Source organism: Rhinoderma darwinii, chromosome 3 (assembly GCF_050947455.1).
Source record: "Rhinoderma darwinii isolate aRhiDar2 chromosome 3, aRhiDar2.hap1, whole genome shotgun sequence".
NCBI classification, from domain to species: Eukaryota; Metazoa; Chordata; class Amphibia; order Anura; family Rhinodermatidae; genus Rhinoderma; species Rhinoderma darwinii.
Window position 1 is genome coordinate 388348829 of NC_134689.1, and position 144179 is coordinate 388493007.

Below are 144179 nucleotides of genomic sequence, written 5' to 3' on the forward strand. Positions count from 1 at the left end.
TTCGGAGGGGAGAGGGGAACAGGACCTTTCTAACAAATAGAGACAACACCTTTCAGATCAGAAACTGGGGCGGGGGGGGGGGTCAATTTTTCACTGCATAGGCTGGAACAATGAGAAGTGTATGACGCTGATTGCTCACTGATTGGTCAGAGTCATACACTTCTTTACAACACCCACTTGATCAAAAGTAAAAACACGCCCAGTTGGTCTTTAAGAAACTAATTAGCATAAATCCAAAATTGCTCATAACTTCCTCAAAATTGATCGTTTTTCAAAATAAAAACCACTGTTGTTATCTACATTACAGCGCCGATCAGATTATGTAGGAGAGAGGGCATTTATAATCTGGTGACAGAGCCTCTTTAAATCCACATTTGGATTTTATTTTCTGATGAAACTATGTTGTTCATGATGTAATATATGTCATGCAACAAGTGATTTCCTAAGAAATCTTATTAATGTTGAAAATGTGGACTGAAATGAGTAACTGTAACTTCTGACAGTAAAGAAGATATTACAGTGGCATTTACCAATCCAATTTTATACCCACCGGGGGCCATGATTAATGTTTTCCAACCCCAAACCCATCTTTTACTAAATTAGGTCCTTCTAAGGTGGATAGATGTGACTAAAGGGGGTATCTCAATAAGACAACCCCAGTCCATTTGACATGTTTGGTCATATACTGTAGATGTTATAGAAGGGTCTCCCCCCACCCCCCTCTATAAGTCATAGTGGAAGGCTGCTAAGAAAGAGGCACTTGGCCCGTTTATGTATTTAATAGATGTCCATTTATTTGGATGGTTGCCATGTAACACTACATTTTCCTGGCAATGGGCAGTGCAGGGGCATTATGGCTTCTCCCAGAAATTAAAGCTCATGACCAGGGGTTTCTGGCTACTTTTTAAAAAGGGGACAACCTAGATGCGAACCATAAGGGAATCAAAGCCCCCAACAAAATGTAACATGCACAAATATATGCAAAAGTAGAAAATCTTTATTAGATAGAATAGACAATAATACAATGCGGAATAAAAAGATGGACTATACACGAAAAAAAGAGACAGTAGGGTCAGATGAAATAGACCAGTGACCTGCAGAGACAGTCACCTAAAGTAGTCGGAATACACTCAATTACCCACAGTAAAACATAAATATTGCACAATAAATGATATGCTCATATGTATACACTAAGGTAGAGGTGCCAGTTAATAGAGAACAGGTGATGCATAGTAGAAAATGTCCCAAATATCAAATGCAATTCTATGGATCATATACCCAAGGAAGTAAAAGGCATATTGGGCCATGAACAAACGGTACACAAATTAACAATTAGAACATACCCTGAGACATGGTGTGGAGTGAAACCAGCAACCTAGGGACCAGAAAAAACAAGGACGCCTCGACGCGCGTTTCGCCAAACAGACCGGCTTCGTCAGGAGGCTAAATTGATTAAAACTAGAGATTACGAGGTAAACGAGATTTCGTATCCGTTCCTGTAAATCTCACAGAAAAGAGTCCAGGCTGGATGGTCATGTGTATTCATTATCAGGACACTGTAGTAATGTTAGGGCTTGTGTATGATGCTGCACATAGTGATATAACTATATCGCTAGTGCAGTGTAAATGAATGGAGAGGAGTGCATGATGCTGATTGGTCACTGATTGGTCAGCGTCATGCACTCCTCTGTACAACGCCCACTTGGTCGAAAGTAAAAGTACGCCCACTTGGGCATTAAGAAAGCTCATTAGCATAAACTAAAATCGCTCCTAACGTTGCGAAAATAGATCGTTTTTTTTAAATAAAAAGCATTACTGTCACCTACATTACAGCGCCCATCTCCTTATATAGGAGACAGGGCACTTATAATGTGGTGACAGAGTCTCTTTAAAAGAGATCTCCAGGACATTAACATTGATGACTAGGATCGGCCATCCATGTTGATCGGAGGAGGGGAGGCTGAATGCCTTGTTTTCTGAACTGTTTACATTGGCTAAGTCAATTACTTGAAGCTGTAGTACGAGGCACAGTCGATCGACTTTATTACTCTGCTGATCAGAGGTCCCCACTGATCAAATATTGATCCTAAGGATCGGCCAACAATGTCATAGTCCTGGAAAACCCCTTTAAGCTCCCATATTAAATTCCTTGCCATGACCCACTACTGCAGTATATATCTCCTTCTTCACCTTTTGCAACATACATCCCATTTTTATTTACATGTTGTACTTGGAAAATAGTACATTATACAAGGGCAGCTCACGCATGTTTGTTTATGTTAAGGGTGTGGGGGTACACTTGTTTACATAGTGAACATTGGTGCCCTGCCAAATAAAATATGTTGTACATAAAATGTTATTGTATCTGGTAAAGTAACACATGTAATTGCTTTTATCATTCTCTAATTAAGCAGGTAAACATGATCTATGCCTAAAATAGATGCAATTATAATAATTAATTTCATGCTACCGGATAGTAAATGTTTTTGGGAATTCAGATCCCACATTGCTATGGGACCGGTGAATAATAAAACTGTCACAGGGCCTACAGAGGATGGTGTAAACCCACTGTGTCACAAAGGGATTTTCCGTTGGGCTAAACCAAAACCTCCAGCTATGATTTAACAAATGAGGGGTGTAGCTTTAGGGGGTGCAGAAGTAGGAGTCGCACCTGGGCACTGGTGCCTGAGGGGGTCCAAACGCCTCTTTGACAGATGAGAAGACACAAGTATTATAAATGGCACAGAGCAGGTAGGGGCCTTGTTACAGGTTTTGTATTGGGGCCCAGTCACACCTCTGATGTGCATGTTAAAATCCAACATGCTGAACCTTGTCTTCCCCAACAGCAGACATCGGGGTACAGAAAATTATATTCAGTTTAAGTCAATGCCTATTTACATGGGACAATATTCGGGAACGAGCATTGGTAAGAATACTCGTACAGACGATTATTGGCCTGACACCATACCGATTCCATCATTTGTAAAGCCCTAAAAAAAAATCATTGTTGTCAGCAGCACATCTTCCCATGTAAACAGGGGATGTGCGCCATCAATGGTGAAAACTGATAGGGACTGAACGTTCATAATAACAATTGTTCGTCTCCATACAGAAAGCATCGGCCCACGTAAGGGCCTGCTAACGAGCGCCGATCAACTTGTTATAATGTCAATCAGCGCTCATTATGGGCAGAAATCGTGTAAACTAGCCCTTACTGAAGAGGGGGCATACACCAACCCTATTCATGTCCTACGGACAAAAGTTGTTTGCACTTATGTAGGCATATCTCGAAGGTCCTGGACCTCAATGGAAACTCTGTACCAGACCCCCACCTACCGGTGCCATTTATAATACAGATGTCTTCTTATGTGGCAGAAAGGTTTTTGGGCCCTCTTAGGCACCAGGACCCGGGTGTGACTGCTACCTCTCTATGACGGCAGAACCAGGCCTGTTGATTTTCGTCTCAAGTTGGATCCCCATTACTGACTCTATTGACATGTCTGGCTAAATTTCCACAACATTGTCTCAGAGGAGATGTCACTACAGCTAGTGACAATGTATTCTAATCCTATTTTGTCATGCCAGCAGAGCTCCAGCTATCATCATGTGTCTCTATTAGTGTGGTGACATTTTGTTATCTTGTGAGACGATCATGAGGATTTATATATATAGGACTTCTGCCAGGGCTCATATTTCAAGGTGCGGAGACACCTTTGTGGATGCTTGGAGTATGAAATAGGACTCATCACTGTTCTAGGTGTCCTTGGTGAACCTGGCCTGCGGTGGCCTTGGTCTTGTGACTAGGACGATGTTATGTCCAGCTCTTCAGCTATATATCTCTGTTTCTGTTGACCGCATTTTTAATAGGCCCATATTCTTCTGATAAAAACCCATAGGGCCGACTCCACTGCAGTGATATTGACCTACAGGGTATAGTTAAAGGCCAAAAATGTATTGAGTTCAGAGGTACAGCTATAGGGGGTGTAGAAGTAGCAGTCGCACACGGACTCTGATGCCCAAGCGCCACATAAGGAGACACCAGTATTATAAATGGCACATGGTAGGTGAGGAATCCTGTTACAGTTTTTCCATTGGGGCCGAGGCGCATCAAGTTACCTCTGATTAAGATTTTGAGATTTACCTATCTAAGGCTTCGTTCACATCTGCGTCAGGGTTCCGTTCTGACGTTCTGTCAGAGCTTTCTGTCAGAACGGAACCCTGACTGAAACAAACGGAAACCATAGGCTTCCGTATGCATCACCATTGATTTCAGTCGACTACGGTATTGATTACGTCAAAATGACAGAACCCTTGCACAACTGAGACAAACGGAAACCATTTGCATTTGAAATCAATGGTGATGCAAACAGAAACCTACGGTTTCCATTGGTCTTAGTCAGGGTTCCGTTCTGACGGGAAGCTCCGACAGAATGCCAGAACAGAACCCTGATGCAGATGTGAACGAAGCCTTAGTCTTTGCTATTTTTTACAGCACAGAGCCAAATTGTGGTTCAATTAATAGTCTGGATTATTTTTCACTGAAGACATTTATAAAACCATAGACCGTTTCACCTAGCACCAACACCGATACAGTAGTCCGGACTTAACAAAATATATTGACATCTATTAAGCCACCATTTAAGTGCATGAAATTTGATTGCACAAAAATTCATCATTACTAGTTGGTAAATTGCCAAACTATGAGGAACTAAATATAACTGATCAAATAACCATGTGTTAGGGATCTGCCAGGTACTTCATCTAGCTATACTCCTGGGATTAATCAATCCACACCTGAGGCCAGACCTGTTCGACTGACACCAGGCTCAGGAGTGGGAGAGCCTATCGCGGCCTGGTCTGTCGGAGTTAGCTCCGCCCCCTGCCCTTTATTACCTGCCCTGTGCTCTCCCTCAGTGCTTGTAATTCTTTTGGATTCCTGGCCCCACTGCTGCTTGCTCCAGCCTGCTTCTGCCGTGCTTCTGCCTTGCTGCAGTTCTGCTTGACCTGCTTTGCTTTGCCCCTGGCTTGCTTCTGTCCCCGTGCCCGCTCGGGTGTACTCACTTCGTCCTGGTCCTGACTGTTCGTTCGCCGCCCCGTTTCCTCGTGGCGTTCCATGGCTACTGCCCGTTCCCTTGCGTGTTCCCTGTTTGTCTTCCTGTGCACTTAGCCAGCGTAGGGACCGCCGCCCAGTTGTACCTCGTCGCCTAGGGCGGGTCGTTGCAAGTAGGCAGGGACAGGGCGGTGGGTAGATTAGGGCTCACTTTCCCTTCACCTCCTTCCTGCCATTACATAATTACAAGCCTTTACCTAGTCTACCATTTCTCCTACGCTGACGCTATCATGGACCCCCTTGAGACCCTGACCCAGCAGATGCAGGGCCTCTCCCTACAGGTCCAGGCCCTGGCCCAAAGGGTCAATCAGGGTGACGCTGCTTTAGTAGTACCCCTCACCTCACCTCTAGAACCTGACCTCAAGCTACCTGACCAGTTTTCAGGGGACCGTAAGACGTTTCTCTCCTTCCGGGAGAGTTGCAGACTGTATTTCCGCCTAAAGCCCCACTCCTCAGGTTCCGAGAACCAGCGGGTGGGTATCATCATATCCCGACTCCAGGAAGGGCCCCAAGAGTGGGCCTTCTCCTTGGCTCCTGACGCCCCTGAACTTTCCTCTGTTGATCGTTTTTTCTCTGCCCTCGGACTCATTTACGACGAGACTGACAGGACTGCTTTAGCCGAGAGTCAGCTGGTGACCTTACGTCAGGGTAGGAGACCGGTTGAGGAATACTGTTCTGATTTTAGGAAGTGGTGCGTAGCTTCTCAGTGGAACGATCCGGCTCTAAGGTGCCAGTTTAGGTTAGGATTATCTGACGCCCTGAAGGATCTGCTGGTTAGCTACCCCTCGCCTGACTCCCTTGACCAGGTTATGGCCCTAGCAGTACGACTTGACCGACGTCTCAGGGAACGTCAGCTAGAACGCTTCAGTGTGCTCCTCTCTGACTTTTCTGCGATCCCCCCCGAGGTCCCGTTTCCTCGCCCCTCCACGGAGGACTCGGAGGTACCTATGCAACTCGGGGCCTCCATGTCCCCTCGACAACGTAGGGAGTTTCGCAGAATGAATGGTCTCTGCTTCTACTGTGGGGACGACAAGCATCTACTGAACACCTGTCCCAGGCGCAAGAATAAGAAGCCGGAAAACTTCCGCGCCTAAGTGATCATCGGGGAGGTCACTTGGGCGCACAGGTATTTCCCGTTAATGTGAAACGCAATAAAATTTTGCTTCCCTTTCAGGTCTCGTTTGCTGGCCGGTCTGCCACGGGCAGTGCTTTCGTGGATTCTGGCTCATCTGCTAATATCATGTCTGTGGAATTTGCTATGTCTCTAAAGATGCCTTGTATTGATTTACCTTATCCTATCCCTGTAGTAGGAATCGACTCAACCCCCCTTGCTAATGGTTATTTTACTCAGCATACTCCTGTTTTTGAACTCCTGGTTGGCTCCATGCATTTGGAGCAGTGCTCTGTACTGGTGATGCAGGGATTATCGTCTGATCTGGTTTTAGGCCTTCCCTGGTTGCAGTTGCATAATCCCACATTTGATTGGAATACTGGGCATCTCACCAAATGGGGTAATGAATGTCTTATGTCATGTCTTTCTGTTAACTCTATTTCTCCCCGGGAGGAGGTAAACACGCTTCCTGAGTTTGTTCAGGACTTCGCCGATGTGTTTTCTAAGGAGGCCTCCGAGGTGTTGCCCCCCCATAGAGATTACGATTGCGCTATCGATTTGGTGCCTGGTGCCAAGCTTCCTAAGGGTAGGATATTTAATCTTTCATGTCCTGAACGTGAAGCGATGAGGGTGTATATCCAAGAATGCCTGGCCAAGGGTTTCATTCGCCCCTCGACTTCTCCTGTAGGTGCTGGCTTCTTCTTCGTGGGGAAGAAGGATGGTGGTCTTAGGCCGTGCATTGATTATCGTAACCTGAATAAGGTCACCGTAAGGAACCAGTACCCACTTCCTTTGATTCCGGATCTTTTTAATCAGGTTCAGGGAGCCCAATGGTTTTCTAAGTTCGATCTACGGGGGGCATATAACCTTATCCGCATCAAAGAGGGGGATGAGTGGAAAACTGCGTTCAACACACCCGAGGGTCATTTCGAATACCTGGTCATGCCCTTTGGGTTGTGTAATGCCCCTGCTGTCTTCCAGAATTTTATTAATGAAATCCTGAGAGAGTACCTGGGTAATTTTCTTGTTGTGTACCTTGATGACATACTGGTGTTTTCCAAGGACTGGTCCTCCCTCGTGGAGCATGTCAGGAAGGTGCTCCAGGTCCTTCGGGAGAATAATCTGTTTGCTAAGACTGAAAAATGTGTCTTTGGGGTACAGGAGATACCATTTTTAGGGCAAATCCTCACTCCTCATGATTTCCGCATGGACCCTGCCAAGGTTCAAGCTGTGGCGGAATGGGTCCAACCTGCCTCCCTTAAGGCGTTACAGTGTTTTTTAGGGTTCGCCAACTATTACAGGAGATTTATTGCCAACTTCTCGGTCGTCGCTAAGCCTCTTACGGACCTTACCCGCAAGGGTGCCGATGTCCTCCATTGGCCCCCTGAGGCCGTCCAGGCCTTTGAGACTCTCAAGAAGTGCTTTATCTCGGCCCCCGTGCTGATTCAGCCCAACCAAGAGGAGCCATTTATTGTGGAGGTTGACGCTTCCGAGGTGGGAGTGGGGGCCGTCTTGTCCCAGGGTACCAGCTCCCTCACCCATCTCCGCCCCTGTGCTTACTTCTCTAGGAAGTTTTCGCCCACGGAGAGTAACTATGATATTGGCAACCGCGAACTTCTAGCCATTAAATGGGCTTTTGAGGAGTGGCGGCACTTCCTGGAGGGGGCCAGACACCAGGTAACGGTCCTTACGGATCACAAGAATCTGGTTTTCCTAGAATCGGCCCGGAGGCTTAATCCTAGACAAGCTCGGTGGGCACTATTCTTTACCAGATTTAATTTCTTGGTTACCTATAGGGCTGGGTCCAAGAATATTAAGGCTGACGCTCTGTCACGTAGTTTCATGGCCAATCCTCCTTCCGAGAAGGATCCTGCTTGTATTTTACCCCCTGGTATAATCGTCTCTGCCACGGATTCTGATTTAGCTTCTGATATCGCGGCTGATCAGGGTGCAGCTCCCGGGAACGTCCCTGGGGACAAACTGTTTGTTCCCCTGCAATACCGGCTGAGGGTACTCAGGGAAAACCATGACTCCGCTCTATCTGGTCATCCTGGCATCTTGGGCACCAAACACCTCATTACCAGAAACTATTGGTGGCCTGGGTTGCCTAAAGATGTTAGGGCTTACGTCGCCGCTTGTGAGGTTTGCGCTAGGTCCAAAACCCCTAGGTCCCGACCTGCGGGCCTACTACGTTCCTTGCCCATCCCCCAGAGACCTTGGACCCATATCTCCATGGATTTTATCACCGATTTGCCTCCATCTCAGGGCAAGTCGGTGGTGTGGGTGGTAGTCGACCGCTTCAGCAAGATGTGCCACTTTGTGCCCCTTAAGAAGCTACCTAACGCCAAGACGTTAGCTTCTTTGTTTGTGAAACACATCCTGCGTCTCCATGGGGCCCCAGTCAATATCGTTTCTGACAGAGGGGTACAATTTGTTTCCTTATTTTGGAGAGCTTTTTGTAAAAAGTTGGAGATTGATCTGTCCTTCTCCTCCGCCTTCCATCCCGAAACTAATGGCCAAACGGAAAGGACCAACCAATCCCTGGAACAATATTTAAGGTGTTTCATCTCTGACTGTCAATTCGATTGGGTCTCATTCCTTCCCCTTGCTGAATTTTCCCTGAATAACCGGGTCAGTAACTCGTCAGTGGTCTCCCCGTTTTTCTGTAATTTCGGGTTTAACCCAAGGTTCTCCTCCGTCTCCCCTGGTTGTTCCAATAATCCTGAGGTAGAGGAGGTTCATCGGGAACTGTGCACTGTCTGGGCCCAGGTTCAGAAGAACCTAGAGGCGTCCCAGAGCGCACAAAAGATTCAGGCGGATAGTAGACGTTCTGCTAACCCCCGGTTTGTCGTCGGGGATTTGGTCTGGTTGTCGTCCAGGAACTTGCGCCTTAAGGTCCCGTCCAGGAAGTTTGCTCCCCGATTTATTGGACCTTATAAGATCATTGAAGTCCTCAACCCTGTATCCTTCCGTCTGGAGCTCCCCCCATCCTTTCGCATACATGACGTCTTCCATGCCTCCCTCCTTAAACGCTGCTCCCCGTCCTGGTCCCCCTCGAGGATACCTCCTGTTCCCGTTCTCACCCCTGAGGGGGTGGAATTCGAGGTGGCCAAGATTATGGACAGTAGGATGGTCCAGGGCTCCCTCCAGTACCTGGTCCATTGGAGAGGATACGGGCCGGAGGAGAGGACTTGGGTACCTGCCCGTGATGTTCACGCTGGGGTATTGATCAGGAGGTTCCACCTCCTCTTCCCCACTAAACCGGGTCCCCTTAGTAAGGGTCCGGTGGCCCCTCATAAAAGGGGGAGTACTGTTAGGGATCTGCCAGGTACTTCATCTAGCTATACTCCTGGGATTAATCAATCCACACCTGAGGCCAGACCTGTTCGACTGACACCATCTCCCACCAACCAGGGTGGCAGGCTCAGGAGTGGGAGAGCCTATCGCGGCCTGGTCTGTCGGAGTTAGCTCCGCCCCCTGCCCTTTATTACCTGCCCTGTGCTCTCCCTCAGTGCTTGTAATTCTTTTGGATTCCTGGCCCCACTGCTGCTTGCTCCAGCCTGCTTCTGCCGTGCTTCTGCCTTGCTGCAGTTCTGCTTGACCTGCTTTGCTTTGCCCCTGGCTTGCTTCTGTCCCCGTGCCCGCTCGGGTGTACTCACTTCGTCCTGGTCCTGACTGTTCGTTCGCCGCCCCGTTTCCTCGTGGCGTTCCGTGGCTACTGCCCCTTCCCTTGCGTGTTCCCTGTTTGTCTTCCTGTGTACTTAGCCAGCGTAGGGACCGCCGCCCAGTTGTACCTCGTCGCCTAGGGCGGGTCGTTGCAAGTAGGCAGGGACAGGGCGGTGGGTAGATTAGGGCTCACTTTCCCTTCACCTCCTTCCTGCCATTACACCATGTCACAGGATCCAGAGTTCTACATTAGTGTTTCTCAACATTCCTAATCCAAGTGCCCCATACTCAAATAACTTACACCAAAGTCGCTACAAGGCTGGGCTCATACACTGTGCTGCACAGAATTAACAGTACGGCATGAGGATGGTGAATGGTGAATTTACCCCAAGGGGTATACGTACCACAAGTTAAAAACCCTGGTCCTTCTTGATCTCAGGAAGGAGCACTCCATACTGGGAATGCATTACTTTGACTCACTTAACCTTTTCTAAGTATTTAATAAAAATATAATACTTGACTAAGGGTGTCCTCATAAGAATTGGATATGTGGCGGGTTTGTTTTTACCCGATCAGCGGAAAAAAAAACAAAACATTAAACCGTCACATGTGAATAAGCCCTTAAGTAAACTGTGTAATCAAAAAACACAGGTTTTTTTAAAATTGCTATTATTACTGCAAGAGTCATAGGCCCTTTTTCACCTGATGGAGGCCAAAAGAGCGTTCTCTTGGCCTCCGTCATCAGTAATATGTGCTACATACTTTTTTTTTTTTTTACTATATAGGAAAACGCAGAAGTCAGCACTTTCGATATAGTGGGCCACCACAAAAAACACACAGTATACATTATTTTAACTTCGGGGTGAAAACATCATTAAGGGGGTTGTCCAGGATCAAGAAAAAAACAGGAAAAATTGCATAAAATTATAAAAGCAGCATTACTTACCTAATAAATCCCCAGCTGCTTCAGCGCCGTTGCTCCCTGCCGGTCTTTGTTTACTAAGCTGGCACTGAATGACATCACATCAACATGACCGCTGCAGCCACTTCTGAGGCCATTGATTGGCTGAATTGGTTACATGTGTTTAAGTGACGTCATCGCTGCAGCTCAGTAAACAAAGACTGGCCAGGAGCACTGGAGCAGTGGCGCTGGAGTGACAGGGGATTTAAAAGTTTAGAAATGTATTTGATTTATTATTGTATACCATGACCCCCCCCCCCATGCTTTTCTTTCTTTATGGCTCCCAGATTACCCCTTTAGGCCAGGATCACACAGAAAATTCTTATGCAGTTTTTGTTGCAGTTTTTGGCTCCGTTTTTTGGGTCAAACAAAGAAGTGGACACAAAAGGAAGGAGATGCTTCTGGCTTTGGCTCAAAAAACTGCCACAAAAACTGCATTAAAACTGTGTGTGTAATCCTAGCCTAAGGCTACATTCACATGAGCGTGTCAGATTTACACGCGTAAAAAAATGTGTGTAAATCTGTCCATGTTTGCTGCGTTATTCATCAGTGTGCTTTGCGAGTGGCATGCGTTTTTCACGCACTCGCAAAGCACATCTTTTTTTTTTTTCAATCGAATTGATGTGCAAATCACGCACCCATTGACTTCAATGGGCACATAGGGACGTGAAAACGCACCAATATAGGTTATGCAGTGAGTTTCAATGGGTCCGTGTGCTGTGCGTTGTTTCAATGCACAACACACGGACGGGATTCACGTTCGTGTGAATAGCCCCTTTGATAAAAGTAATAAAACTGAGGTCTTTATTACTAATGAAAAGGCAGAAGGGACAGCAGAGATTATGACTTGAGACTGGGTTCACACGTTGCGGCGTAATGGTGTAACTTGTACAAAAAATGTGAAAACAAGATGCAGGTTAATACGGCCTTGAACAATTTATGATGGGAGCTATTGATATGTACTCTAACTAATGGAAATATGTTGTAGTATATTCACAAATATTTGTAATAAAAAAAAAAAATTCATTTCATAATTTCTGGTTTCTAAATTTACTCTTATCATGTGAAACCCTACATCATCCCACATCTAAGAGGAAGAGTCTCTCACACCCACTCAGTCTATTCTCGTTGGGGATGTAAAAACAAACCTGTTTCTTTTATAACTTACTATTGACCGTCTGAACATTTTACTAGAAGTATTATGTCAGCAATTTTAATTGAATTAAAATTGGCCTAAAATGCAGCATTTTTTAACAGCTATAAGAAGCAAAAAAAATACTGTAAACTGTATTCCTCATGTATCGCTAAAGGGTCTGCATATTTTTGCCAGTTTTTGTTTAGCTTTTAAAATAAAAAATGAAGCAAATTTGCAAACATCCTTGAATTAAAAAAAATATTTAGCATTTTGGGAATACAGCTCCTATGCAAATCGATATTTCTCCATGGTTACAGACTATAAACAATCCTTGTGTAGTCTGACCGTCAATTATTCTGATCCGCATATGTTATTCTCTTCCATTTGCCCCCATTTTCTTGCTAGCCCTACTCTCTGTAGAGAGTGGAGTAAGGGCATGACCACACATGGCGGAATTCCTCCGCAACTGTCCGCATCAATGCCGCACAGAATCTGCGTTGCAGATTCTGCAGCGGATCTGCACAAAATGTGCAGAAAATTGATGCGGACTGGCCGCTGCGGACTGCAGGAAAAGTGCTTCTCTTCTCCCTATTCAGTGCAGGATAGAGAGAAGGGACAGCACTTTCCCTAGTGAAAGTCAAAGAAATTCATACTTACCGCCCGTTGTCTTGGTGACGCGTCCCTCTTTCGGCATCCGGCCCGACCTCCCTGGATGACGCTCCAGTCCATGTGACCGCTGCAGCCTGTGCTTGGCCTGTGATTGGCTGCAGCCGTCACTTACACTGAAACGTCATCCTGGGAGGCCGGACTGGAGACAGACGCAGGGAGTTCTCGGTAAGTATGAACTTATATTTTTTTTTACAGATACATGTATATTGAGATCGGTAGTCACTGTCCCGGGTGCAGAAACAGTTACTGCCGATCGCGTAACTCTTTCAGCACCCTGGACAGTGACTATTTACAGACGTCTCCTAGCAACGCTCCCGTCATTACGGGAGCCCCATTGACTTCCTCAGTCTGGCTGTAGACCTAGAAATACATAGGTCCAGCCAGAATGAAGAAATGTCATGGTAGTAAAAACAATACGCTCCGCAGCACACATAAGATCTGCGGACTTCATTGCGGAATTTTGACTCTCCATTGAAGTCAATGGAGAAATTCCGCCATGAGTCCGCAACCAGTCCGCCACTGCTCCGCAACAGACAGAGCATGCTGCGGACACCAAATTCCGCTCCGCAGCCTATGCTCCGCAGCGGAATTGTACGCATCGTGTAAACGAACACTGCTAAATTAAAGTGAAAGTCAATGGAGAAACGGCTCCGCTGCGAATTAACGCTGCGGAGTGTCCGCAGCGGAATTTAAGTGAAATTCCGCTATGTGTGAACCCGCCCTTAAGGCCCTTTTACGCAGGCCAATTATCGGGCAAACGAGCGTTCATAGAACGCTCAATCCCGATAATTTGCCCGATAATTGGTCAAACGCTCGTTCATCGGCTCATAGTTTCAGCATTGGGCCGTGTAAAACCTCCCTAACATATGACTGTAGGACCAGAGTACACACAGGGTTTGTCCCAGAGATACCGAAACAATTCACCTAAAAGACTCCCCTTTCCCATAACGTTTGTATTCTGCTGGCCACAGGACACTTGTGCAATGTGCTTCTCCGAAGGTTAGTTCTCTACATAAATAGGTAGGAGACAAGGCAAAGTAGAGTAAGAATCACCGGAAGAATAAGTTGTCGGTGGAAATGGGTCAAATCTGTAGTCATCTAATCAATGATGATGGGCCACTAAAAAAAGCCAAATTGGCTCCTAGATTTACCCGACTGACTTCTGAAGTCTACAATATTTCATTCATACCTGCTTTAGTCTATGTAGACCAACACACCACGCAAGCAATAAGCTCGGCATGTTCCATCAATTCTTGGTGAGCAACGATAAGTTTTGAGCAGCCGGCTCTGAGTATATGATATAATATAAATTACTTCTAAACAGCCTAGAGATGGATATTGCACAACTTCTGCATTTAATTGTACGGTGACACATTAGAACTTCGTACGTTGGGAAATATGGGCAGACAATTCTTAGACTTGTTGAAATAATATATTTGTGGCTATTGATGGTAAAACATGGCAGAGCAAGTACATCACATTCCATGTCTCGTCTGAGGAAACTTGTGAAATATCATTAAGAAGTGACAACTCTTTAAGGAAAGCTTAGAACAGCAGTGAGGTGTCTTCATCTACATTCACTATGAAAAGTCTAATGTAAAGGTTTACTCAGGCTTGAAATACCAGACATCAATTCTTAGGTGGCTTCTCATAGTAATGTACCACCACACCCCTAGCCACCTGGGTTAAGAGGACTTGCCACTCAACTTTCCATGATCTTTAGGTTAATTATTTGTCGGACTTGAACAAGTACAGTACCCACCACCTAATAAAATGAGTGATGCAGCCAACCTGATCTGGGTCCCCTCTCTTCAGGGGCCCCAAAATCAAAAAGTTTGTGAGACGTCATCTTCGATCAAAATACTACCTGTTTCTGGTCTATGGTGTAAATGTTTCTGTAGCTGCAAATAAAGGTAAAGTATATGTAGAACGATATAAGCCCCACCCTGGATCCACCCCTGATTAACTTGGCCACGTCTCCAAAATACCCCCGGTCATCCCTTCAAGACAATACTGCATCATGCCCAGATTGATGCAAAAGCGCCGAGAAGACCTGAGTGGTAGCTACGTTTCCCACCTGGAGCAAAGATTGATTTTGCTGTCCTAATACCCTGACCAAGGCATTGGCTTGTTGGTGCCCCCACCTATCACCTGTACCACATACCGCCCTAGTTTTGCCCCTGCTTGTGACACTCCTGAATTGTGACAAATAATAATGTCAACTTGGAGATATTCACTTTCATGTCAATGCAGTGGTGCAAATCCCATCAAAGTAAAAACAGGCACATACAACTGCCCATACTAGTGGCCATTCAATAGTGTCCGCCTCATAGTAGCTGTCAAAGAGTAGAACTAGTCACATGGTGGTGCTTATAAAAACGTGCCATCCACATCAGTACTGTCAGACATATGTGCCAGCTCCACGAGAGCCCATACAAATAATCCAGCCCTAGCAGTGCTCATGAAAATGTACCAGACCAAAAGTCACCACCTGCCAAACCTAAACACATTGCTCCGTCCTCCACAGGGAGTTGGATATCAGTTGCCTATCCGTTTAGACAATGAACTATGAATGATCTAAGAACCGTGTGTTTGGATAGCTTCATAATGTCCAGGGGCAGTGCCAGGAATCATGGACCATTCAGCTGAAACCAGGATACCTGGAAAGCTTCGCTGACCAACACCACACTGTTGGTCAAATCTGCAAGCTCTCCAGCAAAATGAGTTCTAACTCTAACAGCAGAACTAGGAAGATTTACCAATCAGGACTATAGGAAAGCAGAGTAACAATCCTTGTTGGTGCTGTTATAGAAATTTGGTTGTCATCCAGCTTTTGTAAAGACCACTACCTCCTATTACAAATTATGTTTTCTCTTGGCATCGCCAACTTGGCCCTCTCCTTGATCACCATGTACCTCTCCAACCGTAGATAGTGTCTCCGACTCGTGCACCCCCTTCTCTAGTTGCCCTCTCTCTGTTGGTGTCCCGCAAGGCTTTGTCCTGACCCTGATCTACTCTATTTACATCTTTGGCCTAGGACACCTTATATAATCCCTTCAATGTCACATTTATGCTGATTTCACTTAAAATGTACCTCTCTGGCCCAGAAGCCACCTATCTAGAGTTCCATCACCTATCTTCTTCTTCTACTGCTTCCTATACTCAACATGGAGAAAATTGGAGAAAACATATTCATTATCGTTCTCCATTTCACTCAACCCCTTTGCTAGAACAATCAATCACAGTTAATGGCTCTACAATTTAACCTTTGATTTCACCCTGTCCTTCAGACAACACATTCAATCCCTCGCTGCCTCCAGTTAAAAAACATTTCTCAAGCCCGCTCTTTCCTAAACCATGAGTCAACATAAATGCTTGTACATGCCCTCATCATCTCCCACCTAGACTACCACAACATCCTTCTCTGGCCTCCCATCTGATACTCTTGCAACCATCCAATACATCCTCAACCCCACTAACAGATTAATCTTCCTTTCCCCCTTTTTGTTCAACTGCCCCCCCTGCCAATCCTTCACTGACTACCCATTGCCAAGCGAGTACATTTCAAAATATTAACAATGACATACAAGGCTGTCCACAACCTGTCCCCTCCATACATCTCCTGATGCCTCCCCACACGTAATCTCCAGTCTTCACAAGACCTTCTTATTTGCACTTCTCTGCTCCTCACATCATTGTCTCCAAGATTTCTCCCGTGCGTCCTTCATACTCTAGAACTCTCTACCCTAACACATCAGACTTTCTACCACCATCCAAACCTTCAAAAGCAACCGGAAAACACACCAGAAAAAAACACCCAAAAAAGCTTAAAACCTGCAATAACCCTACTGCCATAACTCTACCGGATGAACAGCTTCCACCGTCACCTACCGTCTCTTTTCCCCTTCCCTTGTAGATTGTAAGTCCTCGCAGGTAGGATTCTCTCCTTCTGTACGAGTGTTTCACTCAGTAAGCTCATGTTTATTGTACTTTATTGTTATATTGTACTTTATTGTATTTATTCAAGTTATATATGTTTTTTTACGTACATCGCCCTGGAAGTTTATGTCTCTATAAAATAATTATTAATAAAAATTTAACTAAGAAATAACTAGAAAACATTGTCAATCAGGACTCTAATAAATCTGGGTGACACCTGACATTTGCAGAGTATTGTTATGATCATGTGGTCCTATGTTCACTCTGAAAATCAACGTCCCCAACGATCAAAGTATAAATACCACAGCCTAGAACGCAGGCGATTTTTCTCTGGGGAACCCAGTAAATTGACATGGTCAGATCCCCTGGCACTCAACACATCACTTCATGATGCCAATGTAAACAGGGCAGGAGTAGAATGACACAATAGACAGGGGCAGCCACAAGTATAATGCTGTCACTTCCGCATGTGCAGAGTTGAGTAACCTGTTTGCTCATGTGAGTCTATAAATTCCTGATACAGGACACTCAATGCTCAGCACTTCCCAGACTCTCTCTACTGCAAGGTGTGAGCTCTAGGGTACAGGACCATGCTGAGGGCTGCGCTGATTCTGCTGGCATTCCTGGACTGCCAGCTTGTAGGTGAGTCCATAGCTGTGCCACCTGGCACTGAGATGACTTCATTTTCTCCTAGTCACTATGTGATTGGTATATATGTGGACTGATCTATAGGTGTACGTTGAGCTATATGTGGCCTGCAGAGTCATTACGCGTCTCCTTTCTAATTTATGGCATTTGTACAGTTATTTTGCTCTGTTTGGTCAAAGTTTATAAATACAGATAGGAATAGAGTAGATCATATTACCTGAGCCAGGTAACAGGGCTGTGTCATAGGGGTTGAAACTGATAAGCACAGCTTGAGGCTTCTTAGTAGGCGAATTTGCATTCTTTGATATGCAAATGTTTCCCAAAAATCTTCTTCAGCTGCCTGAAGAATTGGGGACGTTTTGTGGTGGTTCGGAGAGGTCACCGGGGGTCACTGTCTTTAGTGCTTATTTGTGGTTGTCATCGATTGCAAGCTCTTGGGATATATAACATACTGCTATTCGGTGCATCGAGCATAGTCCCTCATTTCTAAAGGTGGATTCACGCTCGTCAGATTTTGTTGGAGAAATTTCTGAGACTGAAAATTAGTTCCATTCATCTGAATGTGGTAATTTTTTCAGAATATGACGGAACTTCTGCATTTTCTATTTAGATGAATCAAATGTGGAACTGATATTCAGTCACAGACATTTCTGCCACAAAATCTGCCGCGCGTGAATCAACCCTAAGGTCTCTTTCACATGGCAGGATTTTTGATGAGTATTTGGAAGCCAAAGCCAGGAGTGGATCCAAAACACGGCAGATGTACAAATCTCTCCATTATACTTTTTCTGTTTATGTTATATTCCTTCCAAATACTGATACAAAATACTGACCAAAATACCGCCATGTGAAAGTGGCCTAGTGGTATGTTCACATAGCGCGTGTACGCAGCAGAAGAGTGAGGCCTAATTCACACGAGCGTGTTCAGTCTGTGATATACGGTCCATGTGTCGGCCACATTTCCCGAACCGAACACAGTGCAGGGAGCCGTCCTAGTTTGACGATAGGAGTCACTGCCTCGCTGCGGGAAAACTGTCCCGTACTGTAATCATGTTTTCGGTACGGGACAGTATTCCCGCGGGGAGGCAGGGACTTCTAGCGTCATAGATAACTATAACGCTAGGAGCCCGGCTCCCTGCACTGTATTCGGTTCGCGAAATGCAGCCGACATGCGGATCATATATCACGGACCGAACATGCTCGTGTGAATTAGGCCTAAGAAGCAGCGTATTCGACCCTGAACACGCAGGGAAACCAGGCCGAATATTTGACCCAAGTTGTACTTTAATTTGGTGCTTATATGCGGTGGGATTTTCCACTGTGAAAAACGGCTGCCCAAAAAAAAGGCCTATACAATTAACCGTGTCCATCTCATCACATGTGACCGCTCCAGCTTGCGATGGAATTTGTTGCAGAATTTGACTTCCCCTCTGAACTGAATGGGAAAATTCTGCAAAAAATGCGCAGCGAATCTGCATAATAGATCGACATGCTGCAGATTTATATTCGGCACCGCAGGTCAGTTTATGCAAAAATCTGCAACATAGTGTAAACATACCCTAAGGGATCATGCCTATGGACCTGTAGGAACTACGTGTACTGGCATATGGTGCCTACATAGCAATACTTCTAGGGGAGAATTCTCCCATAATATGGCGTGCAATAGAGTATGCCATCACTAACCTCTGTGTGTCTCCCTATAAAATAAGAAAAGAATGGGCACAACCAAACATCAACTTTTCACTAAGCAAAATAATTAGGCAGAAAATGATTTTACAAATTTTTTACTCTATCAACATTACTGTGTCAATCATAGAGAAGAGGTCATTATAGGGAATAATAGGGATTTCTCAGATCCTACAATCTAAGTTCCCGACACGTCAGTATGCGTTTACTGCCTGTATGAAACTTGTACCTGTGCACAGAATAATATCACCGGGATGACTGTACCTATTATTAATTATGATTCATGGGTAGTGGTGGGCAGCGTGGGTACAGAAATAGCTGACAGGTGGGTCATAGCAGTAAATTCGGTCAAATGCTCTTCTATCAGAATACGAATCAAAATTCACCATCCATGACTATAGAATGACTGGGATTTGGAAATGTTTTGGAGCTGCATTGTTGAACTTTGGGATTATATCCCCTCAGGCAACTAGTGCTGTGTAGAGGCGGGTGAAGACAAGCTGGAATTCTCCAGTGTTTTGTGAGGAAAGGTGGGTGCGGGTAAGATATTATGAGGGGATGTTCACACGCTTACTAAAAAACGTCTGAAAATACGGAGCTGTTTTCAAGGGAAAACAGCTCCTGATTGTCAGCTGTTTTTTTTAGCAACTCGCGTTTTTCGCTGCTTTTTTTAAGGCTGTTTTTGGAGCTGTTTTTCTATAGAGTCAATGAAAAACGTCACCAAAAACGGCAGAAAATAAGCCGTGTGAACATACTCTAAGGGTTATTAAAACTGTTATTTCAATGTTAGAATTGGAAATTTGGATTATGCATGCAAATTGGAAATAATAATTGTATAAGGAACTTATTGCACATTGTTTTGTATATTAAAATGTTATTAAAAACTGCTTGTGAAAATGCTGCAATAATTAGTGATCGATTAATGCGGCAGCCAGATCTTACGTTGCATTGAATAGGATCTGTAAAAATATGGTGAAAAACCATTGAAGTCAATGGAGACAAACTGATTAGTGTCTGTTCACACTGCGTTTTCAGTGTAGGGTCGGCGCATGCACCAGGAAAGCTTAAAGACTATACGCCAATGTATCCATAGGGCCCCATTCACTCGGCAGATGGCAAAAGAGTGTCCTTTCGGCATCCGTCGGGCTGGTATTGTTTGTCATACATTTTTTCAACTGTATGGGTTAGGGTATGTGAACACGTAGTGACCAAAAACGTCTGAAAATCCAGAGCTGTTTTCAAGGGAAAACAGACCCTGCTTTTCAGACGTTTTTTGACCAACTCGCATTTTTCGCTGCGTTTTTCGCGCCGTTTTCGCAGCGTTTTTTACGTCCGTTTTTGGAGCTGTTTTCATTGGAGTCTATGAGAAAACAGCTCCAAAAACGTCCAAAGAAGTGTCCTGCACTTCTTTTGACGAGGCTGTATTTTTACGCGTCGTCGTTTGACAGCTGTCAAACGACGACGCGTAAATGACAGGTCGTCTGCACAGTACGTCGGCAAACCCATTCAAATGAATGGGCAGATGTTTGCCGACGTATTGTAGCCCTATTTTCAGACGTAAAACGAGGCATAATACGCCTCGTTTACGTCTGAAAATAGGTCGTGTGAACATACCCTCAGTGTAGTCAAATACAAAATGTATAGGCTGCAGAATTGCTGCGGACCCACGTGTAGCGGAAAAACCCATCCACATGTGGCGGAAAAATTTGTGTGGAAATGATTTCAATGTCAATTCTGTCACGGATTTGTCCGTGGATTTTACCTTTTGCAGTGCTTAGGCTACATGCTCACGTTGCGTAATTTGGTGCAGAAAATCCGCATAAAAACTACAAATAAACGCAGGTAATTCCGTAGGTAAAATTCGCACCTAATAGTGTGTTTTTGTATGCGGTTTTAGGTGCGGTTATATGCTGCGGATTTTAGTGCGTTTTATTTTTTATTAACTTGTCAGATACAATTCTGAGATAGAAACGCAAGATAAGATGACATGCTGAGGAATTTGAAACACGCACCGCAGGTCAATTTACGTTCGGAAAAATTCTGCAACGTGTAGATGAGACTACTTGAAATCTCACATACTTTGCTGGTACTGTGTTACGCTGCGTATTTGCCGCAGGAAAATAAGTGCCGCAAATCAGCACGAAATACACATCTAGTGCATTTGGCCTCCGGGTGAAATGTGCACCAAAATCTGCATCAAATTCCACATGCAACACATGCAGATTTCAGCGCAGGTTTATTGCGGATTTGCTGTGAAATCCGCAATGGAAAAAAGACTGATGGCTGCGGACTCAGGGTCTTGGGGTCTATTCACACTGCATTTGCAGTATACGTTAGAGGTATATGTCAGAAGGTCTACGTGTTTTTACTGGATGTCTCTTATGGAAACTTTGCAGGGTTTTCGATGCTAATAATTTGACAACTACTGTATTATAAGATTGGTACCCCAATATATCTATGACCTGTCATCATGTAAGCCGGGATCATATCGTGACATATTGTTGAACTCGTGAAAATGAAAGAGATGTGATATGTATAATGGTCAAATAGTCCTGCCGATAGTGAGAGGGATCAGTGTACTGTCACGGCTAGAAATATAGGAATCCAAGATTGAATCCGTCAATAATAATGGGTATCTATGGCTATGACTGTCTGTAGTGTCAGACTGAGGGTATGTTCACACGTACACGTCTGTAACGGCTGAAATCACGGAGCTGTTTTCAGGAAAAAACAGCTCCGCAATTTCAGACGTAATGGCAAGTGCAGGCGCTTTTCGCTGCGTCCATTACGGACGTAATTGGAGCTGTTTTTCCATGGAGAATGGAAAACGGCTCCAATTACGTCTCAAGAAGTGACAGGCACTTCTTTGACGCGGGCGTCTTTTTTATGCGCCGTATGTTGACAGCGGCGCGTAAAAAAAATGACCGTCGGCACAGTACATCGTAAAACCCATTCAAATGAATGGGCAGATGTTTGCCGACTCTTTGGAGCCGTATTTTTGGACGTAATTCGGGGCTAAAACGCCCGAATTACGTCCGTTAATAGGGTGTGTGAACCCAGCCTGAGAGTGAAATCTGTATCCACTCATATAACGGAGCGAATATGTTGTGTGAACATTTTTTAGATGTATGGCCACACAGGCAGGTGACTGTATCTCATATCTGTATAGTGATTGTATAGTCATCAACTGACATTAACTTTTATTTTTTACTTCGCAGCATCGAATGGATTACCTGAAGGAGAAAATTACCAGGTGGTCGTTCCTGAAAAAGTCCATTCCCAGCACAAGCGAGACACCCAGGTACTTTACATCTGCTGCTATTATTGTCCTTGGATGTGCCGCCCATACAGGCTGATCTCTCACTGTAAGGTTACGTTCAGACGTGCCGGATAATTTCTGCAGCAGATTTTGGCACAAATTTGCGGCACATTTGCATATGAAACATACTTTTTTTGCGGGTATAGCAGCGGATTTGCTGCGGGCTTCACTTTATCAATTGCAAAGAGTAAATTCCACGGTGAAAATCCGCTGCCTTCCCGCACAAGAATGAGTAGGCCGAGAATTTTAAAATCTGCAGCAGAATTTTTTTTCTTTTATTCCGGATTATTTTCGCTACATGTTGATGGGGTTTTTAAAGCTCCATCCACATGTATTGTACTGTAAATTGCTGCGGATTGGCAGCAATTTTACATATGGATGTTGTATATACAAACAAAGCCGTCAACACCATAGCAGTGGTCCCCAAGATCTCAGGGGTGATCTGACTGGTTGGATGTTTTTGTCCTGATGTTCACCCCAAAAAATAAGTTTTCTCATTGCCGTCTGGCGGCCGCTTACCTTCTCCTATTGATTGTTCCTTAATAACCTTCTAATGTCTATGTCACCCACATATTTTCTATCTTCTTAATAAATGGGGGCACATAAAGGAGCTTTCCCGTTCTTCATAAATAAAGCTCTGCATCTTTCTAATATACTTTGTGTTTCATTTTCTCACCATTTTCAAGATCTCTGTTTGCTGTCAGTGGATAAACTATTCTTGTTCATGGCTAGAGACTGAAAAGCTGTCCAGGCCTAGTCCTGCTCAGACAACAGCAACGTGGATACAACTGTATTCAGTCTAGAAAATCCTCTGTGAGCTAAATACATCACAAGAACACAAACCTTTCCTGTCCTTATATTTTGCTACAATGTGTCGTCTTGGAATCCAAACAGTTTAGCTCACAGACTGGATACAATTGTAGCAAACTCTCAGCTGAAAGAAGGACAAGGTCTGCACCAGCTATAGCCTCCGAATATAAACAAGAATGTTTTTATCCACTGATCAAAAAAAAATCAAAACAATTGCTAGACAAAGTTTCATAACTTTTCATTACACAAAGATTAAGCTTTATCTACAGAACATAAAATAATAGAAAACCTTTAATCATAAACTGTTGTATTTCAATCTATTGTATGGCATAGGAATGAAGATTTCAGATTATCACATGCGCCAATGTTCTGCCTTTGCAGTGGTAAAACTACAACTCCCAGCATGCATCATGTTGGCGACCCTGGCTTTAGAGGAACCAACGAGCGCCATTCTCTTTTCCCCACCAGCCTCCATTAGCTACTATACAATACAAGCTGTACCGTTACTAAACTACTGTATATACGTCTTGTCTAGCTTCACTTCTGAAAGTCGACCGAATCCATTCATAGGAAGGGGCTCACGGGGAGGGCCAAATTACTGCACAAAAATGGACCGGAGGCGATCCTATGGCCACATTAGCATGTTAAAAGAAGGTGTTAACACTTACCCATTGACTGCCTGGGGAGGGTTTTGTGAATGGTATATAGGTGCCACCTTAGTGAGATGGTTCTGCCTCCGGTGAATTTTTGAGAGTTCATACAATATTAACTCTTAGTCCTCATCATTGGTTGTAAAACATGATTGATAAGGTTTGCTCTACTTGGACACTCTAGAACCTCAGTTTTGTGACAGTCTTGTCCAGGCTTGGACTTTCTCACAAGATACTCTGTTGGGTCCAGGCTGCAACAATGGCCCCCGAAGGCCCAGCAGAACCATTCAGAGTTTACTTTAATGCCAATCACTTGCTACTAGGGTCTATTTTTTAAGGGTCAAGTAATCTATTTCAGATTGCTAACAAAGTTTACAATGCAATTAAAAGTGGACATCTACGTGTTCCATAAAGATGGTGGTTGGGCCCAAAGAATACTAGTCCAACACTGGTCTTGACAAAAGCAATCAAGGCTAGAATTAGGTGTGTGCGATCTGTGCTCCCCATCTGTCACTACTGAAGGTGACCAATAACCCTGATGCCCTGGGTACCCACTCCAACACCCCGATCCCACACTTCATGTCCGAAGGCATGGGTAGCTTCATTTTCTGGTTTACTGATCGGATAATCTTATTTTGGCAACTGTCGTGATATTCTATCACGAGATGTCTATGCTATGTGTAGTCACCCAGTGGTCATGATGTGAATTGCAGCCTGTCGAGAGTTTTTTGCTAGCATGTCGCGATATTGTATTGAAAGGGATTCATGAGGAATTGGTGTCATTAGCCAATTTCAAGCATAGGTAAGATTGGACACATCTGTGATACTGTCCAGGATAGACGAAGATCGATTTAATTTAGCCGTCACCAAATGTTATAGCTGAATTTTTCATGCCCTGATACCAGTAGGAAAATCCTGTGCCATAATGTCTGCTAAATGAAATGCAGATTTGCTTCTATTAGTAACGTGACTCAAAAGCTGTGAAAGTTATTATGTGTGACAAGTTGGTTGACCTACTTAGCCAGGCATCTCATACTCAATGTGTAACTCAGGCCTACACTATTACAATCATGATGGACCTTAAAGACTATATTGTTTTTTATGGGACCAGTAAGATTGTGACTTACAGTAGGAATGGGGTATTTTTATTTATGTTGCTGTTTTTTCTCTTTTCTGCCCAGAGCAAGTATCCGGACCTGGTCCAGTACAAGCTGCATGTGGATGGAAAACCCTTACTTCTACATCTGGAGAAGACTGAGTGAGTCCCGGCCATTGTTACTAGGCTTATCTTGTATTATAGTCACGTCTGCCAGGAAAGAGGAGATGGCGCGTTGTGTTTGTCTACACTTGTGGATCAATATTTGCAGTTTACCATTACAAAAATGTATATTCTATGTAGACATTTGCATAGTTTTACTGCCATCCTGCCTTGTTTTATGGACTGACCTAAAGCTGGCCATACAGACATAATATTTCTGCATGTTGTAACCAGTTGGGGGGCGCTGTTTGGGGAAATAGGTCCACCTTTTAAGGGCCTGTTCACATCACCGTTTCCCTTCCGTTAGCTCGGTTTCCGTCATTATTGAGTTCAATGGAGGTTTTCGTTTGCCTTTGCACTGAGGGGCTAACCCGATGGAAACCTTCGACGGAACCCCTCAGGGGAAAGAGACGGTGATGTGAACACAGCCTGACTGTGACACGTAGTTTTTAATAAAAAAAATTCTGTGCTGATTAATTTCTTAATGAATCTTTATAAGGGTCAGCGCTCCGTATTTCGGAAACAGAGCTCCAGATCCCCTTCATATACATAGATTTAAAGAGTACCTCCAATTATACTGACTATATATAGAACAAATATTATTGTGCAGGAGTGATTCTGCTTTTTACTACATCACGGACTGTCTATAGTCTATGCTGCCGGATACTCATAACTCTGCAGTAGGAGAGAGTCCTGCTTGTCTCTATAACTCCTTTATCCATAACGGACGCCAGCGATGTCGGATCCCATTACATTCCACAGCGCTGGCGGACATTCTGGATATGGGAGCCATGGAGACGAGCCGGATGCTCTGCTTCCTAATGCAGAATTATAAGCCACCAGCAGCATGGACTATAGACTTTCCGTGCAGTATGTAGAAGCAAAATCGCAAATACATTCTAGAAAAACGATTATTGTGTACACTTCTGTACTGTAATTATTTCTCTATATAATGTCAGTATAATTGGAAGTACTATTTAAAATGTAACACTCTGGCTGCCACCACTAGAGGGAACTCAGGAGTTACCTGCTTACCTAAAACAGAAAGCAGTAAGCTCCTAGGCTCCCCCTAGAGGTTATTGCAGGTAGTTGGACGTTTGCGCTTTGACAGCTGCTTGCTGTCAGTGCATGGAAACATTCTTGTTGATATTCAGAGGCTAAAAAACATAGAAATAGGAATATAGATAGGAATTTAGGTACAATTGGAATTTGCTACAATTGTATCCAATCTGGACAATCATATGTGAGCTTAGGATCCAGCCTGACTCTTTTAACCTTCACTGATACATTGTAGCAGAACAGGAAATAGACACAGGGAGATGTGCTGCCGACAACTATAATATTTTTAAAAGTTTCTGCCTGGTACACGACACGTCACTAGTGACGTGCCGCGTGTGGGCTGTTCTGTTATACAGCCAGGAGCGTGCATGCGTGGTCCCTGCTGTTCTCTCGCTTGTCCGCTTGTCAAGTGAGAAAACAGCAGGGACCGCGCATGGGCGTTCCTTGCTGTATAATAGAACAGCCCACACACGGCACGTCACTAGTGTACCAGGCAAAAACTTTTAACAGTTTGACAACGTGATAGGTATACAACTGGTAAAGACAGCCAAGAGAGTGACGCCACCAGTCCTTTGCCCCATGGCAGCATAGGAAATCGGGCCAATTTTGATACAGTAAGTGCATTACAAATGTAATCACATTCCGAGTTTAAAAGCACTGACACATAAAAGTTTTATCTCGGAAAACCCCTTTAAGGCCTGAAGACTGGAAACCTTTGATACATTGAGGTCCGGCACATCCACAAGCTGCAGTTACTTCAAGTAGAACATCCTGTAGAATCGCTGACCCGGATATGCAGAAAATTATTATAATAGCCATTATATTACAGATGACGTTTCCATTTGCCGGGGTTGGAGTGGACCTCTTAAAAACAGAGCGCCGCCGCCGTCTATCGAAATTGATAGATGCCTGTCTGTTTTACACGGACAGGGATAATACAGAAGTATTGCAGTGTATTATAAATGCGATCGGACCATCGCATATTGAAGTCCCCTAGTGGGACTAGTAAAAAAGTGGAAAAAAAAGTTTAATAAAAAGTGAAAATAAAAAGTTACACTTATTTGGTATCGCCGCGTCCGTAACGACCCCAACTATAAACTTATTACATCATTTAAACCGCACGGTGAAAGTAGTAAAAAATAAAATAAAAAAAAAACATTCAAAAATTGCTGTTTTCTTTGAATCCAGCCTTAAAAATAATGTGATAAAAAGTGATCAAAAAGTCGCATCTACTCCAAAATGGTATCAATAAAAACTACAAGTCTTCCCGCAAAAAAAAAGCCCTCATACAACTGCATCGGCGAAAAAATAAAAACGTTACGGCTCTTCAAATATTGAGACACAAAAACAAATAATTTTGAAAAAAAAGTGTTTTCACTGTGTAAGTAGTAAAACATACAAAAACTATACAAATTTGGTATCGTTGCCATCGCAACAACCCGCTGAATAAACTTGTGTTATTTATACCACACGGTAAACGGCGTCGATTTAGGACGCAAAAAACAATACCTTATACAGCTATGTCGACGCAAAAATAAAAAGTGTATAGCTCTTTGAATGAGACGATGGAAAAACACAAAAAATGGCTTGGTCATTAACGTCTAAAATAGGCTGGTCATTAAGGGGGTAAATGTGCGGCCATCTTTAATCTCTGTTGTTCATGTGGAAGAAATATAGAGGTTGTAGATGTGGTGAGATGAGAGAGATGACATAGTTAGTACCGCCCAAATCCTGCCCCCTTACCGTATGTCTTTTACCTGTCTACAATGGTCTCCCAAAGGTTCAGATATAGGAAAGAGTGTCATGTAACTTCTATTAGGCCGCAACCTATATATGACACGTATCCAGGTAATCTATCATGTGGCCTCAGTCACAGGGAATCCCCCGCAGCACTTTCACTCTTATCATCTGTGACGGTAATAATTCACCCACATGGAAAGAGTTAACCAGTCGATAAAGGTCTGCACTCAAAATTCCTAAAGGCCTTCGTGACTACACTTGTGGGTATTGTAATGGTGGTCACATCACCCAGATTTCCCAGAAACAGATACAAAAAGCTGAATAGAATTTTCAACGATTTAGATGACACATAATAATAATAATAATTGTAGAATTTATTGGTTGTTATTTTTTGAATTTTTTGAATTTTGATTGAGGAGTTAATGCGCTTTAAGTCGCCCAAAACATTCTTTAGCAACATCAAGTCCATTGCAAGACCCGAAAACCCCTTTGACTGCGTTGCTATGAGTAGATTGTGTTATGTTGTTAAATTAAAGGGTATTCACATCACCATTTTAATGATCCCTGCTTGCTGTCAGTGAATGGAACACTCTTGATTAGATTACTTCAGGGGGTGAAAACCTATACAGACCTAAAATTTCTTACAGCTGAGAGTTTGCTGCAACTGTATACAATCCTCTGAATATATCTGCAGCACCAATCTCAGTCCTATCTTTAGGGTTTGTTGCAGTGTATCAGTGCAGTACAGGTAAAATGTATCGGTCTGAAGTCCTAGCTCTTTAGATCACGGAAGATTTGAGGATCAAAGTATATTAGACAGTTACATAACTTTTCATGATCCCGTGATTAAGCTTTCTTTATATTGTCTCAGGACCTGGAAATGTGTCAGAATATTTCTTCGATTGGTGATAACTTCTTCTCTTATTCTGCAGAGATCTAATAGCCGAAGATTTCACAGTGACAGTCTATGGGAAGGATGGGATTCGGGTAACAACCAGACCACAGGATCAGGTACGGGAAGGATCATGCTTGTCTTTAGTTACTGCTGTCTTAATATGGGGAGGTGGCATTGCTCTGGCTAGCCTGCTCCATGTTTCTTCTGAGATTATTGTCTATTTGTGGTCCAAGTTTCGGCTGCATGGTTAACGGGGAATCGGCCTGGGGTGGTTTCTTAAGGCCCCTTCTGTCATTAAGTCTCTAGCAGGCCTCCGACTTCTGCCCTGTTTTTCGGGTGGCCGTGGATTAGGCCAGGAGTAGACAAGTCTTTTCTGCTCATCTCCATATACATCCAACTACTTGCCACTAATTTCCAGCTCCTTATATAAATTCTGATAAGGCTCCACCTGCCTTACTTAAGACGTCTGACCATGTTATTGCACCTGCGATTCAGCACTAGAGGAGTAAGTACCTCCCCCAAAATGGTGTCCGGGACTATCACTGCCCGGGGCCTAAAACACTCAAAGTGCACATGTCTCTAAGCAAAAAAGGCAGCCCTGAGCCCCTCGGGGGCTTGCCCATCTCCGAATACTGGGTGCATCACCTTCCTAACCCCCATGATCAAACCATATTGGATCTCCGGCCAGACTAACTTCCCAGGGATACCCTAAAACAAGGACTCACTAGCACTGGGGAAAGTCATGGCCACCATTACTATGAAAAAACATACATTATTCAATACACATTATTACCCTATTATTTTACACCTTTTACATTTCTTTATTTTTTAGTTTAGGGGTGGAATCACAAGTGCCGTGGTTGCCCTGTCTGACTCTCTGAAGTCTTCTAGGATGGTATCCAAGTTGTATTCAGTAGACATCCGAGAGTCAAACAGGGGAATGGGGGCACTTGCGATTCCAACCCTAAAATAAAAAAATGCTATAATCACCACGCCTGGTCTTCCATAGCGACACGTGTGATTGGCTGTAGCGATCACATGGGTCAAAATAAAGTAATCTCAGGAGGCCAGCAGGGACGTGTCACTACAGAGACCAGGTTAGGTGGTGAGTTTGGTATTTTTTTTTAAATTATCTTCTTCTCCACCTCTTTTTCTTTTCTATAATCTGTAAAATGCAGCCAACGCTCCCTGGCGGCCGCCGTTTTGCAGATTCGTGCGCTGCGAACCCCAAAACTTTTTGGGAAATTCGGATTAAATTCTATTTGTGCCGATTCAGTTCGCTCATTTCTATTCTTTATAAATCTCTTGCAGGACCATTGCTGCTACCACGGCCACGTGAAGGAAGATGACGGCTCCTCGATCAGCATTTGTACATGTAAGGGGCTTAGGTAAGAAGGGACAAAAACATTCCTAAATGAGATGCCAGTAATAACAGCCCCAGTCATCCAGGCTTCAATTAGCCTCCTTCCCATCCGTGGTAATTAGATAATTATGTGTAATTACAGACAATATTGGCGTCCTGAGCGCTTGTTTTCTGTTCTTAGATCATGTTTAGAAAGACCTGACCACTATGTATTGTAACATGTACCCTACTGTCATATTAAGTTATTGTGCAACCCCACGGTGTCAGTCTGCCAGGAACGCCTGTGTCTGAGAAATATTTGTTTTTATTTTAAAAATGATATTAATATTATTTCTGGTGTGAAGGCAGCCATTTTCTTTCCTGAGGTGCTGTGCATATGTATGGTCAGGGGTGGGATTCAAATTTTTAACAAAAGGTTCCCTGTTTTTCGGACGAAGACATACACGCCGCAGGGGGGGGGGGGTCACGTTTTTTTGCGGTGTATCGCGCCATTAAAAATGATTCTAATAATAAAATAAAACAATTACGATATTCCAAATACCCCCTACATTAAAGTGGACTCTAAATAAAGAAATTCCCTGTCCAGAATGTTTTAGTGTGGATTGCCACACTATGTATATAATGACATAAGTGTACAGACCTACCCACACATTATATTAAACTCACCCATTACATATAGGCCTATATGTGCACATTCAATATCCTAAGCGTGCTCAGCCCATTTAGTTAGGCTGTGCACATGAGAAGGGGGGAGGACAGTGCGGCGTCAGCAGTAAGCTGCGAAAACTCTCCCGTCTAATGCACAGATACTGTGCCAGAAGAAAGCTCAGTACAAATATACAGCACCAGAACCAAGCTTAGTACATAAGTACAACACCAGATCCAAGTTCAGTACATAAATACAATACCAGAACCAATCTCAGTACATAAATACAACACTAGAACCAAGCTCAGTACATAAATTCAACACCAGAACCAAGCTCAGTACATATATACAACACCAGAACTAAGCTCAGTACATAAATACAGAATCAGAACTAAGCTCAGTACATAAATACAGCACCAGAACAAAGCTCAGTACATAAATACAGCACCAGAATAAAGCTCAATACATATATACAACACCAAAACCAAGCTTAGTACCTAAATACAACACCAGAACCAAGTTCAGTACATATATACAGCACCAGAACAAAGCTAGGAACTTATATACAGCACCAGAACAAAGCTTAGTACATATACAGTATACAGCACCAGAACAAAGCTCAGTACATAAATACAACACCAGAACAAAGCTCAGTACCTAAATACAACACCAGAACAAAGTTCAGTACATATATACAGTACCAGAACAAAGCTCAGTACATATATACAACACCAGAACAAGAACCAAGAAGGGAAAAAAACAACATTTCTTACCTGTCCCATTCCCGCTCCATCCTCCAGCGGAACGATGCATCGGCGCGATGATGCCATCACCAACTGCATCATCAAAAAAGCGCCGAATGGCGAGGCATCATGTGCCTCGTCAGGGCAGTGCTAGTGAAGTTAATTGTATCCATGTCTTAAGGACCCAAATACAATTGAGTGCAGGGGACTAGCTCCGGCTTGCTGCTTCACCCGGTACAGCGAACCGGCTGTCATTTTAACAACCGGTTCGGGAGAACCGGGGCGGATCCCACCCCTGTGTATGGTTACTGAGCTGTTTTCCATAGCAACCAATCACAGCTCAGCTTTTATTTCTTAAACTGCTCTGGGAAAAATGAAAGTTAGACTGTGATTGGTTGCTATGGGTAACAAGGCCCCAATATTGATGGTTTATTAATAGTGATGCAGTTTAGAGACTACTATCGCCCTGTATCAATGAGAACTTAAAGGGGTTGTCCAGAGTCACGGCTCCAACACCCCTGACAAACAGCTGAAATTGCTGGGGGTCATTTATAAACAAAATAACGTGCAGTATTCGGGCATAATCCATAGACGTGAGTTATGACTGCCACCTTCTCAGCCATGGATGTAATTGGTGACACAATTTTCGTAGTGCTTTGGTGACCAAAACAAACATAGCCTCAATTATATGGACTTTGCCAACTTTCTACATAAATTATATCATATACTTTTAAATGGGATGGTTTTAGGGTAAGTGATACTATTCCCGTCATAGTCCTGGTGGACTAGAGTTGTTTAGGGGTTAATACAGTATGTAATATCTCTGGTGGTCTAAGATGAAGGAGGGGTGTTTATATACATTATATTATGGGTTAATATCTTAACATTTAACTATTTATTGTAATTATATCATATTAATATATTATTTAGGAAGGTGCAGGAATGAGTTCTGTCTTCCTGCAGCTGCCACTAGGGGGAGCTCACTGCATAGGGATTTAAATCTTCATAGGGAGTTTCACAGCTCCCATTGAACTACATAATAAATTCTTATTCCGTGATCGCCCCCTAGTGGGGACAGAAAGAGTTTTAGCCTTTAAAGAGGCCCTGTCACCAGATTATAAATACCAGATATTTCCTACATAATCTGATCGGCGCTGTAATGTACATAACAACAGTGGTTTTTATTTTGAAAAACGATCATTTTTTAGCAAGTTATTAATTTTGATTTATTTATGCTAATTAGCTTCTTAATGCTCAACTGGGTTTTTTTTAACTTTTGACCAAGTGGGCATTGTAAAGAGAAGTGTATGACGCTGACCAATCAGCGCCATCCACTTCTCTTCATTCCAGCCCAGCTTCTTTCACTACACAGCGTGATCTCGCGAGATCATGCTGTGCTGTCACTTACTCACACATTAACTTTACCGAAATGTCTTGAGAGTGAATAGACATCACCTCCAGCCAGGATGCAATGTCTATTCACAATCCCGGCACTTTGGTAAAGATTCTGTGGAGCTTACTCACACAGCACAGCGTAATCTCTTTTCCCATCAGAGACATTTATGACATATCCACAGGATATGTCACAAATGTCAGATAAATGTCAGATAGATGCGGATCCCACCTCTGGGACCCGCACCTATCCCTAGGACAGGGCCCCCTAAACCCCGTTCTGCTCTGTGTTGTAGCTGAAGCGTGTAATTCCCGACCGAGAATCGGTCACTGAGCTAAACTGTTTCTGTAACTACCATTCAGTTCTATGGCACTTACGGAAACAGCGTAGCTCAGCGAGCTTTGCTGTTTCCGTAATTTATGGTCGGGAATCACACGCTTCAATTACAACATAGAGTGGTACAACAGGGTTTAGGGGGCCTTGTTCTAGGGATAGGTGCAGGTCTCAGGGGTGGGACCCCGCATCTATCCTGTGGATATGTCATAAATGCCTCTGATGGGAAAACCCCTTTAACCTGATTGAAATAAAGCTGTCATATATCACACAGATGTAGGTAAATGTGTCAGGAGGTCTTCACAACTGGAGATGTATGAGGTAAAGTAGGGTGTTTATGGGGCAGACATGTTTCTGGACTTGTTGTCAACCTCCCAATTGAAGAACACTGGAGTGAGCCGTTATCAGCCTGAAACTTCTCATAATTGTTTCCTCAAGTCTTTATTAATTTTGCAGTGGTCTTATCCATACTCGAAGCCGCAGATTCTTGATTGAGCCATTGAATCAGACAGACGATGGAGATCATTCCATATTTGAGGCCAAAGAAGACACTCCAAAAACCTGCGGGGTGACTAATAGTACTTGGACAGAGGGAAAGACTTCCAAATCTTCACGATCCAGCAATTCTGAGGTAAGATAGTGGGAACCACCACTCTTCAACCGGCCATACGTCATTTTCATAGGTTTCAGTGAGACATCTCATCATATTAAAGTTGTAAAGTATTCCCATGATTTTTCCCAAGTTTTTTTACTTGTTTTATTTAACTCGAAACTAAAAGCATTGCATACATTGGTACGTCATAAGCAATATACAACGTGTATGATGTGGAATTACAATAAAATCTTTACACGTGGTCAGAAGATTAATACCCCTTTCCAATATTTACATTGAAGCTTGAAGACGGTTAAAGAGGATCTGTCACTAGTTTAGTAATGCCCAATCTCCTAGCCACTCTAATAGGCGAGGTTACACTGATAATACTAGTGAAAATTGTGTCCCAGAAAGTTTATTATTTTAAAAGTTATGAGCTAGTTTCTAAATATGTAAATGAGCCTTTATTAGTCAAGTGGGTGCCTACACCAGTGATTCTCCTGAGGTGGAGCTACCTCACAGCGTCTGACCTGTCCTATCGGCATGAAGCTGCTCCACACACAGTGTGAGAGACTGAGGCTGGAGGGAAGGGGGATCACTTCAAATATCTATATCTCCAGCTGTGGACCACCTAGAATAATATAGAATATGTAATAGAATAGTAATAGAATATGCCACCAGGATTGCAGTTATAGCTGTGAAACAACCGGCGTTATCACCAGTTGAAAATACAATCGGGAATGGAAGCAGTATACTCAGGGGCGTAACTAGGAAAGACTGGACCCCATAGCAAACTTTTGACTAGGACCCCCCTCCCCCGGGTTTCACACAACCCTCCCTTGTAGATTGTGGCTTCCTATAGATTCCGCCACACAGCGCCCCTGTAGATAGCACCATACAGCCCCCCCCTGTAGATAGCGCCATACAGCCCCCTCCCTGTATAAAGCGCCATGTGAGCATGTTGTTCACCTGGAATCTCGTATTAGAGATCTGGAGGAGCAGAATGCAACACTGAGGAGGATAGACAATTTTGAGCGGAGCTTGCTGCTCACAGAGCATGCAGTTAGTGGGTTACAACTGGAGGGTGAAGACATGGGTGAGCTGGATCAGGTAAGTAGCTGGGTTAATGTAGTTAGGGGCAGGGGTCAAAGACAAGGAAGGCCGATCCGGTTTCTGACATTCCAGGCAAAATTGCCAAGTTGGGTGATGATGCGGGGGTGTCAGTCTCAGAAATGGCAGCCCTAGTGGATACTGATCTCCCTAACAGCCGGGAGAACAGCCCAGCTAGTAGTCGGCGGGATGGTAATGCAGGTAAGCCAAGACAATTGATAGTCGTAGGGGATTCTATAATCAGGAAGACGGATAGAATAATTTGTCGCCAAGACCACCTCAACCGAATGGTTTGCTGTCTCCCTGGTGCCAGGGTTCGGCATGTGGTGGAACGAGTGGACAAATTGCTGGGAGGGGCTGGTGATGATCCAGCTGTCGTGGTCCATGTCGGTACCAACGACAGAATAAATGGTAGGTGGAGGAGCCTTAAGAATAATTTTAAAGAACTAGGCTACAAGCTGAAGGGAAGGACCTCCAAAGTAGTATTCTCAGGAATACTGCCTGTGCCATGCGCATCACAGGAAAGACAGCGGGAGCTCAGGGAGTTAAATGCATGGCTGAAGTCTTGGTGTAGAGGAGAAGGATTTGGGTTCCTAGAGCACTGGGCTGACTTTTCATTGGGGTACAAACTGTATTCTGCAGATGATTTGCACCTAAATGGAAGGGGGTCCGCTGTGCTGGGGGAGAGAATTCTAGCTGGGGTGGCGGAGTATTTAAACTAGGGCTGAGGAGGGAGGTCAATGTAGAAAAAAAAGGGGTAGCCAGGTTAGAGAGGGGTCAGACTATATTGGTGGGGGGAGGAACAGAATGTGGGGAGAGGACTAGACAACAGGATAAGGAGATCCTTTCGTTACAAAACATCAGTGTAAATAAAAAGGCCCGATTAATGTCAAATCACATTTCTGATAATAAAAGTGAAAAACTGACAGGCAAGTTAAAGTGTATGTTCACAAATGCCAGAAGTCTAGCAAGCAAAATGGGGGAGCTGGAGGCCTTGATACTGGAAGAAAATATAGATATAGTTGGTGTTGCTGAAACATGGCTGGACTCTTCACATGACTGGGCTGTAAATCTACAGGGTTTTACACTTTTTCGGAAAGACAGGACAAATAGGAAAGGTGGTGGTGTATGTCTGTATGTGAGAAATGATATGAAGGCGAGTGTGAAAGAGACAATAGTGGGTGAATACTGTGAGGAGGTTGAAACCTTGTGGGTGGAACTAGAAAGGGAGGTAAACACTGAAAAAATTACTTTTGGTGTAATCTATAGACCCCCCAATATAACTGAGCAGATGGATGTTCAGCTATATAAACAGATGGAGCAGGCTGCACAGGCGGGTACTGTAGTGATAATGGGAGATTTTAATTTCCGGGATATTAATTGGTGTCATGGTTCGGCTTCAACTGCAAAGGGGAGACATTTCCTCAACCTATTGCAGGAAAATTTTATGGGCCAGTTTGTGGAAGACCCGACTAGAGGTGAAGCTCTGTTGGATCTGGTCATTTCTAATAATGCAGATCTTGTTGGGAATGTCAATGTTCGTGAAAACCTCGGTAACAGTGATCATAATATAGTTACATTTTACCTATACTGTAAAAAACAAACGCAGGCTGGGAGGGCAAAAACATTTAATTTTAAGAAAGCCAATTTCCCCAGGATGAGGGCTGCAATTCAGGATATAGACTGGGAAGAACTAATGTCAAATAATGGAACAAATGATAAATGGGAGATTTTCAAATCTACTTTGAGTTATTATAGTGCAAAATTTATTCCTACAGGTAACAAGTATAAACGACTCAAATTAAACCCCACATGGCTTACACATTCTGTGAAAGGGGCAATACATGACAAAAAAAGGGCATTTAAAAAATACAAATCTGAGGGTACAGCTGTAGCCTTTGTAAAATATAAAGAGCTTAATAAAATCTGTAAAAATGTAATAAAATTAGCAAAAATACAAAATGAAAGGCAGGTGGCCAAGGATAGTAAAACAAATCCCAAAAAATTCTTCAAGCATATAAATGCAAAAAAGCCCAGGTCTGAACATGTGGGACCCCTAGATAATGGTAATGGGTAGTTGATCACAGGGGATCAAGAGAAGGCAGAGTTACTAAATGGGTTCTTCAGCTCTGTATATACAACTGAAGAAGGAGCAGCGGATGTAGCCGGTGCCAGTGCTGTTAATATATCAGTTGATATACTGAATTGGATGAATGTAGAGATGGTCCAAGCTAAATTAAATAAAATAAATGTGCACAAGGCCCCGGGACCAGATGGGTTACACCCTAGAGTTCTTAAAGAGCTTAGTTCAGTTATTTCTGTCCCCCTTTTCATAATATTCAGAGAATCTCTAGTGACTGGTATAGTGCCAAGGGACTGGCGCAGGGCAAATGTGGTGCCTATTTTCAAAAAGGGCTCTATGTCTTCCCCGGGTAATTATAGACCAGTAAGCTTAACATCCATCGTGGGGAAAATGTTTGAGGGGCTATTGAGGGACTATATACAGGATTATGTGACAATAAATAGCATTATAAGTGACAGCCAGCACGGTTTTACTAAGGACAGAAGTTGTCAAACTAACCTAATCTGTTTTTATGAAGAGGTGAGCAGAAGTCTAGACAGAGGGGCCGCTGTGGATTTAGTGTTTTTGGACTTTGCAAAGGCATTTGACACTGTCCCCCATAGACGCCTAATGGGTAAATTACGGACTATAGGTTTAGAAAATATAGTTTGTAATTGGATTGAGAATTGGCTCAAGGACCGTATCCAGAGAGTTGTGGTCAATGATTCCTACTCTGAATGGTCACCGGTTATAAGTGGTGTACCCCAGGGTTCAGTGCTGGGACCCCTATTATTCAACTTATTTATTAATGATATAGAGGATGGGATTAATAGCACTATTTCTATTTTTGCAGATGACACCAAGCTATGCAATATAGTTCAGACTATGGAAGATGTTCATGAATTACAGGCAGATTTAAACAAACTAAGTGTTTGGGCGTCCACTTGGCAGATGAAGTTTAATGTAGATAAATGTAAAGTTATGCATCTGGGTACCAACAACCTGCATGCATCATATGTCCTAGGGGGAGCTACACTGGCGGATTCACTTGTTGAGAAGGATCTGGGTGTACTTGTAAATCATAAACTCAATAACAGCATGCAGTGTCAATCAGCTGCTTCAAAGGCCAGCAGGATATTGTCGTGTATTAAAAGAGGCATGGACTCGCGGGACAGGGATGTAATAATGCCACTTTACAAAGCATTAGTGAGGCCTCATCTAGAATATGCAGTCCAGTTCTGGGCTCCAGTTCATAGAAAGGATGCCCTGGAGTTGGAAAAAATACAAAGAAGAGCAACGAAGCTAATTAGGGGCATGGAGAATTTAAGTTATGAGGAAAGATTGAAAGAATTAAACCTATTTAGCCTTGAAAAAAGACGACTAAGGGGGGACATGATTAACTTATATAAATATATTAATGGCACATACAAAAAATATGGTCAAATCCTGTTCCTTGTAAAACCCCCTCAAAAAACAAGGGGGCACTCCCTCCGTCTGGAGAAAAAAAGGTTCAAGCTGCAGAGGCGACAAGGCTTCTTTACAGTGAGAACTGTGAATCTATGGAATAGTCTACCGCAGGAGCTGGTCACAGCAGGGACAGTAGATGGCTTTAAAAAAGGGTTAGATAATTTCCTAGAACAAAAAAATATTAGCTCCTATGTGTAGAAATTTTTCCTTCCCTTTTCCCTTCCCTTGGTTGAACTTGATGGACATGTGTCTTTTTTCAGCCGTACTAACTATGTAACTATGTAACTATGTAATACAGCCCCCACTGTAGATAGCGCCATACAGCCCTCCTGTAGATAGCGCCATACAGCGCCCTCCTGTATATAGCACCCTACAGACCCCCTGTAGATAGCATCATACGGCCCCCTCCCTGTATATAGCGCCATACAGCAACCTCCCTGTATATAGCGCCATACAGCCCCCTAAAGATAGCGCCATGCAGCCCCCCTGTAGATAGCGCCATACAGCCCCTTGTAAATAGCATCATACAGCCCAATGTAGATAGCGCCATACAGCCCTCACCCTGTATATAGCACCATACAGCCCCCTGTATAAAGCGCCATAGAGCCCCCCATCCTATATATAGTGCCATACAGCCCCCTGTAGATAATGCCATACAACCCCCTGTAGATAACGCCACACAGCCACCCTGTAGATAACGCCATACAGCCCCCTTGTAGATAGCGCCATACAGCCCCCCTGTAGATAATGCCATACAGCCCCCCCATAAATAACGCCATACAGCCCCCCCTGTAGATAACGCCATACAGCCCCCTCCCCCAGTAGATAATGTAGGGGATACATGTGTGATTGCTGCGGGGGACCGAAAGTCCCCTGAAGTTCTCCATGAGAAACCTCGGACTTCCAGGGTCAGCGTGGTTCAATAAAAAATGAAAGGAGCGCTGGTCACGCATGCGCACAAGCGCGACCGGTGCACAATTCATTTCTACGTAGCTGCCGACACAGACCCCGGAAGTCCGACTTTTCTCATGCAGAACTTCGGGGGACTTTCGGTCCCCCGTTCTCCATATCACTGGGGGGCCCAGCGATCAAACATGTATCCCCTATCCTGTGGATAGGGGATACAAGTCTTTTGTAGGAACAATCCCTTTAATGGCAGAGCGGGGAGATACCTCCCTGCTCTGCCGTAGTGTTCAGTGGCGTCGTGCTGTAGTAGCGATAGCGGCTGCTAGCGGAGCCTCCGGCTAGGGCGGGCACTGGCCTCCTCATGCCACGGGCCCCGTAGCAGCCGCTACGGCTGCTACATCGGTAGTTACGCCACTGAGTATACTATAATCATCAGGGTGTTGCTGGGCAGGGAAGGGGGAGAAGCTGTATGACGATTGGACAGCGTCATACAGAAAATATTTCATTGCCCAGAGTGAAAACAAAGAGTTACCTCCCATTTGGCAATTATAGCCAAACTAGCATATTTAGAAAAATGCTCATAACTTTGCAAATAATAAACTTCTTTGAACAAAATTGCAGCATCAAAGCGCCTATTAGATTAGTGAGGAGATAGGGGGTTAATAAACTGGTGACAGATCCTCATTAATAGAGGTATGAATAATAATGGCAGGGTGCAGAGTATAATGTGATATGCGGCATGGGCCCCACATGTTCATACATTTTTACAGACATGTCTTATAAGTTTATTTACTAAAGGTCTCCATTGAGATAATGATGGTGGTTGATCGCCCATCCATCGAAGCGCTATTGCTTTCCTGGCTAAAAAAAAAGTGTTTTTCTAGCATTAGGGTGCGGGGCGCTTCCAAAGGGCGCTTGCTGCTTTTCGAACCGCATTAAAAACCACATCGTTGTGGATTTTACAGGTGAAAAATGTTAAACAAATGTGTTTCACCTGTAAAACCGCAACCACATCAATGCCGCACCAAATCCGCAACATCTGCCTACAGCCTTAAAGTGGTATTACACGACCCGACTTGGGCCATGTAAACGAGCTCTGATCAACAAGACAGCTCGTTGATCTGCGCTCGTCTGCTCCTTTCACAAGGAGCCAGTATGGGGGAGACGAGCGCTCATACTCCGACCACTTGTCCCCATACATTTCTATCATGTTTACACAGGGAGATGTGCTGCCGACAACGATAATAGTTTCGGCATTTAAAACGATACGATCAGCCAATGAACGAGCGTTCTGTGAAAGCCCGTTTGTCTGATAATTGCCCAGCGCATCACTCCAGCGGGTGGAAGGGGGTGCTGGGCTGGCTCCCTTCCCCTGCTTGTTTCAGAAGCGCCCAGGCCCGGCCTCAGCAGCTGCCTTTCCCCCCGGGCGCTTTTTCACTCAGTGGCGTCGCTACCGTTGTAGCAGCCATGGCGGCTGCTAGCGGCTGAGGGCGCCCATGGCCGCCCGTTGGTACGGACCCCCCCATGGCCGGCGGCGCTGCTAGCGGCGCTGCTAGCAGCGCTGCGGCTGCTACAGTGGTAGCGACGCCACTATAGCAGAGAAGGGAGGTGTCTCCCTGCTCTGCTATCTACTAGCGCTACTGTCGCTCCCTGAAGGAGCGGAATCCCCATGTTGCCGGGGATTCCGCTCCTGGACGGAGTGTGGAAAGGCACCTAAGCTTCCGTTTGCATCACCATTGATATCAATGATGATGCATTGATGACGATACGACTCATCATCACGTGACAGACCCTGCTGTACTCTATCGATGTGCTACTGCTACTACTTGTACATAGAGTACAGCGGCGCCGGTTACATGACAAGAGTCGTGTCGTCTTGAAGTTAGACTGTTCAACTAGACTTCAGGTCCCTCGCCAGTGCTATAAAAATCTATGAAAATCTCATAATCAGCGCGACGGGGGACCGGAATGTATATTAGCGAGTCTACAGACATACTGCATTGAGTACACTGCTAATACTTTTCTGTCCCCACATAACCACTTTAATTCTATGGTGGTATAATTTTCCGTAACCCCTTGCCGCACCTTGACGAAACTGTACGTCAAGGTGAGCACCTTGACGTGCAGCTAAGGTGCATGAATTTCGGCAAAAAAAAAAAATATTTGTAAATTTCCCCTCTACATTGCATTAATTCCTGTGAAACGTCTAAGGGGTTAAGAGACTATCTGAACGCTGTTTTGAATACTTTGAGGGGTGCCATTTTTATAATAGGTTGATTTATGGGGTCTATCTAATATATAAGTCCCTCAAAGCCACTTCAGAACTGAACTGGTCCCTAAAAAATAGCCTTTTGAAATTTTCTTGAAAATGTGAGAAATTGCTGCTGTAGTTGTAAGCCTTGTGACGTCCTAGAAAAATTAAAGAATGTTAAAAAAAACTATGCAAATATAAAGTAGACATATGGGAAATGTTATCTAGTGACTATTCTGTGTGGTATTACTATCTGTTTTACAAGCAAATACATTTAAAATTTAGAAAAATGCAAATTTTTGCACATTTTCTCCAAATTTTGGTGTTTTTCACAAATAAATACTGAATTTATCGACCAAATTTTTATACTTACATAAAGTACAATGTGTCATGAGAAAACAATCGCAGAATCGCTTGGATAGGTAAAAGCATTCCAAACTTATTACCACAAAAAGAAAAAATCGGCCTCGTCCTCAAATCAAAACAGGCTCAGTCCTGAAGGGGTTCAGAATAATAATATTACGAAGAAGAAGAAGACGAAGAATTGCATTATACAAACAGAAATCAGACAGATACATTCCCATTCATTGGACACTGACAGCCCCCTTGTTTATTTCTGCTTGGGTTACATGTGTCTCTGCTTTTTATCTATTCCAGAAACAGAATTTTCTAAAATCTCAGAAATATGTGCAGCTGTACGTGGTGGCAGATAAAAGCATTGTAAGTATAACAAGCAGCGGCATGTATTATACTGCCGTCAATTCATTCATCCAATTTTTCATTCCTGCTCCTGAATGTCCAATTTTATTCTATAGTTTCAAATTAAAAGGTAATTTTTCACTTCTTAGAATAAAGCTGCCCAGCAGTCTAGCTGATCACCGCAGGTCCAGTTTTTTAGCCCCTGGTATTCAGCAGTTACCACCAGGGCTAGTTCTGTGTGGCCACACATAATGGCCGTTGCAGGGGAAATATAATATTACATGGCGCCCAATTACGTGAATGGCCGACACTGTAGTACATGGTTATGCCGATTCCTCTCCTGACATGAATGTTTTAGTAAATAATTGTATTCCCTGTAAAATAAGAATTCTGAAGCATCTTTTCTTAAAACTCTGCATTGTGCTGTTCCTCTGTTATTCTTCCTAGAAATTTATGACAACTGTGTGTTGCCAGTTGGGGGTGTCTCCCTACACAGTTTGACATTGTTCAATCAGGTCTGACAGTATCAGGCTGTGTCACACCCCCTTTTACAAGAGGAATTTTATCGCCCAGTAGTCAATTTATTCATAGATTTCTAGAAGGAATAACAGAGCAACAGTACAACACAAAGTTCTAAAAACCTTATTTCATGGAGAATACAATTATTTCCGTAAAAAGAAAACACGAAAGTGTAATTACGGGGTAGGGAGACAGACAGGTGAGCCCTAATCTACCCGCCACTCAGTCCCTGCCTACTTGCACGGCCCGTCCTAGGCGATGGTGTCCAACTGGGCGACGGTCCCTACGCTCAATATGTGCACGACAGACAAACAGACAAGGGTACACAGAAGCTAAGGGAAAAGGAGCAGTTGCCGTGAGCAACAAGAGTAGTGAACGAGCCGAGTCAAACTAGGAGTGTACGAGGTACCAAACGCAGAGGAGGAGCGTAGTCAGTAAAGCCAGGGTCAATATGAAGCAGAGGTCAATAGTAATAGCTGGAACAGCAGAGCCAGGAAACAAGATCGAATCACAGGCAAACACAAGAAGCAAATGAAGGTATAAATAGACCGAGGGTGGGAGCTAGAACCGTCTGGCTAGGCTGTGATAGGTTCTCCCACTCCTCAGCCTACCAGCCTGAGTGGTAGCAGATCGAGTCACTCTATCAGACCTAGGAACAGATGCAGACTGATTAACCACGGGCGTCGACACAGAAGCTGTGTCTGGCAAATCCTTTACAGAAAGGTGACAGGTCCTCTTTAAATAAAAGGGGTTATCCGATGACAGAAAATTGATAGCCTATTCTGAGGATATCTGATTGGTGGGCTTCTGACTCTCAGCACCCCTGCTGATCAACTATTTTAAGGGACTGCGGCATTCCGGTGAGCGCTGCTTTTCCATTATTGCTTACACGCCCACTTGGACATAACTTTAAACACGCCCAGTTATACGTAAGAAAGGCTCATTTGCATAAATATAAAAATGGTCATAACTTGGCCAAAAATGCTCGTTTTTGAAAAAAACAAAACGTTACTGTTATCTACATTGCAGTGCCGATCTGCTGCAATAGGAGATAGGGGTTTGAAAATCTGGTGACAGAGCCCCTTTAAACTGCTCCATCCTGTTCAACACCAACACATTTGTAGTGGTGGAGTACAGTATAATACTTTTCTTCCATTTACTTGAATGGGAGGAAGCTGTAAGGGCACGTTCACACGTGGCGGAATTGCTGTGGAATTCCACTGTGGACAGTCCGCAGTGCAAATCCGCAGCAGACACTTTGTCCATCGGTTTCCACACCTTTTTAGTTATCTTTTTGCAGACGTTGCGGAAAACTCCGCTACGGACCATAGGCTGCGGTGCGGACTTTGGTGCCCGCAGCATACACTGTCTGTTGCGGACTTGATGCGTACTTGTGGCGGAATTTCTCCATTGACTTCAATGGAGTTTCAAAATTACGCAATGAAATCCACAGATGTAATGTGTGTTATGTTGCGGATTGCTTTCAGGAACAGGATATTTCATCATTCTGGCTGGACCTATGTGTGTCGAGGTCTATATCCAGACTGGGATGGAATGTTTGAAAGAGAGCAGGGTGTGATCTGCACCTGAATCCGCAACGACAAATCCGCAGCATTTTACTTAACATTTTAGCCAAATCCGCAATGGAATCTGCAACACGGATTATGTGCAGCATTGATGCGGACAATGTCTGCAACATTCTGCCACGTCTGAACATGCCCTAATACTGTGCTCCGCTGCTAGAAATGTGTCAGCGTTGTATAATATGGAGCAGTGAAGGAGAAGCATTGCTCGCCGGATTAGATATTAATGGCCTCCCTAGAGACTAGGCCATCAATTTTCCGTTACCAGATCACCCCTTTACGATCGCTATAGACATGCAGACAATTAGGCTGTTGGCTGAAAAATCTGTAGTCTTAATCTGCAATATTAAACATAGCCACTAGATGACTCTGAGTGATAAAAAAATGTGTAGCAATATTCTTAAAAAATGTATATTAACTTGTTTTTTTTAATTGATTTTAGTTTACGAAATATAACAGCAGCATAGAAGCAGTTAAACAGAGGATATTTGAGATAGTTAATTATATCAATGAGGTAAGTACATACCAAAACCTGTTGTCTGGTTTGATCTTATACTTTTAGACAATTTTATAAAGATTTGCTGGAGTGGTGGACACAGAGAGCCCCTTTATCATCAATATAAAAGCTGCTGCTCGCTATTTAATTACAAAATATGTGCGTAGGTTTAATCAGTATCTATTACATCATATCTCCCAACCGTCCCGGATTCAGCGGGACAGTCCCGGATGTCCTGGGCAGCCGGTGGTTTGTCCCGGCGTCAACTATATCTGCGTCCTCAGATAGAGTTGAATCCAATGCTGAACCAAGGAACAGTCAACTCCCTGCTTCAGCATTAGTGCAGAGCGGAGGAGCAGAGGGAGCTCCTCCACTCATCGAGGACTCCCTAGGCACAGCGCTACTTTAAGTGCTGAGCCCAGGGAAGCCCTTGACGTCACTATCCATATATGGACAGTGACATCAGTGTCTTCTTCAGGAATGGAATCCCCGGTAAGAGCATTGCCAACGCTCTGGCCAGGGTTTCCGCTCCTAGATAAGCCCCTGGCGTCACTATCCATATATGGACAGTGACGTCAGGGGCTATCCTGGAGCGGAATCCCCTACAAGAGCATTTCTGACGCTCTGGCCGCGGATTACTCTTCTAGAGAGAACCCCTAACGTCACTGTCCATATATGGACAATGACGTCAGGGGCTACCCTGGAGCAGAATCCCCTGCCATAGCGATGCCGACGCTCCATCTGGGGATTCCGCTCCTAGAGGGAACTCCTGACGTCACTGTCCATATATGGACAGTGACATCAGGGGCTCCTACTGGAGTGGAATCCCCAGCCACAGCGTGTCCGATGTTCTGGCTGGGGCTTCCGCTCCTAAAGAAACCCCCAATGGTGCTATACACAGGGGGTAGTGCTATCTGCAGGGGGGTGGCGTCATCTTCAAGGGGTGTTTGGCACTATCTACATCGGGACTGTAGCACTATATGGGCACTATCTACAGGGGACACTGTGGCGCTATCTACATGCGCACTGTGCGTGGCACTATCTACATGGGCACTTTGGCACTATGTATGTGGGCACTGGTATGTTATATGTGGGCACTGGCACTAGGGGAGCATTATACTGTATGGTGGCAGCTAAGGGGGAATTTTTCTGTATGGGGCAGCTATGGGGCATTATACAGTATAGTGGCAGCTATAGGGACATTATACTGTATGGGGACAGCTATGGGGTATTATGCTGTATGGGGACAACTATGGGGCATTATACTGTATGGGGCATCTGTGTGAGCTTTATACTGTATGGGGCATTTGTGTGGGTATTATGCTATATGGGGGAGCTATGGGGGAATTATACTATATGGGACAGCTATGGCGGCGTTATGTTGTATGGGGGTAGCTATGGGGCCTTATATAGTATGGGGGAATTTCTGTGGGCATTATACTGGTAGGGGGTATCTGTGTGAGCATTAAACTGAGTGGGTGCATGTATGCGAGCATTATACTGTCTTGGGGCAGGTATTTGGCATTATACTGTGTGGGAGGCACTATGGGGCATTATACTGTGTTGGGGCAGCTATTTGGCATTATACTGTGGTGGGCAGTTATGGGGTATTATACTGTGTGGGGGGAATCTGTGTGGGCATTATACTGTGTGGGGGGTATTATACTGTGGGGAGGCACTATGGGAGCATGATACTGTGTGTGCTGAACCAGGTGTGTGGGTGGGGATTGGGCGGGGTTAGAGGCATGGCTTAAAAGAAAAACAATAGCCCCTCTTTGCGATACTTAAAAGTTTAGAGGTATGGTTACATACACTTATCAGGCAGAAGATGCCAGGACATATGGGTTCTCCATATAGAACAATCCCTTCTTTTTACAAGGGTCTCCCAACAATGAGTTCATCGCTTGGTGTCCCGTAGCTGGGACCCACAGCAAGCAGCCACCGCAGGAAAAATTAAATTACAGAGTTCCCTGTCAAACCAGTGTGCTGTCCATGTAAAACATGGACACATCAGGTCCTCCAGGTCCTCTTTATAGCCGCTCTTCACTCTGGCTAATAAATGAGCGTCTAAATGTGGTTACATTTGTTGCATTGTTTTGTCATTTAGCATAAATGAATTGTGGCAACAATCTCCCTTATTTAACTAGTGCTTGTGCACTTTACATTAACACCATTAGATGTAAGGAATGCAGATACTACCTATGCGGATGCAATGATCTCTATATAATATTTCTATTTTTTCCTTCTCCCAGTTTTTATTCTTATTTTTTTAGATTTTCATATTTTTCTTTTTTTACCATTTTAATATTTTTATTTTGATATTGTTATTATATTCTTGATATTTTTTTATTTTTTTATATATATATACACTACCGTTCAAAAGTTTGGCGTCACCCAGACAATTTTGTGTTTTCCATGAAAACTCACACTTATATTTATCAAATGAGTTGCAAAATGACTAGAAAATATAGTCAAGACATTGACAAGGTTAGAAATAATGATTTTTATTTGAAATAATAATTTTCTCCTTCAGACTTTGCTTTCGTCTTGGAATGCTCCATTTGCAGCAATTACAGCATTGCAGACCTTTGGCATTCTAGCGGTTAATTTGCTGAGGTAATCGGGAGAAATTTCACCCCATGCTTCCAGAAGCCCCTCCCACAAGTTGGATTGGCTTGATGGGCACTTCTTGCGTACCATACGGTCAAGCTGCTCCCACAACAGCTCTATGGGGTTGAGATCTGGTGACTGCGCTGGCCACTCCATTACAGATAGAATACCAGCTGCCTGCTTCTTCCCTAAATAGTTCTTGCATAATTTGGAGGTGTGCTTTGGGTCATTGTCCTGTTGTAGGATGAAATTGGCTCCAATCAAGCGCTGTCCACAGGGTATGGCATGGCGTTGCAAAATGGAGTGATAGCCTTCCTTATTCAAAATCCCTTTTACCTTGTACAAATCTCCCACTTTACCAGCACCAAAGCAACCTGTAAAGGATCTGCCAGGCACAGCTTCGGGGTTAACTCCCAGAACTAATCAGTCAGCACCTGAGAATACATCCCTGAGACTGACCCCTGCTTCCACTATTCAGGCTGGCAGGCTTAGGAGTGGGAGAGCCTATCGTAACCTGGCCAGACTCAGCTTGCTCCCGCCCTCGGTCTATTTAAGCCTGCACTTCCTGTCCCTCGGTGCTTGTGATTCTTTCCTTGTGGTTTCCTGGCCCAGCTACAGCTCCTGCTATTTTTAATCCTGCTCCATACAGACCCTGGCTTACCGACTACTCTTCTGCTTTTCGTTTTGTACCTCGCACACTCCTGGCTTGACTCGGCTCGTTCACCACTCTGGTTGCTCACGGTGTTGCCGTGGGCAACGGCCCCTTTTCCTTGCTTGTGTTCCTTTTGTATGTTTGTCGTGTTTGTCGTGCACTTACTGAGCGCAGGGACCGCCGCCCAGTTGTACCCCGTCGCCTAGGGCGGGTCGTTGCAAGTAGGCAGGGACAGAGTGGCGGGTAGATTAGGGCTCACTTGTCCGTCTCCCTACCCCCTGCCATTACATAATCACAAGCCCCCTCGGTGCGCCCCTGTGCCTACTTCTCCAGGAAGTTTTCGCCAACTGAAAGTAACTATGATATTGGCAACCGCGAACTCTTAGCCATTAAATGGGCATTTGAAGAGTGGCGCCACTTCCTGGAGGAGGCTAGGCACCAGGTAACGGTCCTTACCGACCACAAGAATCTGGTTTTCGTAGAATCTGCCCAGAAGCTAAACCCAAGACAAGCTCGATGGGCGTTATTTTTTACCAGATTAAATTTTTTGGTTACCTATAGGGCTGGGTCTAAAAATATTAAGGCTGATGCACTGTCGCGTAGCTTCATGGCCTGCCCTCCTACGGAGGAAGATCCTGCTTGTATTTTGCCTCCAGGTATAATCATTTCCTCGATCGATTCTGATTTAGTCTCTGATATTGCTGCTGATCAAGGTGCAGCTCCCGGGAACCTTCCTGAGAACAAGCTGTTTGTTCCCCTGCAATTCCGGCTAAGGGTACTTAGGGAAAATCATGACTCCGCACTATCTGGCCATCCAGGCATCCTGGGTACCAAACACCTCATTTCCAGAAATTATTGGTGGCCTGGGTTGCCTAAAGACGTTAAGGCCTACGTCGCCGCTTGTGAGGTTTGTGCTAGGTCCAAGACTCCCAGGTCCCGACCAGCGGGCTTACTGCGTTCGTTGCCCATTCCCCAGAGACCTTGGACCCATATCTCCATGGATTTTATCACCGATTTGCCTCCATCCCAAGGCAAGTCGGTGGTGTGGGTGGTGGTGGACCGCTTCAGTAAGATGTGCCACTTTGTGCCCCTCAAGAAACTACCCAACGCCAAAACGTTGGCTATCTTGTTTGTCAAACACATCCTGCGTCTCCATGGGGTCCCTGTCAATATTGTTTCGGACAGAGGGGTACAATTTGTTTCATTGTTTTGGAGAGCCTTCTGTATGAAGTTGGGGATTGATCTGTCCTTCTCCTCTGCCTTCCATCCTGAAACCAATGGCCAAACGGAGAGGACTAATCAATCTCTAGAACAATACTGTTTTGTCTCTGACTGTCAATTTGATTGGGTCTCTTTCATTCCCCTCGCCGAATTTTCCCTTAATAACCGGGTCAGTAACTCGTCAGGGGTCTCTCCTTTTTTTTGTAATTTTGGGTTTAATCCACGGTTCTCCTCCGTTTCACCTGGTAGTTCCAACAATCCCGAGGTAGAGGTCGTTCATCGGGAACTGTGCACAGTCTGGGCCCAGGTTCAGAAAAACCTAGAGGTGTCCCAGAGCGTACAAAAAACTCAGGCTGATAAAAAACGTTCTGATAACCCCCTGTTTATGGTCGGGGATCTGGTGTGGTTGTCGTCTAGGAACTTGCGTCTCAAGGTTCCGTCCAAGAAGTTTGCTCCCCGGTTTATTGGGCCGTATAAGGTCATTGAGGTCCTCAATCCTGTCTCCTTCCGGCTGGAGTTACCCCCGTCTTTTCGGATACACGACGTGTTTCATGCCTCCCTCCTCAAACGCTGCTCCCCGTCCTTGGCTCCCTCGAGGAGACCTCCTGTTCCCATCCTCACCCCTGAGGGGGTGGAATTCGAGGTGGCCAGGATTGTGGACAGCAAGATGGTCCAAGGCTCCCTCCAGTACCTGGTCCATTGGAGAGGATACGGGCCCGAGGAGAGGACTTGGGTACCCGCCCGGGATGTTCACGCTGGGGTATTGGTCAGGAGGTTCCACCTGCGTTTCCCCAGTAAGCCAGGTCCACTTAGAAAGGGTCCGGTGGCCCCTCATAAAAGGGGGGGTACTGTAAATGATCTGCCAGGCACAGCTTCGGGGTTAACTCCCAGAACTAATCAGTCAGCACCTGAGAATACATCCCTGAGACTGACTCCTGCTTCCACCATTCAGGCTGGCAGGCTTAGGAGTGGGAGAGCCTATCGTAACCTGGCCAGACACAGCTAGCTCCCGCCCTCGGTCTATTTAAGCCTGCACTTCCTGTCCCTCGGTGCTTGTGATTCTTTCCTTGTGGTTTCCTGGCCCAGCTACAGCTCCTGCTATTTTTGATCCTGCTCCATACAGACCCTGGCTTACCGACTACTCTTCTGCTTTTCGTTTTGTACCTCGCACACTCCTGGCTTGACTCGGCTCGTTCACCACTCTGGTTGCTCACGGTGTTGCCGTGGGCAACTGCCCCTTTTCCTTGCTTGTGTTCCTTGCTTGTGTTCCTTTTGTATGTTTGTCGTGTTTGTCGTGCACTTACTGAGCGCAGGGACCGCCGCCCAGTTGTACCCCGTCGCCTAGGGCGGGTCGTTGCAAGTAGGCAGGGACAGAGTGGCGGGTAGATTAGGGCTCACTTGTCCGTCTCCCTACCCCCTGCCATTACACAACCCCAGACCATCACATTACCTCCACCATGCTTGACAGATGGCGTCAGGCACTCTTCCAGCATTTTTTCAGTTGTTCTGCGTCTCACAAATGTTCTTCTGTGTGATCCCTGAAGGCCAGCATCCCGGAGTCGCCTCTTCACTGTAGACGTTGACACTGGCGTTTTGCGGGTACTATTTAATGAAGCTGCCAGTTGAGGACCTGTGAGGCGTGTGTTTCTCAAACTAGAGACTCTAATTTACTTGTCTTGTTGCTCAGTTGTGCAGCGGGGCCTCCCACTTCTCTTTCTACTCTGGTTAGAGCCTGTTTGTGCTGTCCTCTGAAGGGAGTAGTACACACCATTGTAGGAAATCTTCAGTTTATTGGCAATTTCTCGCATGGAATAGCCTTCATTTCTAAGAACAACAATAGAATGTCGAGTTTCACATGAAAGCTCTCTTTTTCTAGCCATTTTGAGAGTTTAATCGAACCCACAAATGTAATGCTCCAGATTCTCAACTAGCTCAAAGGAAGGTCAGTTTTATAGCTCCTCTAAACAGCAAAACTGTTTACAGCGGTGCTAACATAATTGCACAAGGGTTTTCAAGTGTTTTCTAATCATCCATTAGCCTTCTAACACAGTTAGCAAACACAATGTACCATTAGAACACTGGAGTGATGGTTGCTGGAAATGGGCCTCTATACACCTATGTAGATATTGCATTAAAAACCAGACATTTGCAGCTAGAATAGTCATTTAGCACATTAACAATGTATAGAGTGTATTTCTGATTAATTTAATGTTATCTTCATTGAAAAAAACTGTGCTTTTCTTTCAAAAATAAGGAAATTTCTAAGTGACCCTAAACTTTTGAATGGTAGTGTGTGTATGTATATATATATATATATATATATATATATATATATATATATATATATATATTGGGTTTTTTATTATTATTATTAGGGGAACTTATGTAATTGTAGTGGATATACCTGTTTCTTCCACTCCGTTTCTGATGCTTGTCAATCAGAGGTAACTGAGATCAGGAAGTATAAGGCTGGGTTCACACGACCATGTTACGTCCGTAATGGACGGAACACAGTGCAGGGAGCCGGGCTCCTAGCATCATAGTTATGTACTGGTATACCTAGATATGTTTTGTTACTCTAATCCTGGCTTCTTGTAAGCTGCCATCTATTCATCTAGTAAAAGAAGAACAACAGTTCCGGATACCATTGCTCTCCCATATTGCACCCAGGTACATTGCACATAACTATAATACAGTACCACATGTCTACTTCTAGGTGTACAAACCCCTAAGAACCTTTGTGGCACTGACCGGTTTGGAAGTCTGGGACAAGAAAGACCTGTTTCAGGTATCAACCTCGGCCTCTATAAACCTCGACCGCTTCTCTGACTGGAGGAAGAAAGACCTTCTGCCAAGAAAATCTCATGACAATGCCCAGTTCATAACGTAAGACTCTTTATCTTATGCACTCCAACTTATTTTTCTCAGCTGCTACTTTTCACACCTCCACTATCAAAATTTTTACATCAAGTAATGTCTTATTCTATATGTTATGAGGAAGCCACTAGCTTCAAGATCTGTACAAATAAAAGCCGATTATTTACATTTGAAGTTCACCAACAATTGTTCTTCTCACAGGAATACTGACTTTGATGGCGCCACTGTTGGACTGGCATTTGTGGGCACCATGTGTAGTGATACCCACTCTAGTGGGGTAATTCAGGTGAGTTGTGTCTCATCAAGACAACCCTTTTCAGATTCATCAGCTGTTAGTGCCGGGGGCTGGCCATACCTTTCCTCTTACACGGACAACCATGTAATACATGGAAAAACTGGGTTGGCCACAGTAAAGCCAAACTTTATTAGCGGCGTTCCACTTTAGTTAATTATTTTTCTATTTTACATATGTTTGTAGGTTTTGGACCTTGATGCCTTCCATCTTGTGTAGGACTTATAATTATGACCCATTCTTGTATCATGAGGACTATTTTATCTAATTTTTGGGATATTTCTGTGACATTACTCGTGCCTATATATGTATTGCTCCACAGAAGACCACTGCAAAACCCAATGCACTGAAAACTTATGGGTTACAATCCAAAAGCCCACCAACATAGCTAGCATTGTCTGGAAACAGATGATACAACTCGCGGGAGATTTGAGAAGCACATTTTTACCCAACATTTTAGTGGATATCTCATGCAATGGACACATATATTTTTAGTGCATGTCAATGGGATGTGATGAAGTTAGCTATGTTCCCACTGACCAGGACAAGAGGCAATGTAGATCCTGCCTCACATATATGGCATATAGCAACACAAAAATAAAAGCAAAAAATACACTGAAAGGTGAAATAGAGATTGTAATGGTCAAGTCATCTGCTGGATTGTGTGAATGACGTGTCATTATTTTAATGTCCTATTCACATGTAATCTGCCACATGGAGGCAGATTTTGAACTGCGTGCATATATTTTTCCACATTTTTTTGCAGTGTTTTTCCCCCGTTGAAAACTCATGCATTGAAGCTAATGAAAGGGCCATGAGCAAAGAACCCAGCGAAAAACGCTCAGAAACAAGCGCCAAAGGTTTTTCTGCCTCCTATTGATTCAATGGGAGATCAGAGGCGGAAACCGTGGCAAGAAAGGACATGCCGCTTTTTTTTTCCATCGTGCGGCCAAAACTTGTCCGGGGAAAAATATGCCTCTGCCTCCCATTGAAATCAATGGGGCGATTTCTGCCTTTTTTGGTGCTGATTCTGACTCGGTTTCTGCATCAAAATCAGCGCCAATAAACTCAGCGTGAAATGACCCTAATGTTCTCTTTTTCCCAGGACCACAGCAGGCAGCCCGTTTCTGTTGGGGCTACAATTGCTCATGAGATGGGACACAACCTTGGAATGAATCATGACTCCAACTCATGTTCCTGCTCATCAGATTCCTGTATCATGTCACCAACTCTGAGGTAAAACCATTTGCTGGAGGTTTCTACCATACATCCCTAAAGTAGATCTTAGATCTACAGAATAAGATCTACAACAGTGGTCACCAACCTGTGGCTCTCCAGCTGTTGTCAAACTAAAACTCCAGCCTGTGTCTGTCAGGACATGATGGGAGTTTATGTTTCACAACAGCTGAAGACCATTGCTTTACAGTAAAACTCTAAGGAAGTTCTTCCAAAGGCATAACCATTATAAAAGACAGAGTCCTGCAAATTGTTATATAAAGTAATCAATAAGGTAGGAATTTGCTGGAAAGATAACATAACATGTATTATAGTACGGAGGTGCAGTCACAATTCTGCTGGTTGATTTTGTAATAAGGCATACCTCTAATGTCTTAGGCTGGGTTTACACCAGCGTTCGGCTTCCCATTGTACTGCTCTGTCAGTGGCACAAAACAAGGAGAAATACTGAAGCGCCGGTTCTGTTGCACCACGGACACCACCGGCGGCTGACCGAACTTATTGACTTTAATGAGTTCCGTCAGGGTGTCCGTGCCTTTACCGGAAACATTAGCGCAGCATGATGTGCCATTGTTACCATTATTTTTGGCTGGATCTGCGGCGTAAGCCCCTAACGAAGCCTCCAACGCAGATGTGAACGAGGATTTACCTGGGCTCCCACAATGCAATTCTCACTACTAAATTGCATTCTGGAAGAGTACGTTTTATTCATCTGGTAATTGTAACTTGTTTGGTGTAGAGAAGACACGCCTCGAATAGAAATAGTTCTGTAAAGATACTGAACTAGCAGAGTATGCTGAAAGATTTCAGCTCAACAGCCAGCAGAACTGTGAAAGACAATTAGTGCAAAGTTAGGCCTCGGTAACGTGCTAAACGTGATTACATTTTAGTGTCCCTCTTATGGCCACAAAATGGCGAGTTGGTATAAATAGTACTTATTCAAGTGGGCTAAATCCAGCAGTGGGGCGCCACAAAGATCTGTTAGGCCCAATTATTTTTAATTTCTTTACTAATGACCGTGTGGATGGGATTGATAGCAATGTGTCAGTTTTTATTGACAGTACAAAACTTTGTAGAATACTTAAAACTCAGCCTGACTATAAAATATTACAGAAAGACCAAGATAAGATGGCAGCATGGGCAAAAACATGGTAGATTAAATTTAATGTCGATAAATGTAAAGTAATGCACCTAGGACGCAATACTAGTATGAATATATATACATTAAATGGAATAAAACTGGAGACAATAGAACAAGAGAAGGACCTGGGTATTCTGGTAATAAATAAGCTAAGCAGCAGCAATCCATGTCAAGCAGCAGCTGCAAAAGCAAAAAGGATTTTAGGGCATATAAAAAGTGAGATAAAAGCCTGTGATTCAAATGTAATATTACCCATCTATAAATCCCTTGTATGGCCACATTTTGAATTTTGAATTCAGTTTTGGGCTCCACATTGTAAAAAGGACATAGGAGAACTGGAGAGGGTTGAAAGGTGGGTGACTAAATTATTAAATGGGATGGGAGGTGTTGCTTACAATGAAAGGCTAGAAAAATTGGGCTTGTTCATCTTGGAAAGAAGACGACATAGGCCTCATGCACACGACCGTATTTTTTCCCTCCCGTAAATACTGGCGTAAATACGGGTCCGGTGTCACACATATTTGACCCGTTTTGCACCAGTATTTACGGACCCGTGCCTGTAAATACGGGCCCGGTGTCACCCGTATTCCACCCGTATTTACGGGCACGTATTCTCTGCAAAATTGCACTGCACTAATCGGCAGCCCCTTCTCTCTATCAGTGCAGGATAGAGAGAAGGGACAGCCCTTTCCAGAGTAAAAGTAAAAGAAATTCATACTTACCCGGCCGTTGCCTTGGTGACGCGTCCCTCTCTTGATATCCAGCCCGACATCCCTGGATGACGCGGCAGTCCATGTGACCGCTGCAGCCTGAGATTGACCTGTGATTGGCTGCAGCGGTCACATGGGCTGAAACGTCATCCAGGGATGTCGGGCTGGATGTCGAGAGGGACGCGTCATCAAGGCAATGGCCGGGAGACCGGACTGGAGGAAGCAGGAAGTTCTCGGTAAGTATGAACGTCTTTTTTTTTAATTTTTATACAGGTTGCTCTATATTCTGATCGGAATTCACTGTCCAGGGTGCTGAAAGAGTTACTGCCGATTGGTTAACTCTTTCAGCACCCTGGACAGTGACTATTTACTGATGTCGCCTAGCAACGCTGCCGTAATAACGGGTGCACACATGTAGCCACCCGTCATTACGGGAGCTCCATAGACTTCTATGGGCTGCCCGTGCTGTTATTACGGCCTGAAATAGGACATGTTCTATCTTTTTCAACGGCACGGGCACTTTCCCGTAAGAAAACGGGGAGGCACCCGTGGCCAATAGAAGTCTATGAGCCCGTTATTACGGGTCGTAATTACGACCCGTAATAACGGGAGTTTTTCCGGTCGTGTGCATGAGGCCTTAGAGGTTTTAATATGTATAAGAATATGTGTGGTCAACACAGAGAACTAGCACATAATTTATTAATTCCACAAACTTTACATAGGACCAGGGGACATTTATTGCATGTGGAAGAAAGGCATTTTAGACATTACTATAGGAAAGGGATCTTTACAGTTAGGGTATGTTCACACACACTATTTACGGACGTAATTCGGGCGTTTAAGCCCCGAATTACGTCCGAAAATGCGGCTCAATAGCGTCGGCAAACATCTGCCCATTCATTTGAATGGGTCTTACGATGTTCTGTTCCGACGGTCATTTTTTTTACGCCCCGCTGTCGAAAGGCGGGGCGTAAAAAAGACGCCTGCGTCAAAAGTAGCTGTCACTTCCTCAGACGTAAATGGAGCCGTTTTCCATTGACTCCATGGAAAAACAGCTCCAATTACGTCCGTAATTGACGCAGCGAAAAAGCTCCTCAACATGCCATGACGCCTGAAATTACAGAGCTGTTTTCTCCTGAAAACAGCCTCGTAATTTCAGCCGTAACGGACGCTACCGTGTAAACATACCCATAGGGCACGGCTCAGGAGAAAACAGCTCCGTAATTTCAGGCGTCATGGCATGTTGAGGCGCTTTTTTGCTGCGTCAATTACGGACGTAAATGGAGCTGTTTTTCCATGGAATCAATGGAAAACGGCTCCATTTAACATCTGAAGAAGTGACAGGCACTTCTTTGACGCGGGCGTCTATTTACGCCCCGCCTTTTGACAGCAGGCCGTCAAAAAAATGACCGTCGGAACAGAACATCGTAAGACCCATTCAAATGAATGGGCAGATGTTTGCCGACGCTATCGAGCCGCATTTTCAGACGTAAATCTAGGCGGAAAACGCTTGACTTACGTCTGTAAATAAGCCGTGTGAACATACCCTTAGAGTAGTCAATCTATGGAATGCCCTACCCCAGGAGGTAATAATGGCAGATACTATGTCAGCATTTAAAAAAAAGAAAAGGGCTAGATGCTTATCTAATCACCAATTGCATTGAGAGTAATAAATCCTTTAGCAATGACTGATGATTGATTGATCGAGAAAGGTTGATCTTGATGGACCTGTGTCTTTTTTTAACCTATGTAACCATGTAACTACATAATTACTAACTAGTCGAACTACCAGCATCATAAGGTATGTTTACACGAGACAGATTTAATACATGTGAATAAATTTCTGCAAGCCCCGTCAGATGAATGGGACAATGAAATAAATTTCCTCAACAAATCTGCTACGTGTGAACACATCCTAATTTGGCCTTAAGTCTAGTTCACACGTCTGTAATGTATCTGCATTTTAGTGTCCTACAAGACCAGAATCCGTCATAGAGTTTTATGGGGATTTAAATTCTGTTCGTTTAAATCACGGGGAGGTGAGTTTTGCGGCCGTATAACGGTCGTAACAGCCGTCTGAATGAGACCTTACTCAACTTTTTTTTTTTAATGTTATACCTAGGTTTAAAGTAAAATGTTGTCGAACTTATGATATTATGACTTATTCAGACACGCGCATTTCACTAGCTGTATTACGATCACAAGACCTGCCCCCCCAGCTCAAGGTGACTGAACTTAGGTCACTATAGATCACTATGGGGCTCTATGGGGATCCATGTTCGGTTCACTCAAACCATAGGTTTGTGTAATACATATTAGAATATGTAAGCCAAAATATGGAGTGGAACATAAACTGAGGAAAAAAGATTTTCACCTTCCATATCTTGGACCCCCTCCTGGTTTCTAAATACTGATGTAAATTAATGACCAAAATACGCGAGAGTGAATGAGGTCTTAAGGCCTTTTACACTGGCCGGCAAGCGGCCAGTGCAGCGAGCGCCGATCAACAAGACATCGCTGATCGGCGCTCGTTTGCTCCGGTCACACGGAGCTATGGATGGGGACCAGCGGTCGTTACTCCGATCGCTCGTCCCCATACAATATCATCATGTCGGCAATGCGTCTCCCTGTTTACACAGGGAGACTCCCTGCCGAGAATGATATTTCACTTTTTTAAACGATACGATCAGCAGATGATCCAGCGTTTGCTCGTTCATCTGCTGATCGCTGCCATGTTTACACAGGACAATTATTGGCAACGAGCGTTATACGAAGACACGTCTGCATGATAATCGCCCAGTGTAAAAGGGCCTTTAGTCCCACCTTCCATTCACTGCAGGTATCCTGACACAACATTTTGTGTTGGCGCCACAAGCCTTGTATACCTTCTATCTCTAATTCCATTTTTGTCCTATTTCTTTCTTGCAGCTATAACACACCATATTTGTTCAGTTCCTGCAGCCTCAGCAACTTTCAGGAGTTCATCTATGACCGAATGCCACAGTGTATGAAAGATGAACCATTAAAACAATTTATTGAGTCCCCTGCTGTATGTGGAAATACATTCACGGAGGTGGGAGAAGACTGTGACTGTGGCACCGTGAAGGTAATGATTGAGGATTACGTCAGATAAATTCACAAACATAAAATTGGTGACAACTCTATATTGAATTAAGCAAGACAGGGGTAGGTAGCTAGGACTTGACTGTCTTCCCTTATAGATAAAAAGTGTGTGGAGCCGAAACGTCGCACCAGAGCTAATAAACGCTCACTTTTGTCTTCACTTATTTGGGTGTGCTGCCTACTTTGTGAATTTTTAGGATATACTACAGACTCAAAGAAACATTTAACCATATGCTGTGTTATTCGGACTAAAAGAAATAAGGAAAAAGTCTTTCTAAAAAGTCCTTGTGCCTTATAGTCTCACAGACAAGGGGGTCCAGCATTGTCAGAACCCCCCAACCACTTTCTTAATGATTGTGCAGAGCATTCATAAAGGACTAAGTTTGATCATAGATAGGACTGTGCGGCTGTCCATAGCCGCACCGTCCTCTCTCTCTCTGCCTGGCACTGATCTGTATGATCAGTAAAGAGCAAGAAGGAAAGCTAAGCAAAGTGTGCACCGCGCGTTCAGCTTCTTCACAGGACACATCGCTGGATCCTGGGGAGGTGAGTAAACCACCAGGTAAATACCCCATTTTTACACTGGGCCACCAGGGAATAATATGTTAACCCCTTTATATACCATAGACCCCATGTATAAACTCCCATTTACACAAGACCACCAATGAAAACATATTAACCCCCCCTAATGTAACCTAGACCACCAGGTATGAGCCTACTTCCACTATGCCACAAGTGAAAATATATAACCCCCCTAATGTACCCTAGACCACCAATTGTGAACCCATTTACACTAGGCCACAAGGGAAAACCTATAACCCCTTCTAATGTACCCTAGACCACCAGGTATGAACCTATTTACACTAGGCCACGAGGAAAACATATTAACCCCTCTAATGTACCCTAGACCACTGGGTATGAACCTATTTTCACTAGGCCATCAGGAAAAAATATTAACCCCTCTAATGTACCCTAGACCACCGGGTATGAACCTATTTTCACTAGGCCACCAGGAAAAAATATTAACCCCCTAATGTACCCTAGACCACCAGGTATGAACCTATTTCCACTATGCCACGGGAAAATGAATAACCCCCCCCCCCCCTAATGTACCCTAGACAACCAGTTGTGAACTCATTTACACTAGGCCACTAGGGAAATCATATTAACCCCCTAAGGTACCCTGGTTCATCAGGTATGAACCCATTTACACTAGGCCACCAGAAAAAAAAACATATTAACCCTCCTAATGTGCCCTAGACCACCAGTTGTCAACCCATTTACACTAGGCCACCAGTGAAAACATATAACCCCCATAATGTATCCTAGACCACCAGGTATGAACATATTTACACTAGACCACAAGGGAAAAAATATAACCCCCATAATGTATCCTAGACCACCAGGTACAACCTATTTACGCTAGGCCACAAGAGAAAACCTATACCCCAATGTACCCTAGACCACCAAGTCTGCACCCATTTACACTAGACAACCAGGGAAAAACATATTAACCCCCTAATATATCCTAGGCTACCAGATATAAATTAGGGGATATAATATTAACCCTTTTTCTATATTAGACCACCAGGGAATAAAATATAAACCCCTCTCCTACCTTAGACCACCAAGAAAGGGGGCCCTACCCTAGATCCCTGAAGTTAGTGACATTGACTCCACTTCACTAGACCATAAGGGGAAGTCTTAATTATCATGAATTTTTATATGAATTATGTTGTTTTTTTTCTTATTTTCTTTAGCCGGGGTGTCTTATAGTCCATAAAATACGGTATAATTGATATAATATGTATTTGTTGAGCTATAGGCCTCCTGTGAGAAAGGAGTCGCTTCTTGTTCATGTGCTGTAGCAGATAAGTGTTATCATAGGGACAATATAACTTGTGGCAGCTAGTTATCTCCTTTTCTTAATTTTTTTTACATGTGCTAGAAAAATTTTAATTGCCTGTTATTGGGCCCAGTGTTGTTGCATTATAGTAAATACTTGGAACCCATTAAGAATATCTTTGCTTGCTTCAGTATTTGGAACGTAACTTCCAGATTCTTTGCTGTCTTTTTCTTCAGCTTTCATTGTTTTTTCTTAAAGGCGTTCACCGCATTGGACATTGTCTGTTTATGTGCAGGGTCACATTACGACAAGTTGATCACAGGATGTCCCCCTTCTGGTGTTCCTAGTGATTCGCTGTAATCTTTTGGGAACCTGGTAGCAGGTTTTCAATTTCCCTGCAGCGCCACCACAGGGGAAATTAAGCATTACGCAGTTTCTATTCAAATCAATGGTTATCTGAGTAATGTGGATGCTCTGTGTAGCTGCTCTACACACTGGGTAATAGATAAGGGTCCAGATTGGGGGACAATTCAAAATTGTCTAACAGAATGTTTGAAAACAGGTTTTCCAAACTAGACAACCCCTATATGGAATTATTATTGAATATGGTTGTAAAGGTAATTATTACATGGCCTAACATGGGTCATATAAATGTTCACCGATCAACAAGACAGCTCGTTGATCAGCGATCGTTTGCTCCTTTCACATGGAGCAATGATTGGATATGTATATGGACGAGCGCTCGTTACTCTAATTGCTCGTCCCTATACATTTTCAACATGTCGGAAGCGCATCTCCCTGATTACACAGGGCAATGATCAGGAACGTGCATTCATATGATCATTGCTCCGTGTAATAGGGTCTTTACTCTTGGTAACCATATTAAGGTGTTCATGATTTCTCTCATTGTATCCATCTGTCTTATTGCTTTTTGCTTTCATTGTATTATTTTTTTTACAAAATTCTGGTTATTTTGCTTTAAGAAGAGTCTTGACTCAGCCAAGTATCTACCAATGCAAACGTTCAATTATCTCAATCCTTTTCCTCATCCCCTTCTTCTCAGCTCGTACCATATCAAATAATAGCTTTTCCTTATTGTTTTGTAGGAATGCACCAATCCCTGCTGTGATGCGGCCACGTGTAAGTTCAAGGTTGCAGCCCAGTGTGCAGATGGGAAATGCTGTGAAAATTGTAAGGTGAGTGACGCTTTGTATAATACATTTTTCACTTCCCAACATGCAATTGACAGTAATTGCAATATAACTGATATAACATGAACTTGGAGTCTCTTGGTAAGTGTCTTATATACTCAATGATAGAATTTAGTCCCAGAGCACCGTTTCCAGTATACATGACTGTGGTGGCATCATTCTGTGTATACCTCATGTAAATCTTGTGAATGGAGAATGGATATGTGCTATGTAAAGCATTGGGGGCTGGAACAGTATGGAAAACAGAAGATTGGTCCGTCATGGTTAGTGGGCTCAGTGGGATTGATAATCTGTGGCATCAGTAATCCACATAACAGTATAACCGCTGAGGCTTGAATACCATACAGTTACGGGTGGAATACCGTACTATACCCTCATGGATGGATGCTCTACCGGGCTGACAAGTTTTTATTGTCTTGCCCTATAGGTAAAGCCTATTTACGAATTGGTTGGTATACGGATTGTAGTGAAACCTCCTATTTCCTACACCTTTGAGGTTATTGGTCAGCGATATATGCAGATTTATGTAAATGTATACTTCATTTAATATTGCGCTCCCAGGTTTGACAGTGCTGTTTGTTGGCAGATTATGAAAGCAGGTTCTGTGTGTAGACCCGCTAAAGATGACTGTGATCTAGCCGATATGTGTAATGGAAAGTCTCCAGAATGTCCCGAAGATCGCTACATCTACAATGGTCGCCCATGCAATGATGGCCAAGGGTTCTGCTATAATGGACAGTGCCCAATGCTGGAAAGCCAGTGCACTCAACTATGGGGAGCAAGTAAGTGAATCCTAAGATCAGTAATGGATTTACATATGTACACTGATTGTCTGGAGCCTAAGGGTATGTGCACACACACTAATTACGTCCGTAATTGACGGACGTATTTCGGCCGCAAGTCCCGGACCGAACACAGTGCAAGGAGCCGGGCTCCTAGCATCATACTTATGTACGATGCTAGAAGTCCCTGCCTCGCTGCAGGACAACTGTCCCGTACTGTAAACATGATTATACTACGGGACAGTTGTCCTGCAGCAAGGCAGGGACTCCTAGCGTCGTACATAAGTATGATGCTAGGAGTCCGGCTCCCTGCACTGTGTTCGGTCCGGGACTTGCGGCCGAAATACGTCCGTCAATTACGGACGTAATTAGTGTGTGTGCACATACCCTAAGACTCCGGCCATCATGTAGACTACACCCTAATTCATGTATGGCTTAATATGTTAAGCAGAACATTGTGGTGTGCTTCTCACAACATGTAGTGCCCTTAGAGCCTTTTCCCTCCCAGGTATCCTCCTTTCACTCTCACAGTCTAATTAACTTGTAAAGACATATAATACGCATAATGTACATATTAATACATAATGTTGTGTGTTCATATATACATTTTCTCCTTAGCAGGTGCCCTATCTCAGGGCCACCTAGAGGAACCCAGAGGAGCTTCAATTGCAGCCAATATTACATAGCAAAACTTTTTAGAACATTATGTTGAATATCTCACTATAAAATCCTAAAGGCTATGTAAACCTTTGTAGCCTTTTTTTTTTTATTTATATGTTAATTGTCTATAAACATTTTTTTTACTACAAATTTATTAAAAATTACGTTAGGTTTTTGCACTGCAGCTTCTATGAATCCACTATACATAGAAGCTGCATAAAGCCACTTTAATCTGAATCTGTCCATCTGCTGGACTGACAGTTTCCGCTTACAGCGGCGTTATGCAGCTTCTATGTATTGTGGATTCATAGAAGCTGCAGCACAAAAAAAATAGAAACATTTTTGAATAAATGTATATTATAATTTTTTTTATCAACACTAAACACATACATAAAATACAATTTAAAAGAAAGGCTACAAAGGTTTACATAGCCTTTAACTCACCAAATTATATATTTTAATATAGGTGCGGTGGTTGCAGAACAAAGTTGCTTCAATGTAAATCAAAGAGGCACCAACTACGGGTACTGTAAGAAGGTGGACAACAGTTATATCCCATGTGAAGCTAAGTGAGTGCAAAATTCATGAACCTTTCTTCTTAGTGACCACAGTAGATAGTTGTAGAGATAATTCAGTCTTAGTCCTCACTCCGTTTTAGCGTCAGTATTACAGCTGCAAGACCTGCGCCCTATGGTGATCTATGTTCAGTTCACTTGAATTATGGGAGGTCCACGTTTTGCGGCCATAATGCAGCTGTCGGAATGAGGCCTTAAATGCCAATAATCTATGTTAATACATAATCCTTTCGTTAGGTAGAATTTGCATGTCATGCCGAGTTTGCTTTACACAATGATTTGTACAAGATGCCCATTAAGTGGTAAAGCATGAATGGACACCAACATCTACCTCTAGTGTAACACTTTATTAAGATCTTCTAGACGTACCACTTTAAAAGAAAAATCATGTTGAAAAAGGGGCTATCCAGGATTAGAAAAAAGTCTCCTTTTACTTCCAGAAGCAGCGCCACTCTTATACATAGGTTGTGTCTGGTATTGCAGTTAATTTTCATTGAAGTGCATGAGGCTCAGCTGCAATACCAGACATGGCCCATAAACAAGAGTGGCGCTGTTTCTGGTTGAAAAAAGCAGACCCTTTTTTTTAATCCCAGACAACCACTTTAAGTATCCATAAATATTATATAAAAAATAGTTCAGATTGATTAGGATCCCTTCAGGATTTCCTGGGGGAATATTACTATTGAATCACCATGTAGCTTTGTGTAATTTTCGGATTGCCAACACCATGTCAATTTGAAAAGTGAAAGAATAGACTTTAGGGAAATATTTAGGGTATTAGGAAAAGGACCCTCAGCAATCTTAATTCTATTTTACAGGAAAAAAAAATCCTTGAATCTGCATTAATCTGATTTTATTGGTGCTGGATTTCAGATAATCTAGATTGTTGGACACTTACAGAAAAGTATTTAAAATGTAATCTTAAGAATAGAAAGTCTTACACCGGGCAGCTCTAAATAAAATATTAATACAATATCTGTTTTATATAGGGATATAAAGTGCGGAGTGCTCTTCTGCTTTGGAGGTAGTGACAATCCCAGCGTTTATGCTTCTGTCGCATCATTTTCAAAATGTCGGGGGGTTCTAGCTGCCAGCGGAATGGTTCAGAATGGATCAAAGTGTGAAGATGGAAAAGTAAGTGCAAGCCAAGAGTGAAAGTAGCATTACACTATGTTATTAGATTGTACTTCAGCTACTTCTTTATACCAAATAATCTAATTTCTGTAATAGAGGGGTTCTCAATTTTGGGTAATACCTTTTGTTAGAAGGGCCCCTGACAATGAACTGATCACTGGGTTTCCTGATGCTGGAACCCTCATTGATCAGCTGTAATCTGCTGGGGAGCCTGACAGAAAGTGTACAATATTTCTACAGTGCCACCACAGGAGAAATGAAGCATTGCACAGCATGATTTGAATCCAGTGGGCCGTTCAAGTTTCGCACATAGAGAGGAAGGGTGCTCAATATTAAAATAGGTATCAGGGAAGCTTATGAAGAAAATCGCCTGGTATAAAATTCTTAGCCAGACTAACCTTTCTACAGATAACATAGCACAGGTTCTGACATGTTCTTGTACAATGCAATGACATTTATCTCCCTGTTCTTTTTAGGTCTGTTATGATGGAAAATGTATAGGTATAAACAGCGCCTACCGGTCATCAAACTGCTCTACCAGCTGCCCTGGACATGGGGTGAGAACTAAGTACAGAATTCAGGGTATTTGTAGACAGGGCCATACAGTGGCGTACATAGAAAATATCAAAAAGGGCCCCCATAATAGTAAAAGGTTTTGCCATTCAGGACAGAAGGCCCTGGTGTTTGTTTCCTCTTCCACACCCTTTCCATGACCCTTGGGCAAATTTCCCACTCTCTTATTTGCTAACAATGGAGTTCCTCTGAAGAGGAGAGTCCTGCACAGGTTGTAGCAACCAGTAGCAAAGGGGAAGGAACAAACCAGGGCTTGGTCCCCTCTCTCTAAGGGCCCTTAGCACCCCTTTGGTAAGTACACCCTTGAGGCCATGAAAGTTTCAGGATTTTTTGCAGTAGCTTTTTAAAAATATCATATTAAGATGCAACTGAATTAAAACATTATGGATGCAATAGTCTATATCAGGAGGAGCTACACATTGAGAAGGGGAAGTAGAAAGAAGAGCTGGGACTATGCATTTCTATAAAGTCTGGGTGACCCAGTGACAGATTGATAGCTATATAGATACCTAAAATGGCTGCTGTATTTTAACTACTTCCTGGAGCCAGCTAACATAGAAAGAAGATGTCAGGATCATAATTGAATGACCAGAACACACGGCACAAAGGGGATAGAACATAACTAAGAAGTAACCAACAAGGATAACACGTTCTTCAAGAGCTTAAATATTAAAGGGGATGTCTTGGCATGGGATGGTTTTTCATACTGATGATCTATTCGCAGGATAGGTCCTGAGTGTATGATCACTGGGCGTCCGACACCCTGACACAGCACCAATCAGCTGTTCCGGCTGCATCCGGGCATCGGATGCTATGCAGTGGTCGGTGCCAGAAGCAGATGGCTCCATACACTGCATAGCGGCCATGCTGCATAGTGTTGCAGCAATGGCCGCCATACAGTGGTCAGAGTCATCTGCTTCCAGCACTGACCACTGCAAATCTTCCAGTTCCGGAACAGCTGATGGGTCTGAGGACCGGGTGTATATAACAATATGTTTACAGCATCTATATAAAGGGTACTTTTATAGCTTCTTCTTTGGAACCAGTTCTACAGTCATATAGGAAGCATATACTATATTCCATACCCTTATTATCAGCTGGTCATTGAAACCATCATTTTAATGGTATTGTATATCATATAGTCAGACATTAGCCCGTCTAGTGTTATTTCATTGGCAAAAACTTGGCACCTCCTTGACAGAGAGATAAATGACTAGACAATCTACCATAATAAATATTTATTCAAAAATTTTGTAAATATCATTCCCAAGGTGGCTCTATGGGCAGGATATATATCCTATCCATACATAGCTATATATCTAACCAGTACATATAGCAGACTATATTGATAAGACGCATGTTTTCCTTCAGGTTTGTGACCATGAGTTGCAGTGTCGCTGCCAAGAAGGTTGGGCACCCCCAAGCTGTGATACCACCTCAGATAAAAGTAGGTACATTATGTGAAATGTGACGCTACTGGCGAATAAATGTTTATAAAAATAAATAAAAAATCATTGCTTAAAGGGGTTGTATAGGATTGGAAAAAAGGGGTTTGATTTTTTTTCCAGTAATGGTACCACTCTTGCCGAAAGTCTTTATCTAGAATTGCAGTTCAAATCTATTCAAGCGAGAGCGGCTGAGCTACAAACTAGACACAGTCCATAGACCATAATGGCGCTCATAGGTAGAATTATTCCTTCCGTCAGCATGAAGATTCCTTCTCCCATTCACTTCAATGTGAGGTTTGGGTGGAATCCGCCCGAAGATCAGGAAGGACGCTTCTTTTGTCCACTAGCCGAAAAAATCAGCTAGCGGGAAAAAGAAGCGTCTGCCTCCCATTGAAATGAATGGGAGGCAGAATGTTGCGGCGGATTCCAGCTCAAAAATTCTGCTATGTGAACACAGCCTTACTGGGAAAATCAGACCTTTTGTTCCATCCCATGCAAACTCTGTAACCTCTGGTTGTCCCTTTTTTTTTGGGGGGGGGGGGTTCTTCAGAATTCTCAATGGCCTATTCACGATTTCTGTGACGGTATCCATCCATCTTATTTCTGATTGTCATTGTCTATTTTCCCTGCAACTTTTCAAAGCATATTTATCCATTGCTGTGAGCTGAGTCTCCTGAGCTGGGGTTAGGCTTGAATCTCTCAAAGATCCACTTTCTTGTTTTACTTGTTGCTTGCAATACTCCAAACCTGGTTACAGAGATGTAACTTGAGACTCTCGGACCCCATTGCAAAATCTGTAACAGGGACCCAACCTGCTATGTGCCATTTATAATACTGGTGTCTTCTTATGTAACAAGCCTTTAGGGCACCTTAGACAACCTTGCCCTCCCTATAGCTACACCCTGCCTGAGTAAGTTGGAGATCGTATTAGATTTGATCGCGAATAATCAGTATAACACAACCTTCTAAGATTAGAAAGAATCCACAGCCTAATGTTATCATTTTTCTTCTCAGATATTATCATCATTGTGGTGGTCATCATTATTGCCCTTCTTCTTGTGGCTGGACTTATCCTAATGTTTGTGTTCCGAAAGAGGTGTGCAAAGAGGTATGATGAGAAGTACTCCGATTGACATAAAATGAACAACTGAAGGGGTTAAAAGAGTTGTTTCCTGAGGGATAAATGAAGTATTACATGTCCCTCGTCACTTGTAAAGGGTACAGCTAGTTAGAGACCCTGATAGTTTTCTCAATGGGATCACCAAGAAAATGAGGTCATTTGGGTGGTTTGTGGATCAATAGAAACCCTAAGCTGACCTTTCAGGTTTTCGATGGTGTCCTCTTTTAAGTGTGAAGGTAACTCATGGGCGGAGATTTGAAGGATCCTCACATTAGTTAGAATATAGGAGATTTTAAAACGGCTACAAGATTAGTCATAGTTGACTTCAAAACTTGCTTTTGACCCATCACTGTGGCATCAGTTGCATAGAGGGTCCTTAAAACAAGAGTGTCCAATGTATAGCAGCGGTCAAGTAGATATGAATAGAAGGATTATTGCTTGCACAAATTCTATGTTTTCTGATTCCACTATTTTTTTTACAGGGGATCTGCAGACAGAGTAAGTGGTGCAACAAATCCAGCCTTCCATCAGGCTCAAATGAAGTCTGACTCCAACGTGTCAACGCCAGAGGTAAGAGAATCTGGCAATTCAGATCTCATGAAGGAAACATTACTCCTGGATCAAGTAAACTCTTTGCTTCCCTCTTAATTAATATTAGGAATCACTCAATGTAAAGAAACATTTTGTATATTGTATAATGGAAATAATGTGTCCTAGTCAATTGTACAGGTTTTGCAATACGTTGTATATGTGCCAGATCTTTATATGGACCCTATTTATTTATACACATTAATAAGATCACCTCTAAGGCATCTCCAAGCTGACCAAGTTCCTCAGCAGTCCCTATTTATCTAGTAGCACACCTTATTCCGCTTTCCTAAATTATTTCCACATAGTCGTCCTCAACAATGTGCTTTGTATTCGAGATGTAGCCTAACTAGTTATATAAGTTACATTTGTATCTTGGTTTTTTATCTCTATTTTTATGTACCCTAGAATTTACTATTGCTTTTGCTTCTGCTTATTGACATTGAGTGATGTTGCACATATTAAATTAATATCAAACTAAGAAAGTGTTTGTATACGAGCAACAATAAGATATTGGTATTATGCTTTGATAATATTTTTTGGGGTGCAAAACTGGTATCATATATTAACTGTTGGGGAAAATATATATATATTATTTTCTCAACCAGTAAAATCATCTTATTTAGTAGTCCTATTTGTATCACCCTAGATGCAGGGCCACATTCTCCTATGATAAATGAGGTCCATGGCCACAGTGTACATATTCGTAGCCCGAACACAATGGGCATTTGCTAACATCACAATACCTGGCATAAACAGTGACCAGAAACAATATAGTAGATATGTATATACTAGAAATATAAAAATATTGAAAATCAATTAAGTAAAAAATTCTCTCATTCTATAAACAGCTGAGATCCAAGAACATGTTGTACCCTCCACCACCTCCTCCAGCAAAGCCACAGAAACCACAAGTGCCACAGGTAAATTTTTCTTCAGTAAATTTAGTATGGGGTCAGTGGTGCTCTGCGTAGTACATCAAAATATGATCTGACCCTGCCAAGCAGTAGCCTTCAAATGTCCAACCGGGCCTGCCCCTACACATTGGCCTCTTCTGCCTAATAGAAAATCTGGCCCTGGGATCATTGAAGGGAAAGGATTGTGAGGGCCCAGTCTTCAGATATACAGCACATGTACCCTTCTCTTATCATTTGTACTCAGGCCATATTTTCAATACTAATTAATATGTTATGTGTCATTTCTGGGGAACCCATCCCCATGACCCCCTCTAAACAGCAGAAAGAATGAGATGGAGCGAAAAAGACCCTTCTCTGCTGTACCCGACATAGGGATAGGAACATTTGTTCGGTGCTAGGGGTGGGAACCTTACTGAACTTACCCTAAGGATAGGCCATGAATGTAAAATTCTGGTAAACCCCTTTAACCCAAAAAGTTATGTATCCTAGTGATAAGTAATCTGCACCAAAGTTAACGTTAGATGGAGTTGTCTTCTGCTGAACCACTTGGGTCTACCGTGGCAGAGTGTGTTAATGTGTCACAACCCAGGCCCACTGGAGGATCCACTTGTCCTGTGTTGGAAAGCCCGACCCTGCAAATGCATGTGTTCTGTATTTTTCAGGATTAAGTAAAGTACAGGCAGTGTTCTCCTCAACAAAATTCGTAGATCACTATACTACTCATTTTAAAGCGATCTATCAATGGTGATACTAAATTTGAAGCATTGAGTTTTCTTTTCTTTTTCTTCGCAGTCTTCAAGCCGAGATGGATACCAAGGTCCACAGTATTCAGTGGTAAGGGCTTAACAACATACATGATATTAATATTACATGATATATAATAAACCTACAAAGGCATAATACAAATAAGTAGAAGAAAAAATAATTTTGTATACATTTTGAAAAAAAGAAAGAAGTTTATTTCCTACTGTTCCCTATTTCTGGCAGGGAGTCAACTGATGAGGTGATGAGGTGGGGCTTTGATAAGGGGGCAGGGATTATTGTACCTGGCCTTTTATTGTCCTTCTATTGGCCTTCTACAGTGGGTAAGGGCTCCTGCTGCAGCCAGTTGCCTTGCAGCATGAAAGAGGTCTTATCTAAAGATTGTAAGGAGGGAGGAGAATTGATTTACATCCTGTGATTATGCCATATGGTGTGATATTATTGGAAATTCTATAAATATGACATGTTTATAATTTTTTTTAAATCCACGACTGCATATAGATGTGATTTCACCTTTTAGAAAAACCACACTTACCTACTTTTGAGAAATCACTTTAGGGAGATATTGTGTGTGCCACGCTTCGCACACAATATCAAAATATAGGTCACATTCCAAAAATGCCCTCAACCCAATACCCTTGAACACATAACAGTGCCCTTCACAGTGCTTCCATAGCAGAGACAGCCCACAGTGGAGTGCCCCTTCTCTTACCTAGGACGACCATGACATTATTCTGGGTTCAGTGACGTTAGCAGGGACCAACATTTGTCCCTAATGCCTGCATGCAACTCAGACACTGCATGCAATGTACAGAATGCACACGCCACTATGCAGGCAGCAGGGACAAACGCTGCCATCACAGAACTACCAATGGATCTGCCGTAATCTGGGTAAATAGCCTACTTTTCGGGAGACTCCCGGAGTCAGGATAAATGGGCAAAACCTTTCTACAATATACATAAGGTCTCACCTGGCATTCATTAGCACACAGTTTCTTCAAGTAGAAATCTTCGTGCTATATATGATAGAAATATATGTGATGCCCAGAGCTATGTAAATATGTACGTGCTCCAACTTCAAAATACTGTTTTTTAATTATTAGGAATTTTTTTCATAAATGTGCCCCATTGTCTTAATTGATCAATTTGTTGCTTCATGAAGGTCTATTACAGCTAGATGAAGCACAGATGACAGTGTGCGCCAACAGACAACTTGGACCATATCACATGTATTAGTAATTTAGGAGAAAGGGTATTATGGCTTTAGTTAAAGTGGAAAGTCAGAAAAATAGGATCTGTTACTCATAACAATTTTTACTTATAAATGTGTATTTTGTCTCCTTCTCCTCACAGACTACTTCAGTTGAGTTCACAAAAAAATCCCCGGTAAGAAAAACATATACTCCCCGTCCCGTCTGTGTGAGATGTTGTGCATGTGACAATACTGAGATAGTAATTATGCATTGCTTGGTTTCAGGCATTACAGAAGCCTACTACTGCTCCACCACCTGTACCCACCAGTAAACCAGTTCTGCCCATTCCACCACCCAAGGTAAACTAGTTGCTTCTGCATGGCTCATTCAATGACATAAACCCACAGCTTAATTTCAGCATAGGCAGTTAATACAAAGAACAAACAATGCAACTGATAAGGGTATGTTCACACGCAGTGGTTTCAGGCGTAATTTGGGCCATTTACGCCTCGAATTACGCTTGAAAAAATGGCACCATTACGCCTCCAAACATCTGCCCATTGCTTGCAATGGAATTTACGGTGTTCTGTTCCCACGAGGCGTAATTTTACGTGTCGTTTTCAAAATACGGCGCGTAAAAAGACGCCGCGTCAAAAGAAGTACAGGTCATTTCTTGGGACGTTTTTGGAGCCGTTTTTCATTGACTCCATTGAAAAACAGCTCCAATAACGGCCGTAAAATACGCCGCGAAAAACGTGAGTTGCTACAAAAACATCTGAGAATCAGGAGCTGTTTTCGCTTGAAGTTAGAGTTAAATAACAAATTCAGCTCTGCTACATTTAGATCTCTTTCCTTGCTTTCCTGTGATATATTAGGGAATTGTTAACTAAGCAATTCTTAAACATATACTTTGAAGTAGTTGCCCCTTGAAGCTAAACGTGACTGTCTCATGAAGACATCGATAGCATATCGCTAGGATATGTCATCAATGTCTAATCTGTGGGGGGTCTGAATACTATGACCCCTGCTAATATCTAGAACAAAGTGGCAGCAACACTCGGAAAGCACTGTGCCACTTTGTCTTCTATCAGCGTCCGGTGGCCATGTGGTCATCCTATAATAGTCAATGGCTGGCCACCCATGTAGCGTCCAGAAAAAACCAAGCAGATCTGACAAGATCTGGCAGATCTTTCCTTGCAATATGCCAATAATGGCTGTCATGATATATGGTATATTTAAAGTATATTGTAAAGTATAAACAGTACCACCGATTACATGTCATGTCTATTTTAATTTCAGGCATTAAAACCCACCATTAAGAATTAATACGGAAGATGTGAGAAGAATGGTGGACGCCCTTCTTTTAGAAAACTTTTTGTATAGTGTTTGTACATTTTTATGTTGTCTGTATCTGTTTTATATGTTGTTTTTTATATAGTCTTGTGTGCACTGAAAAACAAACTAAAAATAAGGTTGTATGCACTATGGAGACTGCTAGGGGACTTATGAAGCAGGGCAACTCAGAATGGTCCCATCCCTTCTCCTACCTTAAATGGTTTGTGTAAACCTTCACAGGGCACCCAGGGCACTAGTCTGACAAAGATGGGTCAAATATGTGCCCATCTGCAGAGCCATAACTTGAAGCTCCTGGGCCCCAATGCAATACCTGTAATAGGGCCTCCTACCTGTCATGTGCCATTTATAACACCGGTGTCTTCCTATACGGGAGAGGGACCTTTGGGCCCCGTCGGGCATCAGGTCCTGGGTGCAACTGCTGTCCCTGCCCTTCTGACCCATGTTTGGTGACTTGTGGTGAAGTAAGCCAGAATTAGAAGGGCATCCCAATTATATTATGCCTCCCGCTGTTCGTTGAGAGAACGTAAACTAAGTAAAGGCTACGTGGAAGAACTGCAAACATATATATATATATACCTCAGGTTTCCACCCCTCTCAGGATTGTAAATTTGCCTGGAAACACTGACATCATATTTACAGTTGGCATCAATTACCATCTAGATTACATTTTCATCGTCTGCGGAACTATATCTGTTTTTTTATTTACGTTGCACATTCTTATATATTGCACAGTTTGTCACATTTTCATGAAAAACAAGTCGAATTGTATGATCTGTGTATTTGCTTATGTACTTCAACTCAAGTCAATTATATTTTTAGTTAATCAAAGGGTTTGCCTCATCTTGACATAATTCATCACTCATTTTCTTCCACAAATATTGGTATCTGATTGACAAACTGACTACAAAGCTGATGCTGAGGTCATTATGTACATTAAAAATCCAATTCCATTGTCTTTAAATGGAACCTGTCATACGATTTTAGGCCCCTAAACCACCACCATGCCTTAATACTGGACGGTAATAGTGTTATAAAGATGGCCCTGTATAATATGCCCGAAGCTGCGTAAAGTAGAAAGTGGTTTTATAACATGTATGTATATTACCGTTCAAGAGTCATCTGGGCGGTGCCGCTATCTTCAAGAGTCATGAAGTACCGTCCCTAAGCGCGCCCCTCCTGGCTTGATTGACGTCCCACAAGCCGTCATATGTCATTAAAAGCTCCTGTGGGATGTCAATCAAGCCAAGAAGGGCGAGTTTAGGGAGCAGACTGCATGGCTCTTGAGGATAGCAGATGACTCTTAAACGGTAAGTTACACACAGTGCGTGTTATGTTATAAGTTCATGTTCTACATTATGCATCAAGCAGATTATACAGGGGCATCTTTATAATACTATTACCGTCCATGATTAGGAGATGGTGGCCGTAGGGCTTAGAGGCCTTAAAACTCCTGAGAGGTTCACTTTAAAGGGGTTGTCTCCATTTGGTTGTTGAAAAGTCCCTGAAGATAAGCTGATTACAAGGTGTCCTTTTACTGGGACCCCAAACAATCAGCTATAATCTGTTGGGGAACCAGGCAAATAGTGTTCAATTTCCCTGCAGTGCCACCACAGGGGAAATGAAGCATTACACTTGAATGGGCTGTTTTTGTAATGCATGGGCATGTCAGGTCCTCCAGCCGTTCCCACTCTACACATGTAAAAAATGAAAGCCAAGGCAGCAAGTGTGTACAAGACCTTAACTAGCTCCATGTTTTTCTTTCCCAGTATACCCAGTATATTCACTCCCAACTCTTTACAGTGATAATCACTACGTTGACAGCCAGATTGGTGCCTGCTACTGTTTATGTACATACAGCTTGTACATAGGTTAATTTAATTATTATTATTATTATTATAATTAATTATTATTACTACAGGGTGTTAGTGCTTCTTTTTACTGTGATTTGAGCATTTGTAATATTTATAAATCTCATGTTATTTTAGAAAGCTGCATTTTATAATATTTTTTATACATGTTTCTCTTATACTTTGTAAGTAGAGTAGAAAATTCTAAATGAATAGGAAATGCAAATGATTTGTTTTACCTTTCTTTGTTACTGTATTATTTTTAATAAGATGCAATAAACAGCATATATGATAACTGGACTTGTACGATTTTTTTTGGGGAAAAAAAGAGGAATCTATATAAGCAACAATTCATATAATGTTTATTACTGTAATTCCTAAGTGTCTGTGTTTGTGTCTGCATTGGACAATTGTCGACGTAATAAGGAGTCCGCCAGTCAAGGTCCCTCTCGAACCTTAAAGCACCCGTACACATTAGATGAACACCTAATGTATATGTATGGGGGTGTCCACCAACAGCAGATGTCGGATGAAAGAAGGTTCAGGCCGAGCGTACATGTGTATGAGTGGGTCGAGAAGAATAGCGGTCTGCTGTACCGGGCGTTCGTCCAACAGATATCCAAGGTGTACGGCCACCTTTAGAGCAGTGTAGTGCTTTCTGCTCTAAAGGACCATTGATTTTATTAGGTGCCTTGTAATGTTAAATTTTCTGTGAAATATCAGCTGAACACTGGGTGTCCCCTCACCAGTCTTACTTTGTGCAATCTGAATAGGTATTGTCAAAACAGAGCAACCACTTTCATTTACTTGAATATCAGAGTCTGAAATGCCTGTACGTAAAACAGAAACTATTTATATATCGCAAACATATTCCATAGCCCTATACGTATAATGCCCCAACATCCAGGGGTGTAGCAAGGGGCATTGGTAGTGTCCCCATGTGATCACAGCACCGTAAATGTTTGGTGCTGGGCGTTAAAGGGAACCTGTCACCAGCATTTTAGCTATAAAGCCAGCAATACCTGGTGAAAGTGGGTGAAAAATCATTGTCATCTAAGCTATAAATATGTTCTAAGTAAGCTCTGTAGCTTTAGTATTCCGTTTTTCAGTGGTCCCACGCCGTATGCAAATGAGCAGAAAAGAGTCAAATCTTCATCTGAAAAGAGTCAGATTCTCATTCCTCCAGCATCTCAGAGTGGACTCCACCTCCTTCTTTTTGATTGACAGCTCCTTAGCCAGTCAGGGCCAGACAGGTGGCAACGGTGGGCGGGGTTAAGAAGCTGCATCCCAGAGGGAAAAATAATTACCATAAAAGGCAGGAAAAGTTTAAACGACGATATTTACAGACAGAGGAGGACTTCAGGAAAGAAGAGAACAGGAACGCACTCTGGACAGCTGCAGCCATTGAGGGGTCAGGCGAGTTTAACAGGTAAGATGTTGATGACAGGATCCCTTTAAGTAATGTCTCCCACAGGTCAGGAGGGAGTTAATAAACTACATTTAATTACGCGTATATCTACAAGTAGTAAGAAAGATTTTATTACATCTCTGTGATTGACTGCCATGGAGACCTGAGAGTCTGTTTGGCATATTTGCCATATTCTTACCTGAAATGAGTGACCTAGACTAAATAACCTTCAATCAATTCCAATATGCCAAGGGGACAAGGTTGCCAACATAATGGAAAAAGTTCCAAGTAAAATTTAATCTTGTTACAAAAAGGACCCTGTGCCATGCTGCAAAAATGAATTATTGCCCTACAGCCCTCTCATAATAAGTAGACCACACCACAACATATAACCTGTTCATATATAGGTGCCACACATTGCTAAAATTATAGTGTCATTTAGAGTATTTACAATATAGTTAGGCAGCACCGACATAATAGTGCCATACAGTGTGAAAAATCAGTGCTTTACATTGCAAAAAATCCTGGGTTAAAGGGATATTCCCCAATTATAAAATTATGGCATATCTACGAGATATGTCATCACTTTGTGATCAGTAGGAGTCTGTACTCTGTGACCTCACTGATCCTGAAAATGGAGGGGTAGCTATGTTAATTTAATACTGCGTCCCCCTAAGATTCCCCTGCACGTAGATGCTCCTGGTCACCCGGCTGTGCAGGGCATAACAACTGGCCCTATTCAATTGAATGCAGCTTCCTGTATAGTGGGTGGCCGGGGTGGCGATGTGTTGGAAAAAACAGTAAAAGGACCTCATCGCTAAATCACTGCTGTTGCCCCTTTGTTCTCAGAATCCCAGAAGTCTGATGCCAGTGATCATAAAGTGATGGCATATCCTTGCGATATCCCATCCCTTTGTAAGACGGGACTGTCTTAGGAGAGGTATTGATGGCATATCAAGGAGGAAGAATCAGGAAGCAACACCAAGACCAGGAGAGAATCAGACTTAGTTTCCAGAAAACAAAACGGATGTCAGCCCCAGTAATAAAATACAGCACAGAAGTGTAGAGTTCAGGTACAGTACATGGAAGGTCAGGCAATGAATGATGGAGCTGAGTGGGATGAAATAGCACAAAGTGTGGCCTGCATGACGTAGCTAAGAGGGAGGGTACTTGCTCACAGTTTAGGGCCTGTTCACATCAGCGTTGCCTTTCCGTTGAGGGGTTCCGTCTGAGGTTTCCGTCGGGAGAACCCCTCAACGGAAAGGCAAATGGAAACCTTAGCTTCCATTTGCATCACCATTGATACCAATGGTGAAGGAAACATTTCTAATGGTTTCCATTTGTCACCATTCCATCAGGTTTTCATTTTTTGACAGAATCAATGGAGGTTGGAGCAGACCGGCAGGCTTGAAGTGAGCCACCTTGTTTGAAGCACACACAGTGCAGGAAGAGACAAAGTCCATAACATCTTTGGGCAGCGTGGGCCACCAGAAATAACGAGTTATCAGGTCTCGAGTCTTACAAATACCCGCGTGTCCAGCCAGTTTGGATCTGTGTCCCCAGCGAAGGATTCACCTCCTGTCTGCCAACTGTACAAAAGTCCTCCCCGGAGGGATGTCTCTAACTTGCAGGGGATAAGCCGTAGTAATGCAGGGCGAGTCTATGATACATTGGGGGGGCTCCTCAATGTCCTTTGTTTCAAACGATCTGGATAGGGCATCGGCCCTCACATTTTTGTCAGCAGGATGGTAGTGGAGCACAAATTGGAAATGGGTGAAGAACAGCAACCACCTGGCTTGATGAGGGATTAGCCGTTGAGCCGACTGGAGATAAGTGAGGTTCTTGTGGTCGGTGTATATCAGAATGGGATGAGCTGCTCCCTCTAACAGATGTCTCCACTCCTCCAGTGCCAATTTGATGGCCAATAACTCGCAATCCCCAATAGAGTAATTGCGCTCAGCGGAGGAAATAAGTCTTGAGTAATAGCCACACACCACTGCCTTTCCTTTGAAACTTCTCTGGAACAGAAGTGCACCTGCACCAACAGAGGAAGCATCCACCTCCAATGAGAACTGTCGAGAGACGTCAGGATGATGGAGGATTGAGGCTGAGGTAAAGGCATTCTTGAGGCTATTAAATGCAGATTCTACCTCTGGGGCCCACATCTTAGCGTTCACACCCTTCTTGGTAGAGATGGGAGCCGTCAGTGATGAAAAGTTTGGGATAAACTGCCAGTAGAAGTTGGCGAATCCCAAAAAAACGCTGAATGGACCGCAGGCCCTGAGGATGTAGCCACTCCAGAACAGACTTTACTTTCTCAGGATCCATCTTGAGACCTTGATCCGAGATGATGTAGCCCAGGAAAAACAGAGAATTTTTTTCAAAGACGCACTTCTCCAGCTTGGCATACAGGTGATTCTCAGCAGAATTTGACGAACATGCCTCCGATGAGTCGTCGGATCTGGAAAAAAATAAAAATATCATCGAGATAGACCACAACACAGACATAGAGGAGATCTCGGAAGATATCATTGACGAATTCCTGGAAGACCACGGGAGCGTTACACAGACCGAAGGGCATCACCAGGTATTCGTAGTGCCTGTCTCGAGTGTTGAATGCCATCTTCAACTCGTCACCTTGACGGATTCGGATAAAATTGTAAACCCCACGCAAGTCTAGTTTAGAGAAAATCCTGGCTCCTTGTATGCGGTCAAACAGTTCAGATATTAGTGGCAATGGGTATTTGTTTTTGACCGTGATCTGGTTAAGACCACGGTAGTCAATGCAGGGTCGAAGAGATCCGCCTCTCTTCTTAACGAAGAAGATCATGGCCCCGGCCGGGGAGGAAGACTTTCGCATGAAACCCATCTCCAGATTCTCCTTGATATAGGCCAACATGGACTGAGTTTCTGGCAAGGAGAGAGGATATACCCGTCGATGGGGAGGAGAAGCATTAGGAACCAGTTCAATCGGACAGTCGTAAGACCGGTGTGGAGAAAGCATCTCAGCCTCCTTTTTGCTAAAGACGTCTGCAAACTGGGAAAAATGAGTGGGTAATCCCGCTAATGACTGAGGCACCGTATGCTGGACAGGATGGATCTGTACCAGGCAGCGGTGGAGTCATTTGGGGCCCCATTGGAGAACTTCTCCTGAATTCCAATCAAGGACTGGAGCATGCAACTGGAGCCAAGGCAGACGCAGCAATACCAGATTGATGGCTTTAGGCAAGACAAGGAATGTAATCCGTTCTGTGTGAAGAGCTCCAACTTGGAGGTTCAGTAGCTTGATCTCAGACACGATCGGATAGGGCAGAGGAAGACCATTCACCGAGGCAACAGCCAAAGACGTCTCCAGAGGAACAGTGGGCAACTGGAGTTGATCCACTCGATCTTGTTTGATGAAGTTTGCCGCGGATCCTGAGTCCAGATAGGCAGAGACCCAGTACGTCTTTTCGCCAGACACTATGGTCACGGGGATGGACAATTTTGGAGAGAGTCTTGTTTAGCTTCCTACCGTCTAGGGTTGTCTCTCCAACCAAACCTAGGCACTAGAGGTTTTTGGTTTTTTTAGGACATTGACGTACAAAATGGCATCTGCAGCCGCAACACAGACATAGTCCCAAAGTGCGTCTGCGTTGTTTTTCTTGGACAGACAATTTGAGGCGGTCTACTTGCATAGGCTCCTCAGGCGGAGTAGCTAGTGAGGGCAACATGGGTTGCTGAAATGTAGTAGCCAGCCTAGGAAGTCTTCTGGACTGGCGTACCTCTTGAGACCATTCCTGAATCCGCATGTCAATCTGGGAGGCTAGATGTAATGACCGGGGGGTAGGGAAACAGACAAGTGAGCCCTAATCTACCCGCCACTCTGTCCCTGCCTACTTGCAAAGACCCGCCCTAGGCGACGGGGTACAACTGGGCGGCGGTCCCTGCACTCAGTAAGTGCACGACAAACACGACAAACATACAAGGGAATACAAGCAAGGGAAAGGGGCAGTTGCCCACGGCAACACCGTGAGCAACCAGAGTGGTGAACGAGCCGAGTCAAGCCAGGAGTGTGCGAGGTACCAAACGAAGAGCAGAAGAGTAGTCAGTAAGCCAGGGTCAGTATGGAGCAGGAACAAAATAGAAGGAGCTGTAGCTGGGCCAGGAAACCACACGAAAAAGAATAACAAGCAAGGAGGAACAGGATATGCAGGTATAAATAGACAGAGGGCGGGAGCTAGCTGAGTCTGGCCAGGCTGCGATAGGCTCTCCCACTCCTAAGCCTGCCAGCCTGAGTGGTGGAAGCTGGAGTCAGTCTCAGGGATGTAGATTCAGGTGCTGACTGATTAATTAAGGGAGTTAACCCCGAAGCTGTGCCTGGCAGATCCTTTACAGTAACCCCCCTTTTATGAGGGGCCACCGGACCCTTTCTAAGTGGACCTGGCTTACTGGGGAAACGCAGGTGGAACCTCCTGACCAATACCCCAGAGTGAACATCCCGGGCGGGTACCCAAGTCCTCTCCTCGGGCCCGTAACCTCTCCAATGGACCAGGTACTGGAGGGAGCCTTGGACCATCTTGCTGTCCACAATCCTGGCCACCTCGAATTCCACCCCCTCAGGGGTGAGGACGGGAACAGGAGGTCTCCTCGAGGGAGCCAAGGACGGGGAGCAGCGTTTAAGGAGGGAGGCATGAAACACGTCGTGTATACGAAAAGACGGGGGTAACTCCAGCCGGAAGGAGACAGGATTGAGGACCTCAATGACCTTATACGGCCCAATAAACCGGGGAGCAAACTTCTTGGACGGAACCTTGAGACGCAAGTTCCTAGACGACAACCACACCAGATCCCCGACCATAAACAGGGGGTTAGCAGAACGTTTTCTATCAGCCTGAGTTTTTTGTACGCTCTGGGACGCCTCTAGGTTCTTCTGAACCTGGGCCCAGACTGTGCACAGTTCCCGATGGACGACCTCTACCTCGGGATTGTTGGAACTACCAGGTGAAACGGAGGAGAACCGTGGATTAAACCCAAAATTACAGAAAAAGGGAGAGACCCCTGACGAGTTACTGACCCGGTTATTAAGGGAAAATTCGGCAAGGGGAATGAATGAGACCCAATCATATTGACAGTCAGAGACAAAACACCTTAAGTATTGTTCTAGAGATTGATTAGTCCTCTCCGTTTGACCATTGGTTTCAGGATGGAAGGCAGAGGAGAAGGACAGATCAATCCCCAACTTCATACAGAAGGCTCTCCAAAACAATGAAACAAATTGTACCCCTCTGTCAGAAACAATATTGACAGGGACCCCATGGAGATGCAGGATGTGTTTGACAAACAAGGTAGCCAACGTCTTGGCGTTGGGTAGTTTCTTGAGGGGCACAAAGTGGCACATCTAACTGAATCGGTCTACTACAACCCACACCACCGACTTGCCTTGGGATGGAGGCAAATCGGTGATAAAATCCATGGAGATATGTGTCCAAGGTCTCTGGGGAATGGGCAACGAACACAGTAAGCCCGCTGGTCGGGACCTGGGAGTCTTGGACCTAGCACAAACCTCACAAGCGGCGACGTAGGCCTTAACGTCTTTAGGCAACCCAGGCCACCAATAATTTCTGGTAATGAGGTGTTTGGTAACCAGGATGCGTGGATGACCAGATAGTGCGGAGTCATGATTTTCCCTAAGTACCCTTAGCTGGAATTGCAGGGGAACAAACAGCTTGTTCTCAGGAAGGTTCCCGGGAGCTGAACCTTGATCAGCAGCAATTTCAGAGACCAAATCAGAATCGATCGAGGAAATGATTATACCTGGATGCAAAATACAAGCAGGATCTTCCTCCGAAGGAGGGCTGGCCATGAAGCTACGCGACAGTGCATCAGCCTTAATATTTTTAGACCCAGCCCTATAGGTAACCAAAAAATTGAATCTGGTAAAAAATAACGCCCATCGAGCTTGTCTCGGGTTTAGCCTCCGGGCAGATTCTAGGAAAACCAGATTCTTGTGGTCGGTAAGGACCGTTACCTGGTGTCTAGCCCCCTCCAGGAAGTGGCGCCACTCTTCAAATGCCCATTTAATGGCTAAGAGTTCGCGGTTGCCAATATCATAGTTACTCTCAGTTGGCGAAAACTTCCTGGAGAAGTAGGCACAGGGGCGGAGATGGGTGAGGGACCTGGTACCCTGGGACAAGACAGCCCCCACTCCCACCTCAGATGCGTCAACCTCCACGATAAATGGCTCCATTTGGTTGGGCTGAACCAGCACCGGGGCCGAGATAAAGCACTTCTTAAGGACCTCAAAAGCCTGGACAGCCTCAGGAGGCCAGTGGAGGAGATCAGCACCTTTGCGAGTGAGGTCCGTAAGAGGCTTAGCGATGACCGAGAAGTTAGCAATAAATCTACTGTAATAATTAGCGAACCCCAAAAAACACTGTAACGCCTTCAGGGAGGCAGGTTGGACCCATTCCGCCACAGCCTGAACCTTGGCGGGGTCCATGCGGAATTCATGAGGAGTGAGGATTTGACCTAAAAATGGTATCTCCTGTACCCCAAACACACATTTTTCGGTTTTGGCAAACAGTTTGTTTTCCCGAAGGACCTGAAGCACCTTCCTGACATGCTCAATGTGGGAGGACCAGTCCTTGGAAAACACCAGTATGTCATCAAGGTACACTACAAGAAATATCCCCAGGTAATTTCTCAAAATCTCACTTATGAAATTCTGGAAGACCGCAGGGGCATTACACAACCCAAAGGGCATGACGAGGTATTCGAAATGGCCTTCGGGCGTGTTAAACGCAGTCTTCCACTCATCCCCCTCTTTGATGCGAATAAGGTTATACGCCCCCTGTAGATCCAATTTAGAGAACCATTGGGCCCCCTGAACCTGATTAAAGAGATCAGGAATCAAAGGAAGGGGATACTGGTTCCTTACCGTGACCTTATTCAGGCTACGGTAGTCAATGCATGGCCTAAGACCACCATCCTTCTTCCCCACGAAGAAGAAGCCAGCACCTACCGGAGAAGAAGAGGGACGAATGTAACCCTTGGCCAGGGATTCCTGGATATACTCTCTCATGGCTTCACGTTCGGGACAAGAAAGATTAAATATCCTACCCTTAGGAAGCTTAGCTCCTGGTACCAATTCGATAGCGCAATCATATTCTCTATGAGGAGGTAACACTTCGGAGGCCTCCCTAGAGAAAACATCAGCGAAGTCCTGAACAAACTCGGGTAGCGTATTCGCCTCCTCAGGGGGAGAAATAGAATTAACAGAAAAACATGACGTACAACATTCATTACCCCATTTGGTTAGCTCCCCAGTATTCCAGTCAAACGTGGGATTATGCAACTGCAACCAGGGAAGGCCTAGAACCAAATAGTACGATAATCCCTGCATCAACAGTACAGAGCATTGCTCCAAATGCATGGAGCCAACAAGGAGTTCAAAAACAGGGGTATGCTGTGTAAAATAACCATTAGCAAGGGGAGTGGAGTCGATACCCACTACCGGGACAAGTTTAGGCAAATCAATCAGAGGCATAGCAAGAGACATAGCAAATTCCACAGACATAATATTAGTAGAGGACCCTGAATCCACGAAGGCACTGCCGGTAGCAGACCTACCACCAAAAGAGACCTGAAAGGGAAGCAAGATCTTAGTACGTTTCCTATTTACTGGAAATACCTGTGCGCCCAAGTGACCTCCCCGATGATCACTTAGGCGCAGAAGTTCTCTGGCTGCATTCTTACGCTTAGGACAGTTGTTCACTTGATGCTTGTCATCCCCACAGTAGAAGCAGAGACCATTCTTCCTGCGGAATTCTCTACGTTGTTGGGGGGACACGGAGGCCCCGAGTTGCATAGGTATCTCTGAGTCTTTCGGGGAGGAACGAAGCAACGGAACTTCGGGAGGCATCATGGGGGAGTCGGAGGAGAAAACACATAAACGTTCATGTTGTCGTTCCCTGAGACGTCGGTCAAGTCGTACCGCTAAAGCCATAGCCTGGTCTAGGGAGTCAGAAGAGGGATAGCTAACTAGCAGGTCTTTCAGGGCATTCGACAGACCCAACCTAAACTGGCACCTTAAGGCAGGGTCATTCCACCGAGAAGCTACGCACCACTTCCTAAAGTCAGAGCAATACTCCTCAACAGGTCTCTTACCCTGACGTAAGGTCACCAGCTGACTCTCGGCAAAGGCAGTCCTGTCAGTCTCGTCATAAATAAGTCCGAGAGCACAAAAGAAACAATCAACGGAGGAAAGTTCAGGGGCGTCAGGAGCCAAGGAGAAGGCCCACTCTTGGGGCCCTTCCTGGAGCCGGGACATAATTATACCCACCCGCTGGCTCTCAGAACCTGAGGAATGAGGCTTTAAACGAAAGTAAAGCCTACAACTCTCCCGAAAGGAGAGAAAAGCCCTCCGGTCCCCTGAGAACCGGTCGGGCAACTTGAGGTGGGGTTCAAGAGGTGCGGTGAGGGGAACTACCAAGGTAGCATCAGGCTGGTTGACCCTCTGAGCCAGGGCCTGGACCTGTAGGGAGAGACCCTGCATTTGCTGAGCCAGGGTCTCACGGGGGTCCATAGTGGTGTCAGGGACCAGGGTAGACTAGGTATGGGCTTGTTATTAAGTAATGACCGGGGGGTAGGGAAACGGACAAGTGAGCCCTAATCTACCCGCCACTCTGTCCCTGCCTACTTGCAACGACCCGCCCTAGGCGACGGGGTACAACTGGGCGGCGGTCCCTGCACTCAGTAAGTGCACGACAAACACGACAAACATACAAGGGAATACAAGCAAGGGAAAGGGGCAGTTGCCCACGGCAACACCGTGAGCAACCAGAGTGGTGAACGAGCCGAGTCAAGCCAGGAGTGTGAGAGGTACCAAACGAAGAGCAGAAGAGTAGTCAGTAAGCCAGGGTCAGTATGGAGCAGGAACAAAATAGAAGGAGCTGTAGCTGGGCCAGGAAACCACACGAAAAAGAATAACAAGCAAGGAGGAACAGGATATGCAGGTATAAATAGACAGAGGGCGGGAGCTAGCTGAGTCTGGCCAGGCTGCGATAGGCTCTCCCACTCCTAAGCCTGCCAGCCTGAGTGGTGGAAGCTGGAGTCAGTCTCAGGGATGTAGATTCAGGTGCTGACTGATTAATTAAGGGAGTTAACCCCGAAGCTGTGCCTGGCAGATCCTTTACACTAGAAGAATAAGGTCATCTAGGATAGAGGGCAGGTCTCAAGCGGCAAGCTCGTCTTTGATTTCAGAGGGTAGACCCTGCCAGAATGTGGCCACTAATGCGTCGTTGTTCCAGGTCAGCTCGGCCACCAGGGAACCGAACTGAATAGAGTACTCTCCCACAGGGGTGTCTCCTTGGTGCAGGGTCAGCAGGGATGCTGCTGCTGAAGACACTCGCCCAGGTTCCTCAAATACTGTGCGGAAAGTTTGTAGGAAGCACTGTAATTCACAGGTCTCTGGTCCCTGACATTCCCAGATGGGATTCGCCCATGCCAGGGCTTTGCCAGCCCGGCGGAGAGACTATGAATGCGATCCTAGCACCATCAGAAGGAAATGCTCTGGCATGTAGGCTGAAGTGGATCTGGCACTGGTTTAGAAATCCCCTGCAGGACCTTGCATCTCCGTCGTAGCGAGGAGGTAGTGGCAGCGAGAATCGGAAGTCGGCACTGGCACTGACAGAAGGTGTAGCAGGAGGAACAGCCGGAGCAACAGGAGCAGGTGCTGTGGCGGTTGAAGCTTGCGCATCCAGCCGATGTGCAATGGAATTCACTGCCAGGAGTAGTTAGTCCTGTCATGTCTCATATATCTGCCTGCATGGCTTGTGACGTCGTCATGATCCTGGGTTGACCAGCGGGGTCCATGGCCTGAGTGTACTGTCACGGTGTGTGGACCCACTGGGCCGCACCGCCATAGCAGGATGGCAGCTGGCCAAACTTCAGTGTACCAAGATTATATATATATAGTCCAAGGACAAGGGTACCTGTGATAGTCCAGACAGACACAACGGCTAGGCACAGATGGGATCTTAACGGCAGGTGATGCAGACGAGACAGATGACACCAGATGTGGTATAACACAGCAGACGTGGCAGATGGCAGAACTCGGCTCCAAAACTATAGTGGGCACAGGTAGCAGGGCACGGGAACAACAGGAAAAGGATAACACTAAGGAACCATTTGCAAGACTAACAGAGGAATACGAACAACGCTCAGGCAATGAGCAAAAGGGCAGTGCCCTACTTAAGTCCAGGGTGATCATGGGCTAATTAGTGATGTTAACCATGTGCGCGCTTTGACCCTTTAAGGCCGGGCGCAAGCGTGTGCGCACACCCTATGGGACACAGCAGAGTGGAGTGTAAGTGATCTGAAGATGAGATGCAGAACAGCGCTCACAAGTCCATGGCTGCGGCCTTCGGGGGGTGAGTAGTCCAGACGGTCCGCGGCCATGGATTTTACAGACTATTAGCAACAGTGTAACCTTTGCTGTGGATCTGAAAGATGGTGTGATGACATCACTGGAATCAACAGAAGAACAGATCACTGATACTGATCAGACTACCTGTATGTCTCCAGAGCTCATGGCTGAAGTTAGTGCAGGCCCAAGCCCTGCCAATGAACAGACGCTACCAAACCCAGATACAGAACCGAGGTGTTGAATAAGAGAAAACAGAGGTAAACCACCTGTACGTCTCTCATACAAGGCAAGCAGCGCCACTGTATATGAACCCACATCTTGGGAAGACGTATCCCAGCTTCCAGAGGGGGAAGCCAATAAATGGATTAAGTCTGCAGAAGATGAAATTAGATCCATGATTGACACAAAAACATGGACACTAACAGAGCTACCACTAGGTATTAACCCCTTCCCGACATTTGCCGTACATGTACGTCATGGAAAGCATTGACTTCCCGCATCTTGCCGTACATGTACGTCAAATGCAGAAGGGGTTACCGTATCAAAAATAAAAGTTTTAAAGTAAAGATGGCTGCTGTTCATAACAGCAGGACATCTGTACACGATGCCCAGGGGGGTGTCGCCTCCCCCCCGCATCGGCGATCGCCGCCATTGGCCGTTCAATTCAGACCGGCCAATTGCGGCTGTTTGCGGCTTTTGCCAATCACTGTGCCACAGGGCACAGTGATATGGTGGTGATTGGTGCTGTCTAGGACAGCACCAATGACTACCATGTTCCATGTAAAAAATGGCGGTGATGCCAGCCCCCAGATCGCTATGGTTGGTCGGTCAGCACCGACCGACCAATCGCAGCCATGGCGGGTGTTTGAAACACCCTACACCAGCCCTGCCCACCTCATTCCGGTTAGGAACGGTGAGCAGAGCTGGTGTGACCGTCTGTGAAGCCAACTTACCGAATCTGAGGCCTTCTGTGCTGCGATCCTGCTGTGACGTCTTCATCCGACTGCTTCCTGCAGAAGAGTGAACCGTCATCATCATCAACTGTGCTGCTGCTGATTTTTTTTTTTTTTAGCAGCAGCACTTGTTTTTTTTCCTAAACTTCTTATCCCTGTACCCTCCCCCCCCATCCCACCCTCCCCATCTTTCCCTTTTTACGTCCTGCGGCCGCCGAGTGCGGATCAGTGACCGCCATCACTGACCGCCAATTTTTGGCACAGGACTTCCTTTTTTTTTGTATTTTGCACCTCCCTGTGTGCGCCCTGCGGCCACTGAGTGCTGATCAGTGACCGCCATCACTGATCAGCATCCGTGGTAATTTTTTTTATTTTTTGGCCTTTTTTATTACTGCACCTTTTTTTTGCGTGCGCCCTGCGGCTACTGAGTGCTGAGTCTAATAATCAGCCTCAGTGGTAATTTGTTTACGCAGGTTTTTTTTTGGCCTTTTTTTCTTCATTTTATAAAACTGTAAAAAAAAAAAGACTAGCATTAGAGTAGCGGACGTTTACTGACGTCCGTTTTGTAAAAAAAGATATATAGCAGAAGTTCTAGCTATATATTTTTTTATACAGTTTGAATAAATTGACTTCTTATAGTTAGCGTCCATTTAGTGACGGACATTTAGTTCGTTCACTAAATTTTTGATAGCGTAGCGACAGTTAGTATAAATTTATAGCGTTATAGTCAGCGTCCGTTTAGTGACGGACATTCAGTTTTTTTTAACTGAAGTTCGTTCACTAAATTTTTGATAGCGTAGCGACAGTTAGTATAAATTTACATCTTATAGTCAGCATCCGTTTAGTGACGGACATTCAGTTTTTTTTTAACTGAAGTTCGTTCACTAAATTTTTGATAGCGTAGCGACAGTTAGTATAAATTTATAGCGTTATAGTCAGTGTCCGTTTAGTGACGAACATTCAGTTTTTTTTAACTGAAGTTCGTTCACTAAATTTTTGATAGCGTAGCGACAGTTAGTATAAATTTATAGCGTTATAGTCAGCGTCCGTTTAGTGACGGACATTCAGTTTTTTTAACTGAAGTTTGTTCACTAAATTTTTGATAGCGTAGCGACAGTTTTAGTATAAATTTACATCTTATAGTCAGCGTCCATTTAGTGACGGACATTCAGTTTTTTTTTAACTGAAGTTCGTTCACTAAATTTTTGATAGCGTAGCGACAGTTAGTATAAATTTATAGCGTTATAGTCAGCGTCCGTTTAGTGACGAACATTCAGTTTTTTTTAACTGAAGTTTGTTCACTAAATTTTTGATAGCGTAGCGACAGTTTTAGTATAAATTTACATCTTATAGTCAGCGTCCATTTAGTGACATACATTCAGTTTTTTTTAACTGAAATTTGTTCACTAAATTTCTGATAGCGTAGCGACACAGTTGTAGCTCAGTTTTTTTTACAGTTCTATATTGAACGTTCAATAAATTTCTTTCTCCTAAATTTTTCTTATTCTTCTCTTCTTTTTCTTTTTTTTTTCCTATAAATTTCATATTACACGTGTAAAAGCACAACATACAAAACCACCTCTATAAAGAGTATTACACGTGTTGAAGCACTACATACCCCCCTAATAAAAATGGCCCAATCATCTCAAAGGCTCTACTCCGCTGAGGAGGCATACGCCATCCTGGCCTCTGACACTGAATCGGCCAGCGAGGGAGAAGAGGAAATTGCCCCATTCATCTTGACCTCATCATCCTCATCCAGTGATGAGGAACCCCCGCAAAGACGCCCCAGGACATCAGCTGAGGCAACCCCCCAAATGAGCGATACCCTGTGGAACCCACCCCCTGATAATTATGAGCCTCACATTCCAGATTTCACAGGGAGCTCTGGAATTCTATTTGAGACTGTAGGCCTCGCAGAAATTCACTATTTCAATCTGTTTTTCACTGAGGATTTTGTTAATGTAATGGCGGCCCAAACAAATTTATATGCCCAACAATTTTTAGCCCAAAACCCCACGTCATCATTTGCTAGGTGGACCCCCATAGAGGCAGCGGAGATGATGAAATTTTGGGGCCTTGTCCTACATATGGGCCTAGTAAAAAAACCAGAGATTAGGCAATACTGGAGTGCGGACATTTTATACAGCACCCCATTATACCACATGGCAATGACCCGGGCACGATTTGAAATTATTCTGAAATTTTTGCATTATAATGATAATGCACAGTGCCCGCCCCGTGATGACCCCACATACGACCGCCTATTCAAAATCAGGCCAATGATTGATTATTTCTGCACCAAATTTCAGGAAGTGTACACCCCCGAAAAGAACATAGCAATAGACGAGTCCCTTGTACATTTTAAGGGGAGACTAAAATTCCGCCAATACCTGCCAAGCAAGAGGGCGAGGTATGGAATTAAAATGTACAAGCTGTGCGAGAGCAGCTCAGGGTACACCTACAGGTTTCGGGTTTATGAAGGGAAGGACACCAGGATAGAACCTCCAGAATGCCCCCCTGTCCTGGGAGTTAGTGGAAAAATAGTGTGGGACTTGATGCACCCACTGCTGGACCAGGGTTATCACCTTTACGTGGATAACTTCTATACCAGCATCCCACTATTTAAATGCCTCTCCACCAGAAGTACTGTAGCATGCGGCACCGTGCGCAAAAATCAGAGAGGCCTCTCTAAAAATCTGATTGGGCAACCCCTAAGAAAAGGAGAAAGCAGGGCACTACACAGCGATAACTTGTTGCTGGTCAAGTATAAGGACAAGAGGGACGTCCTTATGTTGACCACAATACACGGTAGTGGCATCACCCCTGTCCCTGTCCGAGGTAGCACCACAATGACCCCCAAGCCAGACTGCATCCTCGGCTACAATAAGTACATGGGAGGTGTTGATCTCTCTGATCAAGTACTGAAGCCGTACAGTGCCATGCGTAAAACAAAGACGTGGTACAAAAAGCTGGCCGTGCACGTGGTACAGATGGCATTGTATAACGCTTACGTGCTATACCGATGTGCAGGCCGGACAGGGACATTCCTTCAGTTTCAAGAAGCGGTTATCAAGGCCCTTGTATTTGGGGACCAGGAAGGGGAGAGCCCCAGTACTTCTAGAAGCGATGGTCCACGTATTGTACCAGGGCAACACTTTCCTGGCGAAATCCCCCCCACTGGTAAAAAGGGAAGGAGCCAAAAAAGGTGTAAAGTGTGTTACAACAGAGGGAGAAGACGAGACACAACTTATCATTGTGAAACCTGTCCCGACAAACCTGGCCTGTGCATAAAAGAGTGCTTCAAAGTTTATCACACATCCATGGATTTTAATTGAAACATTTTTTTAAATGCTCACTATACCCCTAGATAATTTACTCAAGGGGTGTAGTTTCCAAAATGGGGTCACTTGTGGGGGGTTTCCACTGTTTTGACCCCTCAGGGGCTTTGCAAATGCGACATGGCCACCGCAAACCATTCCAGTTACATTTGAACTCCAAATGGTGTTCTTTCCCTTCTGAGCCCTGCCGTGTGTCCAAACAGCCGTTTATGACCACATGTGGGGTACTGTTTTACTCAGGATAAACTGCTCTACAAATGTTGTGGTGCTTTTTCTCCTTTAGTCCTTGTGGGAATGAAAAAAAATTTTGCTAAACCTACGTTTTATTGGTTAAAATTTACATTTTCATTTTCACGGCCTACTTCCAATAAATTCTGCAAAAAGCCTGTGGGGTCAAAATGCTCACTATACCCCTAGATAATTTACTCAAGGGGTGTAGTTTCCAAAATGGGGTCACTTGTGGGGGGGTTCTACTGTTTTGACCCCTCAGGGGCTTTGCAAATGCGACATGGCCACCGCAAACCATTCCAGTTACATTTGAACTCCAAATGGTGTTCTTTCCCTTCTGAGCCCTGCCGTGTGTCCAAACAGCCGTTTATGACCACATGTGGGGTACTGTTTTACTCAGGATAAACTGCTCTACAAATGTTGTGGTGCTTTTTCTCCTTTAGTCCTTGTGGGAATGAAAAAAAATTTTGCTAAACCTACGTTTTATTGGTTAAAATTTACATTTTCATTTTCACGGCCTACTTCCAATAAATTCTGCAAAAAGCCTGTGGGGTCAAAATGCTCACTATACCCCTAGATAATTTACTCAAGGGGTGTAGTTTCCAAAATGGGGTCACTTGTGGGGGGGTTCTACTGTTTTGACCCCTCAGGGGCTTTGCAAATGCGACATGGCCACCGCAAACCATTCCAGTTACATTTGAACTCCAAATGGTGTTCTTTCCCTTCTGAGCCCTGCCGTGTGTCCAAACAGCCGTTTATGACCACATGTGGGGTACTGTTTTACTCAGGATAAACTGCTCTACAAATGTTGTGGTGCTTTTTCTCCTTTAGTCCTTGTGGGAATGAAAAAAAATTTTGCTAAACCTACGTTTTATTGGTTAAAATTTACATTTTCATTTTCACGGCCTACTTCCAATAAATTCTGCAAAAAGCCTGTGGGGTCAAAATGCTCACTATACCCCTAGATAATTTACTCAAGGGATGTAGTTTCCAAAATGGGGTCACTTGTGGGGGGGTTCCACTGTTTTGACCCCTCAGGGGCTTTGCAAATGCGACATGGCCACCGCAAACCATTCCAGTTACATTTGAACTCCAAATGGTGTTCTTTCCCTTCTGAGCCCTGCCGTGTGTCCAAACAGCCGTTTATGACCACATGTGGGGTACTGTTTTACTCAGGATAAACTGCTCTACAAATGTTGTGGTGCTTTTTCTCCTTTAGTCCTTGTGGGAATGAAAAAAAATTTTGCTAAACCTACGTTTTATTGGTTAAAATTTACATTTTCATTTTCACGGCCTACTTCCAATAAATTCTGCAAAAAGCCTGTGGGGTCAAAATGCTCACTATACCCCTAGATAATTTCCTCAAGGGGTGTAGTTTCCAAAATGGGGTCACTTGTGGGGGGTTTCCACTGTTTTGTGCCCTCAGGGGCTTTGCAAATGCGACATGGCCTCCGCAAACCATTCCTGCTAAATTTGAGCTCCAAAAGCCAAATGGGGTTCCTTCCCTTCTAAGCCCTGCCGTGTGTCCAAACAGCAGTCTATGATCAAATGTGGGGTACTGTTTTACTCGGGACAAACTGCTCTACAAATGTTGTGGTGCTTTTTCTCTTTTAGTCCTTGTGGAAATGAAAAAAAATGAGCTAAACCTACGTTTTATTGGGAAAAATGTAGATTTTCATTTTCACATCCTACTTCCAATAATTTCTGCAAAAAATTTGTGGGGTCAAAATGCTCACTATACCCCTAGATAATTTCCTCAAGGGGTGTAGTTTCCAAAATGGGGTCACTTGTGGGGGGTTTCCACTGTTTTGTGCCCTCAGGGGCTTTGCAAATGCGACATGGCATCCGCAAACCATTCCTGCTAAATTTGAGCTCCAAAAGCCAAATGGGGTTCCTTCCCTTCTAAGCCCTGCCGTGTGTCCAAACAGCAGTCTATGATCAAATGTGGGGTACTGTTTTACTCGGGACAAACTGCTCTACAAATGTTGTGGTGCTTTTTCTCTTTTAGTCCTTGTGGAAATGAAAAAAAATGAGCTAAACCTACGTTTTATTGGGAAAAATGTAGATTTTCATTTTCACATCCTACTTCCAATAATTTCTGCAAAAAATTTGTGGGGTCAAAATGCTCACTATACCCCTAGATAATTTCCTCAAGGGGTGTAGTTTCCAAAATGGGGTCACTTGTGGGGGGTTTCCACTGTTTTGTGCCCTCAGGGGCTTTGCAAATGCGACATGGCATCCGCAAACCATTCCTGCTAAATTTGAGCTCCAAAAGCCAAATGGGGTTCCTTCCCTTCTAAGCCCTGCCGTGTGTCCAAACAGCAGTCTATGATCAAATGTGGGGTACTGTTTTACTCGGGACAAACTGCTCTACAAATGTTGTGGTGCTTTTTCTCTTTTAGTCCTTGTGGAAATGAAAAAAAATGAGCTAAACCTACGTTTTATTGGGAAAAATGTAGATTTTCATTTTCACATCCTACTTCCAATAATTTCTGCAAAAAATTTGTGGGGTCAAAATGCTCACTATACCCCTAGATAATTTCCTCAAGGGGTGTAGTTTCCAAAATGGGGTCACTTGTGGGGGGTTTCCACTGTTTTGTGCCCTCAGGGGCTTTGCAAATGCGACATGGCATCCGCAAACCATTCCTGCTAAATTTGAGCTCCAAAAGCCAAATGGGGTTCCTTCCCTTCTAAGCCCTGCCGTGTGTCCAAACAGCAGTCTATGATCAAATGTGGGGTACTGTTTTACTCGGGACAAACTGCTCTACAAATGTTGTGGTGCTTTTTCTCTTTTAGTCCTTGTGGAAATGAAAAAAAATGAGCTAAACCTACGTTTTATTGGGAAAAATGTAGATTTTCATTTTCACATCCTACTTCCAATAATTTCTGCAAAAAATTTGTGGGGTCAAAATGCTCACTATACCCCTAGATAATTTCCTCAAGGGGTGTAGTTTCCAAAATGGGGTCACTTGTTGGGGGTTTCCACTGTTTTGTGCCCTCAGGGGCTTTGCAAATGCGACATGGCATCCGCAAACCATTCCTGCTAAATTTGAGCTCCAAAAGCCAAATGGGGTTCCTTCACTTCTAAGCCCTGCCGTGTGTCCAAACAGCAGTCTATGATCAAATGTGGGGTACTGTTTTACTCGGGACAAACTGCTCTACAAATGTTGTGGTGCTTTTTCTCTTTTAGACCTTGTGAAAATGAAAAAAAATTAGCTAAACCTACGTTTTATTGGGAAAAATGTAGATTTTAATTTTTCACATCCTACTTCCAATAATTTCTGCAAAAAATCTGTGGGGTCAAAATGCTCACTATACCCCTAGATAATTTCCTCAAGGGGTGTAGTTTCTAAAATGGGGTCACTTGTGGGGGGTTTCCACTGTTTTGTGCCCTCAGGGGCTTTGCAAATGTGACATGGCCTCCGCAAACCATTCCTGCTAAATTTGAGCTCCAAAAGCCAAATGGGGTTCCTTCCCTTCTAAGCCCTGCCATGTGTCCAAACAGCAGTCTATGATCAAATGTGGGGTACTGTTTTACTCGGGACAAACTGCTCTACAAATGTTGTGGTGCTTTTTCTCTTTTAGTCCTTGTGGAAATGAAAAAAAAATGAGCTAAACCTACGTTTTATTGTGAAAAATGTAGATTTTCATTTTCACATCCTACTTCCAATAATTTCTGCAAAAAACCTGTGGGGTCAAAATGCTCACTATACCCCTAGATAATTTCCTCAAGGGGTGTAGTTTCCAAAATGGGGTCACTTGTGGGCGGTTTCCACTGTTTTGGCACCGCAAGAGTCCTTCAAACCGGATATGGTGCCTAAAATATATTGTAATAAAAACAAGGCCCCAAAATCCTCAAGGTGCTCCTTTGCTTCGGAGGCCTGTGTTTCAGTCCATAAGCACGCTAGGGCGACATGTGGGATATTTCTAAAAACTGCAGAATCTGGGCAATAAATATTGAGTTGCATTTTTCTGGTGAAACTTTCTGTGTTACACAAAAAATGGATTCAAAATGAATTTCTGCAAAAAAAAACGAAATTTATAAATTTCCCCTCTATATTGCTTTCATTCCTGTGAAACGTCTAAAGGGTTAAAACACTTTCTGAATGCTGTTTTGAATACTTTGAGGGGTGCAGTTTTTAAAATGGGGTGACTTTTTGGGGGTTTCTAATATATAAGGCCCTCAAAGCCACTTCAGAACTGAACTGGCCCCTGTAAAAATAGCCTTTTGAAATTTTCTTGAAAATGTGAGAAATTGCTGCTAAAGTTCTAAGCCTTGTAACGTCCTAGAAAAATAAAAGGATGTTCAAAAAACGATGCCAAACTAAAGTAGACACATGGGGGATGTTAATTAGCAACAATTTTGTGTGTTATAACTGCCTGTCTTACAAGCAGATACATTTAAATTGATAAAAATGCTATTTTTTGCAATTTTTCACTATATTTTGGTGTTTTTCACAATTAAATACTGAATGTATCGGGCAAATTTTGCCAGTAACATAAAGTCCAATGTGTCACGAGAAAACAATCTCAGAATCGCTTGGATAGGTACAAGCATTCCGACGTTATTACCACATAAAGTGAAACATGTCAGATTTGAAAAATGAGGCTTGGTCAGGAAGGTCAAAAGTGGCTAAAGAGGGAAGGGGTTAAAGCCATAGGTTGTAAATGGACTTTTAAAGTTAAATACAATACAGATGGCACGGTGGAACGATACAAAGCAAGACTCATTGCCAAGGAATATTCACAAAAATATGGAGAGGACTACGATGAGACATTTGCTCCATTAGCCAAACGTGCTACCGTCAAAACCTTGGTCACAGTAGCAGTTACAAGGAAAAGGCAGTTTAAACATTTTTGAAAACAGCATTTCTGCATGGTGAACTAATTCAGGACATTTACATGGAATAACCACCAAGATTTAAAGAGGCTCTGTCACCACATTATAAGAGGCCTATCTTCTACATAATGTGATCGGCGCTGTAATGTAGATTACAGCAGTTTTTTTTTCTTTAGAAAAATAATCTATTTTCACCAAGTTATGACCTATTTTAGCTTTATACTAATGACTTTATTAATGCCCAACTGGGCGTGTTTTTACTTTTTGACCAAGTGGGCGTTGTGGAGAGAAGTGTATGATGCTGACCAATCAGCGTCATACACTTCTCTCCATTAATTTACTCTGCACATAGTGATCTTGCTAGATCATGATGTGCAGTCACATACTCACACATTTTTTAAAATAACGACATATAAAATACACGCGTTTCTTGTGAAGCGCCTTTTAAAATACAGGCATTTTTTGTGCTTTTCACGTTTTTTGACGCATTTTGCGTAATTAGGAGTACCATTGACTATGGGAACATTTGGCGCACTTTACGTGCCAAGGAATGGACAAGACACCTCTTTTTATCAGCAACGCGTCTTTTAAAAACGCTTGCGTAAAAAATCGTGTTGTATGTACAAACGACACCCTTTCCCATTGATGCAAATGGGAAGCTTAATCAAGCGATTGATGCATTTTTTGGCGTATAAAATGCGACAAAAGCAGAGTCAAATACATGCCTTGTGAACCTGTCAACTGAAAAGTCACTCACCACAGGGTCTCCCTCTTGACTTTCATCATTCTTAGCCTTTTGGTGTGTCCTGTAGCTTCTGCCAAAAACACTCCCAAAATGAGAGCTGGACAATGCTTAGCAATTTGAAGATACCTTTTCCTGGCTTGTAGCCAAAAATAGGGAGGAGGTGAGTCTCCCTCCCACATTTACAGCAGCTGTAGGTCAGGCTGATTCTGCCTGATTCACCTTGCTGTAATTCTGGGAAGTGCTCCCTCTGGTGGCCAACATAGGAAAACATGTCAAATTATTATTTATTTTTAATACTCTCCACCTTGTGGAAGGAAAAAAAAAATGCAGCAAAAAAACATAAAAAATATAATAAAAATATGTAACTTACTTAAAAAATATATATATTTGGCGACACATTCCCTTTAAGTATGCAAAACCAGTAAAGTCTCTTATGGAAACCAACTACTTGAAGGAGATGAACAGCCAAGGTACTCAGCTACCAAATGACAGTCAGTACAGGAAGGCAATAGGAAAATTGCTATATGTCACCACTGTTACAAGGCCGGACATTGCCGCAGCAGTAGGAATCTTATGTAGAAAGGTCTCAATGCCAAGTCAGATGGACTGGAATACTGTAAAAAGAGTCATACATTATTTAAAGGGAACCTTACATTTCAAACTAAGGTTACCAGCAAGTGATGAATGTAACCTGACTGGATATGTGGATGCGGACTGGGCCGGAGAACCCTGTGACAGAAAATCCACCAGAGGATATCTGTTTTTTCTTTCAGGTGGCGCTGTCAGTTGAATTATTAGAAAACAACTCTCTGTAACACTTTCATCAACAGAAGCCGAATATGTGGCAGTAGCGCAGGCAAGTCACGAAGTTATATGGCTGAGACAACTGCTGGCAGATTTGGGTGAACAACAGTCAAGAACAAGCCCTTCTGGACTTGCAGTACTGCCCAACTGAAGACATGATCGCAGATATATTCACAAAGCCCTTGAACGCTGAAAGACATTCCAGGCTGGTGAAGAAGCAGGGACTTAGGGATTAAGCCTTAGGCCCCATGCACACGAACGTGCTTTTGTGGCCACAATTCCCCCGAAAATCCAAGGGGGGAATTGCGGCCCCATGGGGCCATGCATGGCCCGGGAGCCCGCTCTGCAGAAAGAACGGACATGTCTTATTACGGCCGTCTTCTGCAGTCCGGGCTCATTGAAAATAATGGCCGCGGCCATGTGCATTGCCCGCGATTTGCAGGCGGCTTGCGGCTGACAGTCCGCTGCCGGCCGACCCGAAAATCACGGCCGTGCACATCGCTACGGTCGTGTGCATGAGGCCTTAGCTGTTGAGAAGGGGTGTTGGAATATTACATCTGCAGCTTAATGCTGGAGGAACCATCTTGAACGGACAGTAGATGGCGCTGTGATAACCATTAGTTATTATCTATGTGTAGCTCCTCTAGTGATGATGTGTGTGTTATCTCTGGTATTCTCCATCTTGATATTGTTACTGATCTTGGTTGCTGTTTGTCAAAAAACAGTTTTATCCTCCCACAATGTCTGAGTGCTGTTGAAAGCTGCAAATACGGCAACACTTCCAACTGCATGTGGTTCCTGGGCTATATTGTCACGACAATGGCCATAGTACACACAAGGACAGATTATGGCTCCATATAAGTGTACACAGGATCTATGGGCACATAAAGTACCTCAGTTTGGATCCAATTTAAAATGGTGGCATACAGAATCCAAGAGTAAAAAATGGTGCCGTGTTCCATCAGATGCCACATAACAGATATGTTCTCTGCTAGAAATATTGCTCCTCGGGGACAACGCTGCACCTCCATAATTTGTTGTGCAAATGCATCAAATGGCGGCACAATAAGCACCTGCAGCCATATAGTATATCAGACTATAAATGTGGCACACCCCGTGCCAACAGCTGCTTAGTCCGCAATGTTCCTCTTCATCCCTCTGGAGGAACGTCCTTCTCGTATCTCATATTGGTACACCACCTCCAGAATTGGTGCATTTTATGACCCCTTAATGAATACACACCCCAATTCATTCAGACCCCAGACCAGACCCCTAAATTAATTCAGACCCCAGAACCCCCAAAAAATAAATTCAGATACCAGATCTTTATGTACTTACCTCTCCCGGGTACTCTTGCCTGGACATTCGGCCGAGCTCCTATTCTCCTCTCGGCGCCTTTTCACGTCTAGCGCCTCATGATCCTGACGCTTGGGTCCTGCTTTACAAGGTCCTGAAGATAGCCAGCGTCATCTAGACATTGTGGGCAGTGGCGCAGGCAGCACAATAGGATGTTCTATGAGCCACCGCACACAACATCCTGAGTCCTGACGCAGGTCTGTGTAAATCAGGGCACCAACGCTAGTTACTTTGGAAAAGGGAGCTAGAGGACAAAAGAAGTGTCCTGCCTGAGCAAAATCCGCCCAAACCTCCCATTGCATTGAATGGGGGTAGGAATCTTCCTGCTCACCGCAATAATAATTCTGAGGGCAGATTTTGCGGCGGGACCCGCTAAGCAAGATCTGCCGTATGAACAGGGCCTAATGGTTTCCATCACTGTTTTTGTAACAAAAGGAAACAGTCAACATGCAACATTTGAAATAAATATCAAATTAGGGGAGGGTGTCTTTTTTTACGGAACGTTTGGTATAGCGCGACAATTGTCATATAGAAACCAATAATTGTAGCAAAAATGATCATGATTGCATGGTTACATTGCTCCTATGGGACATTTGTGGTGGACTATTTGCTCCTTGTCTTTCTTGCAGATGGTAGCAACAAGGGCACAGTCTGATAAATGTTCCACACGTTGTCACCTTTTATATATATATATATATATATATATATATATATATATATATATATATATATACATATATGTATATACATATATGTATATATGTGACTGATAAAAGCGATCGTTCATTTCATCCGTTCGTTCCGACAGTAAATGGCTCAGTGTGTGCTGTCAGAAAGCTGTCATGCCCCACAGCGGCCACTAGATGGAACCTCCACTTAAATTTATAACCTCCATTCCTGCAATACGAGCTTCTCATTCTGGCTGTAGCTTCCCCTCCAGTGGATCGGTTACCAGGCGCTCCCTTCTGGACGTAGCCCCTTCTCCAGCGGTTGGGCTGCTGCCCCCCACAATTTTGTTGAGCTACGGTAGATATTGGTAATTGTGACATGACCAGAGTATGTCGAGTCGTAATTCCCTTTAATGTATAAACACCCATTAATCCCTCCACCCCCCAAAAACAATGAATAATTTGACAACGAGGAAGATTAAATGGCTGCAGCGGCATTTTATTATAGAATAGCAGTAGAAAAAACATTTTTAATAGTCATGGCTAGCCAACTATACATTATTTTACACCAGGGGTCAGCAACCTTTGTCATCCCAGCTGCTGTGAAACTACATTTCCCAGCATGACCTGACAGTCTTTGGCTGGAATAATAAAGCCTGTGGCTGTCAGGTCATGCTGGAAGTTGTAGTTTCACAACAGCTGGAGTGCCGAAGGTTGCTGACCCCTGTATTACACAATAAATACAACCCCGTAATAATAACCACGTCATTCAATCACCCATACCATGACAAAATAATAAAATAAATAGCAGGGGAAGTCCTTGAAGTCACGCAAAGATCTGGCGGCAATCTGCCAACAACATTATTTTTCCCCCAGCTGTAATCCCAACTCAGGAGTACCAAACCGCCTGCAGATGCCATATTAATCCGCCAATTACTCCTTAGTGGGAGCCCCACTATAACTCGCCAGATAACTTAATAAACCATTCAATCTGTTGCAGGGCCGGCTCCAGATTTAGTGGGCCTCTTTGCGGGGTAACTCACGGCGGCAGTAAAATGGCAGAAAAAGTCACTTTGTGCCCCCATATAGAAGTTAGGCCCTGTTTATACCCCCTATAAAGAAGTTAGGCCCCCAGTTTGTACCCCCATCATTTTAGTGCCCACTGTAGATAGTGCCACACGGCCCAGCTCCAAAGGAGTGCCACACAGCCCCCTCCTTGTAGGTAGCGCCTTTGGGGCCCCTTCTATAAGTGGAATTCACAACCAGAGCATTGCCGACGCTCTGGAAGGGAGTCCGCTTCAGGTGGAGCCCCTGACGTCACTGTCCATATATGGACAGTGATGTCAGGGGCAACCCCAGAGCCATAGTCAGGACCGAGCGCTACTAGCACTCTACCTGAGACACCTATTCTGCTCCTGACATCACTGTCCATATACGGATAGTGATGTCCGGAGAAGAGCTGAATTCCCAGGCAGAAAGTTAGCAAAGGCTCTACTCCGGCTCTGGTGAAGCCCCTGACATCACTGTCCATATATGCTATATAACATAATTTATATGACATTGTACAGTGAAGGAAATAAGTATTTGATCCCTTGCTGATTTTGTAAGTTTGCCCACTGTCAAAGACATGAACAGTCTAGAATTTTTAGGCTAGGTTAATTTTACCAGTAAGAGATAGATTATATTTAAAAAAAACAGAAAATCACATTGTCAAAATTATATATATTTATTTGCATTTTGCACAGAGAAATAAGTATTTGATCCCTTTGGCAAACAAGACTTAATACTTGGTGGCAAAACCCTTGTTGGCAAGCACAGCAGTCGGACGTTTTTTGTAGTTGATGATGAGGTTTGCACACATGTTAGATGGAATTTTGGCCCACTCCTCTTTGCAGATCATCTGTAAATCATTAAGATTTCGAGGCTGTCGCTTGGCAACTCGGATCTTCAGCTCCCTCCATAAATTTTCGATGGGATTAAGGTCTAGAGACTGGCTAGGCCACTCCATGACCTTAATGTGCTTCTTTTTGAGCCACTCCTTTGTTGCCTTGGCTGTATGTTTCGGGTCATTGTCGTGCTGGAAAACCCAGCCACGAGCCATTTTTAATGTCCTGGTGGAGGGAAGGAGGTTGTCACTCAGGATTTGACGGTACATGGCTCCATCCATTCTCCCATTGATGCGGTGAAGTAGTCCTGTGCCCTTAGCAGAGAAACGCCCCCAAAACATAATGTTTCCACTTCCATGCTTGACAGTGGGGACGGTGTTCTTTGGGTCATAGGCAGCATTTCTCTTCCTCCAAACACAGCGAGTTGAGTTAATGCCAAAGAGCTCAATTTTAGTCTCATCTGACCACAGCACCTTCTCCCAATCACTATCAGAATCATCCAGATGTTCATTTGCAAACTTCAGACGGGCCTGTACATGTGCCTTCTTGAGCAGGGGGACCTTGCGGGCACTGCAGGATTTTAATCCATTACGGAGTAATGTGTTACCAATGGTTTTCTTGGTGACTGTGGACCCAGCTGCCTTGAGATCATTAACAAGTTCCCCCCGTGTAGTTTTCGGCTGAGCTCTCACCTTCCTCAGGATCAAGGATGCCCCACGAGGTGAGATTTTGCATGGAGCCCCAGATCGATGTCGATTGACAGTCATTTTGTATGTTTTCCATTTTCTTACTATTGCACCAACAGTTGTCTCCTTCTCACCCAGGATCTTACTTATGGTTTTGTAGCCCATTCCAGCCTTGTGCAGGTCTATGATCTTGTCCCTGACATCCTTAGAAAGCTCTTTGGTCTTGCCCATGTTGTAGAGGTTAGAGTCAGACTGATTAATTGAGTCTGTGGACAGGAGTCTTTTATACAGGTGACCATGTAAGACAGCTGTCTTTAATGCAGGCACCAAGTTGATTTGGAGCGTGTAACTGGTCTGGAGGAGGCTGAACTCTTAATGGTTGGTAGGGGATCAAATACTTATTTCTCTGTGCACAATGCAAATAAATATATATCATTTTGACAATGTGATTTTCTTTTTTTTTTTTTTTATATAATCTATCTCTCACTGGTAAAATTAACCTAGCCTAAAAATTCTAGACTGTTCATGTCTTTGACAGTGGGAAAACTTACAAAATCAGCAAGGGATCAAATACTTATTTCCTTCACTGTATAACATTATATAAGAACTGTATAACATTATTTTTATGGCACTGTATAACACTGTAAGGGCACTGTATAACATAATTGATAGGGTACTGTATTACATTATATGAGCACTGTATAACGTAATTTATATGGCACTGTATAACATTATATGGGCACTGTATAACAATTTATATGGCACTGTATAACACTATATGGGCACTGTATAACTCTATATGGGCACTGTATAACAGAATTTATAGGGCACTGTATTACATTATATGGGCACTGTATAACATAATTTATATGGCACTGTATAACATAATTTATATGGCACTGTATAACATTATATAAGAACTGCATAACATTATTTATAGGGCACTGTATAACATAATTTATATGGCACTGTGTAACATTATATGAGCACTGTATAACAATTTATATGGCACTGTATGACATTATCTGGGCACCATATAATATTATTTATATGAGACTATATAACATTATATGGGCACTGTATAACAAAATTTATATGGCACTGTATAACATAATGTATATGACACTGTATAACATTATATGAGAACTGTATAACAATTTATAGGGCACTGTACAACATTATATGGGCAAAGTATAACATAAGTTATAGGGCACTGTATTACATAATTTATAGGGCACTGTATAACAAATTATATGGCACTATATCACATTACATGGGCACTGTATAACATAATGTATATGGCATTGTATAACATTACATGGGTACTATATAAAATTATGTATATGGCACTGTATAACATTATATGAGAACAGTATAACATCATTTATAGGGCACTGTACAACATTATATGAGCACTATATAACATAATTTATATGACACTGTATAATGTTATATGGGCACTTTATAACATCATTTATAGGGCACTGTATAACATAGTTTATAGGACACAATAACATTGTATAGGCACCGTATAACATAATTTATATGGCACTGTATAACATTATATGAGAACTGTATAACATAATTTATAGGGCACTATAAAAAAATATATGAGAGCTGTGTAACATTATTTATATGGCACTGTATAACATTATATGAGAACTGTATAACATAATTTATGGGCCACTGTATAACATAGTTTATAGGACACAATAACATTGTATAGGTACCGTATAACATAATTTATATGGCACTGTATAACATTATATGAGAACTGTATAACATAATTTATAGGGCACTATAAAAGATTATATGGGAACTGTGTAACATTATTTATATGGCACTGTATAACATTATATGAGAACCGTATAACATAATTTATGGGGCACTGTATAACATAATATGGGCACTGTATGAAAAAATTTATATGGCACTGTACCGTATTTTCCGGACTATAAGGCGCACATAAAATGTTGAGAATTTCTCAGAAATAGAAAGTGCGCCTTATAATCCGGTGCGCCTTATATATGAACCCGACAGTAAAGAGAGGGGTTCATACAGGATCCTTTACCTCTATCGTGGGCGGCAGGGGTCGGCGGCGGCATACCACAGCACACACCATGCTCCTCCCCCCCGTGCGCCTATGAATTTATTCTTCACTTGGGTTTTTACAGTATCCATAAATGGATTGAGCATTACGGCCACCGTAATCAGGAGCCACACTGAGTGATACTTACAGCTCTGTAGGATCCTTGCAATATATCTTTGCTTTAGCGTTAACTATACCCACTACCCCAAAAAATGCCTCCTGTTAAGAGACATGCTTATGATGCAGGTTTCAAGCTTAAAGCTATAAGTTATGCAGTAGAGCATGGAAATAGGGCAGCTGCAAGAGAATTCAACATTAATGAATCCATGGTGCGTAAGTGGAGAAAACAAGAAGATGACCTCCGCCAAGTAAAGAAGACCAAACTGAGTTTCCGAGGAAACAAAGCAAGGTGGCCACAGTTGGAGGACAAAATAGAACAGTGGGTTATGGAACAGAGAAACGCATGTAGAAGCGTCTCCACTGTCTCTATTAGACTCAAAGCCACTGCTTTAGCACGTGACATGGAGATCAAGGACTTTCGAGGAGGTCCTTCATGGTGCTTTCGTTTCATGCAAAGGCGTCATCTCTCCATTCGCACCAGAACTACTGTGTGCCAGCAATTACCAAAGGATTATGAAGAGAAGCTGGCCATTTTCCGCACCTACTGCATAACCAAGATAAATGAAAAGAATATCCAGCCAGAACACATTATTAACATGGATGAGGTTCCCCTCACTTTCGATATCCCCGTAAACCGTACTGTTGAGAAAACAGGGACCAGTACGATATCTATACGTACCACAGGAAATGAGAAGTCATCTTTCACTGTAGTTCTCGCTTGTCAGGCTAATGGCCAGAAACTACCACCCATGGTAATTTTCAAGAGGAAGACTTTGCCTAAAGAAAATTTTCCTGCTGGTGTCATCATTAAGGCTAACCCAAAGGGCTGGATGGATGAGGAGAAGATGAGTGAGTGGCTGAGGGAGGTCTACGTCAAGAGACCGGGTGGCTTTTTTCACAAATCCCCATCCCTATTGGTCTGTGACTCGATGCGCGCCCACTTGACCGATACTGTCAAAGCCCAAGTGAAGAAAACTAATTCGGAGCTTGCTGTCATCCCTGGTGGATTAACCAAAGAGCTCCAGCCGCTAGATATCAGCATCAACAGGTCATTTAAAGTTAAATTGCGAGCTGCATGGGAGCATTGGATGACAGAAGGTGACCACACATTCACCAAAACAGGGAGGCAACGCCGTGCGAGTTATGCCACTATGTGCCAGTGGATCGTGGATGCCTGGAAGAATGTATCAGTCTCCAGTGTCATCCGAGCTTTCAGGAAGGCTGGAATCACCACTGAAGAGCCTAGCAGCAGCAACGAAACCGACTCGGATAATGAAGAGGAGGACCCCATGCTTGATGCCGAAATCGCCCAACTGTTCAACTCCGACACTGAAGATGACGGATTTGATGGATTTCTGGTGGAGGAATGAACTGAAAAAGTACGGTAAGGGTATGTGCACACACACTAATTACGTCCGTAATTGACGGACGTATTTCGGCCGCAAGTCCCGGACCGAACACAGTGCAAGGAGCCGGGCTCCTAGCATCATACTTATGTACGACGCTAGGAGTCCCTGCCTTGCTGCAGGACAACTGTCCCGTAGTATAATCATGTTTACAGTACGGGACAGTTGTCCTGCAGCGAGGCAGGGACTCCTAGCGTCGTACATAAGTATGATGCTAGGAGCCCGGCTCCTTGCACTGTTCGGTCCGGGACTTGCGGCCGAAATACGTCCGTCAATTACGGACGTAATTAGTGTGTGTGCACATACCCTTAACGTTTTGATTTGCAATTACAGCTGAACCAGTTGCAAGTTATTGTTAAAAAGTGTAATAAATTTTGACTTGCAGTCTGAGCAATGGTTTATTTAACGGTAATGTGCTGCGCCTTATAATCCAGTGCGCCTTATATATGAAACATGATTGCTTACAAGGCGCTCATAGAAAGTGCGCCTTATAATCCGGTGCGCCTTATAGTCCGGAAAATACGGTATAACATAATTTATATGGCACTGTATAACATTATATGGGCACTGTATAACAATTTAGAGGGCACTGTATAACATTATATGGGCTCGGTATAACATAATTTATAGGGCACTGTATTACATAATTTATAGGGCACTGTATAACATTATATGGGCACTGTATAACATAAATTATATGGCACTATATCACATTATATGGGCACTGTATAACATAATGTATAAGGTACTGTATAACATTACATGGGTACTGTATAACATTATTTATATGGCACTGAATAACATTAAATGAGAACTGTATAACATAATTTATAGGGCACTGTACAACATTATATGGGCACTATATAACATAATTTATAGGACACTGTATAACATTATATAGACATTGTATAACATTATTTGAGAACTGTATAGCATAATTATATGGCACTGTATAAAATTATATGAGAACTGCATAACATAATTTATATGACACTGAATAACATTATATAGGCACTGTATAACATAATTTATATGACACTGTTTTACATTATACGGGCACTGTATAACATAATATATATGGCACTGTATAACATTATATGGGTAATGTGTAACATTATTTATATGGCACTGTATAACATTATATGAAAACTAGATAACATCATTAATAGGGCACTGTAAAATATTATATGAGAACTGTATAACATAATTTATATGGCACTGTAGAACATAATTTATAGGGCACTGTATAACATTACATGGGTACTGTATAACATTATTTATATGGCACTGTATAACATTGAATGAGAACTGTATAACATAATTTATAGGACACTGTACAACATTATATGGGCACTATATAACATAATTTATAGGACACTGTATAACATTATATAGACACTGTATAACATTATATGAGAACTGTATAGCATAATTTATATGGCACTGTAAAAAATTATATGAGAACTGTATAACATAATTTATATGACACTGTTTTACATTATACGGGCACTGTATAACATAATATATAGGGCACTGTATAACACTATTTGAGAAATGTGTAACATTATTATATGCCACTGTATAACATTATATGAAAACTAGATAACATCATTTATAGGGCACTGTAAAATATTATATGAGAACTGTATAACATAATTTATATGGCACTGTAGAACATAATTTATATGACACTGAATAACATTATATAGGCACTGTATAACATAATTTCTATGACTGTTTTACATTATACGGGCACTGTATAACATAATATATATGGCACTGTATAACATTATATGGGTAATGTGTAACATTATTTATAGGGCACTGTAAAACATTATATGAGAACTGTATAACATAATTTATATGGCACTGTAGAACATAATTTATAGGGCACTGTATAACATTATATGGGCACTGTATAACAATTTTAAGGGCACTGTATAAAATCATATGAGAGCTGTATAACATTATTTATATTGCACTGTATAACATTATATGAGAACTGTATAACATAATTTATAAGGCACTGTATAACATTATATAAGAACTGTATAACATTATTTATATGCCAATGTATAACATTATATGGGCACTGTATAACATTATTTATAGAGCACTGTTTAAGGTTATATGGGTACTGTATAACGTAATTTATAGAGCACTGTATAACATTATATGAGAACTGTATAACATTATTTATAGGGCACTGTATAACATTATATGAGAACTGTATTACATTATTTATAGGGCACTGTATAACAGTATATAAGAACTGTATAGCATTATTTATATGCCACTGTATAACATTATATGGGCACTGTATAACATAATTTATAGGGCACTGTTTAACATTATATGGGTACTGTACAACATCATTAATAGAGCACTGTATAACATTATATAAGAACTGTATAACATTATTTATAGGGCACTGTATAACATTATATGGGCACTGTATAACATAATTTATAGGGCACTGTTTAACATTATATTGGTACTGTATAACATCATTTATAGAGCACTGTATAACATTATATGAGAACTGTATAACATTATTTATGGGGCACTGTATAACATTATTTATATGCCAATGTATAACATTATATGGGCACTGTATAACATAATTTATAGAGCACTGTTTAACATTATATTGGTACTGTATAACGTCATTTATAGAGCACTGTATAACATTATATGAGAACTGTATAACATTATTTATAGGGCACTGTATAGCATTATATGAGAACTGTATAACATTATTTATAGGGCACTGTATAACAGTATATAAGAACTGTATAGCATTATTTATATGCCACTGTATAACATTATATGGGCACTGTATAACATAATTTATAGGGCACTGTTTAACATTATATGGGTACTGTACAACATCATTAATAGAGCACTGTATAACATTATATAAGAACTGTATAACATTATTTATAGGGCACTGTATAACATTATATGAGAACTGTATAACATTATTTATAGGGCACTGTATAACATTATACAGGGGCGGAGCTAGGGGCAGGCAGGGCATGTGCTCCGGGAGCAACTGGGACAGAAGGTAGGGGGGTCCTGGGCCGTGCGCAGATACAATTAAATACTCCTCCTGGAGTGTAATCCCCCCTAACGTTACTATCCATATATGGACAGTGATGTCAGGGGCTCCTCCTCCAGGAGGGGAATCATAGCTCCTAACCGTCCTAGGCGGCCAGTGTTATGTCCCACAGTCAACTTTATCTGCATCATCAGGACGCAGATACAGTTGAACGTAATGATGATACAAGGAACAGTCAGCTCACTGCTTCAGCAGTAGTTCAGAGCGGATGAGCAGAGGGAGCTCCTCTGCTTTCCGAGGACTTCCTGGGCACAGCACTACTTTAACCCCTTAAGGACGCAGCTGCTTTTGGACCAAATGACACAGCCTCTTTTTTTAAATCTGACATGTGTCACTTTATGTGGTAATAACTCCGGAATGCTTTTACCTATCCAAGCGATTCTGAGATTGTTTTCTTGTGACATATTGTACTTTATGTTAGTGAAAAAATTTGGTCGATAAATTCAATATTCTTTTTAAAAAACACCAAAATGTAGAGAAAATTTGCAAAAATTAGCATTTTTCGAAATTCAAATGTATCTGTTTGTAAGACAGATAGTTATACCACACAAAATAGTGACTAGTTAACATTTACCATATGTTTACTTTAGGTTTGCATCATTTTTTGAATATCCTTTTATTTTTCTAGGATGTTACAAGGCTTATATTTTTAGCAGCAATTTCTCACATTTTCAAGAAAATTTCGAAAGGCTATTTTTTTAGGGAACAATTCAAATCTGAAGTAGCTTTGAGGGCCTTATATATTAGGAACCTCCACAAATTTTCCCATTTTAAAAACTGCACCCCTTAAAGTATTCAAAACAGCATTTAGAAAGTTTCTTAACCCTTTATGCGTTTCACAGGTATTACAGCAAAGTGGAAACGAAATTTGCAAATATCATTTTTTTTGCAGAAATTTCATTTTAATCAATTTTTCCTGTAATACTGAAGGTTTTTTTTTTACCAGAGAAACACAACTGAATATGTATTGCCCTGATTCTGCAGTTTTTAGAAATATCCCACATGTGGTCCTAGTGTGCTACAGGTCTGAAACAAATGCCCCAGTAGCAAAGGAGCACCTAGTGGATTTTTCGGCCTTTTTTTTCTTAAATAATATTTCAGGCACCATGTCAGGTTAGAAGAGGTCTTGTAGTGCAAAAACAAAGGAAACCGCCAAAAGTGACTCCATTTGCGAAACTACACCCCTTGAGGAATTAATCTAGGGGTGTAGTGAGAATTTTGACCACACAGGTATTTCATAGATTTCATTAGAATTGGGCAGTGAAAATTAAAAATTACATTATTTTCCAATAAGATGAAGATTTACCTCACAATTTTTAATTTTTTCAACAAATAAATGAGGAAAAGCACCACAAAATTTGTAAAGCAACTTCTTCAGAGTACGGAAATACCCAACATGTGGTCATAAACTGCTGTTTGGGCAAGTGGCAGGACTCGGAAGGGAAGGCACGCCATTTAGCTTTTGGAGTACAGATTTTGCTGGTTTGATTTCTCAGCACCATGTCACATTTGTAAAGCTCCTAAGGTACCAGTATAGTGGAAACCCCCAATAAGTGACTCCATTTGGGAAACTACACACCTAGAGGAATTAATCTAGGGGTGTAGTGAGCTTTTTGACCCTCCAGGTGTTTCATAGATTTCATTAGAATTGGGCAGTAAAAATGAAAAATTACATTTTTTTCCACTAAGACGTAGCTTTAGGTCAAAATGTTTCATTTTCTCATCAAATAAAGGAGAAAAAGCACCATAACATTTGTAAAGCAACTTCTTCAGAGTACGGAAATACCTCATATATGGTAATAAACCACTGTATGAATACACATCAGGGCTCAGAAGGGAAGGAGCGCAATTTGGCTTTTGGAGAGCAGATTTTGCTGGATTGTTTTTTCTGCACCATGTCGCTTTTGCAAAGCCCCTTAGGTACCAGTACAGTGGAAACTACCCAAAAGTGACTCCATTTGGCAAACTACACCCATGGAGGAATTAATCTTGGGGGGTCGTGAGCATTTTGACCCCACAGGTGTCTCATAGATTTTATTAGAAATGGGCAGTGAAAATGAAAAATTACATTATTTTCCAATAAGATGTAGCATTAGTTCAAAATTTTTCATTTTCTCAAAAAATAAATGAGAAAAAGCACCGTAACATTTGTAAAGCAACTTCTTCAGAGTAGGGAAATACCCCACATGTGTTCGTAAACTGCTATTTGGACACACAGCAAGGCTCTAAAGGGAAGGAGCGGCATTTACTATTTGGAGTGGAGATTTTACAAGATTCGTTTTTTGACACCATGTTGCATTGAGCTATAGTACCAGTACAGTGGTACCCCCAAAAAAATTACCCCATTTTGGAAACTAGATCCCTCAAAGAATTTATATAGGGGTGTAGTGAGCATTTTGAGCGCGCAAGTGTTTTGCAAAAATGAGTAAACAATAGATGTTGCAGATTGAAAATAGCCATTTTCCACAGATATGCCATTTCAGTGCCCAATGTGTTGTGCCCAGCTTGTACCACCGTAGACACACATCCCATAAATTGTTAAGCAGGTTCTCCAGAATACAGTAATACCCCATATGTGTTCATAAATTGCCGTTTGGGTACACTGCAGGCTCAGTTGGACCACCATTTGGCTTTTGAAGCGCAGATTTTGCTTGGTATTTTACTGGTATTTCAGCTTATAATGTGAGGGCATATGTAAGCTGGGTGGAGTACATCAGGGCATATGTAAGCTGGGCGGAGAACATCAGGGTATATGTAAACTTGGCGGAGAACATCAGGGTATATGTAAGCTTGGCGAAGTGCATCAGGGCATAATAGGATGATGTAATAATGGGGTGAATGAATAATCCATGGATTGGTGTGGTACGCTTTGAACCAATCCTGTATGCACAGGCCGGGTTTTTGGGGTATTGTACAAAATGTCTGCGCCCCAGTATTGCCTAATCTTTGACTTCTTCACTAGCCCTATAAGCCGCACAAGGCCCTAAAGTATCCTCATCTCCGCTGCCTCTCCAGGGTCCACCTGTGGGGTCCAGCAAATGATGATGTGGGATATTTAGTGAAATTCTACTGGACCTAAAAAATTAGTCTGGGCCGTCATTTAGCATCATTTTGCATCATTGCGTTTTGAGAGTCATAACGTGTTATTTTTCCGTTGATGCGATGATTTTTTTTTTATCAGTATTTATTCCATTTTTTGGGAGATGAGGAAACCAAAAAACAGCAATTCTGGCACAGTTTTGTTTTTTTATTTTTTACAGTGTTCACCGTGCAGTATAAACAACATGTTAACTTTATTCTGCGGGTCGATACCATTACAGCGACACCTAATTTATATAGTTTTTTTACGTTCCCACAATAAAAATACTCTTTTTCTATAAAAAATCATGTTTTAGTGTCGCCATTTTCTGACAGCCATAACTTTTTTATTTTTTAGTTGATATCGCTGCGGGAGGGCTTGTTTTATGCGTGACGTACTGTAGTTTCTATTGGTACCATTTTGCGTTACTTGCAACTTTTTGATCACTTTTTTTTTTCCATTTTTTTTGAGACAAGATGACCAAAAAATAAAATGCTGTCATTGTTTTTTATTTAAAATTTTTACGGTGTTCACCGTGCGGTAAAAATAATGGGATATTTTTATAGATCAGGCCGTTCCGAATGCGGCGATACCTATTATGTATAGTTTTTTTTCATGTTTTCATTTTTTTCTAATAATAAAGGAGTTAATCAGGGAAACAGGGAGATTGTTGTTTTTATTAGTTAAAACTTGTATTTATTTATTTTTCTTTAAAAATGTTTTTACTTTTTTCACTTTTTTTTATTACACTTACCTGGAGACTTGAAGATCTGGTCTTCTAATCCCCGGTTAAATACACTGCACTACCTATGTAGTGCAGTGTATTGTAACTGTCATTCTTCAGTTAGCGTATTAGGTCCTGCCTCAGGCTTCATTTAGGTAGAAGGGGGCGGAGGATCCTCTTATTACAGGATTTAATATTAAGCAGGTTTGCATTTTAGAATTACATTGAAATTACAGAGACTTCAATCGAAAATGGAGAACACTGATGAAGAATTCCAGCTTCCTGGCCAAAAAAATCAAACATCATAACAAAAGTCAGGAGCTTCTTCAGGTCAGCCGATTTTAAAAGACATAAAGATCATGTCATATGCCAGGACACAGGAGAAAAGAGACCAACCTACAAAGTAGGTAATACTGATAGCACGTTCACGGCTGTGGATCGTGAGGATATAACTGCTGACCAGAGATTGGCACATTATGTACATGTGGGTCTCATCATACCACAAGACCTGTCTGTCCCAGGAAGAAAAACAACATAGTGGAAAACTTCCACAAAAAAGACCCTGGGACATTACTGAATGCAGTTCTGCTAGCACATTGATTGGTGAGGCCGATACCAGCGTAAAACAGCTGAAGAGAAAATTAATAATTGCTGAGGAGCCATTTAATGTCCAGGATTTACCAACTGCTAAAATCAAACTAAAGATTCGAAAGAGAAGAACCATTCTAAAGAATCTTCCAGTACAACAATTTGCAGCAGTGAAGGGAGATGTCTTTTCTTTAAAACCTAAGACAGACCGAAAACCCCTTAAAATGTTGGACATAAACATGGCGGAGCCTGGTAAAGATGTTGTGAAGGCGTCTGGTGAAGCTCCTATAGTGGTTCGTAAAAGGAGAATAACAATCTCCGAGGAAAGTCAGCCCACGACATTTCCACCAGCCAAAAGAGCTGCGGCAGAACAAAATCTTGACCCAATTAAAAAAGATCTAGGAAATCCGCAGTTGAGGACATCAGCGGAAATAATGACGCCTGTTTACTGGAGGCAGCAGAACATTAACAACCTGTCTCCAGAGCACCTACCGATCCTGATGAGCAGCGGGCAGAGCAGTGGGTGGCTTCTGGAGGAACTGTCTGGCTGGACGATGACATAATCAACAAGGCCCAAGAACTCCTGCAGAACCAGTTTGTGGACTTTGATGGCCTACAGCCCGCCGCTGCTCTTCTAGTGCCAGGGTACAGCGTACTAAACAAAGCTGTACAAATTCACTATGACGAGGACAGGGTGCACTGGATTACAACATGCTTCAAAAATGGCAAGATTCTAGTGGCCGACAGCATTAATAACAACTATCTGTCCCCATCTATCTGTGAGCAGATAAACAACATCTATAGCGCTGTGGTTCAAGACCCCGTGAAACATGTACAGTTTCTGAATGTTGACCAGCAAATGAACAATTATAACTGTGGAGTATTCTCTATAGCGTTTGCCTACGAGTTTCTGGCAGATGACGGAGAACCCACAGCTACTTACCAACACGACATGATGAGAAATCATCTAATATCCTGCCTGCAAAAAGGCAGGATCACTGAATTTCCAAAGAAAGACAAGGAGTGACTCCATGTCTTCCAAAAAGACATGTAGAGTCTTGGAAGGGCCAAGAGATCGCCCATACCTACCGGACATGACTCAACACATGAAAAAGACAATGACTACATACAAGTCCCCAGAGGTGCAAAGAACTCAGAGAATGACTGATGATTCCACCATAACTCAAAGACATGGTGACCACCAACTTCATGTCAGGAGAAGACGACCTGCACTTCAGGAAGAAGAAGCAGATTCCGGGCTCGGTTTCTGCACTTACTAATATACATGACATTTACCGGACTTTCCGTAGTCAGCTCCATTCACAGAACTAGTGAATATTCCGATGTATCTACCTAATGTCACATGTTGCCATTCTACCCCCCAGCCCAGTGGAAGGGTAATTCATCAGCCATGGTTGCCTAGAGGATTCCTCCACTTGGGGTTTTTCCTTTCCTAAGTGTTTTGAAGGATGACTCTTTGAGAGTCAGGGATCCACCATCTTCAGGGCCATTTCATGGCTATTGCCCTGACTTTTAGTCTGACGTTCTACCTATCAGACCTTGAATGAAATGAATAAATAAGAAGTCCGTATAGCAGACAATGTATCTGAGTCTCTTTATAGATCATCACAGTGAGAAATGTGCGGTTGGGAGTCAGCCTTTGCATCTTTGTCTGTTTGTGTATATACATGCCTTTATATATATATATATATATATGTCTGTGTGCATGCATGTATATGTACTGTATGTGTGTTTGTGAATATGCTGTCACCATGGAAGGAAGCACCATCTTGTTGACTCAGAACCGAATAGAGAATGTGTCAGGGACTGTAAGGGTAAATGAGGTGAAAGGGTTAACGTTTTGCAAAATGCCCAGGAAGGTGATAGGTTATAAGGAAGGTTTTAAGAGGGGCGTGGTATAGATGATAAAAGAAAGGGTTCAAGAGCAGAACACCCTCTTACCTTTGGCTCCAGTATGAGGTACACACTTCTGTTGCAGTTGGAAGATCTTGAGCCTTTCCCCTTCTTCTTTTCGTACTCCATCTTCTCCATGATGGCTGAGGAACTCTTGCGCCAGGTAGCACAGTGGGTGGCTTCTGGAGGAACTGTCTGGCTGGAGACACTGTTGGCAAGACAGGAGAGAGATGTCACTGCACCGGTCCCGGAACAGCCTGCAGCGACTACCCGAGGTAGGTCGCAACGCGTAATTTGCCATCCCACCTGCCTAAGCGCCAGCCCTGCTCTAAACAGAGTGGCACCGTGTGGGCCCTCCTCCGCACTCTGCTGCAGGACACGCAGGTTGTAGGCCCCTGTCCTCAAGTGTGTCGTCGGGGGAAGTGGTCCCTTCCTTCCCTCGCCTCATTCGTCCCTCTGACATTCTTCCCCATAGTGCACGGAGGATGGCAGTTAAGTAGGCAGCCGTCCGGAACAACGCTCCTTCAGCAGCTGCTGAGGAGTAGAGTGCGGAGAGCGCATCCACCACACATCTTGTGGCTGCGACCTACAGGGGAGCATTGGGGGTGGCTTATATAGCTGCTATGGTGGCCTACCACGCGGCCTGCGTGCAGGAGCTGGGCCTCGCTGAGACCTCACAGGCGTCTCCTCTGATGATGTCATTACCCAGAGCCGCCACCTCTTCCTTGCAAGCAGAGGGGAGAGGGATGGGGGAGGCTATGACCGACAGGAGACGCCATTACAGGAGGCAGGTTAGCAGCAAGGTCGGTGGTGGCAGGGATGTGGAGCCATCCATGCTGGTAACAAGGTGTGCACACCCTGGTTTTGCAACTGGAGCTTACGGAGAACAGAGTGGAACGTATCCTTTGTCGCATATGTCCTCCTGCTCCTTCCGCCAGGGGTCAAGACAGAGCGGGGTGGGCTTTCATGTTGGAGGTCCCAGGGAGGAAGGTTCTAATATTTGCCCCTCCTCTGCCCTGTTCTTTTTTTCTTCTGCAGGTCCGATGAAAAAGCCTTCCAGGAGTGGGAGGAAACGCCGTTCTGGGAAACATTGTCGCCATGATCTTCGCAGACGTCACAGGTCCAGGAGAAGCGGTGCTCGTGATCAGCGATCTTCATCTTTCTCCTCTAGAGGCGTACCCTCCTCTTCTTCATCCTTATCATTGTCTTGGTCATCGTGGACTTCATCCAGAAGGTCGTTGCGAAGGTAGGGATGTGGTCGACACTATGAGGTTCCTCATTTGTACGCAGGCCAAAACCCGCTCTCCTAGGTTGTTTCCCCGGTCCCAGCACCTTGATTGGTGGAAGAAATACCCCCTGGAGTTGGCGGGACCTCTGCTCTTGGTGAGTCTGCATGTGGTGACGCAGGGCTCAATAAAAAATTTTTTATCCGGTCATGATTTAGTATCAGTTTTAAAAACCGTGGCGACTGGTCAACAGAGACCAAGGAAGAAATTTGGAAGAATGAATTTGTGGATATCGGGTCTTTGGTCTCTGTTGAACAGGTGACGGTCGACAAGGAGCATACTTTTGAGAAGGGATCAGATAGGAAATTAAAAGTTGCCAAAAATTCGGTCACTGTGTGGTGGTAATGTGTGGTCATGATTTGGCTGTATTATTCAGTAATAGTATGGTCGTATTATTTAGTCACTATGTGGTCATGATGTGGCTGTACTATTCAGTAACAGTATGGTGGTATTATTTCATTACCATGTGGTAGTAATATGTAGTAATGATTTGGAGGTATTATTTAGTAACAGTATAATGGAATTATTTATTCACTATGTGGTGGTAATATGTGGTCATGGTGTATTGGTACGATTCAGTAACAGTATGGTGGTATTATTTAGGTATTATGGTGGTAATATGTGATCATGGTGGGGAAGTATTATTCAGTAATAATACGGTGGTATTATTCAGCCACTAAGTAGTGATAATATGTGATCATGATGTGAAGGTATTTTTCAGTACCAGTACGGTGGTATTATTCAGTCACTATGTAGTGGTAATATGTAGTTATGATGTGGAGGTATTATTCAGTAACTGTGTTGTGGTAATATTCAGTCACTATGTAGTGGTAATATGCAGTCATGGTGGGGAGGTATTATTCAGTAATAGAATAGGTGTATTATTTAGTACCAGTACGGTGGTATTATTCAGTCACTATGTAGTGGTAATATGTAGTTATGATGTGAAAGATTATTCAGTAACAGTGTTGTGGTAATATTCAGTCACTATTTAGTGGTAATATGCAGTCATGGTGGGGAAGTATTATTCAGTAATAGTATAGGGGTATTATTCAGACCCAATGTGGTGGTAATATGTGGTCCTAGATGAACGGTATTATTTATTCTTAATATAGTGGTATCATAATGTTAGTCTTGGTATACTGGGATTTGTTCAGTAACAGTATGATGGTAATCAGTATGGAGATAATACTTGTTACTTGTATAGGGATGTTATTTAGTAACCGTATGACTGTATTAATTAGAAATACAATATTAGACAAAAATTGCAGGGACTGTGTAGGGATTAGATTCACTCTGTAGTCTGCACAATATCTGAAAACACTGGGGGTGCCTGGAACTGTGCAGGGGACTCACTTTTTCCATCCGTGCAGGAAGATATAGAACGCTTCATTTAGGTAGGAGGGGGGGGGGGGAGCCGCTTATTACAGCCTGCCCACTGCATCAATCACATATAGAAATTTGAAATCAAATATACTAAACAATCACTGACTATAAAGTGCAGCCTCTCTACGGGATTTAATATGAAGCGAGTTTGCATTTTAGAATTACATTGAAATGACAGCAAATTTTTATTGTCTCCGACGGCAGGCAGAGCCACATTTCTAATAGAATATAATAGAAAAAGGACAAAGAGGCTGCACTTCTCTAAGGTAATATCCCCTAGGACATGCAGGTGTTTTTGGCTGGGGATGTATAGGTAATAGAGATCCACTCACCTTTTCAGTTTGTGCTGACATAAGCACAGCGCTATTTGATAACACATAGAAGGTATGATCCGCCAGCTGCCTCCCACTAGCACCCGGCTAGAGGTAACTACACTCAGAGAAAGAAAAATGTATAATTAAAAATTAGAAACGGCAATTCAGGAAACGGGCGCCACGGATATCAAGTCAGATATAGACGACTTGTGAAAAATTCTTCATGTGTTAAAGGCAGCTTGCCATCAGGTATACTAGCCCTGGGTGCATGCATCATTTTACCTGGGGCACATCTCATTTAGGGTACGTATACCACGTACGAGGAACCACTGATCTAGAGTAGTGCTTTGTGCGGAGATATATTAAATAGAGTTTTATAGGGAGACTATTGTGGATAGTGCGGTGTTTCCTGCTGGATTCTTAGGTGATGCTACTGTCATACTACACCGCTGCTGTTTCTCGGAAGACGCATTGAGTTGCACACATTATATCACCCAGTGAACTCCTATGAAAGTGACCACTAACAACTGTGTATCTAAAATTCTAACCCGCACCTACAGCAGATCAGCTCTGATTGTAACATCATCTTACAATCTTTCCTGCAACTGAATTTTACTATTTCCCCTCCAGCAACAGAGGAAAGTTATGTTACAGAAGTGTCCACAACCCTGACCATAGTCCTCACTGTAATCCCCAAATCTACACATAGTAAACATTCATATAAACCCAGGACATTGGTGAACACTGTAACTGATTCACACCTAGAAGAAAATAAAAATGATATTTCACTATTTTCATCTCGTTTACTCCTAAAAATATCTATAAAGTATTATTTGTCTGAAGATTTTGTATTCACAAAGTCCTCTCCTTTATGACTGGAAAGTAAAATCACTTAGATCCCACCAAATATAATATATACAGCCATTAAATAAGTAAAACCAAAGCAGAAATGTATGTTCATTTAATCCCAGATCATTAAGGTGTTAAGATAATTTTCTGCTGATGTCACAATGTACATTGATATTTTCTGAGGTAACTAGACCTAGAGCTGTGATGTCACATGATGAGATCATAATGAAGATTATAGTTCTATACAGAGGATGTGGACTCTCCATGTTGGACACACATAACAAGAAGAAGAAAGAAAGTGACACAGAGTAGAAACCACCATGAGATCTCATGGTATATGGCATTGTGGCCGGCGGCTGCTGGTCACCGCTCTATCATCCTGCAAGTCCATTGGCTCCTTTCCGTTTGACCCGAATAAGACCCTGGGACATTACTGAATGCAGTTCTGCTAGCACATTGATTGGTGAGGCTGATACCAGCGTAAAACAACTGAAGAGAAAATTAATAATTGCTGAGGAGCCATTTAATGTCCAGGATTTACCAACTGCTAAACTCAAACTAAAGATTCGAAAGAGAAGAACCATTCTAAAGAATCTTCCAGTACAACAATTTGCAGCAGTGAAGGGAGATGTCTTTTCTTTAAAACCTAAGACAGACCGAAAACCCCTTAAAATGGTGGACATAAACATGGCGGAGCCTGGTAAAGATGTTGTGTAGGCGTCTGGTGAAGCTCCTATAGTGGTTCGTAAAAGGAGAATAACAATCTCCGAGGAAAGTCAGCCCACGACATTTCCACCAGCCAAAAGAGCTGCGGCAGAACAAAATCTTGACCCAATTAAAAAAGATCTAGGAAATCCGCAGTTGAGGACATCAGCGGAAATAATGACGCCTGTTTACTGGAGGCAGCAGAACATTAACAACCTGTCTCCAGAGCACCTATCCATCCTGATGAGCAGCGGGCAGAGCGGGATGCTGGACGATGACATAATCAACAAGGCCCAAGAACTCCTGCAGAACCAGTTTGTGGACTTTGATGGCCTACAGCCCGCCGCTGCTCTTCTAGTGCCAGGGTACAGCGTACTAAATAAAGCTGTACAAATTCACTATGACGAGGACAGGGTGCACTGGATTACAACATGCTTCAAAAATGGCAAGATTCTTGTGGCTGACAGCATTAATAACAACTATCTGTCACCATCTATCTGTAAGCAGATAAACAACATCTATAGCGCTATGGTCCAAGACCCCGTGAAACATGTACAGTTTCGGAATGTTGACCGGCAAATAAACACTTACGACTGTGGAGTATTCTCTATAGCGTTTGCCTACGAGTTTCTGGCAGATGACGGAGAACCCACAGCTACTTACCAACACGACATGATGAGAAATCATCTAATATCCTGCCTGCAAAAAGGCAGGATCACTGGATTTCCAAAAAAAAGACAAGGAGTGACTCCATGTCTTCCAAAAAAGACATGTAGAGTCTTGGAAGGGCCAAGAGATCGCCCATACCTACCGGACATGACTCAACCCATGAAAAAGACAATGACTACATACAAGTCCCCAGAGGTGCAAAGAACTCAGAGAATGACTGATGATTCCACCATAACTCAAAGACATGGTAACCACAAACTTCATGTCAGGAAAAGACGACCTGCACTTCAGGAAGAAAAAGCAGATTCCGGGCTCGGTTTCTGCACTTACTAATATATATGACATTTACAGGACTTTCCGCAATCAGCTCCATTCACAGAACTAGTGAATATTCCGCTGTATCTACCTAATGTTACTTGTTGGCATTCTACCCCCCAGCCCAATGAAAGGCAAATTCATCAGCCATGGTTGCCTAGAGGTTTCCTCCACTTGGGGTTTTTCCTTTCCTATGTGTCTTGAAGGACGACTCTTTGAAAGTCAGGGATCCACCATCTTCAGGGCCATTTCATGGCTATTGCCCTGACTTTTAGTCTGACGTTCTACCTATCAGACCTTGAATGAAATGAATAAATAGGTCCGTATAGCAGACAATGTATCTGAGTCTCTTTATAGATCATCACAGTGAGAAATGTGCGGTTGGGAGTCAGCCTTTGCATCTTTGCCTGTTTGTGTATATATGTGCCTTTATATATATATATATATATATATATATATATATATATATATATATATATATATGTGTGTGTGTGTCTGTGTGCATGTATGTATATGTAATGTATGTGTGTTTGTGAATCTGCTGTCACCATGGAAGGAAGCACCATTTTGAAGACACAGAACCGAATAGGGAATGTGTCAGGGACTGTAAGGGTAAATGAGGTGAAAGGATTAACGTTTTGCAAAATGCCCAGGAAAGTGATAGGTTATAAGGTTTTAAGAGGGGCGCGGTATAGATGATAAGAGGGTTCAAGAGCAGAACACCCTCTTACCTTTGGCTCCAGTATGAGGTACACACTTCTGTTGCAGTTGGAAGATCTTGAGCCTTTCCCCTTCTTCTTTTTGTATTCCATCTTCTCCATGATGGCTGAGGAACTCTTGCGCCAGGTAGCACAGTAGGGGAACTGTCTGGCTGGAGACACTGTTGGCAAGACAGGAGAGAGATGTCACTGCATCGGTCCCGGAACAGCCTGCAGCGGCTACCCGAGGTAGGCCGCAACGCGTAACTCGCCATCCTAAGAGCAAGCCCTGCTTCTAAACGGAGTGGCACCGTGTAGGCCCTCCTCCGCACTCTGCTGCAGGACACGCAGGTAGCAGGCCTCTGTCCTCAAGTGTGTCATCGGGGGAAGTGGTCCCTTCCTTCCCCCATCTCATTCGTCCCTCCAACATTCCTCCCCACAGTGCACGGAGGATGGCAGTTATTGTCGACAGCCGTCTGGAACAACGCTCCTTCAGCAGCCGCTGCGGAGTAGAGTGCGAGGAGCGCAGCCACCACACAACTGGAGCAGGAGGCAGGTTAGCAGCAAGGTCGGTGTGGGCAGGGGTGTGGAGCCATCCATGCCGGTAGCAAGGTGTGCACAGCCTGATTCTGCAACTGGAGCTTACGGAGAACAGAGTGGAACGTATCCTTTGTCGCATATGCCCTCCTGCTCCTTCCCCAAGTGGTCAAGACAGAGCAGGGTGGTCTTTCATGTTGGAGGTCCCAGGGCGGAAGGTTCTAACATTTGCCCCTCCTCTGCCCTGTCCTTTTTTTCTTCTGCAGGTCCGATGAAAAAGTCTTCCAGGAGTGGGAGGAAACGCCGTTCTGGGAAACATCGTCGCCATGACCATCGCAGACGTCACAGGTCCAGGGGAAGCGGTGCTCGTGATCAGCGATCTTTATCTTCCTCCTCTAGAGACGTACCCTCCTCTTCTTCATCCTCATAATCATCTTAGTCGCCGTGGACGTCATCCAGAAGGTCGTTGGGAAGGTAGGGACGCGGTCGACACCATGAGGTTCCTCATTTGTCCGCAGAGCAAAACCCGCTGTCCCAGGTAGTTTCCCCGGGCCTGTGCGGCTAGTTGGATTCAGTCCTTGGTCCCAGCACCTTCATTGGCGGAAGAAATACCCCCTGGAGTCGGCGGGACCTCTGTTCTTGATGAGTCTGCATGCGGTGATGCATTGCTCAATTCGTACTCCATCTTCTCCATGATGGCTTACGAACTCTTGCGCCAGGTAGCACAGTGGGTGGCTTCTGGGGGACCTGTCTGGCTGGAGACACTGTTGGCAAGACAGGAGAGATATGTCACTGCATCGGTCCCGGAACAGCCTGCAGCGGCTACCCGAGGTAGGCCGCAACACGTATCTCGCCATCCCACCTGCCTAAGTGCCAGCCCCACTTCTAAATGGAGTGGCACTGTAGGGGCCCTCCTCCGCACTCTGCTGCAGGACACGCAGGTAGCAGGCCTCTGTCCTCAAGTGTGTCGTCGGGGGAAGTGGTCCCTTCCTTCCCCCGTCTCATTCGTCCCTCCAACATTCCTCCCCACAGTGCACGGAGGATGGCAGTTAAGTCGACAGCCATCTGGAACAATGCTCCTTCAGAAGCCGCTGCGGAGTAGAGTGCGGGGAGCGCAGCCACCACACAAATTGTGGCTGCGACCGACAGGGAAGTAATGGGGGCAGCTTATATAGCTTCTATGTTGGCCTACCACGCGGCCTGCCATGTTGTTACCCTGCGCCGCCACCTCTTCCTTGCAAGCAGACAGGAGAGGGATGGGGGAGGCTATGACCGACAGGACACGCCATTCCAGGAGGCAGGTTAGCAGCAAGGTCGGTGCGGGCAGGCGTGTGGAGCCATCCATGCGGGTAGCAAGGTGTGCACAGCCTGGTTCTGCAACTGGAGCTTACGGAGAACCGAGTGAAACGTATCCTTTGTCGCATATGCCCTCCTGCTCCTTCCCCCAATGGTCAAGACAGAGCAGGGTGGGCTTTCATGTTGGAGGTCCCAGGGCGGAAGGTTCTAATATTTGCCCCTCCTCTGCCCTGTCCTTCTTTTTTTCTTCTGCATGTCCGATGAAAAAGTCTTCCAGGAGTGGGAGGAAACGCCGTTCTGGGAAACATCGTCGCCATGACCGTCGCAGACGTCACAGGTCCAGGAGAAGCGGTGCTCGTGATCAGCGATCTTTATCTTCCTCCTCCAGAGACGTACCCTCCTTTTCTTCATCCTCATGAACATCTGGGTCGCCGTGGACGTCATCCAGAAGGTCGTTGGGAAGGCAGGGACGCGGTCGACACCATGAGGTCCCTCATTTGTCCGCAGAGCAAAACCCGCTGTCCAAGGTTGTTTCCCCGGGCCTGTGCGGCTAGTTGGATTCAGTCCTTGGTCCCAGCACCTTCATTGGCGGAAGAAATACCCCCTGGAGTCGCCGGGACCTCTGTTCTTGGTGAGTCTGCATGCGGTGATGCATTGCTCAATAAAAATGTCTTATTCGGTCATGATTTAGTATCAGTTTTAAAAGCTGAGGTGGCTGCTTTGAATGTAAATGAGGGAGTGGCTGCTCCTTCTGTTCCTTCAGGGCGGACTAAACCCCGACCCACATTATCTGTCAGCGTTACCCCGGGAAGGGGGCAGAATTATTTGTGTACTTCGACACGATATTTAGTGCCCACAGGCTGCACGGAGGTGCGGCCTGGTGGCGTTATGTCGAGGAGTTTTGTCGTTTGACTTTGACGCCGTATATTGGTTGGGCAACCGATGTTTGGTTGCAACTTATTTTAGCGCAGAGCGGTAAACAGTTTCGTCCCTTTCCAAATGCGGCCACGGATTCAGGAACTGCTCCTGGAGCCGCGGCTGCACGGCCCACAGGAGCCTGTTAGTTCTAAAATGAGTGTCACTGTCGGTTCTTTGCCACCTGCAAGTTTTGACATGAGTGCTCCATCTGTGGGGGCTCTCACTCGACGCTCAGTTGTTTCCAGAGAGGCAAGTAGCCTATCAAGGCACCTCCTTCTGGCGCAGCGGAGAACACCGGTGAGTGTCCACGAGATGGAGCTGTGGTTAGATCGGTGTCTCAGGATGCGGAAGGTAGAGGTTTTTGTTACGGTTTTGTTATACCTTATGAGTACTCATCAACATTGTTATTGTCTGACAATTTGAAGTCGATCAATGAGAATGTTGATGTAGCATGTGAAAAGCTTGCTAAAGAGTTTGAATTGGGTAGAATGGCTGTCATTTTTCGGGAAGCACCGTATCCCAAATTGAGGGTCTCTTTCCTTGGCCTGGTTATTAAAATAGAACGAGCGAAGTTTAGACTCTTTCACCATCTTTCCTGCCCTCGCAGAGGATCGGTCAACGATGGGATTTCAAGGGAGGATTCGGCGATTTCTTATCCTGCATTTGATGTCGCGGTTAAATTGGTGCGCGCCGCGGTTCAGGGCACTCTGTTGGTGAAATCGGATATCGAAGCTGCTTTTCGCTTGCTACCGGTTCCCCCAGAGTGTTTTCACTTGTTGTGTTATTGTTTTAAGGGGGTTTTTCTACATGGACATGTGTCTCCCAATGGGCTGTTCGATACTTTGTAGTTATTTTAAAATATTTTGATCATTTTTGATATGAGTAGTTCGTTTTGAGTCAGGTTTTTCTTCAGTCATTTATTACTTCTAGGTAATATTGGTCCTAGAGACTCTGGTTTGTACGGGTATTTGTTAGGTGTTTTTTGCCAAATTATGTCTCGTTTTGGTGTACCGATTTCAGAAGAAAAGGCAGATGGTCCATTGACTGTTCTGTCCTTTTTGAGTATAGAAATTGACACCGTATGGTTTTTCGCCTGCCGAAGAACAAATTGGTGAGTTTGGTGTCCGAAATCGACCAGGTGGTCGGGTCTATGAAAGTGACATTGAAACAGCTGCAGTCCTTGTTAGGTATGTTGGTGTTTGCTTGTTGTATCATACCCATGGGTCGTGTTTTTTCTAGGCGCTTGTCACGAGGTGTGCAGAGACCAGACCATTTAATTCTGGTGACATCTAGAATGCATAAGGATTTGATTGTGTGGCAAATGTTTTTGAGTTCCTTCATTGGTCGGGCGGTTTGTCATGAACATGAGATCTCCAAGGTGGATTTACAGTTTTTCACGGATGCAGCCAGGAGCGACTGTTTTGGAGCTGTATTAGGCCGTTGTTGGTGTAGATTCCCTTTGCCCCCCGGTTGGGGTGAGATTCGTTTGTCAAAAAATGTGACTTTAAAACTTTTTCTGATTATCGTAGCTGTGGAATTGTGGGGTCATAGAATGGTCGATAAACGCATTAGTTTCTGGACAGATAACATGGCGGTCGTTCATGCAGTGACTGGTTTATCGTCTAGTTCTTGCTCTGTTACGTTATTTAGTTTTGAAGTGTTTACATTTGAATGTATGGTTTAGTGCTAAACATGTTCCTGGTGTTTGTAATAAGATGGCTGACGTAGGGCTGGGTGATTTTTCCCAAAAATTAAATCTAGAGTTTTTTCAACACTAGGGCCGATTTTCGATTTGAATCTTGATCTTCTTATTTTTTTCCGTTTATTTAACAGTAATACCAAGAGATAATTTAATAAATTATTTTCTTTATATAAATAACTTTTTAACATATATTGCTATAATTGTACGTAACTTCACAACTTTTAACCTCTGCAAATAATTTTTTATCAGAAATACAAATGGAAAAATGTATATGTAATTGATTATAACTTCTGTGTTCCCCGGCAGGGAACAGGTTAACAGAATCTATAATCAATGGTGCACTGCGTGCACTAACACCCCTACCTGCCTGTCACCACCTTAGCCGGTCTGCAACATTGCAGGCGAGAGCAGTGTAAATTGCAGCAGGGCCAGGCAGATAGCGCTGAGCGGGCACTCTGGGGCGAGATTACATTATAGTGTCTGAGGTCTGAGCAGGACCCTGTGCAGTACCACGATGTGGTGTTAAATAAATGACATTAAGGCTGGATTCACATGACCGTGATTGGACCGTGAAAAACGGTCCATGTGGCAGCCAGATTTCCCGGCCCGACCACGGTACATGTGAACGGCACTCCTGGCATCATAGTCAAGCAGGCTACAGTCACACAACAAAAAAATTACCATTAAAAACTGATCAATAGTCTGTGGGTCTCCAAATCTATTTCCTATAATGTTTTTTTTTGCCCCAATCCCCTGAAAACACCACAGTGCCCATGTAGATAGTGTTGCAATGTCCCTGTAGATAGTGCCACAGTGCCCACTTATAGTGACATAGTGCCACCCCACATATAGTGCCACACACCCTTGCAGATAGCACCCCCGCCCCATGTAGATCGCACCCCCACCCCCTGTTGTAGATCACAGCACCACCCCCTTGTAGATCACATCTCCATCCGCCTTTGTAGATTGCAGCACCCCCCCCATCCTTCTTGTATATAGCGCCACTGCAGCTGCTACTAGGTGCTGAATCCCGATGTTGCCGACGCTCTAACCAGGGATTCATATAGTGGGAGCTACAGGGGCGCTATCTACAAATAGGATGGGGGTGATGCGATCTACAAGGGGTTGGGGGTGTGATCTGTGAGGGTGCGATCTGCACAGGGGGGTGCTGCGATCTACAAGGAGGGGTGCTATCTACAGTGGGTAGTTGGCGCTACCTACAAGGGGGGGTTGTATCTGCTGTTCCATACTGTATCGTTTTGTTCAGTAAAGTACAGCAGTTTCCTTGGGGAGCAGGGACAGAACGGGGCACAGCTTGTCAGACGGGGCAGGTGATGAAGCAGAGCAGGGCGGAGCTTCTTCCTGCAGCACGGCGCAATGGCACCACTAAAGAATCGATTCAAGAGTCAGAGGCCTTGAGGGAGAATTAATCAAATTCATTTGATTAATCGCCACGCCCTACACTGACGCATTGTCTCGTTCACAGATGTCGGTTTTCCGGGAATTACACCCAGAGGCTTTTGTAGAAGGGGAGCCCCCTCCCCTCAACAGTTGTGGGCCCTGGTCGACTCTGACTCTATGCCCGTTTTGATCGTCTGGTAGATGCCTTAAACAAAGATTTCAGGTCACGTCCTCCATACTTTCAGGTAACTATTGCCTATGTGCCTCTCTCCATCTCTATTACCACATTTCTAACCGGTACTATATGGTATGGTCCAGAGGGGTGCTTTATTTGCACCCCTTCAAGATACTAGTTTGTCCACGTGGTATTTCACCCATGTTTAGTGATGCCTGTTATTGTTCCTGTCTATTTCTCTTCCATGATGCCATTTTTTCCTTGTGAAAATAACTCCTTATGTAAATTCATATGCCCTTTGATCCATCTGCACAACTTGAACTATTTTTATTCAGTTATAACTAAGCCTACAAAGCATTGTAAAAGCCGTGAGTACCACAGAGATTTTTCTAGTATATTATTCCTTCTCTATATCCACTTATAAAATGTTTTGCCCTCACTTTAGGGTCATCTTGCTGTTGATAACATTAATCTTTGATCATATATACTTATATAAGACTTTTTTTCTACAAATCTAGGATTTTATTATTGGCCTTTTGTATATTGTATATATGTGTGTTATTATTCTATATCTTTATTGTTCTTTTGTGTTATTACGACAGCGACTGTGATAAAGACCAGGGCTTGGCAGAAACGTCATTGTATAGTCGCTGAGTTTCTATTTTCTTGACATGTTTTCAAATGTTTGAATAAATAAACTTTTTTGCAACAAGAACAATTTTCATCTTTCTTGAGTGCTGAGGCTTATCTGTGCAATACATTTGGGGTTAACCAACCCGAACCCCTATAGCACAGAAGTTACCATCACCACGAGTGCCTCCCATCCCATTCTCGATCAAGACAATGTGGGCAGCGGCGCAGGCAACGCAACAGGATGTCCTGAGTCGGGCCGCTGGTCAGTGTGAAGCAGGGCCTCAATGCTAGTCACTCTGGAGAAGAGAACGGGCATTGCAATATAATGGGACCTGTTCTTTTCTCGAAACTAACTACCACTTATACAGCAGCGGCGGGAAACCCTTTTTTCATTTTTGTGGCCCTGCCTCAAAAGGAGTACCAGCTGTATTACCTTGATGGCGGCCCTGGGGACTATTACTGTGTGTAGCACAATGGAGGACACTATTACTGGGTGGGGCACTTTCTGTTTACCGCTATGACTGTGTGGCACAATAGAGGGCACTATTACTGTGTGAGACAGAATAGTGGGCACTATTACTGTGTGTGGCACAATGGAGGTGTAGCGTGCGAGCGGGTGACCCGAGAAGTGAGGGGAAAGGCGTAGGCCCACAAATTGGCAGCCGACTCGGTTCTCAGTGTGGATCACGATGGATAACAGGCCTTCCCTTTCTCTCAGGGCCTGCTCACAGCTAGTGATGAGGGGGTTTGCACTGGTTAATTGGGATGGTAGTCCCTTTATATCCCCCGGGACACTCCCTGCGTCTGCTCCTGTCCTGATGGTGTTTTTGGGGTGTCCTTGATGTTATGGGTGCAAAACAAGACAGGAGGATGAAGAGTGGCAGTTTAACAGGCTCAGCTTGCAGCAGACTTTACTTGGTTGTGCAATATTAGTCACACGTCCACACAAAATGTAGGCACACGGTACTGTGATAATGTCACTCTATAACACAACGTAATACAAGTATGGCAGTTTCTTTCCTTCAGTAGTTTACTCTTAGGCTACCCGTGGTTGATCCTGGAGTATAAGTTGTGTAGGGCTTCATGACCCAGAACAATAGCTCTTAATCCTGTCAGACTTTCTGTTTCTGTATCCAACTCCTGAGGTTACTCTACTTTATGGAGTTTGGTGGTCAAAGACTCTTGTGCTGTAATGTCTGTCTCTTTCTGTCTGTTTTATCTTTCCTCTGCAAGCTGCTCTGCCTGTTTTCAGGGGCTTTACAGAAATGTGGTGATCTCCCAGCAGAACTGGTCACTACTCACTGTCAACTGGCTCCAACTGCTCCCTAAGTCCAACTGACTGAGTCTAACTGCCATTGCCTCTCCTCCTCCTTCTGAACCAGGACCCCTCTATGTCCTAAGCTCCTCCCACCTTCTGGAAACTTCTTACGGCACAGTTCTACGGCACGGACACCTATCGGTAACGATACGGAAAGGTGTCCGCGGCCAATAGAATCGGGTGGGTCTGTAATTGCGGACCGTATCACGGTCCGCAATTACAGAGATTTTTTGCATGGGGCATCAGTCTAAGCCACTACTGCATAGTCTGTAACACAGTCAATTGTAACTTCACATTTGTTATTTTAAAGTGACAGTACCTAAAAGTGCAAAAAATTTCATTAAATACATTTACAACACACTATCTCACAAGTAATCTCCTGGGGGACATTACAGAGGCACTATTAATGTGTGTGGCACAATGGAGGGCACTATTACTGGGTGGGGCACAATGGAGGGCACTATTACTGGGTGGGGCACAATGGAGGGCACTATTACTGGGTGGGGCACAATGGGGGGCACTATTACCTATTACTGGGGGCGCTCTCTGTTTACCACTATTAGGAAAAAAATAACTCTTTATACCTTCAATCCTTTTAATGAACTGTTTTAGTGCTGTATCCCCTTCACTTTTTTCTTGCACAGTGACACTAGTGTAAGGCTATGTTCACACAGAGGAATCTTTGCTGTGGAATCCGCTGCAAATCATGCCACAAAATTCTGCCTCCTATTCATTTCAACGCTACTTTTTCCCGCTAGCTGTTTTTTTTAAGATAGTGGACAAAAGAAGCGTCCTGCCTGATCTCTGGGCAGAATCCACCCAAACCTGCCATTGGATTGAATGGGAGTAGGAATCTTCCTGCTGACGGCAAGAATAATTCTGCGTCAGATTTTGCGGCAGGACCCACTAAGCAAAATCCACCGTGTGAACATAGCCTAAGGCGGGATTCACACGACCGGGTCGTTCCCGAGCCCGAGTGTCGGCCGGTAAAATCGGCCATTTTGCCCGGCCGGTTTGCATAAAGTTATGCATCCGTGCCGGGCCGGGCAGATCCGGACAGTGACATCAGCGGCAGCTCCTGAAGGGGAATCCCCATGTGTTCGGGGATTCCGCTTCAGGAGTTTCCCCTGATGTCACTGCCCAGATATGGACAGAGACATCAAGCGCTCTGTCCAGGAGCGGAATCCCCGAAAACACGGGGATTCCGCTCCTTCAAGGAGCTAAAGTGCGGCTAGCACATAGCAGAGCGGGGAGATACCTCCCTGCTCTGCTATAGTGGCGTCGCTACAGTAGTAGCAGCCGCAGCAGCAGCAGCTGCTGCTACTACTACTAGCGGCGCCATCGAAGGTGTCGCCGAGCCAGGGTGCTTTTAACAAGCAAGGGAAGGGAGCCAGCGCAGCGCTCCCTTCCACCTGCTGTACACCCCGGCCCTGCAACACAGTGTACAGCGATGCCATTCGTCAGAATGGCATCAACTCCTCCTCCTCACATGCACTCTGCGCTGTGAGGAGGAGGAGATAGAGCGCAAGCGCCGGGAAACCCGGCCATCACTCGGAACACATTCCGGTGATGGCCGTGTAATACCCGGCCCCATAGACTTGTATGGGAGCCGGGCGGCCGGGTGCCCGGGCAAAGATAGAGCATGTCCTATTTTTTGACGGCCGGATTTTCCGGCCGTCAAAAAATCGGTCGTGTGAATGGCCCCATTAGGGGTCTATCATTCCTAATGCAGCCGGGTGCCGGCCGATTTATGAACGGCCGGCACCCGGCCGGGAAACCCTGCCGTGTGAATGAGGCCTAATGGTTTCCATCATTGTTTTTGTAACAAGAGGAAGGAGTCAACATGCAACATTTAAGATAAATATCAAATGGGGGTCTTTTTTTATGGAACGTTCGGTATAGCGCAATAATAATCATATAGAAACCAATAAGTGGAGCAAAAATTATCATGATTGCACGATTACTTGCCCCTATGGGACATTTATGGTAGACTGTTTGCTACTTGTCTTTCTTTCAGATGGCAGCAACAAGGGGACAGTCCGAGAAATGTTCCACACGTTTTATATATATAATTGACAAAAGCGATCGTTCATTTAAAAAGTTTGTTCCGACAGTAAATGGCTCGGTGCATGGTATCAGAAACCTGTCATGCTCCACAGCGGGCACTAGATGGAGCCGCCACCTAAATTTACAACCTCCATTCCTGCAATAGTGACCGTCGCATCTGAGTGGTTTTAGAGAGAGGGGGCTCCCGCACCCGGGCTCCCCCACTCCACCAACACCCTGCAATGCAATCCCGGGGGGTTCTGATGGTTTCTATTGCAGCCTGGGGGCCCAACAAAGCCCCGCAGGTCTGCCTTTAGAAAATGCCAGATAACAGATGGCTGTCAGTTTTACACTGACAGGAATAATACACTGCAGTATTGCAGTGTATTATAAAAGCGATCAAAAGATCGCATAGTAATGTCCCCTAGTGGGAGTAAAAAAAAGTTGAAAGGTTGTAAAAAATAAATAAAAGTCCCAAGTAAAATAAAATCAAAAACCTACTTTTTGCCCTTACAAAATCTGCTATGAAAAAAAGTTACACATATTTGGTATCGACGCATACGTAACGAGCCCAACTATATATCTATTGCATTATTTAACCCACAGGGTGAAAGCCATAAAAAAAAAAAAAAAAATGCAAGAATTGCTGTTTTCTGTGCATCCTGCCTTAAAAATAATTAGATAAAAAGTGATCAAAAAGTCGCATGTACTCCAAAATGGTACCAATAAAAAAGACAAGTCGTCCCGCAAAAAAAAAGCCCTCATACAGCTATGTCAGTAGAGAAATAAAAAAGTTATGGCTCTTTAAATATGTCGACACAAAAGAAAATAATTTAGAAAAAAAAGTGTTTTTACTGTGTAAAAGTAGTAAAATATATAAAATCGATCTAAATTTGGTAATGCCACAATCGTAACGACCCGCTAAATAAAGTTATTATGTCATTTATACCACATGGTAAACACCATAAATTTAAGACACGTAAAGGGTGGCAAAATTTCAGGTTTTTTTCCTATTAACCCACCAAAAAAGTTAATAAAAGTTAATCAATAAAATATAAGCACCCCAAAATGGTGCTATTAAAAAAACTACATCTTGTCCCGCAAAAAACAAGTCCTTATACAGCTATGTCGACGAAAAAATATAAAAGTTGTAGCTCTTTGCGTGCGACGATGGAAAAACGTTGGTCATTAAGGTTTAAAATACATTCGGTATTAAGGGGTTAATGTATAAATACCCCTTGATCCCTTCCACCCCCCAAAAACAGTGAATATTTACACAACAAATTGGATTAAATGGCCACAGCATCCTTTTATTATAGAGTAACAGTATAAAACCATTTTAATAGTCATGGCTAGTCAACCATACATTATAATACAGAATAAATACAACCCCGTAATAATAACCACGTCATCCAATCACCCTTACCAATCACCCTAAGGCCTCATGCACACGGCCGTATTTTTGTCCACCCGTAAATACTGGCGTAAATACGTGTCCTTGGTCACACGTATTCGACCCGTATTGCACCAGTATTTACTGACCCGTGCCCGTAAATACGGGTCCGGTGTCACCCGTATTCCACCCGTATTTACGGGCACGTTTTTGGCTGCAAAATTGCACTGCACTAATCGGCAGCCCTTCTCTCTATCAGTGCAGGATAAAGAGAAGGGGCAGCCCTTTCCGTAATAAAAGTAAAATAAATTCATACTTACCCGGCCGTTGTCTTGGTGACGCGTCCCTCTCTTGACATCCAGTCGGACCTCCCTGGATGACGCGGCAGTCCATGTGACTGCTGCAGCCAGTGATTGGCCTGTGATTGGCTGCAGCGGTCACATGGGCTGTAACGTCATCCCAGGAGGCCGGACTGGAGGAAGAAGCAGGGAGTTCTGGGTAAGTATGAACGTCTTTTTTTTTTTTACAGCTTTATCTATATTGTGATCGGTAGTCACTCTCCGGGGTGCTGAAACAGTTACTGCCGATCGCTTAACTCTTTCAGCACCCTGGACAGTGACTATTTACTGATGTCGCCTAGCAACGCTCCTGTAATTACGGGTGCACACACGTAGTCATCCGTATTTACGGGAGCCCCATAGACTTCTATGGGCTGCCCGTGCCGTAATTACGGCCTGAAATAGGACATGTTCTATCTTTTTCAACGGCACGGGCACCTTCCCGTAAGCATACGGGGAGGTACCCGTGGTCAATAGAAGTCTATGGGCCCGTAATTACGGGCCGTAATTACGGGAGTTTTTACGGCCGTGTGCATGGGGCCTTACCATGACAAAATAATAATATAATAGCAGGGGAAGTTCTTGAAGCCACACAAAGATCTGTCGGCAATCTGCCAACAGCAATATTTTACCCAGAGTCATAATCCCAACTCAGGGGCACCAAAATCGCCTGCAGATGCCATATTAATCCGCCAACAACTCCATAGAGGGAACCTCACTATAACTCGCCAAATAACTTTATACTAGAAATCTGGGGTATACATGTCGTTTCCTATTATTCCCTCCATACTACCAGGTCATGTGGGCCTCCCCTGACCTACGGCTATAGTACGGCCTTCGCCTAGGTGGTGACCTCATAATTATCCAGTGCGTGGGCCGACAAGCAGACAGTCATGTGACTAGCTTGAGAGGAGATGGGCTTACAGGCGTGGAGACACTGGCAGCTTATACTGTTTCAGCAATATAATGGCTAGGAAAGGTAGTTATTGTTCTGTATGTTCATAAGGAACAGGTCCCTCTATGGCAGCATTTTAATACCACTGCATGACACCATTTATATGGGTACTTTATAACACTATTTATATGGGCAGCTCATCTGGACTCTATATATTACTACTGATATGACCATGTGTGACACTAATAATATGGCCAATGTGTGACAATATTGAATATAGACACTGTACGACATATGACACGATACTAAGGCAGTGGATGACAATATTCACATAGCACTATATAACAAAATATCGGCACTATATAGCACTATTTACATAGGCACCATATAAAATTATATGAGCACTGTATAGCATAATATATAGGGCACTGTATAACATTATATGGGCACCATATAGCACTATTTATATAGGCACTATATAAAGTTATATGAGCACTGTATAGCTTAATTTATTGGGCACTGTATAACATTATATGGGCACTCTATAACATAATTTATAGGGCACTGTATAACATTATATGGGCACCATATAGCACTATTTATATAGGCACTATATAAAGTTATATGAGCACTGTATAGCTTAATTTATTGGGCACTGTATAACATTATATGGGCACTCTATAACATAATATATAGGGCACTGTATAACATTATATGGGCACCATATAGCACTATTTATATAGGCACTATATAAAGTTATATGAGCACTGTATAGCTTAATTTATTGGGCACTGTATAACATTATATGGGCACTCTATAACATAATTTAGAGGGCACTGTATAACATTTTATCTGCACTGTATAACATTATTTTGGAGCACCATATAAAATTATATGGGCACTGTATAACATAATTTATAGAGCACTGTATAACATTATATGGGCACTGTATAACAATTTATAGGGAACTGTACAACATTATATGGGCAATGTATAACAATTTAGAGGGCACTGTTTAACATTATATGGGCTCGGTATAACATAATTTATAGGGCACTGTATTACATAATTTATAGGGCACTGTATAACATTATATGGGCACTGTATAACATAATTTATAAGGCACTGTATAACATTATTTATAGGGAACTGTATAACATTATCTGGGCACTATATAGCACTATTTATATAGGCACAATATAACATATGAGCATTGTGTAACATAATTTATAGGGCACTGTATAACATTATAGGGCACTGTATAACATTATATTGGCACCGTATAACATTATTTATAGGGCACTGTATAACATTATATAGGCACTGTGTAACATAATTTATAGGACACTGTAAAACATTATATGGGCACTGTATAACCTAATTTATATGGCACTAATAACATTATTAATATGGCCCTGTATAACATAATTTATATGGCACTGTATAACATTATCTGGGCACTATATAGCACTATTTATATAGGCACAATATAACATATGAGCACTGTATAGCATCATTTATAGGACACTGTATAACATTATATGGGCACTGTATAACATTATATTGGCATTGTATAACATTATTTATAGGGCACTGTATAACATTACATAGGCACTGTGTAACAATTTAGAGGGCACTGTATAACATTATATGGTCACTGTATAACATAATTTATAGGGCACTGTATAACATTATTTATATTGCACTGTATAACATTATATAAGAACTGTATAACATTATTTATATGGCACTGTATCACATTATATAAGAACTGTATAACATTATTTATATGGCACTGTATCACATTATATGAGAACTGTATAACATTATTTATAGGGTACTGTATCACATTATATGGGCACTGTATATCATTATATGGCCACTGGATAGCACTATTTATATGGGCACTAAATGATGCCTCATATGTACTCTATATGACACCGTTTATATGGACATTGTATGATTTTTCATATGGCAACTGAGTGACACTATTCATGTACAAACGGAATTACATAATCTATATGGTCACTGTATGACATTTATATGGTTATTAATTTAACTATTTATAGGAGTGCTTTAAGACACTATATATATGGCCAGTGTATGATACGATATCTGGATTATATGATTCTATTTTTACGCACATAGTGTGATAATTCACATGGCAGCTCGGCAACAATATTCATATGCATTAAATTATACAGTACTCTCTATATGGCCTGGTTATGCTTCAACCTACAGTATTTCTTATGATTTTACTGATTATCTGCTAAAGATGATTCATCACAAGTTAATTTGAAGGATTTGGACAACACATCTCTCTAGATGCCTTACTGGGTGTGTCATTGCTGGTACCCCAATGATCAGCTGTAATCTGTGGGGAAGCCTCGGCACAGAGGCTCAATTTCCTTGTAGTGCCCCCACAGGGGAAGTGAAGAATAACACATTTGCTATTGAATCACTTAGCTATCTATGTAGTGCGTTGACGTGCCTGGTCCTCCTGAGAAAGATCCGTCCTTCGTAGCTAATGTCCTCTCTGGCTAGTAGATGAGGATCCTGCATGGACCCCCCTCAATTAACCCAGGATGTCTTAGTCGGCTGTGTGAAAATGGCTTTTCTAAACCAGACAACTACTTTAAATTAAGATGACCCCCGCCCCCGTTTGCCAGATCAGTGAGTAAAGGCCTACAGAGGACTGCTGGCGTCTGTGCAGAAACACCCATTGATTTCAATTCTTCATTTATTTTGCTACAGGGGAAATGTTTAAACACTGAGTAGACCCCCTGCAAACAGCATTTCATAGGGGATTAAGTAAAAGTGTCTGTCCCAAGTGGGACAGAGCAGCTGGTCTGTAGACTTACTATGCTTACTCACAAAGACAAAGTGACATTATTACCCAGAAAAAAAAATCTTTGAAAATTTCCAGGGCAAATTTTTTCGTTACTGTGCTAATAGCGGGTCACATAGGCACATGTTGCAGTATTACATGGACTTGTGCCCCTGTGACCTGAACTATAAATAGGAAAAAAAGAGAAGATGCACGGCGTACAAGTAAAACTGAGAGAATGGGAAAAAAAATAGTAGCAACGATGTTGTCGTCACCTATACAGGTTGTGCTAATTCAGACATAACTCTGATGCAAGCGGGGGTTAAATAGCCAGAGGGTATGCTGGTCCGATCCAGTAACAAAGTATGTTATCGCAAACAATAGGAAGAAATGTTCATAGAAAAAATCGGACCAAAAGTGGCGCTGCTATACATGAAGTTTAAAGCCAACGTTATATAATAAGAATATATTTATTCATAAAAGGCTACGCGTTACGACGTCGAACCAACGTCTTCATCAGGCCTTACATAGGATAACCAGTAATCCATCTTAAATACAGTTTGTTTTCTTGAAAGGAATCGCCAAATCTGCACAGGTCAAAGAGCGGTCATGACGTCACACAGGGGTCAAAGTGATACAAAGCGAGTCTCCAAATATAAGAAGAGCAACAGAGCGGGGTGAAACCGTAGCGGAGTGCGGCTTGACTGGGGGAGAAGTAAGTAGGCTCAATAAGCAGCTTATTTAGATTGATTTAATTGGACAGCAGTATCATTTAGGCCCAGCAGGTGGGGGTATGTGCACTGCCTGGGTAGGGTTATAAGAGGAGGAGCGAGGGGGGAAGGTGCCTCATTTGGCGCCAGAAGAGAGAAGTTGTAGGGTGTAGGTAGCTCTGTGGTGCCAAAGAATTTTAGTTATGGCTTCCTCCATGGAGGATTTCTTAGCTGCTGTCCGTGATGCTGTTACTCAGTGCGGGCAAGACTGGGTACATGCCACGTTAATGGCCGCAGTATCCAATAGTGGGGGTGCGGCAGCGGAACATCCGGTCTGGGAGCGGGCCGGTCGTTCTAGGGCGCTTGAACGCCTTTTTCTGGAGGCTACCACCAGGGTCTGGCGCCGTTTGAGGAGCCCCACTAGGGACCCTCCCGCCACTACCGGCCGGAGCCGTTCTGCTCCGGCGGGTTTGCGGTCAGGGAGGAATCCAGTCCGACAGCGGGACTCTGCGGGAGGCGGCCGGCGGGGGGCTGTCCCTCCTCCCCCTTCTTCTCCTCGTGGTTCAGGGGTGATTGGAGTGGCTGACTACATTCTAAAAAACAATCCACACCTTAAGGATGTGATACCAGACAATCCTATTATTACGTTCAGAATATCTCAGACCCTAAGGAACATCCCTGCCTCGAGCAGATTGCGTAACAAAAAACCTCAGCTCTCAAAATGTTCTCCACATTATACGGCTCTTTTAACCCCTTAATGACCGCCTATACTGTTTTCACGGCGACCATTAAGGGTACTTATGCCAGAGCGCCACCGTGGCATAAAAATAGGGCACTTGAACTCGGTGTACTCAGCTATGGAGGTAGCTGAGGCCTCGGAGCACAGACCGAGGACCGTTTTGTCCGGTCCCCGGTCACGTGATCGCTGTTATTCACCGAATAACGGCGATCGCTTTAAAAACAGCGGCGGCTATTTCTCTCTTCTCTCACAGAATATATTCTGTGAGAAAAGAGGGAAATGGTCAAAATGAGGGCCAGCACCCCCTATTAGACCCCTGATCACCCCCCCCCCCGTCTGCCTCCCTGTACCTGATCATCAAGATGACGTCACTGACTGTCACGTCACAATGGCAGAACACATTACACTACGTAGGTAGTGTAATGTGTTCTAGCAGCGATCAGAGCTGCAAGTCTAAATGTCCCCTAGTGGGACAAGTAAAAAAAAGATAATAAAAATGTTTTAAAAAAGTGTAAAAATAAAAGTTATAAGTTACATAAACAAAAAATGTTTTTTTTCCTATAATAAGTCTTTTATTATAGGAAAAACAATGAACACGTTAACAAAAGTACACATATTTGGTATCACCACGTTCGTAATGACCCCAACTATAAAACTATAATATTATTTTTCTCGCACGATGAACACCACAAAAAAAATAAGTAAAAAAACAATGCTAGAATCACTATTTTTTGGTCACCACTCTTCTCAACATATACAATAAAAAGTGATCAAAAAGTCGCATGCACGCCAAAATAGTAACAATAAAAACTACAACCCGTCCCGCAAAAAAAACAAGCCCTCATACAGCTTTTTTGACTGAAAAATAAAAAAGTTATGGCTCTCAGAATATGGTGACACAAAAAAATACATTATTTTATAAATAAGTGGTTTTATTGCGCAAACGCTGCAAAACGTAAAAAAAACTATATACATATGGTATCGCCGTAATTGTACCGACCCGCAGAATAGAGTGAAATGGTAATTTATAGCCCAGGGTGAACTCCGTAAAAAAAAGAAGAATAAAAAACATTGTCAGAATTGCTTCTTTTTGGTCACCCAGCTCGACAAAAAATTGAATAAAAAGTGATCAAAAAAATTGCATGTACCCCAAAATGGTACCAATGAAAACTACAGATTGTCCCGCAACAAATAAGTCCTCGCACAGCTCCGGTGGTGAAAACATAAAGAAGTTCTGGCTCCCAGATTATGGTGATGCCAAATGTGCAGTGTTCCAAAAGCGAATAAGATTGGGTGCCATTTATCAGTGCGGCACTGGCCACACATTTGCGGATTATAATTTATTTACCCCATTATTATACTCTCTTATTATGCCTGATGTACTCCTGCCCCCCCCCCCCCCACATTATAAACTGAAATACCAGCAAAACCCCAAACAGAACCAACAAGCTAAATCTGTGCGCCAAATGCCGCTCCCTTCCTTCTGAGCCCTACAGCGTGCCCAAACAGCAGTTTACGTCCACAGATATGGCATCGCCATACCCGGGAGAAGCCGGTTAATATTTTATGAGGTATTTGTCTTCAGTGGCACAAACTGGGCATAACATATAGTGCACTAAAATGGCATATCAATGGAAAATTGCAATTTTCACTCTGCACCAGACGCTGCGCATTAACCCCTTCGTGCACCACGACTTAATAGTGGTGTGGGAGGTGATGTTTGGAGTGGGCTCAGGTGCTGTGTATTACAGCTGACACCCGGGACTAGAGGACAGGAACAGCGATTACGCTGTTGCAGGAGCCTGTAAAAATGACAATATACTGCAATACATTAGTATTGCAGTGTATTGTATCAGCGATCTAATGATCGCTGGTTCAAGTCCCTTAGGGGGACTAATAAAATGTTTAAAAACAAAAGTTAATTATTATTAGTGAAAAGTCCAAAAAAAAAACAAACCCTTTTCAAATTTTTTCTCTAAAGTAATGTAAAAAAAAAAAAAATTACACAAAATTGGTATCGCTGTGTCTGTAAAAGTTCAAACTATTACAATATAGCTTTCTTTAACTCGCACGGTGAACGCCGTGAAAAATAAAGAATTTAAAATGGCAAAATTGCTGTATTTTTAGTCACCTTGGCTCTACCAAAAAATTTAATAAAAAGTGCTCAAAAAGTTGTATGTACCAGAAAATGGTACCAGTAAAAACTACAGCTCGTTGCACAAAAATAAGCCCTCACACAACTCTATTGACGGAAAAATACAAAAGTTATGGCTCTTGGAAAGCGGGGAGGGAAAAACGTAAAAGAAAAAGCAAAATATGGATCAGTTCGGAAAGGGTTAATTACTTTCTAATGAAAAAACATTTATGACCACATGTGGGGTATTGCCGTACTCGGGAGTAATTTCTTTACAAATGTTGGGGTGCTTTTTCCTCCCTTATCCTTTGTGAAATTGAAAAAATTCAACATTTTAGTGGAAATAATGTTGATATTCATTTTCACGGCCTAATTCTAATACATTCTGCAAAAGACCTGTGGGGTCTAAATGCTCACTATACCCCTAGATCGATTCCTTAAGTGGTGTAGTTTCCCAAATGTGGTCACTTTTGGGGGGTTTCCACTGTTTTGGTCTCTCAGGGGCTTTGCAAATTCTACATGGCACCTGTAAACCATTTCAGCTAAATTTGAGCTCCAAAAGCCAAATAGTTCTCCTTCCCTTCTAAGCCCCGGTGCGGGTCCAACCAGCAGTTTATTACTACATATGGGGTATTGCTATAATCAGGAGAAATTGCTTTACATATGTTGGGGTGTTTTTTCTCCTTTATTCCTTCTAAAAAATTAAAAAAATTAAGTTTTTTCAGAAAAAAAGTATATTTTCATCTTCACATACTAATTCCAATGAATTCAGCAAAAAAACTGTGGAGTCAAAATCCTAACTTTACCCCTAGAAAAATTCCTTGAGGAATATAGTTTTCAAAATGGGGTCAGTTTTGGGGTCTTTACTGTTTTAGGACAACAAGTCCACTTCAAACCTCACATGGTGCCTAAAATATATTCTAAAAAAAGGAGGCCCCAAAATCCTGTATGTGCTCCTTTGCTTCTGAGGCCTGTGCTTCAGTCCAGTAGCACGCTACGGCCACATGTCGTATATTTATAAAAACGACAGAATCTGGGCAATAAATATTGAATTGCATTTCTCGGGTAAAACCTTCTGTTACAGACAAAAATGTATTACAAATGAATTTTGGCAAAAAAAAATGAAATTTGTAAATTTCACCTCTACTTTGCTTTAATTACTGTGAAACGCCTAAAGGGTTAAAACACTTTCTGAATGCTGTTTTGAATACTTTGAGGGATGCAGTTTTCAAAATGGGGGTGATTTATGGGGACTTTATAATATATAAGGCCCTCAAAGCCACTTCAGAACTTAAATAGGCTCTGTCACCAGATTTTGCAACCCCTATCTGCTATTGCAGCAGATAGGCGCTGCAATGTAGATTACAGTAACGTTTTTATTTTTGAAAAACGAGCATTTTTGGCCAAGTTATGACCATTTTTGTATTTATGCAAATGAGGCTTGCAAAAGTCCAAGTGGGCGTGTTTAAAGTAAAAGTCCAACTGGGCGTGTATTATGTGCGTACATCGGGGCGTTTTTACTACTTTTACTAGCTGGGCGTTCTGACGAGAAGTATCATCCACTTCTCTTCAGAACGCCCAGCTTCTGGCAGTGCAGACACACAGCGTATTCTCGAGAGATCACGCTGTGACGTCACTCACTTCCTGCCCCAGGTCCTGCATCGTGTTGGCCACATCGGCACCAGTTGATTCTGCAGCAGCATCAGCGTTTGCAGGTAAGTAGCTACATCGACTTACCTGCAAACGCCGATGCTGCTGCAGAATCAACTGTAGCCTCTGGTGCCGATGTGTCCTCGCTCGTCTGACACGATGCAGGACCTGGGGAAGTGACGTCACAGCGTGATCTCTCGAGAACACGGCTGTGTCTGCACTGCCAGAAGCTGGGCGTTCTGAAGAGAAGTGGATGATACTTCTCGTCACAACGCCCAGCTAGTAAAAGTAGTAAAAACGCCCCGATGTACGCACATAATACACGCCAAGTTGGACTTTTACTTTTAAACACGCCCAGTTGTACTTTTGCAAGCCTCATTTGCATAAATACAAAAATGGTCATAACTTGGCCAAAAATGCTCGTTTTTTAAAAATAAAAACGTTACTGTAATCTACATTGCAGCGCCGATTTGCTGCAATAGCAGATAGGGGTTGCAAAATCTGGTGACAGAGCCTCTTTAACTGGTCCCGGAAAAAATAGCCTTTTGAAATTTTCTTGAAAATGTGAGAAATTGCTGCTAAAGTTCTAAGCCTTGTAACGTCCTAGAAAAATAAAAGAATGTTCAAAAAACGATGCAAACATAAAGTAGACATATGGGAAATGTAAACTAGTAAGTAGTTTGTGTGGTATTACTGTCTGTTTTACAAGCAGATACATTTAAATTTAGAAAAATGCTAATTTTTGCACATTTTCACCAAATCTTGGTGTTTTTTACAAATAAATATTGGAATCTCTCGGCCAAATTTTTTCACTAACATAAAGTCCAATATGTCACGAGAAAACAGTCTCAGAATCGCTTGGATAGGTAAAAGCATTCCAAAGTTATTACCACATAAAGTGACACGTCAGATATGAAAAATCGGCTGTGTCCACAAGGCCAAAACAGGCTGTGTCCTGAAGGGGTTAAGTGTGGACACTCAAGATGCCTGTGCTGTGATAACACGACCCACAGTAGGAACACATATACCTCTTCTGTAACATTGGAGGAACCCTTCCCTATAAAGTCCTTTCTTAATTGTGGAAGCGACTATGCAATCTATGCAATGTTCATACAATTTACAATATATAGGTAGAACTACTCAATCCTTGCGTAAAATAATCAAACATCGTTCCAATGTTAAAAAAGGTTTTATAAAACATAGTGTTTCGCGTCATTTTACAGATTTACACAAATGGAAATTTGACTCAATTAATATTACTCCCATTGAACAAATTCCTCCTGAGACCCCCAACAGATTTAACAAGTTTAAAGCAACGGGAAAACTTCTGGATTTTTAAATTATCGTGCTTACACCCAGGGGTCTTAAACGATATTACTGAATCTTCTTTAGATTAATACATGGACACAATTTAATTTTTATCAATATACCTTATTATTACACTCTTCACACACAAGAACCTTCAACTTCCTTTTATTTCATTGTCATTTCCTTTGAGCAGTTTTATATTGTTGCATTTCTAACAACCTGTTTTAGATGCGCTTTTTATTATTATTTTATTTTATTATTATTGTTTCATATTGAAACTATTTTTACCCGTACTATTAGGATTTTTGAACACCAAATATGTATAAACATCGTCTTCATTTATTTATCTATGTATATAATTGTATATTTATAGAACTGTCAGTGAGATTCCTTCATCATCAAAATATGTGCATTTTTAAACTAATATATGCGTAATCCTATGAATTTTGTAATCCGCATGTACATTAGATTATGTAGTAGTCCCTTATGTACAAATACGCATTTAAATCCCCCCTTTAAATTTTCATCATCAAAATATGGCACTGACATAAGGTCTAATATTTGTTTGATTCTACAATTACTGGCATATTAATAGTCTCCTCCCAGTCTCATGATAAAACTACCCTACACATTGATAACCAACTATTCATTCAGTTTATGAACCGTTTTACCTAAATGAAGCAATACGCTGTTTTCCTTGCTTGTTATAGTTAACTTACGGATAACTAATATTATTATCATTTTAGGCTTTGTTTAGACATAATTAGACAGGCCTGTTTCCTCACATTATTATTAATATTCTCATGTACTCACCAGTCCTGTAAACTTCCAGCCCCGCAGTTTCCTTGTCCCCCCTCGGCTTCCGTAGTTCGCTGGTTAC

General features: G+C 43.3%; 1 protein-coding gene across 1 annotated transcript; it reads left to right on the forward strand.

The window, feature by feature from the left end:
- Nucleotides 1-17122: 17122 nt before the first annotated feature.
- Nucleotides 17123-74832, forward strand: LOC142748342 (zinc metalloproteinase-disintegrin-like VLAIP-B). Its single transcript, XM_075855429.1, is given in 26 exon segments — nt 17123-17159; nt 17162-17233; nt 22144-22226; nt 24886-24962; nt 28694-28772; nt 29968-30044; nt 33591-33765; nt 42180-42242; nt 44766-44837; nt 52019-52188; nt 52381-52465; nt 53577-53707; nt 58487-58664; nt 61634-61723; nt 62325-62520; nt 63647-63749; nt 64745-64889; nt 65366-65446; nt 66834-66909; nt 67925-68018; nt 68513-68600; nt 69470-69541; nt 70328-70369; nt 71651-71683; nt 71775-71849; nt 72790-74832. Coding segments are annotated over 26 exon segments (2421 nt in total). The 3' UTR covers nt 72817-74832.
- Nucleotides 74833-144179: the final 69347 nt, after the last annotated feature.